The sequence below is a fragment of the Manacus candei genome, unplaced genomic scaffold (assembly GCF_025592945.1).
Source record: "Manacus candei isolate 608988 ecotype Guabito, Panama unplaced genomic scaffold, ASM2559294v1 h1tg000056l, whole genome shotgun sequence".
Taxonomy (NCBI): domain Eukaryota; kingdom Metazoa; phylum Chordata; class Aves; order Passeriformes; family Pipridae; genus Manacus; species Manacus candei.
In genome coordinates this window covers 9,534,328-9,678,506 of record NW_026138104.1, presented here as the reverse complement: position 1 = coordinate 9,678,506, position 144,179 = coordinate 9,534,328, and the positions used below count along the sequence as shown (strand labels likewise).

Below are 144,179 nucleotides of genomic sequence, written 5' to 3'. Positions count from 1 at the left end.
CAGGAGCAGGGGGGTTATCCTGTGACTGGCCACCAACAGGCACTTCCCTGGAGGCCTCCCCATGCCCCAGGCCTCTTGTGGTTGCAGACTTGGCAGCTGGCACAAGCTGGCTCCAATACACATCTTTTCCTAAATATTATGTTTTTCAGGGTGTTGGTTTTAGCTGTTACATTTGGCAGGTTTCCTTTATTGCCTTTAGCAGCAATGACTTACTGATAGGAGGGAAAATTTGAGGACATTAGTGGCTTATTCCAGCTCCCCTACTTTGTCTGCTATGCACATACATGCCACACCATTACTGCCATGCCCAGAAATGGGGCTAGGTGGTGAGGACTGGTGCTCAAGGCAGGGTATATCTGGGTCTTCCTCCTTGTGGAACATTTTCAGGATCAGACTTTCTCTCTGTGATTTGATTTTTCTTTGGGATTTTTTCATAATGTTCACCAACTTCTTGCTAGGATGAAATGGGAGGTAGATCAAGAGCTTCAGATTTTCCTGATGGGAGCCATGTATGGGGTTTTGTCCTTCTTAACATTGCAGGCTGCCATTTTAAAACTTCCTCTTAAATGCCAAAAAAGTAGCTAGTGGCTCATCAGAGTTCAGATCCTGTGTGCTGTCTGTCTGTAAGGACCTTGATGGACAGATGCTCTCTGCCAATTTCTGAAAAACCTGATCTTATTTCTATAGCTACTTTTGAATATTTCAGCTACAAAAATACATGTTCAGAAGAAAGAGGGAATGGGAGGTAGAGGGAGATGGGAAGAGAAGGAGAGAGAAGTTTTTTCTCTTCTTTTGAACGCAGTTCTTTGATCTGTGAATATGGGTTTTTACCTCAGCATTAGGATTTGGATGGAAGGTTTATAGGAAAGAAATGTAAAACCCTTCCCCTGTTCTGAGGAAGGATGTGTGAGCAGAAATAGAAGCATAAATATTCAACTGAGGCATAAGATGCTTACCATGGCCACCCAGTGAGTTGACTTTTATTCTAGACCAACTTTCTGTTCTGTATTTGTTAATGTCTTTCACCATGGGGTGCTTGGCTCCAAGAGGGACCACAATCTACCACTGCTATGCCAGTGGCGAAGTAAGGCCTCCTGTGCTTCGTGTGCTGAGCTCTGCTGCGTTCCCCTCACCAAGCCTCCTCCAGAAACAGTCAGGAAGCTCCTCAGGATGGAATATGTAGGGCAGGAAATCTCTTTGGCAGGGCTGATTTCTGAACACAGCGGAGGGGCTTCGTCTCACTCAACACAAGCTGCTGGAAGGAAACAGCTGAGCAGCTAGTTCTTCCTATTTCTATTGTCACTAGAGCAAGTGAAAAATGGGAAAAGTAGGATCATTTACACCGTGTCTTCATGATTTGGGTCCTCTGGGCAGGTGAGATGAATCCTACTCTGAGGAGCTTTGCAGGTTTTGGTCCAGTGTGCTGAAAGCAGGAGTTCACTGCCAGCCCTTTTCTCCTAGTTTGTTCTACAAATCTTGACCTGCCTTTTGGGACTTTCCAGTGCAGTGTAATCTCCTGGGTTTTGCTCCGAAAATGTGTGTCTGTACACAAGGGCTAGTTAGTTATTCCTAATTCCTGGTTGTTCAAGACCTGCTGATGCAGCTTTACAGGAGCAGGGCGTTGCATGCCCTCACAAGACCACTGCCTCCTGTGCATTGTGCATGCTCTGACTTCAGCTGCAGAGATATCAAGCTCCCCAGTTTATGCTGCAGCTGCCTCCCAAACACCATTTGAGGATCCAGGAGAGACAGGAGCACTTCTTGGGCTGCATGGAATATACGCAAGTTACAGGATATTTTCTGTCTCCAGGAACTCACAGCCTAAATTAAGACAAGATTGCAGCGAGAGGTGTCATGACAACTGACAACAGGGAGAAAGGAGGATGGGAAACAGGACCCTAGCTACAATGCTGTCTTTTAGCACACTGCCCTTTTGTTTAAAACAAACTTTCCTGTCTTCTGTAATGATCTCCCAGCACATCCCACTTCAATCCTGTTTATCTCTGTCAATATCTGGTGCTTATATTGCATTTCTAGATACATAATTTGTCAACTTCACATATGGTTTTAATAAGCAGTTGGTATCTGCACAGAGTGGTTGCAAAGAGCATCTGACTGATTGCAGAAGGACGCCTGGAACTGGGGTTGTTTTCCCAGATGAACAGGACATATTTGAGACCATTTTTTCCTCCATTCCTTCTCATCACATATGTATTTTCAGGACTCAAAGTCTGGACAAGCAGAACATCACAATGTCAACCAAGGGAAGATGTAAATCTCCTTAAGTAATTTTTAATGAAAAAAAATATTGAGTTACTCTGAGTGCCATAGTTTCTGGGTGGCTGGTTTTAACTTTAGCAACCCACATTTAAAGGGAAATTTTACAGTCTTAATATATTCCAGATGCTCTTCTAGTCCCAGATGAAAGCTCTGTCATCATTTTCTGTTAATATTTTTGTCAGCAGTAGAATTTTATTGTAATACCCCATCTTATTTGTAGTCACTATTAGTCACAAGAGAAACTTCCTCTACAAGTAATCTCTGGGTCACTCCTTGAGTTTCCCCTCTCACTCTATTTAATTAAAAAACATTAACTGCTTGTTGTGTCCAAGACCTGTCTATATAACACATGTATACACTGACTTTTTACCTGATGAAAACCATTTGCTTCTAGTAGTTAGACTAAAAAAAATGAAGTTATACTCTACAATAACAATAGTTGGCTTTATAACAGTTCTCTGGTGAAAGGAAAACAAGAGATTTGCTTTGAAAATAAACCTCCATGAACTTGGATCGACAAAAAGGGACATGCAGGTTTGCTGCAAAAACAAGAAACATATTTCACGCTGTTAATCTTTGATCAGATGGTAATTTCTCACAAGGAGAATAGTATTTAAATGTGGCAATTTTGATCCTTTGTAGTGACTGATGGTCTGATTACAGAGGGAAGGGGATTTGGGGAAACAGTAGAGAAGATTATCAAAACACAAGTCTTCTGGATGGAAATTGGAGTTAGAATAAAAGAAATGTCACTATGTGATGGGCTCCACATGATGCCAGGTTCATTTGTAAGTTGGAAGTTGCTCTGCTATTTTTTCTTACCTCTGTCTCTGTAGATTAACCTGGATTTAAAAAAAAAAACCTAGTTTTGTTGCTCCTGCTCTTGCCTCACTACCTTCCTTGTAGGCTCTGACCCATGGGAATGCACGTTCTCCCAAAGCTGTGGCCAACTCTTGGGCAAGCAAATCAGCACTAATATCAGGGTTCTGCTCTTTGGAAAAAAAGAGTCTTGTGCAGTCTCAGATTGAACCTCAGGGTTCAATCAAATCTTTTTTTTTTCAACATTTCCGAAGTTCTTCCTGAGTGAATTTCACAAAGACTTACCTTGGAAGGAAAGAAACCTCAGCAAGTGGACTGTACCTCATATATATTCTCCTTTCACTTTGGCACCATGTCCCCAGGATGCACACAGTGACAAGACAACTCCCTGCACACAGGGATTCTTTTCAAGAAAACCTGTCATCAAGTGCATGATGGGAGTATTTGCTCTTTATATACCCAGCCAGAAATTTTCTCCCATGCATGCCATTTTCCTATCTGGCTTCCTCCTCCAAAAACAAATGTCTGCAAAATTATCATGTTATAACTGGCAAAGCCTCAAGCCCCAGTGATTCTCATTTCAGGTGTGAAAAATATGGTGAAAAATGAGCCCTCTGATTTGGTTTTTATTTGCTCTGCAAATAAAATATGTTAAAATGCTGTGATTTTCTCCCTGCTGAACTCTAACATGGAAAATCCAACTTAATCAGCATTAGAGCAACCTGGTGTCACTGTGTGAAGTCTGGCCTATTCCCCCTTCCCTTCTCTTGACCCCTAAATTAAATAGATGCTCTCTGGTGTAAGAATCTGGTGTCCACCTGCATGGATACTCATGAGCTGATCTGCCAACAAGCTGAACACCCACTGAGGACTTTTTCCCCAGAGCAGGCACTGACCTGGGTCTTTGACAGGCCTCTTTGGGACCCTCATCCTGCTCCAATCTGGCTGAGTTGGCACACAAGCTGGAAAAGTACTGGTTGGAGGAGGGGAATGGAGTCTGATGAACGGAGTGCAACCACACCAGCTCCTTTTCCTTTGAAAAGCAGGCTCATCAAAAAGTGTACAGGCTTTCTTTTTCTAGAGTAATTTCTTTCTGCAGCTGCTAGAAGCCTAAAGCAAAACTTCAGCCCTCTTGGATTCTCTTACTGTACCATTTAGGCACTTATGTGCATATTCAAGTGTTACTATACATTGGCATAAGTGATGGATTGAGCTAGATCTTTAGGATTCAAGTGTGGACTTGTGCTCTGCCAGGAGAACAGTTGTGAAGGTGCCTCTGTGAAGCAATGGGCTCTCTCTTCATGGGTGCAGAAGCCTTTCAGCACACCAGAGTGGGATCTATGCCCAGGGCCCAACCTGCCCATCTCACATGGAGATGTGAGAAAGGCTGCTGCTTCTGCAGGAAACTGAAGGTGGTTGCCACAAATGCCAGGGTAAAGCATACTGCTTGCAAAAGACCCTGCCAGAGGAGCCAAGGAGAAGGGATGATTTTGTACTTTTACCTCAAAATTATTTTTATTTGTATGCAAAAGAAACATAGAAACTCGCTGTTGTTTTTAACCCAGCTCAATTTTTATCTGTAAGGCTGGGTATAACACAGGCAGCACAAACCCACAGATCGTATAACATGTAGATAATCAAGGCTGTGGGACTGAGAGATGCAGAGAGGCAGTGCCACTGCAGAAGGAGTGAGCAGGGACCCTTGGCTGGCTCAGAGACAATGTTGCCTAAGGCAGCTGCACAGACTTCACATCCAGCAGGTTTGGGGTGGGCACCCCTTTCATCCATCTCTGCCAACCAGGAGAGCAACCAGTCTAGGAGGACTACGCAGAGCTTCTCTCATTTTTTGCCTGCCTCAAAGACTCATTTCGTTTCTTTGCCAACCACAAAGTAGAGTTTCAACACAAGCTCTGGTGAAATGAAGCCAATAACCCTGAGTTCATGGCATATAGTATACTCTCCCTCCAAAAGTGGAATGCAGCTTTGGAAGGGCAGAACCTGATCATAAAACAGGCCATTGTTGTCTGTGTTTGAATATAAGCAGATTAATGATGAATCAGCTTTTTATGAATTCCTCTTTTCATCCCTTTCCTATCTCTTACCTGTCTCTTGCTTTTAAGACAAGTGGTGTAACTTCCTTTGCAACTTTGGTTCCCATTGGTCACCTCTCATCTTGCCACTGGGGAGCACTCCCAGGTAGGGCAGTTCATAAATAAATTTTTTCTTACAATTTCTCAGTGACATGTGCAGGCTGTAAACAATCCGTCAGTGTTGAATAAGGACCTAATTCAAGTTGATGACCCTTAAGTATGAACAGAATACACTGAATAAAGACAGATGGGTTATAGGTTTTGCTACTTCTGTAAAACATGCTTTATATTAAAATAAATACATTACATGTGAACTTAGATACGATCCAAAACAAAGCCCATGAAAAGTATAAGTTGGAATTACCAGACATATAAAACTAATAGTCATCTGCATAAATGGGTAAGTAAATCAATAAGCAATTGTCATTTCAGGTTTAAAATGTGTAATGTAATTAAATTAGATGCATTACAGAAGATCCTGCTTCAGTCTTACTCTGTTCCAAATTCGTTGTTCTGAAATAGTGGTTCAAAGTTTCTTTTTTCTGAAATTAAAGATGAGTGTAATTTGCAATATGTTTCTACAAACAGCATATGCAGTTCCTCAGGACTTGCATCATTAGGGCTGTGTTAAAAAAGCCTGAATACTGCCGAGTAAGGATTTTTTTCTACAGTATGGAGCCCTATTAAACGGCAAACATTTCCTACCCCCTGAAGGTCATGGGAACGGTTTCCCATAGAGCTTTGCCCCGGAATTTCTAGTTAAATGGCAGCCATTTTATTAAAACGTCTGTTTTCTGTCAAGGAAACTTAGCACATCTTTAACTGTCAGAAAAGGCTATACAAACATGCATTATAGCAGAACACAGAATCCATACACATTTGCTAATAACATGCTCTGACTCCACGGATAAAGATAAGCTTATCAAGCCCTGGAGTCACCACTGTCACCATTAAGGAGCTTTGCACTGGACCAGAGCTGAAGACCATAAAAAAGTACTGCAGGAATAATGTTATCTCTGCTCTCACCTTAGGGTTAGGCTGTGGTACATGCCATTGTGTTTGTTATTACTGTCTTATTTTGAACAGTGCCTGTTATGGTAGCAAGATATGGGGTATCTTTTCTTCATTGCAAAAACCAGTAAAGCCAAAAGCCTGGAGTCAGACCTTGTGGGGTCCCTTTCCACATCAATAAAAAGCAACTTCTTCATCCTGGCAAGCCACTCGGCTACTCTGTCCTTCCCACACTGAAACTTATACACTTCATCACCACATCTGAGCTCCATCCTGAGCTTCCCACTGGGATTAGCTTCTCACATGCTTGCTCTCTTTTACTCTCTCTTCCAGTATATACAATGATTTGAATTTTCTAACAATACACACATGTTATTGTATATTTAAGAGAAGGTAACATCAAAGAAACAGAGTTTATACTGAGGGCAGAAGGTGATGAGGTATTTCCTGAGGAAGTTCGCACTACAGTCTGAAGGCTGCTAGATATTGTTGTTCTGAGGAGTTAAATTTTTGGTAACCTTAATAGTTTATGTAAGTTTATGTAATGTGTGATGTTCTTTAGCCAGTGTTTAGTATGCAGTATGAGGTTTTTGGCTGGGATTTGTATGGCAACACAGTGATGGGAGAGCAGAATACAGACTATTAATTTATGGTACACAAAAGTTTCTTGAGTTCCCAGTCGAAAAGATGGTGTTCTGCAGCACAGCACAGACACCCTTTGATGCACACTGCCCTGAAGTACTCTGCTGAACCTGCCCCAAGGCACTCCGTTGAACCCACCTTCAGCAGTTTTTGCTGTCAGGAGAAAGATCATTTCCCTTTGAGTTTGTACAACATCAGTAATACCTAAGTACCAGTTAAGATATTAACACACTATAAATATTTACTGCTCTTACTGGGTTTGAGAGACAACTCTTAAGTTTGCAGTTATGAATAGCTGGAACTGGAAGAAGATGTCTTGTGACTGCTGAGAGGTCCAAGAAGTGGCAGAAGAGAAGTTAGGAAAGATGAGAGAGATCATGGACTTCAGCAGAGGTCTGCAGAGAAGGTCCATCCAGGGAGTCAGTTTGTACAGACTGTCAAGAGCCAGGACCTGACCAGAAGGCACAGGAGCGATGAATAGGCAGAGAAAGGAAACAATGGAAAATACCATGGAGAAAAGAGAAAGAGAAACAGGAGTAGGTAGAAGCAAAACTGATGAAATACGAAAGCAAAACCACTCAAGCATCGTTCCATAAATGACCAGGTTCCAGGTACTTCCTTTACTATAAGAAGAAATTTGTGTGGAGGGGCATGCAGGGATGTATGGGCTGAGGTAGACTGAGAGCATTTTAGCACCATAGCAGGAGAAGTTTTGTAACCCTTCAAGACATTTAATATAAAAGGGCTATATAATACTCCCTTTCTTATTATTGCAAACAGCAAGAGAGCTGCTCAGTACATGCATGCTCCTACCTGGCACACTTTGAGGGACACACAAGGGAACCGTGAAAAGAATAAGCACTATAAGCAGCCGGATGGAGCTGCCTCGTTAGAGAACAAAACAGAGAAGCCCTAAGAATAACATAAGGAAAAAGCAAAAGAAAGCAGAAAGCCAGAAGGATTTGGAGGACACATCCAAACTGGGATTCAGAGACCTTGGAGAGCAATCCAAGCAGCGTACTGTTATCTGCCATGTAGCAAAATGACTTGTCACCAGCATGTCTGGGATATTTCCATGAAAATTATTTCTTCTAGGAGGGACTAAGGAACTGTGGTGTGCATCACACTCGCAGCCCAGTACCTCCTGAAGAAGGAACATTAAGGAAGATGACATTAGGGAAAAGATGTTGCAAGGGAAGGTTTCCCCAGGAGCGAGGTGACATTCTGCTCTCTGGCCTCAAAGTTTAGATCCTTTCTATTGTTTAAGTCTAGAATGTAAGTGGTCATTACTGGTTTGCAAACCAACATTTAATCTTCATATTTGAAAATCTCTTAAATAGAGCATTGCCACTAATTACTGCACCAACTAAAATTTATTTCAAAGTATAGAAACTATCAAGTATGTGTATCGTTATTTCTTCAGTGTCAGGAATTACCATGTTTCCCCTGGTTTCTCATTTCAAAGTTGCATTGTTCTATCTGAAGAAGAAGTTATTTCAGGATTAGTTACAAGAAACATCTGAGATGATCCCTGATTGAGCCATAACCCAGTCCTGTTTCCATAGAAGTTCCTGCTGACCTTACATGTCGTGCTTTCCTTTTATTATTTAGCATACTTTCTTTTTTTATTAAGAGTATTTTATATATATTTTCTATACTTACATTTTATGCTGACATTAAATTTTCCTGGAGATACTTTGCTAATGCTCTGCATGGAGATTTTTGATTCCTGTAATAATCTATGAAGATTTTCACCTGATGTTATTATTTTTGTTTCACTTGGCATCTACATTTGTGAAAGAGCCAAGGGAGGAAGTGACAAATCCATCAGCTTAAGACGGGAAACCTTGTGATTTCAGAGCTGCTCATATCTTGTTAGAAGTTGCTTTTCCCTTTGGCTATTTCATATTAACATCCTTTCATGGGGTAGTTTCTCCATTCACATCACTAAAATGTACCATCAAAATATTTATTCATCAAAAACTGACTGGAATAAGTCTAATCTTGCCTGTTATATATTTCAACATGTTTACACATCACCTAAGACAGCAGACCTTAATGGGACATAAGGACATGACAGTATATAAAACATAAGATAGTAATACAGCTTTACAGAAAGAATGAATCATTTGTCTAATTTCTATCCTGCTTATAAACTATTTTGCCTGGAAGACACTAAGTCAATCACAAATACCATCTTGTCTGTGTATGTTTCTAACATTTTCTGTGGGATCTTTCCTCCTTTGCCTGAGGCACAGAGGAAACAAGCAGCAGTCGCTCACTCCAGCTTCTTCTCAATGAAAAAATCTGTGTATTTCAATTTCAGAGAAAGGGGGATTTTCAGTTTGCTTCTCTTAGTAGCAACTTTTAGGGTCTTGAGATGCTTATTACAGTAGAAAAGCAAGCAAGAATAATGGCATTGAATAAGTTGTGCCTAGCAAAAGCCCTGGACAGACACTCAGAATAGCAATAAAAACATTGCAAAACAATATAAATTATAAATACCAGTGTGATTAAAAAGTCTTCCTCTAAAGCAAACAAGTCAGAGCACACAGAAGGAGTGTTACATCTAATAGCTGCCTGGAGTTGCACAATATCTAACATCTCCTATTAGGAGCTCTCACCATCCCCAGGCCTGCACCAAGCAAAAGGCATTTTAGTCCCGAGTCACTGGTCCCAAGAGGGCTTGGTGCCTCCGTGTGTGTCCTCTAACTCCTCCTGCTGCATTGCAACACTAACAGAAGCAAAAGGATATGGGCGATCAGCAACAAAGTCTGGAGCAAGGCTGTCAGAAAGAAAAGGGAGATTAGGATGAGGGCTGCACTGAACCAGAGCCAACCAGTCAAACCATGGTACTTACACAGTAAATAACTGTGATGACACCTTTCAGCACTTGCCCCTTTTAAACAATTCTGTAGTATCTTGTGCCCTTACTACTAACAAGGTATCATCATGGGTGTTGACATTTAACCTGTTTGTCAACAGATCCATTTACATCTCATTTCATTGGCACCCCATGCTAGAGGCAGTAAGTGAAGAGCATTTTAGCACAAGTGATGAAAGATGTCATTGCTGGTGCCCTTTAGTGCTGCCTGCATTGCCATGAAGTATAGTGACCATTAGTAACAGGAATTTGAGTGTAATGTCTCCTTTCACCCAGCAAGGTCAAAAATTTATGGTTCTGACCTTTTCACTCTCATCTGAGTGGGCTTGAATAATTTTCGAGAGGAATAACATAAAATTAAATGGAATTGATGCAGGTTCAGTGAGAAGTGATGGAGAGAAAAGATTCCACCTCTCCCTAATAAAAACTACTTCAGTGACTTTAATAACAAAGACCATAAAGTTCCACAAACTTTACAGTAAAGTATGTAAGGATGTTAAGTGTTTCAAAGGTGCACACAAGAGAACATGATTATTCCAAGACCTACGTTTATTCTTATCATTCTATAGTTTCTCAGACGTGTTGCTCAAGGTCTCAAATATATGTTTCAAGAAAAGCAAGTCTTGTTATGTCTGTGTTAGTTAAACCAGCCTAATTTGTAAGTGTTGTGCTCTTAGCTGGCTATAACCACTTGATTTTGTTTGGGTTGGTCCCTTTGCACACGCAAGCTACAGAGACACACGAGCCCTCATGCTGCATTCCACTGATCCGACCAAGCTGGCTAGGTCAGGCTGCTGTCTGTGCTGACAAGCCTTGGAGGTTCAGTGGACTCTTACGCTTTTCCCTGATTCTTATTTTTAAGGTCAACCAGAGTTGAACTATTTGGCTGAGTCACTTTACAGCACCAGAGCCCTCTGATGTGCACAGTTGCTGTACAGTCTCCAGCACTTTCCTCTTGCCCCATCACCAGCAGCTTGGCACACAAACAGCAGGAGTGCTGCTCACACCAGTGATGGAGGGCAACTGCCCAACCATGGCAGGGAAGGGGTATTTTAGGGAATGTTGACTCCTCCCTCACTGAGCCTGACAGACAAGAGTCACAAAGTTCAGCCAAGATCAATCCTGCTGGTGCTTAGGACTGGGGATTAGCTCAACCCATTGCAGACGTGACGGTTCAGTGAGAAACCATTTTCCAAATAACAAGTTGCTCTGCGGTCTCATTATCTGGAATGGGTTTTCTTTTTTTTTTTTCTTTTCCTCCTTCAATGTTGTTATTTTTTTTCTGCACAGAAGGTCAATGCCAGTCCAGCTGCTCAGACACACATCACAGCTATGCAGAGATTCAAACATATATCATCTGTGATGCTGCAGTACAGCTGGCATCATGCGTTTAATTTTTGTACGGTTTGGTTTACTTTTAATTTATTTTCTTGCTGTTTTTAACAAGAACGAGATACCACTTTGACAAGAAAAGATTTAGAGCAGCTCTGGATACTCATAAAACATGCTGATATGAGAGATTTGCAGATATCCTGCAAATTTTTTGTGCTGGTGGTTTTTTGGCTTTGCATTTGTAGATGCTTCTCCTGGCTGCAGTACACAAGCCGAAGCAAATGTAGCCTTCCTCGAAGATAATCATTCCCAAACTTTCTGCTAGGATGCATTACTTCATCAATTCCCCAAGTTTTAGATCTCAGTTTGGGACTTCTGCCAGAAAATGTAATGTTTGTTTGCATTCAACCTGTCCACTTTAGTGTGCATACAAGCTGTCCTCACTCTCAGAGACTTCAGTAAGAATTGTTGTTTAACAGTGTCTTTGGAAATATCAAGTCATATGTAAGCTATGAAATAGAATGTTATTGTTATATAGATATTTTTAACACATTTGAGCACTGAGGAATTAGTACAAACACATTTTGTTTCCTGCTAGCTAAATCCCTTGGTATTTAGCATGGTCCCTCTCCAGTTTTTGTACTCCAGCAGAAGATATAGGGCAAGGGAGCAAGAAATAAGTTAAATGTTGTGTATCTTTTCTTGCTGCTTCTTACTGCTAGAGTGAAGTTTCTCCCTGCTGTGCAGCTTCATGTCCAGATTTCCTCCCCAATACCGCAGGATGCTACAAGTACTAACTAAAAGAAATGCAGGGATAAAAACAAAGAAAAAGAGAGCAGATAAATAGTAGTTAGCAAGGATAACAAGACAAATAGGAATAGCTGTTACAATGCAAGTTCTAACTCCAGCAAGACCACTAGGAGAGAATATTATATCCAGTAATGTTCCTTGTCAAACTTAATGGATTATAAGTACCTCAGCTGCTCCTTATATAGACAGTTTAAATTCACATTGTAAAACCATGATACAGATACACTAAACACCTACCACTGGCCGTCTGCTCCTTGTTGTTACAGCTTGTGACCTGCCTTGCATTCCACTGTGGTCCACTATGTCCATACTCAGCCCTTCCTCTCTCGTCAAGAACACAGAGGCATGGAAACTTTTCTAACTATGGGGCACATTCAGCTATGCAGGTACGTCACCAGGATCAGTGCAGAAGCACGTTGGTTTTGTTCCTGCAGGTGGCCAACACTTTTCCAGGCAGCCTAACTCCTCTGGGAAAATGCACTTTTAATGCCACTCAGTTTTCACAGAGTTGGCTTTATATGGAACAAGTTGACTCCTAGAAACCATAAGAAACCAGAATCTTTAAAGTTTTGCCACTCCCAAAGTACCACTAGATTGAACCCCATGCTCCTGTTCCTTGGAGTTTCCCCCAGCCTGCTGAGCTCCTTGGGCTTAGGAGGTACCAATCCCTGGGGCACCGTGTGAGACTTAGCCTGGCATGGGAGCTACACCCTGACAGTGGAACAGGCATGTGAGCCACAACACCTGCAAGTCACCACAGCAGAATATGCTTACTCAAAAGCCTGGTTTTCAGCAGAAAAAAGGATCAGTTTTGGTTAGTTTTTACATATTTCTTTTACATAATTATTTAGTTTGTTACCTGCTTGCTGGATATCAGCATTTCAAACCTCACCACCACAGGGTGGTAATGCAGGGCATTACCTCTAATATCAGAACATGACACGATGCTCAGAAATACAATCTTTAAAACATGTGTTACTCTGCTGAATATTTTATGCTTTTTGTTTTATTTTTTTTTGCTTAGCAATTAGAAAGTACCCTTTCTGTTTCAACAGAACTATTGTAGTAGGACATTCTACCAAAAAAGGCAAGAAAAGAGTTTTCATGCCAGTCAAGGGTTCTCTTTTTAGTTTTCTAGCAATGAGAGAGTCACAAAACAGGAGTATTTCAGAGGTGGGCAATATGGAGTTTGGTTAATCAGGAATGAAAAAAAATCTACAAGTGACAACTTGTTTTTGTAACAAAGATTACCTCAAATCCAGGAAACATTATGCAATAAACCTTTCTTGTTTGCATTTCAAAACTGTTGCTAAAATACCGCTTCTCTGTATTTGAAACTACCCAGTGCCTGTCTTCCTCTCCTGCCCTCCTCAGCTTCAACAATGGATCAGCCTCCCTGACTTCTCAGACCTGAGCTGCCATGCATGTTTGTCAGTGGTTTCTCCCCCTTTCATTGTTGGTCTGGAAGGAAAAGGTGGAGCAGCTGGGAGAAGCTCTGTCCCACTCCCCCAGCCACCACCAGCCGAGCCCCCGGAGCAGACCATTTTCTCATCGTCGCATGACTAATATAACCACAGGCACTTGGAGTGCATGGGAACTTTTCCAGCCACTGTTCAGAGGGCAGCAGAAACCTTTCTTCTGGGGAGGGTCTTATGACATATTTTCTATTTTTTTTCCTTTCAGTAAAGAGTTTGCTGGCACCATAGGTACAGCGTGACAGACCCCAAATGTGGCACCACTGGCGAACAACTCTACTTGAATTGTTTATGTATCTCGTTTTTCACACCACACAGGCCACACTGGTGACAGTGACAGTGCATGCAATTTTTTCAGGCATGTTCTCTAGTCAAGTTTTGCCAAAAATGGCTGGACTGATCATTTCATGGTTGCTGCACAAGACAGGCAGGAACCTTGCTGGGCTGTGCAATACGTGCCAGAGCACAATACTGGCAGCGTGTGGTGGCAGCTCACAAGGTTGGAAAAAGCCATTTTAACTCTTGTGTGTGCTGACACTGCCTTTTTTCGGTTCTTCGCTGGTTATCCAGGAGCCTGAGCAGGGTTAACCAGCTCCCTGCTGGGACTCTCATTAGGAGCAGCTGGGGCATTGCTGTTTCTTCTGTTCCTCTTTTTACATCTGTTTCTCTGTTTCTGAGAAGCCTTGCCAAAAGACCCCCAATTTATTTAGCTCTCACATCTGATTTGATTTGAAGCTTCTCATCCCCTCACTCTTGGGTCTGGCCAGATCACTGGAGCAGAAGTCACAAGATTTCTTAAAAAGAAAACAACAATGAAAAAGCTGGTTAGACAAAACTGTTGAAAATCTTCAAGAATTAATTTACAGATTAGATGTGGTATCTTCCCAGAATGGCATCTTTCCAACTGCAGTGTCCCTATCAGTCCACTCAATGATGGGACAGATTAGGCACTGAATTCCTGACAGCTGATATACTGGAGGTTTTTTATTTATGAGAAAATTTGCAATTTGGTAGGTTTTGACCATTCCTTTGAACTTTGGAAGTTCATATTGCCTGATTCTGACAAGTTTGCACCTTGGTTAATAGCTGTGTGCAGTTCAAAATCTTATATATGTGACCCATGTGTACTTCAACTACAAAAGGTCTGGTAAACAGAGAATGCAATTACACTTCAGCATGAGAAGAAATGCAGTGCTGGGCCAGACCAGGGTGTTTGAAGATGTTTTGCATGTTTCAATTCCAATGCTGTCTCACTGAAAGCTGGGTTAGAATCCTCTCCTAACCACAAAAACTGAACAACCAATTAATTACTAACATGGTCTCAAATGAGTTCTAAATAAAGGACAATGTGGCTGTGATATTTTAGATATCAAACTCAGTTTCATGTTGGAGATCCTCCACTCTGTGGGGCCAGACTGGCTGCAGGCACACAACCTTGCCAGCCTAGTGGGAACTCAGTTCTGCAAAAACCTCTGAATGATGCTACTAAGCCTTAGCCCATGGCTGATATCTGTGAGCAGAGAGCATCACTGGCTAGTCCATAAAATCAATATGTTAATGAGCCTTACAGAAACACTGGAAAGTCTCCACAGGATAGAGAGTTAAAACAAACTTTTAGAATTCTCTATTGCAGCAACAGTGTGTGGCTACAAACCCAACTACTGGTGGGTAAAAGGCATAAGCCAAAATCAGATCTTTATACTTTTGAAATAAGGGGAAATCATATTTCAGCTTTCACACCTAATTCTTGTAGAGTTACTCTCTAACTAGCTCCACAATCTCCAGTCAACAGTAAAGAAAAAAAAAACCATCTTCAGTGAGTAAGGAGAAAATTTCTTGTGACTGGCTCTCCAAGTTTTGCAGAACAACTGACAAAATTACAGTCAGTAATTGTTCAGACTGTAAACTGAACCCTTGGTTCAGTTTATAACTGGATCCCTGGGACAGAAATACAGATTTAAGACCAAACTTGCAATAGAAGAGATTATTTTGTTTGACTTCTTTCCTACAGAGGTCAAAGAAGGTCAGGGTTTTTTTTTTACAAATCTAAATGTGTATCAAGTGATGGTTAAAATAGGAAAATACCCCAGGACTCTGGCCTCTCTGCATAGGTACAAATCTGTAATTCAGCTGAATTCATACCAGAGCTATATTAACCTGAGTGCAGGTCAGCGAGCGGCAGGCGGGACACAAGGGCAGAGTGGGGCAGGAGAAGAGACCTGTTAAACCCCGAACTTGCAACCGGATCTCTGGCAGCGGCTGTTCAAAGCCTGTAGAGGCTGCAGGCAAGCTGGGGGCAGGCAGGGCTCCGCGCTGGCACAGGCGGCCGCTGAACCAGGGCCTTGTGCATTGATTTATTTTAGAAAGTCCGGGACATAGTTACTGGACAGCCTAAATATAGCTCCACCAAAATGGAAAAACAATCTGGATTCAGCCGAGCACAGTCAACAAACGTTCTCACACCTCGGAAGTCGGGACATGCTGTAGGACGTGTGAAAGTCGGCTCTTTGTGGGGGCAGCAGATGGAGGAAAGAGTCCGAGGAGGGAGGACAGACCCCGAGCAGGAGCTGGGTCTTCTCTCCAAACGCAGCAGCAGGTAGATGCACGAGTCTGCAAATCAAGCTCACTTCTACCAGAGCAAGAAACAGCAATACCATAAAGAAAAAAAAAAAAAAAGAAGTAGAGAAAGCAAATGGTAATTACATGTTTCTAGAGCTCTTGTTCTCCAAAAACTTACTCTGAAGCAAGATATGGAGGAAATCTGGTTTTTACTTGTGTAAGCAGTTCTTGGCCAAATGTCCTTTTCCCTCCCCCTTCACTACTTCCCTAGAAATCCCCTTCCTTACTCACACACAAACAAGGCTGTTGCCATAGAAGTCTTTTTGACTCTGTTAAAAAGCGATTCAAGAGGATCACCCGGTGGCTGAACTGGCTTATGCTGAGAGTAAGGCAGGAAAAAGCAGGCTCTCTGGTGGCTGAGGGAGAGCCCCAGCTCTGCTGTTACAGCTTGCCGATGTTGTTCTCTGGTTTTGCTCAGAAAGTGAAGCTGAACAGGAAATTATTGTGCTGCGTGACACAGAGATGTACATTATGCAGTATTAGGAAGATTATGTTTATGAAATGTTATTTTTCCACTTTAACAGTTAAAACCTTTGGACTTGTTTTCTTAACACCATTTTCATTTTCTGCAGCTATATATGTTTTAATGCTCTCCTCCTCCAAGGGATCCCCTCCTCTTGCACTAACGCATAAGCTCCGTGTCTCCACAGCAGCCCCAGGGCCTCGGGAAGGGAAGGCGAGTCCTGGCACATGCCAAGCATGTGGGGGAACCATCCCCTTGTGCCTCTTCACTCCTGACTAGTGCCAAAGCAGTGAGCCAGACTCCTGGGCACATGAGAGGCTTAGGGGACCCAGTGCCAGGAGCATGTGGAGTGGCCAGTAAAGGAAGGGGCTAAGTGAGCCCTTCCTCCGGTGGCTGTAAATGTGGTCTAGCCTCCTTTATCTTTCAGAAATGGTCTGTAGCAAAGTACCTGTATTACAAGGGGCCCTGTGACACTGAGAGTGCAGTATACAATAATTTATCCCTTTCAAAGAGTAAGGCTAAAATAAATTACACACTGCTCAGCACACTGTAAACATTAACAACCTTCTTTGTAGACTCTCCGATGAGCCTCCTCTAGCTACCCCAGTGCTGCAGCAGTGGTTCAGCATTGCCATTGCAGATATATGCCCTCCCAGGAAGGTTCCCCGAGTTAAGGGCCACTCTTGCCACAGTGACCTTTCTCTTCTCACATGCTTGTAAGAGACAGGAGCTGCCTGGCTCCCAAGGTGCCCCAGCACTGACCTTGCCCCGCTGCCCTTCGCTACTGCATGGCACTGGCCCAGACGTGTGCCACCACAGTGGCTGTGCTGCTGCTGCAGGCACTGAGCAGCTGCAGGCAGCCCCATGATCCCTCTGTGCCAGGCACAGGCTCCCTCACAGGGACCCAAATTCCCTTTGCCAGCAGAGTGGCAAGGGATAGGACACAACATCCTGCCTTTAGTGGGAAGTGAACGACAGAGAGAAATCCATGGAGTCTACCTGCAGGAAGGAGGGGAGGATGACACAGAGGAAGGAATCAGATCTGTTAGGGTGGATGGGGATGTCTGGAAAAAGTGGAGGATGGCCACATCCTGCCCAGCTCCCTTGGGGGATGGCAGCTGGCTGCTGAGCTCCAGCTGTGGGATCTGAGGGCTGACCCTGCCCTAGGCTGAGCGGGCTGCGGTACACAAGGTGCTGGGTTGCTGTCTGAGGAACAGGATGGAATCCATCTCTTGATTAGCTATTGGTTAATTAGCCTGCTGTACCCTGAGTGAGACGGGGTTCTATAGGAGATGGAGCATCTGGCTGTGCAACTGGAGGCTCTGCTGCTGTACAGGACGTGACACAAGGCAGCACAGGAGGTTTGCACAGGGGTGGGTACTTGCCTCTCCTAGCCCAGGGGCTGCCTTTGGTAGCTTCAATATTTAGTTGACATATTTTTGTGTTATTTTAAAACACACCCTGAAGTTCAATGCAAACCACTGTCACGTCCCTGAAGTTGAAAGTCAAGACAGGGCTCATGTTGTATCGTGTGTGCATGTGGATTTAATTATTGAGGGGGGGGGAAGGCATTAACAATGTAATCTCTCTCTGTTGGGGCTTGTAGAACTCCCAAGACATGGTCTGAGAGAAGTATCTGACATTTTTAGAGTGTTAAGTCTATAGATTTTTCAGATTTTTTTAGAGCTAAACATGTGGAATGCATATAATATATTTTTCCATCCTAATTAGCATTTTTATTGGCTAAACTGTGCCTGGCCCTGATGGTTCTGAGAGACCCACTGATTCCACACGCCAGGAGAGCTGCCAAGGAAAACAGATACACAAAGACAATGCAATTATGCACGATTTTAAGCAGCTTCCACTTAACCAGTGAACAGTGTAATACTAGTCTAAAAGCTTCAATCAGCCTTTGATATAAAATTTGACTGTTGAAAGAGGTAGGGAAAGGAAGACGGAGAGGAAAAAGCCCAGAACAGGCTTTGCAGACTGGAGCTGCATAAAACCTGCTGATCAAACTCTTTGATTAGTTGAGTGCCATGATTTGAACCAAAGAAGAGCTGAACCTCAGTTCAAAAGTTGTTTCCTTCTCAGATGCGAACTCAAAAGATCACCTATCTGATTGGTATTCAGTTTGCAATATTGAAGTGCCAAGCTGCTCCCACTCGCAGTAAATCAAGGAGCAAGGAGCAGAAGATAACTGCCAGCCCACACGGACAGCAACTCACTTCATTTATTACTCAGGGAATTGTGTCCATTTTGCAAACAGAAGTGGCATTTTCCTCACTTGGTGGCACTAAGTGTCTTATTACAGCAGGACTGTCAGGGCCAGAAACTTACTGACAGCTTCAGATAAAAGTGCCCAGTGCCTCATGGCTCTAACTCAGTGAAAGCCAGGCTGATGCAGACGTGGCCACTCATGTCTCTTTAAAGGACAGAATATACAGCAGTGATGCCAGAAATTCTCAGGTATTATTTATCTGGGAAACGATGCGTCTAAAAGGGAAAATAAAGGAATTTTGGCAAACTGCCTATGCCAAATGTGAAGTGCTTTGCTGCCTTCTGGAAGCAAGCAGCGTAATCCTAAGGAGGTATACCTTTCCTAGACCTGCTGGGATGCATCTGGGCTGTTTAAACTCAGCCTTTGCCTCTGCTAAGACAAGCCAGGAGCTCAAGAGATGAAAAGCAAGAGATACCTGTTCCATCACCCACAACAGCATTTCTCCACTAGCAGCTTTCAAACAGCTAATCAAAAAAAGCAAGTGCAGAGTGGTCTAATGCTTGAAACATGCTGTTGCCTTTGTATGTCACGGTCATCCACCCCTGCATGCTCCAAAGCCCAAGGTCTGCTTTTCAGGTGGGGCACTGGGGAAACTACTGCCTGTGAAGCTGAGCAGAGCATTCTGGGATGAGGTAGCCCTGTAGTGCAGCACTGCCTTTCTCAGGCCAAAAGCTTTACACTGGATTTCAAAATATTCAAGACTGAGTCTTTCAGGCTCTGCTATGACTGAACTCTTCATGACCTGGTTGTGGTTTTGCTTTACTTTGTTTTGCTTCACTTTGTTTTGCTTCATTAAAATGTGGCAGCAAGTTCTCTCACTGAACACGTGTGCAAAGTTAGTCTGTTTTACTTTTGTATATCTTTGTGTGCTACAACCATAGTTTTACAGAGACTGTAGTTATTCTATGAAGAATGAGCTATTTTTGATAAATACAACAATGCAGTGTAGGGGTGGACAGGTCTGCTGCAACATCCATGGAGAAGTGGAGACAGAATTAGGCACAGAGGAGCACAGGCATGGGATGGTGAGAAATGTGGCACAGGTGATCCCACAGCTATAAACATGTCTTCTTTCAATAAAATTTGAGTGAAGTTCAGTGAAGTTCAATAAAAGTGGAGCTGGAGAAACCTGGTTTTAGGGTAAAATGAGAAAAAGAAACAGCACCCAACATATGTAAAAGGTACCCCCTGTAGTAAACTCCAAAGAAATATGGAGCTACAGACCAGTGCAGAAAGAGAAAGGTGTAAAAAAAACAAATTAGAAAACTTATGAAAATTATTCCAAGTGGGTCCTAGATCGAGAAAGGAAACATCATCAACCTAAACATCACGACCTTCCTTGCAAAGCACTCCAGATGTCCTTGACTCACTGCAACAAGTCCAGCCCCATCAGACTGAGACCATCCACCTCAGGGCATGAAAGAGTAGCCTGACACCAAGAAAAGGGGTAGAAATCAGGTGTGTGTGAAACAATTTTAATTGCCCTGTTATTCTTTCTTTTTCTGTAAAAATTAGATCTAGACTAGCAGTGACTCTTCAATTACTGTTAAGGTTTCCAATAGTATAAGGTGATTTTCTCCTTCACCTACAAACAAGATTTTTTTAACATTAAAATTTCTGGAATTATTTTAATGTGGTGACACTAAAATGATATGGAAGCCATGGATAGGAAAGAGTCTGCTGATCTCTGATCTTCTGTGGGTTTGCTCTGGCTGTCACAATTCCCATGACTGAGATGTGGTATGGGGTGACTTCTGGAGGTCAGACAAGGCATGGCTGGGAGCTGCACAGCACAACGTGTTCCTGGGTGAGGGACAGCTATTTCAGCAGAGAGTGGCAAGCTTTCACTTACCACAAAGAAATTGCTGCCTTTCCCAGGAAAGAGAACATGAATTTCCTCTGATCCCACCAAGGAAACAAGAATCCTGGGACAAATGAACTGCAACTCACCCTGTTTGTGTTAAAATACTAAAGATCAGGCCAGAAAATGCTATAGCCAAATTGATTTGGAAGGGCCAAGCTGGATTAATGAGAAGGAGGCTAGCAGAGGACGGTATGTGTATAATTTGTAACTTAACCCAGGCTGCAGTGATATGGAGACACCAGCTGTCATACCCTTCATGGATGCATAGAAAACATTTAACGTGATTTAACAGGACTATTTGTATCAAGTGATGTTGAAGTTTGTTTTTCACAGGACCTTTGCTGATAGTGTTTTCTTTATAGAGTTTCCCTGTCAAAGAATTGCCAAAATGCAGCAGGATGCACTTTCTTCTCCATTTTCCCTGTAAAATGAGAACCACTGCAGTTCTGTGGGGCTAATCAGACTAGCAGGTATCAAGTCTTTAACACTCTTTAATCAAGTAGTCTTTTTTTTTTTCCCCCCCCAAAAATGAGGAAAAAGGTATTTGCACCTGGGAAACACCAACTGCAAAAAACAGAGGCCCGGGAGGCCTGGAGGGCCAATGTTCAGTGTATTATCATGCAAACTGCATCACACAGAGCACTGACTACCAGTTCTGTAGTTCACAGCTTTTATGAACTCCAGGAGCTGTAATGTGCTTTGCAAACCTAGTTTTTGGATGGACATACCTGGATGCCAGATCCAAGTCAGCCTTACCAGCTCCATGACATTGAACTTGTGGACATCATCCCACTTTGGATCAATAGAAGCACAAAACTCTGGCAACTCTTCAGATGGACCAACATTTTCAAAGGCCATTGCCAATTTTTCAACATCAGATTTTTAGTCTAACTCTCAGACCTATTCCACCTGCTTTACACAGAAACACTGCTCTTTGCTTCAAATACCTTATTTTCTATGCACACAGATCCCATGCAGGCAAGGCTGATGTTAAAATTAAGTCCACTAATCATGCTAGCTTTTACTTTTCATCATATATGCTGATGCCGTATTTCTGCAGCCAAGTTATCTATAACATGATGGACAATTTTGTCTGCTTCTAATTTTCAAGTAATACTGGGAAAAATTTAGATTTAATCAGAAGAACCTGACATTATCTTATGTTTTTTTCTTGGCATTGCTTTTGTGGTTCAAAAACATTCCCAGTGCCCTGCTTTCAAACTTTTAATTGGTTTGGGTATACCCAAAATTTCCTGTCTCCATCATTATGAGTTGGACTCACTCAAGACATAGGCTGGTTTCCCATTGCTTGCTGCAGAGCCTGGACCTCCTGTGCTGCCAGCCCAGCACCAGGGCTGCTCTCACAGTGTCCAACCTAGTGCCTTGGACAGGGGCCACTCAACAGGAGAGAGGCTGCTACTGGGGAATATTTCTCCTTGAGCCTTTCTGGAAAGCAGTTTAGCTGTAGGACCCGCTGCATTGCCATATTTCCCTCCCAAAGCAACTGATGTCAGGGAGGGCAGGAACAGTGGCTGTCTTGTGCTGGCAGACAGAGGAGTTGGGAGGGTGCAACATCCTATGGCACTGTCACAGTCCTTTCCCAAGTTGGACGGTGTTCCGTCAAAACAAAGCACTAGGGAATGTTTTGCTGTGGTATGTTCCCTTTCCCATCTTGGCAAGATAAGTCACAGAGCAGGGTGAGTTCATTATACTTCATGTTTGTTGATCTAAGCAAGATAGAATGAACTAAGACTGATTTTATTTGGCTGGAAATGGCTGAAAACCAGCTAATATTAAACACTGCTCATGTGAGCAGGGACATTGGTACTGAAAGAATTATAATGACTTAATGTGAACATTAATAAAATGTTCATGAATAATACATACTTAATTATTACCTAGGTATTGGCTGTCTGGAGCTCCAACCTTAGCCCATATTTCTCCGGCAGTATTTAACCTCATCACTAATTTATGGAATTAAAGGCACTAGAAATCCTAGCTGGAGGGGGAATATGGGTAGACTTCAAACATAATCCTTGTTCCATTCACTCCCATTTGTTCATATAAAGGAGAGTAACAGATAAAATGAAGTCTATGAAAGTAGTCCATAAAATGAAGTCTACACTGCATCTGTGGCCTCTCCACACAATGAATGGACTTCCACCAGGCCAGTCCATGTAGTGTCCATAGTAGCTTGTCAGAAGTTCAAGAGTTGTTTTCCTGTGAGGCTGCAAGTGCCTACAGCAGGCCTCCACTACTTCCACATGCTGTTGACATGGCCAATAACTGCATTGTGTCCAACAGAGGAGACAGCAAATTCAGCCCATCTCCTTTTAATTGTGAGAGTTAAGATTAGGATTCATTTAGAAAACCTCCCACTAGCCAGAATTTTCTGAGCAATGGATGGAGGAGGCAGATAACAGTGTAACACATAGGCTTGTAAAGTGACACTCTGAACTTCTTCCCTCTTTCCCTGTTGACTGCTCAGGTAGCCATATCCATTTCCAACACAGGTACTTTGCAGGTACCTCCTGCACAGCTGCTTCTTGCAGCCATGAAACTTCAGCTCTAGCAAGGGCATTAGTAACACAGGGTACAGCAACACAGATTGCTCTGAATGAAGTGGAGGTGTGGATTTACAGCGTCAGTGTAGCTGCTAGTGGCGGCTTCTCAGAGGTAACCTCTTGCCTTGGAGAAAATTCCTCTTAGTGGTTAGGGAACTTTTCACTTACCACAGGCTGTGAATGGGATCTTGCTGTGAAAAACATGATGTGATGTACGTGCACATCCCCACAGTCACTTGTTTATATAGCTGTAACTTGAGAAATAAGAGTTGCAACCAGAGTAGGGCTTGAAAAGAGCCCTGCTGTTGCTCAAACAATGCTTTCAAAGGACTTTCAAACACTGCTTCATGTGGGATTTGTAACTTGTTTTGCCATTCAAATCCCTACAGCACCTGTTTCAGCCTGGGTCTGTAACAGAGTTTATAGTTAAAAACACCATGCAGCTGTAATACAATAACAAAGCAGTTCCTCTGACTAAAACTGGCCACAGTTCTAGGGTCTTTTCTTTTGCTTTCTCAGTCACACCCTTCCCTGAAATCTCCTCCTGGGTCATGCAGCTGACCCAAGTCCAGGGCCTTTATTGGTTAGTCTATACCAGCAAAATGATTTTCCAGACCAGAACATTTACAGTTTGATATCTAGAAAAAGAGTGACTCATTTTTGACTCATGAGCAATGCCTGACCTTACTGATGTGCCCCCAGCTGGTTTTCAGGAGCTGAGCTATCAGGGGAAATACTCATCCCCAAATTCCCAGGCACCATAGACGATGTGTGGCTGTAACCACAAGGCCATGCCAAAGGTGCACCCACATGTCTCTTCTCTGCCATACCCCAAACCTCTGTGGCCCTTCAGAGGCTGAAACATCTGCAGCTGCTCTGCTGCACTTAGGTACACACATAGGTGACAGCTGCTGGCTTTCTTGCAGCAGTTGTGAGCGCACAGAGAAGGCAGCCAGCAAGGAGCTGCATGCACAGCCAAGCACAGCCACCCCTCCCCTGCCAAGCAATGCTGTGCAGGGCTGTGCTTTAATTCGGGATTGGAGTAGGTCTAAGCCTAAAGGACATTTTCTGCAGAATGTACCTGTTTTCAGCAGAATATTTCGAAAGTGAGGGAATGCATGGAAATACGTATTTGAAGCAATTGGAAATTCTGTATTTTTGAATATGATCCTTCAGAGTAAAAAATCCTTTCTTTTTGATTTAAGAAGAAAACCTCAAAATCGGAAGCTACATATTCCCCAAATTTCTTGGATTTTCCCCGAAACTGAAACTCCTGTCCAAGCCAGCCACTTTCGCAAAAACAAAAATGATAACAAATCTGGATCAATTACATTGTACAGAAGCCCAGTTTTAGCTAATTGTGTTCAAAATGTTAATACTTTCAATATCTTTTTCTTCTTCACCAGTAGGAGTAAACCATGTAACTTGGGGAAAGGAGATAGTACAACACATAAGACCTTTAATAGTTTTCCTCAGTGCTCAGCAAACTCTCTTTAGCAAGATAGGTGTCTAGTTTTGTCATCAATCCAGACATCACCCCACCTTGCAGTCCACCTTGCAGTCCACAAGAGTGCCTATGTGCTGCACTAGATCTACTAGACACACATCCCTTTTAAGTGATGAAAATCTACAGGAACAGGTGTCTCTGGGCCAAGCATTCCAGTAAGTGAAATTTATTGTTTTAATATTCCTTTCTCCTGTTTCTCCATCAAGGGATCTTCCATCACTAAATCAACATGACCCAGACAGCTGCAGGAAGATGGAAAACAGGACAAGTGCAGGCTGTCAAAAAATAAAATGGAGTTAAAGAGGTCCTCTACAATATCAAGTTTTACTACAGCACTGAGATGACTCAAGAGAGCTACTCTGTGAGGCCAACAGAAGAAGCAGGTAGAAAGAAAAGCTTCTTATTGATGTCAATATGACAACAGTGTGTGAAAATCATCCTGATCTCTACATTAAAGGTGAAAATCTGAGGTCTGGCACAGAACAAAATCTGAGGCAGTCTGATTCCTCCACCCCAGTGCCTTTATCATCACAATGATCACAGAGGAGGGCAGGAGGGATTGAGGGTGAGCATTTGCTTTGTGCTTTGCCCCCTTCTCTGTTCCCAAGGCCAGAAGGATAATATCATCACCTATCACAGTATCCACTGGCAATTTCTCACTGCTAGAGAAGAGGAAACTGGGCTCGGCAATGTCCTGTCATACCGATGGCCTAAACGTTCTTTCCCAGGGGAGAGGACAGAAGTAGCACCTTCAGCCTTCCCACATCAGCTATCTGTGTGGGAGCCACTAGATCTGCCCCTCCCTGTAAATGGCCTATCCAGCTCCTACAGAATACTGGAAGTGCTTTATTCCTAATAATGGTGAAGGAGAGTATTGTCTGATGGTATGTAGTGAGTTTTACTGAAACAGGGTAAAAATATGATCCAAAGAGTTTACAATCTAATTAAAGATTTTAATTCTTTATATACACTGTAAAACTGAAAATCCAGGGTAGGTCCATTTGAAAACAAAGCAAACCAGATAAATGTGAGCTGTTTCACACTGGGCTATGGGTATATTTGTGTGGAAGACTGAACAAATAAATTAGTGGGTTTTTTTCTGATAATGTAAATACTCCCAAGAACACTAGAGATCCCAGCAAAGTCATCTGGAAGGGGCTATAATGCAGTGCAGATGTGAAAGTGCTTGAAGGGAAGAGGGAGCGTCCAAGCCTTTCCCAAGACTCTCCTAACACCCTTATGACAGTGATCTGTCTCAGTGTTGTTGTTGGCATGCCTTGCTCAGCAGCCATCACATCCCAGCTACATAATTGAAGCTACAGGCCCAATTCATTAAAAGAAGATTTACTGGTGTTAGGAGGGTTTTGTCATAGATCTTGTTTTCATAAATGGGGCTCTATAGTGCATTATGCATGTGATTTACAGAGGAAAGAAAAAAATGAATTATGGGGAGAAATGCATGTGAGCAAATTCTTGGAGTGAGTACAGTTTAGTATGGAAACAAGACACAGGTCTAAGGGAGAAGGAATTCAATCTCCTCCTATCTGTGGATGTCCCAGGAGGTGTGTCAGCAAGATGAGACCACGCTGGTGTTGTGGTGCTCTGTACACCACTCTGCTCCTGCTACTGTCCCAGAGGTGGCAAGGAACATCAGTCCCTGCTCACTGCCCCCTAAGTGTAGCCTCTCCTGCCTTGGAGAACTGCTCAGCTGAGACACTGTAGATGTCATCTACACTTGTGATTTTCCAGCCAGGCTTGCAAGTACAGCCCAGCGTGGTTAGCAGGGGGAGTTGCAGCTATAGTGCAAGAGACATGCTAGACATCTGGTTATGGCATAATAAATAATGCTTAGCAAACAGAGATCTCATCAGTGTGACCAGTAGAGTTGGGCATGTCATGTCTCATCCCAAAATGGATGCCATGCTCCTCAGTTGAGCCCCTCTTTTCATTAAGTACAAAAGGAGCCAGAGTGCTTAGTGGCCCAAGTCAAGGTGAAGCCCCTCTACAGGTCCTGATTTAGCCTAATTGCAACATCCAAGTCCCAGTTGCCCATGAGGCAGAATACAAACAGTATGGCTATCTATAGTGCTGTCTGTACCGGTAGAAGCAACACAACAACTGGATCCAGATGGAGAAATCCTTATGACAGACCAAAACTCTTCTAGCCCCCTTCACCTTTCCCCCTCCACTTAAAAGAGTTTATGCCTATTAGTCTTTATGTCTAGAGTACAAAACAATTGAGTAAAACATCCTGTTCCTTTACCAAACCCTTTAGATTTCTTTTATTAAAAGAGCAGCTAAATGATTTTTTAGAAAAAAAAATGGAAGCTTCTAATTTTTATGAGATTTGTCTCTCAAAATTCATAAAAGGCTATAATGTAATTAAGAAAGTCAATGAATAACGTAAAGCCTAGTATCAGATCTTTTGGAGCTGCTCAAAATCCACGACAGCCAGGAGTTAGGAGACCTATGGAACTGATCCAGGGAAGTTGCTGTATGTTTTGATTATGATGCTATGTTATAAGTATTTTGCTCTTGCAGTACTGATATGCTGCAGTGACCTAAAAGTGACATGCAGCTCTTCCAGAGGTTGTCCTGTACACAAACAAGCAATTTTCCTGGCCAGATCTTGTGCATACAAACCATTTCCTGGAAGCATTCATTCACATCTTTACAAGTGGTTCACTTAGGCATATCATATAGGCCAAAAAAGTTCATTGGCTTTTTAAAAAAAAGGAAGTGTGAAGTGAAGCATTTACTGTCTTTAATTTTTGTTCATACTTGTACAGCAATCAGGAGCTGGTTTCCAGAGGCCCTGCAGGTGTCCAAGTACACATTGAATTTGACAGCATCTATTGTAGTGCCAAGCAGTAGATTTTTAAGCAACATTTGGAAATGTTCACAGAAAAGGGAAATTTTGGACTTGTGCAATGGGAGTGATCTTGGACAAAACATGAAGCTAAGTTTTACTTGCCCAGTGGGGGAACAAGGTGCAGACCCATCCTTATGAGTCATGAATTCATTCAACTTAGTGTCCAAATAGTACATGTTAGATATAGGCTGGTCTCAAATTGCTTTTGACCAGAGAGTCATCCACTGAGTAATTTTGCTTAAGCAAAAATGTTGTACATAGTCATAACCTGCTTGTGGCCAATTCACAACAGGAAAAAAAAAAAGAAAAAGGTAAACTATCCAAATACAATCTTTTTTTGCAAGAAGTGTATTTGGTTCTAATGCCATTGCAATACTCAGGTATATCTAGTCAAACCCCACTGGCAATTCATCAGCAATAGGACACCAGGAAGAACTTGATGCTTCAAATCCATTTTTTTCATTTTCGAACCAAAAGCCATGTAGTGGAGGGGAAGATCTTGAATCTCAAATGCAGGCTGGCTGACAACAAGCAGTTAACCTGGAGAAATTCCAGAGCAGTCATTCCAGGGATCCACAGATGATGACTGAAAACTATAGTTTTAGCTCAATCAAATTTCACAACCCAATTTCAGGGCTGGGCTTTTTCCGTGTTGGAACTGTAAAGTTAGAAAGAGATTAAGAAACTTGCCTAATCATTGGCATTCCAGCCTGTCAGAGTCATAAAATTTCTATTAGATGAGCAGTCCAAAAGTTGCCAAGATGAGGATTCAAAAGCTAGAGGATACCAGAAATAAGGTCCTTATGCTCTGTTTTAGCACTTTGAATGACACAGTCATGTTACACTTCTGTGGCAGTCATCATTTTTGTCGTGTCCTCCACAGAAAACTATTATTTTCAAGACAGTCTGTGCAATTAGCATTTCCATGAATGAAGATCCCTCTGTACTCACCAATATTAATTATGATAGCCAGAGCTCATCAGAAAATTGATTATTCTGTTGAAGTGTGTCTCTCTTGATTTTTTGGGATTTTTAAGCATGGCACCTCATCTGCCCAAAGCACAGCTACCACTGGCTTTCAGTGGTACCACCCACCTCTTCAAAGATTGCTTGAATGAAGTGCCCTGCATCACCTGGGGACAGAGGGACAAGGAGAGTCCATCTTTCTGGGGCAGCACTATCCTTCCTATCCCCATCCTTTCCTTGCTGCAATATGCACTTCCCTTCTGTTTGTGCTCAGAAAGGATGGACGGACTCTGGGGGTTCTAAAATCACAGTCTAAATGTACCTTGAAAACTGCTCTGGTCTTTCAAAGGCTGTTCTTTTGCTTCATGCTCTGCACTGTAATCAGTTCTTTAGTCACATTATGAGCTCTTTCCAGAGAGTGGATGAACTGTCACTCATCACACCCCCACATCCCCCCAAAGGGCACTCAAGAAAATCAGGCCATGAGAAAAAAAGCATTTTCATCCTCAGCTTGGATCTTGAAAGTAGTTTAAGCTGGATGTCTGTCATGGAAAATCTCTTGTCAAAACATTTTTAAAAGTTTGTCAAAATCACAAACAAGGAAAACTGCAGTTTTATAAGAGGGAAAACTGTTCAACCCACATAATGAGTAGACTTGCTAGATCTCTCCAAAAGAGCACTTGATGTAAGATGTAAAAGAGTTTCTCCACATAAGGTTCAAAGCTAATAAGCTAAGGACTAGTGCTTTATAAAGAACTAGAGGGACCACAAAGAATCCTCTACAACTTGCTGTAGGCATTCACTGAGATTAGACTGACACCAAGAGTTGTGCTGAACTAAATCCACAGCCAAAAAGTGATAGTGTCTCTTGGTTGATGTGAATAGCCAAGTGTCTTCAGACTGAGTCGCTACCTTTCTGTTCTACACTAGCAAGCTGTAGGACTAATTCGTGGAGTATAACTGATCACTTATTAAATCAAGGTGACAACAAGTATTCACAAAAATCACCTTCCGTCTTCCTACAGATGGCATCTTCAGAAATATTACTCTTCATTTGCAAAAAGGCCTGTTTGGAAGAAAAAGCAAAAGCATTACTTTGACAGTCTGTGTGAGCATTGCCTCTCTTTACCTGTTTTTCTGAGGGCTAAAGTGTGGGAACCAGAACAATAACTCAAAAAATGTTCTAATTTAGATACCTAATGTTAGATAGATATGGTTGAATATCTATCATCCCAAATTCTATTTCAGGTTCTTGGCTTTATGCTCACTTCTATTCTTTTGGATTTAGTTTTCACTGATATGTGTTTTCCCTAAAGCCTTTTGCACTGCAGGAAAGAAAAGCCCACTAAAGTTGGATTGTGTAGATGTTTCAAACTGACTTACACATTAAAAGACAGACACAGCTGCAGTGAAGGGTACTAGGCTTTTGATCTTAAAAGAAGAAGGAACTTGAGTTTAAAGAACGTTCATTTTATGCAAATAAATCTGTGCAGAAAAACAGTGTAAGAGAAATCCATGCCCTTTAGAGACCCAGGAAAGCAGCTGGCCTGGCTCTGCAGGAAGCATCCTGCAGGTGCTGGGAACTGGTCAGAAGGTGAGATTCTCAGTTGCCAGATTCAGACCTGGCCTTTGCCACAGCAGGAGCAGGAGGACATGCCTGAGGAAGCAGTAGTTGTCCCTGGAGAGGTGTTCACCCCCTCCTGGCTGCTTGGCTCTTTCCATCTATCACATGCAGATTTCTATCAGGCTGAATGTTGCTACTGCCTTTTTCTTGCAAAATAAGACTCACTTTGAGAAATGTTTGTTTGGAGGTGGTGGCTGGCAGGCATTTCCCTCCAGGGCAGGCTGTGCTCTGACTTTTCTCAGCAGTAAAAAATCAGATAAATGCTTCTGGAGACCTGCAGAGGAGAGACTGATCTATTAGCCATTTGAAACTTGAGGAGCTTGTATTTGCCGGACTTGTAACATTTTCTGTTTATTTCTCGCTTTTTTGGTCCTGCTGTCATGACTGTGGATTTTCTCCCTCTTCAATATCTTTCATAGGAATATCCTGCTTTATCACAGGCAGTATTAGAAGGTATGAGGAGAAGGGGAAACAAAAGGAGTGCAATTGCCACATGTTTCTTCCCACCCCAGCAGATCTGAAGTGCTTGGCTTTCATCTCTCTAGTCTGTAACAGTAAAGGATCAGTATAGGTAAAGGATCAGTGGAGGTAAAAAATGTTACACTGTGCTGTGTGACCTGCAAAGGGCTGGCAATTCCAAGGACTGTGTAACAAGCCAAGGCTGACATAGAGTAGGTAATGTGATGGTACTGCCTGCCTTTTGTGTCACTTCAGAGGAGAAGGTGGACCAAGGCATCTGCTCGTCTCCCAGAAAAGAGAAGATGTGTAGATAGCTGGAAAAATAAACATTTTAAGAAAAACAGTTGAGAAACGATTGGAGAACACAGTCATGAATATGTAGAGCTAGAACAATATTCTCCTACCTTCAGATCTCAAAATGCTTCACCACTTTATAAGATGGAAAGTACACAAAACTCATTACCGTGTTCACCAAACCTGTCTACATCAGAATCAAGGGTGACAAATTACCTCCATGCTACTGCAGTCTCTAAACATTCATCTTTCTTTTGCCCAGTTCATCTTATGGCATGTTTCAATATAAATGTTCCCACAACAGAGGTTCACTGAGTTCAGAAGTTGGAGAAAATCGAAGGTAGACTTGGGTTTAAGATGGATTTCAGAAAAAAATGGGGTTAATTTGGCAACATATCTTTCAAACTTTGAGAAAAGTCTAAGTGAGGGATGAGGGATGAGCAGCTGAACAATTAATTGTTCCATTCAGTGGGTGTTCCCAGGCATACTGGGACCCAGGTCCCCAGGAAAGAAATGTCAAGACACAGCTTTCCTCCTCAAGCACCAATCTAACATGTCTAATCCCTTCCCAGCTTTTCTTTAGCCATCTCGACCCAATCAACAAGGAAAAACAAGGCCAACCTCCACAGACCTTTTTAACCCTCAAGCTATTTTCCATACAAGTGTGAAATGTCAGATTTGCCTATGCTGAGTCTGAAACCACAGGACTGGGATGGAACAATTCAGTTATTCTATCAGAGTCAAATGGGATTATGAGTTACATGTTTGGGACTGGGATACAGGATGATTGGCATGAAAAGATCTGTGGAGCTCTGGCTGCCAGGGTTTGGTAAGTGGGAAGAAACTGTGGTTAATACAGTTTTGAAAACAATATCCTATTGCTCTGCTTCCAGGAGACCATCACTGGAGTAAACACCAGGTCTTTTGAAATATTCATTAAAAAGACAAGATTCTCCCTTGCCAGAAGAGCCCAGTAGCCTGAAGTATCTAAACTAAACCTCATAACTTAGCTATGTACCAGGCAGAGCAGAGAGTGTGGCTACCATGCATTGGCTTTTATTCTTTCTTTTTCTAGATTTTTGAGGTATTTCTCAGTCTTTCCTTCTAAAAGTATCCTATTTTGCATAAAGAAATGGGTATTCGGTAAGACCAAGAGAAAATGTGTCTGTATAGGCTATTAGTCGGTGTAAACTGATTACTGATTACTGGCATTCCAGTTTAAAAAGAGGAAGTAATTAAAAACAAAGGGTTTTGGCCAGAGTGCAAGGTGTGAAGGAGAACAATGAGGCATGACACCAAAGTCAGGAAGGGATGGGAATGGGAGGAAAGTAGGATGCTCTGAAGGGGTTTACTGAAGAGTCAAATGTTGAGGATGATGTGTTGGCCAAAGTGAGACTAGAGGTGTTATGCTCAGAACCAAGAGCACGTTTCAGTGAGTAGACAGATGTTTTCAAAGGTCAGTGGTAGCTGGTGAATGTGGTGACACTGCTGAGTAATTTCATATGTTTCATGGAGATGCTCTTACAGTGTAGTTTTGGGTCACCCTGCCTTTGGGAAGCTGCTGAAGCAGAGCCCATGTGTCTCAGGGATGCTGGAGGGACAAACTGGTTGATGGTAGTAGATGGATTACCCACCTAGAAGAGCAACACCAGGCCAGGTGGTGTAATGGGTGCCTCTGCAGACCTGATGTACCTGACGAAGTCAGATACATGATCCTAGGTAGCCCTATCCTAAGGAGAGTCACAGTGGAAGTGGTTTCAGGACAGACATGTATTAACACATGCCTCAAAGATAAATCCAAGGAAGTGTGAGCTCTAGTGAAAGGTTTTCTGAATTTTTTGTCTCTTTCCAGGCCTGCCAAATGATGCTCCTAACAGCATGTCATAGCACCCACGTGCCAACACACCTAATATCATTCGCCTGTTTAAATAGCACCCTTTTTAAAAAAGAAAAAAAGTCAAAATAATTTCCTTATTTCCAAAATCAATATTTAATTTTCAGCATTCTTGAACAAGAACCTTTGTGTGGCATCCATTTGACCAACTGTAAGCATCACAATCTTAAACATGTACATATCTCTGAGTAAAGTGAATTGACACGCAGACAAGCCTCTTTCTCTGAATTTACTATAAATATGGAGTTAGACAAAATGCTTAACTCAGATTTGGCTACAGGCAAGTATTTTTGATAGCCTCCCTATCCTCAGCTCTCACCAGCTGTTTCTGCTCCTCGCCCAGGCTCCAGTATAACAGAACTTGGAGCCCACCAGCTTCCACCTATCCCATCTGCCTCGCACTCCACCCTATCTCTGAATGTTCCCGCTAAGTCCTGTTGCCCTACTGCAGCCTGGTCTCTATCAACCTGCACCCCAGGAAGTCTTCCATCATCCCCATATCAGCATTGGAGAATCAGAGCTCAAATCAGTTCAGCAGTTTAATTACCTAGGCAGCCTCATCTCCTTGGATGGTAAGATTGATGGAGAGATAGACAGCAGGTTAGCAAAGGCATACAGTGCCTTTGGAAAGCTTCATAAAGGAGTCTGGAGAAATAAACACTTGAAGAAAAGTGCAAAGATCAGTGTTTACAGAGCCATAGTGCTGTCTACTCTCTTATATGGATCTGAATCATGGGTCATCTACCACCATCACCTACGTCTCCTAGAACGCTTCCATCAATGCTGCCTCTGTACAATCCTTAACATCCACTGGTCAGACTATGTGACTAACACGTCTGTTCTAGAACAAGCAGCAGTCACAAGTATTGAGGCCATGTTACTGAGAACACAGCTGCGTTGGGCAGGGCACGTCTCCAGGATGAAGGACCACCGCCTCCCTAAGATCTTGCTTTATGGTGAGCTTGCCACCGGCTGCTGCAAGAGAGGAGCCCTGAAGAGAAGATACAAGGACTCCCTGAAACAACATCTCAGCCTTGGCCATATTGATCAACATAACTGGTCTACTCCGGCCTCCAGTCGGGAGGTCTGGAGACACACTATCTATAACGCTGCTGATGCTTTCAAAAAAGCAAGCAGGATCACTCTCAAGGAGAAAAGACAACACAGAAAGAATCGTGCCTTGCAGAATATACCACCTGAGGAGTCTTTCTGCTGCGCCTTTTGCAACCGGACGTGCCTGTCTCGTATCGGCCTTTTTAGCCACCAGCGCGCTTGTGACAAACGTGGGTAGAGCCCTTCCCAAATCTTCATTCGCGAAGCCCAGCCCTGATGACCGCAGCCTAGTTTGCCCCTTCAGTCTTTGCCAGGCGGTGCGTGGCCGGCACAGCGCCCCGAGCCCGGCCCGCGGCCCGGCCCGTCCCTGCCCGCAGGTGGCGCTGCTGCAGCGGCCGCGCCGGGCCCCTCACACGAGAGCAGCACTAAAAACACAACAAAAGCGAAATAACTTTTCACTGACGGACGTTTCTTCTGCGGAAAAAAAGCAAACAAGCAACGAGCCGCGGTGTGAGGCCCGGGGGCAGCGCTGCCACAGAGGAGCGACCTGTGGCCGCCCGGACGCAGCGCCGGCACCGAACGGAGCCCTCGGGGTGCGGGAAACCTCGTGGGTTGTGGCTCAGCGTCGGGGCACGGCTGAGGAGGGGTCGGGGCAGCCCCACTAAGATGACACGACGTTAAGGCAGACTGATTTCATAGCCCATGGCTTTTGTCTCTGATAACTTCTTCATCCTGCAGGATGAAGAGTCCTTGAGGAGGGCGCGGAGAAGGAGGTCTGCCGCTGCCGCCTTCCCGGGTGTTCCTACTGTATAGCACAGTCCATCCCGGCTGTCAGAGCGACAGTGGTTAGGAACGGCCTGCGAAGGGCACACACAAGCCACCAGCCACACTCCGGTGAGGTTTGTGCCTGACAGGAGATCAGAGGTCAGCTGCAGCCATTTCAAACAAGCAGCTTGGGTTTTTTTCTTGCCCTGCCTTCACATAATTGAGTTTTTTGTTTCCCTTCTCAGCTCGATGTCTTTGCTTCACCACTCCACAGCTATTATGAACTCCTTCAGTTATTTGTACAGTTCCAATGTACCGACACTGCCTAAAAAAATCCTCAGGGCAGAGTTTTAGGAAATTGGTCAGAAATCTTAGATACTGAGTCATTGGGGATGGGTTGAACTTTGCTTTTTTCTTCCAGCTGCCTGCTGTGTGTTTGTCAGATAGGGATTGAACTAAGAAAGGGTCTTGGAGTTCAAACGCCTTCCCTGCTGCAGTGAGGTGGAGCATGGCACAGGATGCAGCTTATCACAGATAACAGCTGTGTGTATCAGGGGTCTCCGCTTCCCTCTCCCTGCTGCTTGCTCGGCTCCCTGCCTCTCCCGCACACTGAGCGGAGGGAGGCTGGGGGTAGGGTATGGTTTTCAGACCCATTAACAGCTCTTCAGCCACCTAAAGTCAGTGTCACAGGGCACATCCTGCTGATTCAGCAGCATAGGGCAATTCCTATCTCCGGGGGAAGGAGAATAAAACAGAAATAAATCTGTTTTGCCGTAGGAGCCATGAGTTACACCTTTCAACCCTGTCTGGGTGAAATGTGGGCCTATATTACAAAACTGTATCGCTTCACTCACTGCTAAAACAGTGTAATTTCTAAGCTGTCAAAAAAACTGTACAGATATAAATGCAGTCCCTAACAGTTTCCAACCACTGAACTTGAGCTGCAATAGACATTCCACTCCATAGAGCTGTGTGCACACCAGGCTTTGGGGGTTTGAAAGGTTGAGGGTGGGGGGAAAATTCAGGTACTCAGATCAAAACCATGAAAAATAACTTTTGGGGCGGTGGGGAAATGGGGTTTTCAAAGACCATTTCAGAAAGTTTGAAATCAATCCACAATTGTTTCATTATTCCTACTCCTCCCAAATACTCTTTAAATTTTATCAAAAACATTATCCCAGAATTATTAAAACATCAATACCATAGCCCATAATATTTTGATAATAAAAATGCAATAAAAGGCACAATGTTCTCAATGAACATTGCCTTATTGCAAGAGTTGACACCATCCATGAACTTTGTTTTTCACTTCTCTGGGGGAATAAAGGATGACTTTTACATAAGGAATGCTTCTGTTTAAAATCTGTCCCAGGAACTTGGTGGCCTCTGTTGGACTGTCCTGACTCACTTCCCTGCAGTGACTGTGACTCTTGGGGGCAAGAATGACACTGTGACGGGGGAAAGGGCCCTGTATTTTTGGCATGGTGCTGATATCCTTAAGGGGACCTTTGGCTGAAGTGATGGAATTGTATGACAGCTGTGCAGGGTAAAGGAGGATGTTGCAGGAACATGGAGGTGTGTCTGCGCTAAGAGGGAGAAGGTGCTGAAAAGCAATGCAGAAGGAAAAAAATGTTTTGTGGATACTTTTCAACCTCAGGCATTCAAGAGGAGGATGAGAAGGGAAGGAAATAAGAAAAGCAGCATATCATGAACTGAAGAGAGCAGTGACATTTTACAGCAGCCGAAGATCTCCTCCACAGTGTTTGTACTCCTTTCATGTGGTGTTATCAGAGCTCTTTGCAAGAGTTTATTATCGTGTTCTCCCAGACAGCAAGCAGACAGCCATCCTGTGACCCACATCCTGAGTTTTACAGCCCTCCTTGTCCTGTGCCATCTGGGGTATTTATAGTGTGACCTACCACTGGGAGAGCAGAGGACTTCCTTTATACTCCAAACATTATGCTACAATAATAATGAGAAACTGGGACAAATGACAAGCTTTCCTGCCCACAAAATGTCATAACCCTGCCACTTCAAATGACATGAGCTGGCTAGGTCACCACGCTCTTTGCTCAGTGGGTTTCAGGTTACTGGCTGTTGTTGCCACTACGGGTGAAACCCAGGCTAAAGGCTGTACCTGGAATGGAAGTCTAAATACTTTGCAGACTAAATGGAGTAGGAAGGGGGTAAGAGGAGAAGCTGAAGATGTTTCTCTGGTTATGGAAACATCTGTCCACCCAGCCCTTCCAAGGACTGGCTGTTAAATCAATGGCAAAGCAAGCTACAGCTATCCTGTACGTACAATTACATAGCAGCACTATAGCACCTCAGAGATTTTAGGGATTTTTTCTTTTTTTTTTTCTTTTTTTTTTTCCCCCAAACATTTGCCATAATCTCAATTATTATTACACTAAGTGATCTTCTTTTAAGGGATTAAAGGGGGGAGTTGGCTTCCTTCCTTTCTGCATCATCTCCTGAGGTATCACACTTCTGCAGGCTGTCCTTGGCACCTCACTGCATAAATGGTGTAAAGGGATTCCCCAGGGGGCTATTTTTCTTTCCTCCCAAGAAAGGAAAGATTCTAAGCAGAACACAGAGAAAGATAATACAGCCTTAATTGAATGTGGTAACATACAATTGTTACCCAGAAAGGTCAAACAAAGGGGCTGTGAGAGGTCAGTGGGAGAGAGAAAGAAGATGAGGTGTGTGTAGAATAAGATAAGAGCTAAAGGTCTTATGTGATTAGCCAAGGGTCAGGCATCTGTGCTAGTGTGGCAAAGGGTGAGTTGGCGGTTCTTCAGCTAGTTCTGGAGAGGTGGTGAAGTGAAGCCCTGCAGCTGGGAGTGTTTTGGGTTGACTTGGCAAGAATCCTTCTGAGTGAGATCTGAGCAGCATTTGCTCATCCTTAGCCACCACTACACTTTCCCACTGACTTGCTTTGCAGGCCAGGGTGGGCCTGAGCACCTACGGATTTGTCTGGAGGGAGCACAGACTGTGTCCCTGTCCCTGTCCCTGTCTGGTGGCAGGAAGCAGAACATCTGCCCACCTGAAGCATACCATGAAAGTGCTGGCCAGGTAATATCCAAGAACAAAAGCGAGAGATGGGTCCCCGCTGGTGCAGGGCAGAATCAGCCTTGATACAGCTGCCCCTCTCTGCAGAGAGGGTGGGTGTGGGTGGGTGGAAGCAACTGCAGGAAGGCCTCTGCCCTTATGCCTTTATGGCAGGGCTGTGTGTGGGTTCCCCAACATAACGCCAGCCCCTCGCTTTGAAATGTCAGGTCTCAGAGCAATAGGACTGTTTGGACCCTGTGGACTTCTGTAGCTGAGAGCAAATGGGCCCACTCTGTTGTGTACATGACTACTTCTGGAAAAAGTAATGAACAATATGCTTGAATTGATGCAGGTATCAAAACTAAGGTGAAGAGTAGAAAGAAAAAACCAAACCATCCATCAGCAATTGAAAAGAACTGAACACCTGCCCTCTCCTACCAGCAGGGGGGGAAAAAGGGGGTAGGAAAATTAGTTTCTAGACTCAAATCGAGTGAAAGATGACATTATGCTGGACTAGAGATTTTTATACTTCAAGTAGGTGGGGAGGGAGATTTTATAGTGAGATCGGGTTGGCTGGATGATGAAAAGAAAATGAGAGTAAAACTGCCACAATGATTTCCATCTTCAGCCTCCCCAGATCTGTTGGGTCTTTTGTTCCACAAGTTTGTTGGTAACAGGAATCAGGATGAATCCATTGCTTGTACACAGTAGTACATGTGAACATGACAGTAAGGTCTAACCTTCTTGTGACAAAAGACAGAGCTGCACATTCTAGCCATGAGCAGCCTACACTTCTGCCTGAAAAAAAATAAGACATTTTTTATATTAACTTGATAACTTAGTTCTCTTGAAGTCCTATCAGCAGAGATACAGAGCGTGCCATTCTTTACTGCAACACAGCCAAAGTAAACTATCCCAGTGCCATATCAACTTTTGCAAAGGGAGGGGAAAACACTTACATGAAGTGGAAAATGCTCTAACTGTAGGTTTGCCCAGTGCAGATGGCTGGTTGCCAGGCAATAAAGAAGGAATTGACTCTCGCACAGAGGCAGAACATGCCCTGTAAGCAGAAAACAAACAGAACACAACTTGGACACGAGTGACCTACAGTCTGTGCTGATCTGAGAAAGTGCGGATGTGAAAAACAATTCTTTAAAGTAAACATGATTTCTGTACCTGATGTACCTGATGCTGTAACAGGCCAGTCATGATGCCAGGTTTGGAAGCAGCAGTCCCCTGGAGAATACTGCAGCCTTTTAACAGTTCACCAATACATTTATCTTTCTTGAAGGCAATGCAAACATCAGAGCACATGCTCCATTTTGCCCCATGATAACAACATCAACATCACAGAGGAGTGTACCCATGCAAAATCTTTATTTGGAGAATGTCTCCTCTTGAATAACAGCACCCCTCTGGTTTACACGTAAGCCCAGAAACAGTATTTGCATTGTCCAGAAAAAAATACAAGGACAATTCTTAAAACACATTCATCTGATATCATATAAATAGCATTGTAATAGCTTACCCCTATTTCCTCTATTTTTATCCTGCTAAATCTGTCTGTGGGCTAGTTAGAGAAGAAAACCAAGGCAGTGACATAGTATTAGTTTTGGAGATAGACCACAGTATCTTAAAAGTCAGTGTAAAGAATTATCTGTACTGTATAGGGACAGACACATGGATACTGATACATTGTCTAGCATATATACCTCCTTTTTTTCCTTCTAGGTCAGGAATGGCTTTCAGAATGGTTCTGATTATTTTCTCTGCTGGTCCAGAGCTCTAAAGAAGGCTGAGATTGCGGCTGTTAAGTGTAGAAAGTTCCTCCTTCATTTTATAATCTCTATGTTATTGTGGTTTCCCTTGGCTGGGAAATTTCATTTTTATTTCTAATCTCAGCCATGTGTCGGTCAATTCTGACTTCAGTTCCCTTCACCCTCTCCCTGCTGTGCAGCTCTGCAAGCCATATTAGAAACATATTTTTCAGCATGGGTGGGAGGTAGCATTGTGGTTTTGGGCTTTACTATTGATATCAGGCTTTTTCTTTGTTCGAAACATTTTTTTCTTTAAAAATAGAGTTGATGGTAAACAGGGTTCATTTAGTCTACAAGGGGAGGTGGAGTGAACATTTTCATGCAAGTTTGAATAAGAAATCACAATTTCAAAACTTTCCTAATTAATTCAATGATATAGCCATCATCTCATGAGATCTTCAGCTCGATCCTTTATTTGGATTATGCAGAAGAATAGAAGTTTAAATTTTGTAGACTCCACTTGTAATTAAATCTCAGTTCAGTAAATTAGGGTTGCAAGCACTGTGGCTTATTGCCAGTGGAGGGAAATTGAGGGATTGTTTGATCCTCAACCAAGAAAATACCAATGTCTTCCAAAAGGACAGCTTCACGGAAAACATTCAAAAGTCTGACAAGCTGTCAGTCCTTTCCATTCCTTTTAGCACTGTTTTGTCTATCTTCTTTGAACTGAAGGCTCCTGCCAAGAAAAGATTCATTTCTCACATATACTTGCCTCTATCACATTTTGAATCTGGACAAAAGGGCCCACTTAGCAATTGCAAGAACTTTTGCCATTCAGAATCCCAGAACATTACATTTCTACTTTTCTTCCAATCGCTCCACTGTTTTTTTTTTCCTTTGAAAAGTGACAATGAAGATATCAACATTCTAAACCAAAAAGAAGGTTGAGCACTATAAAACTAACACTCAGCTGGCTGTGCATGTGGCAAAGGCAGCAGAATGTTGACCCCAGGTATTTATATAGATTTATTATATTAAACAGAAATATTTTACTAAATTCCAATTTATATCTATAAATAAGCTTGATGGGACTGCTCATTTCCTAAGGGTGACAGATTAATTCTGTGGCTTTACCACTTTAAGCATATGCCGTCCTTCCTGTTTTTCCAGAGTCACTGGATGTTTCAGTACACAGATCTAACTCCCAACATCAGGAGTTGAGTCAAGGAAACTTGATGGTTTTGATACATGATACTGTTGTTTGTAATAAAGACAAACTTGTGTTATGAAATATATCAGCCCTTCTTATGCCCGGGGAAGGTTTCTTGAGTTAATAACTGGCGAGTGACGCTTGGTCAGGTGCGTGGTATCATTGGGCATTTCCAGCACCGGAGGTCTGGAGTCATTCAGAGGCGTTTCCCTCCTCTGCCTTCCTGTCCCTCCCGCCTCCTTCAGCTGTGGTGGCGGTGGGATTTGAAACACTGAAGAGTTCTGCTCAGACCGCACTTTGTCTCGTTCCAGACGCCTCCAGCAAGGAGGCTGGAATGGGGCCCGCAAAGAGCGGTTCCTCGGGGAAACCAACCTCCCGCTGGCGCTCGGGAACCGCAGGAGGGAGCGCGCTCCCCACCCCAGATGCACCGCCCCGGGCAGAGCCCGCCCGCCCCCCGCTCCCGCTCCGATCCATCCTGCCCTGCCCGCAGGGCTCGGGCCCCGGAGTTCACCGGTGACTCCTCTTCCTCAGATTGAAGATAGGAGCCTGGAACTTTGTGTTCGTTGCTTATCTCCCTGCCACCAACCCCTCAGGCTGACTGTCCCTTCCGGATTTCAACACGGCTAAGGGAAGGAGACAGCAGGTCCTCTTTAGCTATCCAGCTCCTGAGGAGTCTCTCCATTAAACATTTTTAAAAATGTATAAGCCAGGCAGGTTTGTGGTTTTTTTTCTGCACGAGTTTCTGGAAATGCTCGTGAAAGCAGTATCTTCCCCGACCCCAGCTTCCACAGCTGCAGCGGCACGGCACCAGCACGAGCTGGGTACACAGCAGCCTGTAAAAGCATAATTTCTGAGGATCTAGCTCTGCTCTTCCTCCTGAGAACAAAGTTCCTCACTTTTCACTGTTGCACTGCAGGAGGCACTGGAAGCAGCCTGGCCTGTCGCATCCTCCACCTCTTCACCCACCCAGCCCTGAGCTCCTGCTCTTGCCATTTCCAGTGACAGCTGTTGCCAAGACAGTTTCATGCACCCACTGAGACAGGCACTGGAAGTCACCATTTACTGTTTTTTAACCACATGTGATGTAAAAGGGGCTTTCTGTTCACTGCTGTTTGCAAACTGGCAAAGGGTTTCTGGAAAGGTGGTTCAGCTACGGTACCATCCAGCCCATTCCAATAGCTGATATTTACCCATGACATAGGCACTGCAGAAACACTGAGGCACAATCGTTCAGAAAACTGTACCCCATGTATTTCTCAGTTGTCTGTATTATAGTACCAAATGAAACTACCAGTGCTGTTAGAGGAATACACCATTTTTAAAGCAGCACTAACTCTACTCTTTCATTCACTGGTCAGTCACATACTACTACAAAACAAAGCTTACCCAATTTCTTATTCTTGGCCAATAAAATCTTCCCTGCAATACTGTCTCCTTTTTTTTTTTTTAATTTGTGTCTTTATGTGCACTGAAAAAGTAATTACTTGACATGACTGATGAAACAGACATATTGCAGAATCAATTAACCCACTCCCATAAGAAGGAAATAAAATGCACAGAAAACTTTTGTTCCAAGGTAGCAGGACTGGTTATATGGGACCATTTACAGTTCTCCAGAAATCAAGGATAAATTAAAACTTTCAATTAATTGCTAGGCATCTCAGCTTTACTGGTAAGTGGGATGACAACAGTTGGAGTTCTTTCAGAACTGGGCAGTATTCAGGTCAGGGGTATTGGCTGGGAGGAGGGGGGTAGGGGGCAAAACATGCTTTGTAGCTATTTACAAGCCCCTAGATGTCCTAGATGGTGATGAAGAAAGGTGAATATAGTAAGAGTGGTAGGAACAGTTTGTCAACAAGTATTGCTGCACATCATGCACAGGAGTTAATAAAATAAATTATACACCACATTTTCCTTTCAAGCAAGCTTTAAATAGTCCATATGTAACAGAATCATGTGTTACAGACAAGAAATTCTTGCTGCCAAAACACAGGATGAATGTTTTTCCCCATCGTTCTTTCCAAATTACAGACTTAGGAAAAAAATATTTCATGAAATTAGAAGACTTTAAAAAATAAAATTATGCTAGAAACCAGAAAACGCCAGTAGAATAGACTGGTGAAGTACATGAACAAGTCATCAGAACAATGTTAGTACACATGTACTTACCAAAAAAACCATACAGGAATGGACATAAAGGCTTTTAAGACACAGATACTAAGCAGGCTAATTCAGGATCAAAGGGCAGAATGCACAGGCTTTATTATAAATTCTGTCATTCATGCATTTGTGTGTGCAGATAAAATATATTTAAAGCCATGTATTTAAATGCCATCAAGAAGACACCTGAACTTCTCCCCAGCAACACTGTTGACTTCAGGGAAGAATTAAACCCAGTTTTGCTTATTTTTGTACACTGGCCATATCCAAACTCATAATCTGCAAAAGGGAACAAAGTATAAGAAAGAAAGCAGGTATTTTATCTGAGCCATTCAGTGACACTGGGACAAAGATCCAAACTCACTTTTTGGTAATGAATGTCCCAGGAATGGAATGTCAGCAACACCAGCCTAGACAGTTCTCAGCTGTGTTTCAGAAAGTGGTTCCAAGAACGATCCAAGGATTGAGTGGGAAAAAATAGAAATTAACCCTGTAGGACATACATACATAGATAGATGGCTTTTTCAGAACAAAATAAGGTAGCACTACTGAGTAGGTGGCAATATGGTGTGTGCATTAAGATAAACAAGTGAAATCTGCTTGGGGCACCTTCACTCAGAGGAATAAGTCTTCTTAAAATATAATTATAATAATAATAATACTTCTTTATACTTGCCACTTGTTAGCAATTGTTTACATCGTAGAAAAATAGATAGTATTCTGTAACAAGAAATATAGTTACTTTGTTAAAATGGGCTATTTTAAACCAGCTACTATTCTTTCATATAAAGAATTTCTAAACAGCAAAACAAAAATAGGTAATACTGAGTGCAAAACAGCCAGTGGTATACTTTGCATTGGTTTGAAACACTAGTTGCCAGCTACTATAATTACATGTTCTGTACATTGTACTACAAAAGTCTTCCATCTTTTAGAAGCTTTTGGGTTTTTGTTTTTCTTCTCTCTAGGTGGCAAGTATTTAATCCAAGTAAATTCAAACTCTGGAAGTCAGAAATAATTTCAAAATCAGTCCTTGCTACTCTTTCACATTCCTTCCCCTACATAGTGCAGCAGCACTTTCTACTTATGGCCAAAACTCCATTGAGTTAAACAAAGTTTAGAATGTAGATACTTAGAAGTTTAGCTTATAGATTCACATTCTTTTAAAAATCATTTCACTAATCTCACATGTTTACATTTACACTAATGTAACACTTCACTTTATAAATTTCACCATCCCTGCTAAAGACTGAAATACAGTTCAGATGAAAACTCTTTGCCAATGGTAGGTATTGTCTTAAATGCTACAAAGCCAGGTGGTTCCAATGTCGAAGTCAGATTTTTCTGTGGTCTCCGCAACATTTTCAGATATGAATAGCTAATTCCTAGTGGCAGTGGTAAAGGCATTGTCAGTACACCATGAACATCACAAATGGAGACAATTTCCAAACATTAAAGAACAAAAACCAAACAAAAAGCACCCAGAAAAAAAAATCAGTGAAACATTCTTAGTAGAGCAGAAATCTCTCTATTCTCCTCTTCATTAACGTCACACCTTTTCAACTTTGGTGGGGTCATAGGTATCTGGAACAAAACAAGAAAGCACTATTAATAATGTATTGTGAAATCTATTCAGTATTACTAGCTGTCGAAATGAGACATGTTTTCCCTAGCTTTTATTAAAAAAAAAAGAAGCTGATATGGACTTAGCACCTTAAAGATACATATCACATTCCTGACCCAAATTCTGTATTTATACCAGTGTAATTTGGGAACAAGTTTGATCAAATGCATGGAGATAGAATTTGGGAGGCCTTTGGTAGGTAGGAACAAGCACACTGAATGCTGAGTGATTACTTCTAGTTCTCAGATGCTTTGACAGGGAGAAAAAGACATAAGATTTGCTCCTCCTTGTACTGAAGATGAAGGAGCAGTAAATGCTTTAAAGATCCTAGCAGGGTGTTTAAGGCTAGTTGAAGGAGTGATTATGCCATGCAGTCATCAGGGTCTTTTCGTTTGATTGCAAATCCTTGGTTTCAGATTAATTCAACAGAAAACAGGAAAGCACAGCTGTGTTGCATCACTATGGCTGTCTCACTTCAGTCTGCAAAACCGCAGCTCACGTTTTGAACCTTATTCACTAAAGCACTGGACTGGCTTACTAACACTGTTCTTCATTTTCAGCCTACCTCCTGTCAGTTCACAGGACATACCACACGTTGCCTTTCCTTTTCCCAAATCCCCAAGGGACGCTCTTCTATCAGATTTTTTTATTGGATTTATCCTAGTGTTGGCCACAAAGTGAGCAGACATGAGCCTCGTCCTTCACCCCTGTGACTCTGGGATAGGATTGCAATGAAAAGGCTTTGCCTTGTGCGGTCTGCCTCCCCAGTGCCATCGTGCAGGTGCCTGACTTACCCTTGGGATGCACAGTCATGGCTTGGAGGAACCACAGCTACCTGCAGAGGAGTCTGTAGGCGCAGAGGGGCCTGGACAAACCGGCACTGCAGCCTGTGCTGCCGTGTGCTACTTGCTGCTCTTACGCAACCCGAGTATCTGTGCTAACCTTAAACGTCCCTCCCGTGGGCTGTACTCCCACAGCACTCGCATTTAAACAGCTGAGCATGAAAACAGTTCCACACATAAATATCACACTTTGGAGTAAAACGTTCATCCTCAGGACTTTCATGTTGATGTGAGTGAATGTCTTCATTCAAACAAGCATAAAAATCCCCAAGGGAAATTTTTGCTTCCGTGTGCAAGTGTCCATCTGCAGCATCCAGACTCATGTCAAGGGGGGGACTGACTAAGAAAGGACTTTTGGATTTGCCCCCATTGGGTGGATTCCTGGTGCAGAATCCTTTACGACTGCTCTTGCCCACCCTCCTCAAATTGATAGGCTGGCCAAGAAAGGCGTCTGTGCCAGCAACACCAATCATTTCAGAATTGTTTATCACTGCTAAGCTTCTTTTGGTATTTCCAAACAGACACCATATGAATGCAAAAAAAATCAACAGGAAAAAAGTTTTTGAGGGCTAGGGCACTCCAGGATAATGTTGCATCTTTCTAAGCTTAATGCACAGATGGTGTGGGAAGATGCAGTAATATTTTTTCTACTGTAAATATTTTGCCATCTAAACTGCTAGAACATACAAAAATTCTGAACTATTCTGTGACAGGTTGACCTAAGAATAAAAACGAATTTACATTTCAGAAACTTGATTTTCCTAAGGCCAGACACATTCACATTATGAGAATTCCCCACAAAATTGCAGGTGCTTACTGTTTCAGGGAGTGGCGGGACAGGGGTAGGGGTGGGGAGGGAGGGATAAAATCAGGCTACAAGACATGGAGCCTCTGGATGGCTCAGTTTATTCCCTTACTTATGCTTACTCATGCTTTCAGCACCTACACAAGGACACAAAAGTGTCAGACTGCCAGGCTATGTCACCCTTCTGAGGGGCAGAGACACTGGAGTTCTAGCACTGAAACAGAAATGTTTATTCAACATTTGGTTAAGCTCATTTGAAATGTGCTCTACAGAAACAAAGCCAGATTAGCAGCCCCATGTCTTCAAACAGCAAAGGAGAAAAGACATCCAATGCATTTGGGAACACTTGGAGATGTTCTTCTTCTAATGGCAGTATTTGCATAGTAAGATGAGCTTCTTGCACTGAGTTTTGGCAGAGCTCTTACTCTGAGATGACTGTTCCTCTGCCAAGCTACATTATACATGTGAAAGCCTGTTTCTGCTAAGGGCTCCAGCCTCTGTGACAGGCCCAGTCTGCAATTATAGGACTAACCCTACCTCGTTTCAAATAGAATGGCCTTTTAGAATGGAATATTTGCTCTTTAAAACCAGTGAATACAATGATTTTCCAGGATTAATTCTCATTTGGGTTTACAATTGTACCAGTGGGCTAGTCTGGAAGCTGCAGTGAGATTTAACAGAGGAAGACACAACATCAGGCCTTTCTATAAACACAAATCTTCAGCCCTTCGCTGTTAAAGTAAGGTGAAGATTTTGTGGCCATTGACAAATTAGGGTCTCTTTGAATGGGAAGAGGTCAGTGGAGGAGCTGCCTGCCCACCCCACGTGAGTGTGTATTATCCTGAATGTGTGCAGCAGGAAAGGAAATCCCTGCCATCCAGACATGGTGAGGGCTGTTATGGCTGTGAGGGAACTGCTGCAATGGGAACACTCTGCAGAACACAAGCCTAGCATTGTCAGCAAGAGGGATAAATTTAGACCTAATTTACTGCAGAATAACTCTCCAATAAAATGCACACAATCTGTTTTGATATATCCCTGAAGTCATGTCACCACAACAGATATTTTCTTCACTCCAGCAGAAACCCCAAGGGAGGAAAGCATATGAAATGCATGTGGTGCATACTAGACCTGATGGGTACAAGAAAGCTGAATTAGCCTGTTTGGAAAATCTGGTCTAGAGAAATACAGTTCAGAGCAGAGAGAGACAAAGATGTAGGATACAGAAAAAGACATGAAGGGGAAGGCTGCAAGACTGCAGGAGTCAATACTTCGAACTCATACAAGCATTTCTCTTCAGATAGAAATGCCTAAATCCAGTTAAAGTATAATCCATTTAATTCCAGTCCTTCTGTACTGGAAAACTGTGAACAGATTTATATTGATGAGGTTTAATGAATAACTTGTGCAGATTTCAAGGTAAAGTGTTAGCTGTTACAGAGAGGATGGAAAAAGGAGGAGGAGATTGATGCTAATTTAACAACTTTCACACCGTACATTTGCTCACTCCAATTAATTTAATGGACTAGGCAGGTGGCCTGGGAGATTTATCCCTTTACAGAGAGCTATGGCAACAACTGATTTTCAGTCGTTCAACACAATGCTGTATGAAAACAGTTTTGATGAGAGAACAGCTTGTGTTACTTTTGGGATGCATATGGACTACACAAGTTTATATGCTTTCGAGAGATGAGGAACACCAAAAAATAGGGAAAAAAAGGTGTTCACTGAAAAAGTCAAGTTTCCGTTTGACCTGGGGTTAACAGTTATTCTCAACATCTGATCTGGAGAATGTTCATGAGAGAGAGAGAATTTTCCAGGCCTCTGAATGCAGCCATTTCCCAGAGGCTTCATAGAAGTACATCAGATTTTTATTTTTAGTTTCTTATGAACTATGATATAGTATGTGTCTATTTAGGTATTAGGGAGGGAAAAAATTGGCATTCAGGGAGAGGCTATGATTAAATCACCACGTGTTCCCAAGCACTGGCACCAGAGTGACTGTCTTGGAACTCCACTGTTTTAGCCTGATCATTCCCTGGAACAATTAGACAGAGATGAGACCGTAGAGAGCACTCCAGTCTCTGTGAATGAGTTTCAGTATCACAAATGAGTTTTACAGTAACTATTCCTAAAATGGGATCAGAGAACACTCATCTTTTCCACAAGGAGAGCAAAGTGGGTGGCTCCCAGATGAGGGTAGTACCACCTACAGCCTGTTACTATTTGAGCAGTATATGTGGGCATAAGCAAACCGATCATGCCCGTTACATAAGGAAAGAGTACCCATCTGGATCTCCCACAATAGGGTCTTACCTAAAGAAAAATCTCTGCTGATCTTCTTCTTGTCCATTCCACCCAAACATCCATTTTCACTGAGAGAGATAACACGCTTGGAAACAGCCCCTGAGCTTGCCAGTTTGCTTCCTCTCTCCTCTTGTACCTTTGACAGCTTCTCCTCATCGACCTCCTCTCCCGAGTCTGCGCTCTTAATGCTCAGACGTCTCATCCGGGACACAGAGTCAACTTCTTTCATCCGCACTAAGCGATCCATGGCAGTCCGGCTCGGAGGAGAGGTGAGCTTGCCTTGAAGTGTCTCTATCACCTTCGAGGTGCTTCTCACTCTCTTTTCTGAATGCTGATACACAGGTGACTTGCAAACCAAGTTTTGGTCCTCACCTTGGCTGGGACTCACAGGTTTTTCAAGAACTTGCTCAGTTACCCGTGTTTTAGCACTGGCTTCCTGGTGAGTGGTCTGGCATTCATCAGGGTGTAAAGATCGTCCTCCAGCTCTGACAAAGAGAGCACTCTCTGTCCAGCCACACTTTCGTCTGCCTTCATAAGAATCCTCCTTTTTTCCTACTTTGTCACTTACTGTGCTCTCCACTGACGATGACTCAAAGTCCTGAGCCCCATTTGCAGGACTAGTGCCCGGGTGGGGCCCAACATGGTCATCTGGAAGGAGAGACTCCACTGCTATATCTATACCTAAAATTCTTGCAGCTCTTGCCTGCAATGACTCATTCACGGGGATTTCCACTGCATTTGCATTTGAAGAGTGATCAGAGTTGTTAGCACCAGGTTCTGGGGCCACAGCAAGTCCCACTGACCTCAAATCTGGCTCAGAGCACCCTTGGTTCCTCTTCGTTAGTGACAAATGTACTACTGAGCCTCTCTCTAATACTGTATTATTTGTGGGAGTTGCACCTTTGCTCAGTTTAACAAAGTCTAGGTAATTTTGGTCTTCACTCATCTCCTGCAAGACAGGATTATTGAAAGGATTACTGTGACATGAACTGCTTGAGCTACTGGACAAAGCTCTCTTGACAGGGCCCACATGAACTGGTTGCTTGCTCATGCTGCTCTTGGCTTCCCCTGTCCCCATTTCTGTTATCAGACTTCCATCTGCTGGTCTGACTCCTTCACTGCTCCCTCCTGGATGCGAGGAGCCTTTAGAGCCAACATAGCTTGGCTCAACACCATGCTCTGTCCCCATACTCCAACTTTCAGACTTACTTTTAACTCTTCCTGACCTAAATACAGGCACCTCTGGCATAACCAGTTCTGATTTCCCACCATGTTTTGGCTCCTGGTTTGATTTCTCATTTCTGGATGTCCTCCTCTGCATAAGGGCACCTGCCTGCAGAGAGGCTGCAGCACTTTCCAAGTCTTCTTCACTGCTTGTGTTCTCCTCCTGCCCTTGCAGCTCCTTGTTAAAACTTTCTAGCTCACTTATTGCATCCCATGGACGACGACTTACAGGTTTCAACAGGAACTGCCCAAACAGCTCTTTACTGTTGCAGGGAGCACTTGGTTCTCCCTTAACTACATCTCCCTTGGAAAGAAGGCCATTTTCCCTCTCCTGGGCAGGCACAAGCTGGCTGTGGTGGGCTTTTGGGGAGGGAGTCTGAAGGCCTGAGGTGGCAGTCCTGGAAAATGCACTGTTGCTAGACTGGCTGAGGTACATCTGACCCTTCATACCATAACTGCTCTGCCTGCAGCCTCTCTCTTCAGAAGGTGACCCTGTCTGTTTTGCCCCTATCGTGGATGCTGTACATCCCAGGCGTTTTGGAGACAGCAGATTGCTACTATCAAGCTGCCCAGGCTTTGTACCATGTAAAAATTGTGGGCTTTCAGGTTCTTCACTGAAACTGGTCTGTGTTTGCTGGTCTTTGTACTGATCACCTGGCCAGGAGCCAGAATATTTGAGCTCTCTGTGTTTTGTAGGCTGAATAAACCTGAGGTCATTCATTTGTTTGAACTCTTCTGGTCTCCACAGCTCTTGTTTTTGTAACTCATTTTTATTGGTCATGCTTCCTGTAAGCGCTTGTAACTCCAAGTCCGTTGAAGACATACTTAAGAGACTTTGTTCTTGCAAAGCCCCATTGTTATCAAACCCATTCTTATCAGGGCTCTGGGTTATGTTGTTGTTCCTATCTGTATCTGGCAGATTGGATTCTGATTTAATTGGGATAGAGACCAAACAAAATATAGTTTCATTCATTTTTTTCTTTGAACTCTTTTTGCTCTGCATCCCAGTTCCAGGTTCAAACTTTTTCACTTTTGTAACAGTCTCACAGGTGCTGTCCATATGTGAATTTCTTACAGAAAGTTTGCCTTTCGTGTACTCTGTGCTGGCTTCGTTACGGGGGCTGTGATTAGTTGCACTACAATTGTCTCTTTGGTCCGGCAAGGCACAATTTTCCTGATCTCGGATGGACGGTGCCAACCATCTGTTGCTATGGGTGGAGCTGTAGGAAGTTCTTTCTCCCTTTGCAGAACTGGACAAGTTTGATGCATCCACAAAGGCACTGTTGTACTGTACTTCAAGATTTCTCTCTTGCAAAGCACCAGAACTGGGACTACATGCATTTTCAGTGTATTTAGCGTTGTCCTGCAGACCTTCCAGTGGTGCAATTTTAATATGTCGTATCCGAGGATCATCAAAGGGAATGTACTGGACAGAACGCAGGTGGTCAGCAGGGCGCCTTGCATGGCTTTGCTTCCCATGAGGAAAATGGTTGTCTTTGCAAGGGTCACCCACCACTTCAAAAGTATTCATGGCTGGTCGTTGGCAGGGGACGACCCGCTCTGCAGCACCCTGTGGATCGCTGCTGGCGCACGTGTCGGCGTTAGGCACTTCACTGGGGGAACGTGGGGTCACGGTTTGGTGAGGTGGGGATTTGTAAGAAGGAGGAGGTACGTACACGGGGGGCTCCAAACCAGAGTCTGGAATGCAAACATCTTGCCTTGGCTCATTAACTTTGGCTAAGTAGGAGGTGGGTTCATCTTTCTGGTAGTGGTCCTGGAAACCCACGGTCTCTGCAGGTGCCCTAGTCTGCCGCTGCAGTTCATAGGATGGAGGCTTGAGAGGTCTCCCATACTTGGGTTTCACCAGGGGAAGGAAATGGCCTCCCGTTCCATGGTGCTTGGCTGGTTCCACACTCAGTCTGTTTGGGGAATAGAAGGGAGTTTTAGTTACACTGAGCGAGTTGTTACTGTTGGTCAGGGAGGGTATTTCCACGCACCTCATGCTCTCAGGTGAAAGGACCCTCGGCAATGACTGTGATTTCCCCTTGCTGTGGGTGCTGAGTACGTTGTCTCCCAGGGTCAGTGAATACAGCTCTTGGAGCAGCTTCTCCCTGTCACCCTCGGACATTTGCCTCCCTACCTTTTTTGGCTGGTTCCAGCTTTCCATTCCCAGATTCTGCCATTTGCAGTCACTGGGCACTTCACAGCTCTCCTGCAAGCCGCTTCGCCTGACATACCCTGCACCTGTCCCCACCTTCAGCTGATTCTCCTTGGGGTGCCGGGGTGCCCCCGGGGCTGCAGCCAGGCTTTTCATTTCCACAGTGGCTTTCTGGGAATAGCCTAGTAGCACACTGAAGTCCTGTCCTCGTCTTCTCCAGTAGGCAAGATCTTTATCAGTCTTGGGTTGGGAAGACCGTGCTAAATGAGGCCTGTCACAAACCCTGAAAAAAAACCACAGCATCAGAGGCAGCATGCACAGGTGCCCTTTCTTTGTCCTATGGATAAGGCCACTAGGAGGTCAAATGATGAGTTATGCCAATGGGGTTTGTGTAATCTATTTGCAACCAGATGACTGATTTTAATGAGAGGATTTAAAAGTCAGTCATTAATGTGAGTAAAGGAAGGGACAGAAGCTCTTTTGACATGTTGTTAGCTATGCAAAGCTGTTAGAAAGAAAGACAAATGGACACAGTTTGCTGTGCAAACATGCACAGTCCTCCTTGATGGACACTAGAAAACTGTCCCTGCCCACGGCAGGGGGCTTGGAACTAGATGATCTTGAAGCTTCCTTCCAACCCAGGCCATTCTCTGATTCCATTCTAAAACCAGAAATTATTGTCTTGAACTTACTTCTGCACCCTGCTAAATCAAAATCATACCACAGACTGCTGTGGTATGCAAGTTTAACAGGATTCCAGGCAGTACAGGTAGGGAGAACAGGTAGACAGCTATTTTGTAAGATTTAAGATACGTTCTGTCAGCAACATGATTTGCATCCTAACATAAGTGCTGAAATTAAACATGTCATTTCCAGAATTGATTCTTGTTCATCTTTCTAAGGGAATAAAATTCTTCAAAGTGCTTTGGATTAAATCACATGTCACAACAATGGTGATGTATCAATACAGTTCTGAATAAGACAGAACCAATATTTAAAATGTAAAATACATCAAAAGAAGTATAATTTTTTAAATAAAAGAGGGATTACCTCCAACAATCTATTACTGAAATATGGAAGACATTGGACATTTTATTGCAGATTAGAAATTCAGAACACAGATTTACATGAACAGAATGGGTTCTTTGTGTGTTCTGAACAGAGTATAAACTGTTTTATACATTACTGCAGAACAAAATTGGTACCCTTCTATATAAATAATGAATTTTCTACCTGAATTGCATTCTGCTATTCTTGTACCTAAGGTGTCCAACAATATAACTGCCTTTACACTATGTGGCTGCCACCAGCATAAGACTGGAAAGAAAAATCAAAATTGACAGAAATAGGACAAGTATGTACTTAGAACTCAAGAATTCCTTTCTTTTCTCTTCACCCCAAGGTATATAAACAGTGTCATCTGGCTCTTTTTTACTAAAAACAATGATCTATTTAAATAGGAGTTGGTGAAGACATAATACAAGTCAAAATTCAGAAGGAAAATTAAGCCATCCAAATCCACAGCAATTTTTTTTAATGTATATTAACTTCATCCTGTGAGTCTAAAAGTTTTAAAATCAAACTGGGATAAGGAGCATCTTGTTCATATTAATTCAACTGGATTAAGACTGAACATCTGAACAAAATGTTCTGCTGCTGAAGCACGAAATACAGTTGGATTGCTGAACCCCAGGAAGCAACAGACGTCTTCATTAATCAGTGAGATATAACAGGACACCTCCTATATCAGAAAGTTGATTGCAGTAACAATGAACATTTCCACGTGGAAACATATAGTTGGACAAATGCTGTCTTCTACCTTTTCATTTCACCCCCATACTGCTGTGGCACCATTTGTATCTGTGCTTACAAAATGGGGTAAGAAACAGGGTCTAGCAATAGTGAGGAGGGAAGGGACAGGTTGCTCTTTCTGTTTGATTTCATCTATCATCATAAAAGGGTCTACAGAAATTGCAGGAAGTACACAGTCACAGATTCCAAGATCAGAAGAGACCATTACAATTATTTAGTTTGACATCTTGTTCAGCGCAGGCCATCAGACTTCTTTGAAATGACTCCTGTTTCAGTGGTATCATCTCCTAGAAAAGCATCTAAAAATCTTGATTTTTAAATTTCCAGAGATGTTGTTGCAAAGCTTAATTCACCATTTAAAAAAACCGAACAAAATAAACCCAAATTCTTATCAATAGGAAGGTTGTTTCTCCATTTATTAAAAGTTGCTTAAAAGATTAAATTTATTTTTAAAGGTTAATAACTAGGCTCCAGTAATGAACTTCAGAACATGATACAAACCACCATGCAACCTGTACTATGTCATCACTGAAACAGGAATGTAGAAAAGACATTTAAAGGACAGTATTTAGAGCATTTTAAACCTGATCTTTTCTAAGATCTATTCAAAGGACAGACAGTATCAGCCTCTCTAGCTCCTGGCTAAGGCACTAGAAATGGTTACACAGACAGTCTCTATAAGGGACCCCATAAACCTCTGGAAAAGATGAGACTGCACTGCACAGTGGGAAGGGGATGCTCCAAGGACCCTCCAGTTTAGCTCTATCTTGAAGTTTCCTCTGCTCCCAGCGCTGGGAGAGCAGCTCCTTCACACCTGCATGCAGGGGTGGCAGGTAGGCAGGAGGAAGTGGGGCAACACAGCATGACCACAGCTTGTGGCCACAAATGCAGCAGAGAGTGCCTCCTTCCAGGACATGTAACACTTCCGAGTCTTGCAGTCAATGCAGAGGTGGAAGGGGAAGCTTCCAAGAGCCACTCCAAGTTCAGTAAGCTTCATTACAGCCTCAGCAATGCCACAACTCTGGACAGCAAGTACCGGTCATAGTGCAGTCTTTGTGACCATGACATATATTCAGTGAAAAGACCACACAGTCCCTCTTAGCAGTATCTCATCTCTGTGCCGCTACCCAATTCAGTCTCTCCATGATGTGCTGGTACTGATGCACACCTGGACACAGCAGCTTGCAGATACCTCACAGCTGGGAGAGGTGCCAAGGATGGAGCAGTCCCATGGGACCAACTGTGGAGATTTAAGTGCTGAGAACAGAGTGGTCCCATGGGACCAAGGAGGTGGATTTTAACATTATGAACTCTTTCCTAACCGGCCTGCTTCTAATGGATAGCACATTTGCTGTCAAAGTGCTTTGAACTGATTCTACATAAAATTAATCTAATTAAAACTGTGTAAAACCCTTAAACTATTTCTAGCTTTCTATGAATTTTAGTCCTTTACAAGAAATGAGGCCATCAGTCCACCCTGCACTGGCTGCATGACTGCATTTCACTGAGCTGTCATGCTCAGAGCAGTGGGTTGAAGATGCCCAGTTCCCTAAGGTGACACTGGACCAGAAGGACCTCATGTGATGCAGATAATGGGGTCAAAAGTGAAAGAGTGTGGCACAGGCTTTGAAGTCCAAACCCTGGAGAATGAGGCCACTGCAGGGGCATCTGTAGAGTGTCTGTCCCTGTTGCTCACTGACACCATGCAAGCAGTAGGTGTTGGGCACTCACTAGTTCACCCTGCCTGAGTTGCAGGCACCGGCACAGATTTTGGGGCCCAACAAAGAGGCACTCTTAGAAAGGCAGTGAGGTGGAAAAATTTTCAGAGGGCTTTTCTGGACACTGGCAGCTTCTATTCTATTTTGGGATCCTCTCCCGACATACACTCTTCTGAGACTCAGCATTGCGGAACACCAGTACGCTTTTCTAATTTTTCCAGAAAATATTCTCATTAACAACGTTATCTATTTATCTCTAAATTTTCTACCTACCAACATAACTCCTCCCATACAAACAGCTAAGCAAAGTGCCTCTTCTCTCCACACAGAAGAGTCCTCCTTCTGTGAACCCTCTCATCTCTACCCAGAAAGGGTCAGCTTTCCCATATTCTTTGACTTGTCTCCTCTTCCAAACCTTTACTTTGCGGACTCTGAATGCTCAGTTAAGCAAGGACAGCCAGGACAGCCCTCCCACCATCTGCTCCCTCACGCTTTGCCTGAAGAACAACAGGATAGAGCAAAACCCCACTCCCTGACTCCACCAGGGCATCACTCCCCCATCATGTGAAGCAGGAGCAGTGGGTGGTGTGATGCCCACATGCCGTTGCTATGAAGCCTCTCTCCTCCTCAGCAAGGTTTAATTAGCAGAACAACCTTAATAAGCAGAGACAACACCATCATGCCCTGCCATCACAAAACACCCCAAGCCCTGCAAACCTGCCTGCAAAGGCAGCTACGAGGCTGGCAACATCACTCACTCCTGTGGTGTACAGGAGGTGATTAGCTCTTCTACACCAGTGGTGTAAACAACAGTGTGGTGTAGCTAATTCCCTGGCCCAGGAGCCTAAGCCATGCTCCAAGTTGCTGTGGAGCTGGTCACTGTCTGTGAAGGTAGTTGGGACACACACACACCACCTCTTCAGGCCCTCTCCTGCTACTGTGCTGGCTGGGAAAGCAGCACCAGCCTGTAATGTCCAAAGAGTATCTTGCTGGATGGTCATCCCCTCTTTGGGCCCAAATGGTCCCCAGGTCTCTACAGTGTGCAGTTCTTTGCCAGCCTGAGAACCAGAAGGCTATTTCCCACAACAGTCCAGAAACCAGGCAGCAATATCAAAATGTCTGGTGGAGTTCACTATGGCCCAACTGCCACAGGCCCAAACACTCCAAACTGGGCCATCACAAATATCTTCTCATTAGTTTTAAAGCAGCTCACACTCACATGGCAGCCCCGTGCCTCAGGTGCTTCCCCAGGGCAGGGGAGTGGGTCTGGAGAGGGATTATCACCCTGGAGCTCAGGAGCTGACACACAGGTGCCACAGTGCTGCAGCTGCAGCTTCCCTGGATCCGGCCCAGGGAGCTTGCTCCTCCCTTCCTGGACCAGCAGGGCCGCGGCTGTGTCACGCTCTGCACTGGAGGCACTCCACACACTCAGGCATGGCAAGGAAGGGATGGCTGATATGAAGGTTTTCCCAGATGCTAGTGCCTTGCAAGAGTTCCCAGTAGGATCACTGGGAAGCAGACTTTGCTGTAACAATAGTATCAAGAAAATATTTCTATTTTTATGAAAGCATGACAAAGCCATTTCCAGGGCTATGTTCCCTATTTTATGTGGAAAAGCCACTTTTAAAAACCAGGATACAATATTTAACTATCCTGTAGACTGACAGGTTCCACTCCTTGCATTTTGAGATATTAGAAAGAGACCACCTCTCTCACCCTGCTTTAAAATTTTCTTCTCTTTCATTCTTTTTCAGTATCTTCTCTCACTTTTTTTGCCATCCAGTTTACTTCATCCAAAACACACCAGGAAGGAGCCTCCTTATTACCTTTAAACCTGTGTCCTGTCCTTCCTTCTTTAGAATGGATGGTTCTACCTGCAAATCTTCACCTTGACTGGGACTTGCTGCCCTACAACTGCTTTACAGGGCTTTACCTCTTCCTGCCCATTATCCTAGCTGGCAACCAGCAGCCATTCCTGCTCCAGGCAAACGGGCTTGCAAGGGGAAGAGATATGAAGGGAAAGAGCAGACAAGCCCAGCAGTGAGGGGACACATGGCTTTGCTACGTTACTGAAGGACTTTGTAAGAGGACAAGCTCCCAAGGTGACAGTGTTTTGCCCTGCTTTCAGTTTCAAGCCCACTCGGCAGGAGGAAGGGGCTTTTCCTTGTAAACCATCGTCATACTTGGGCTGGCTTCCAGTCCTGCTCGAGCCCCTTTCCTTTGTTCATCTGCAGCACTCAAATAGCTGCAGAACAATGGCCGAGCAGTGGTGTGTACACACAGCTCTTCCTGCCCAGCCGGCCCCAGCCCCGGTGTGCACGTACTCGGTGTCGAGCAATCACAATTGTACAAGCTCGTTTTATGGTGTGACGACAAGAGCTTCCACTGTCTTGGGGACGTTTTAAAAAGAAGTGCACAGGTACCTTCTCATGCTTACTCCATGAGCGTGGCCTGAGGAAAACAAGAAAGTCCTCAGTGCGTACAGGAACACCCATCAAAAGTGGGTGTGTTGCACCCACCATGCTGCACGTGGCTGAATCTGCAACAAAAACTGGAGTGTGTATGTGGCAGAAGAAGCCGAGTTCAGTTTTTTAAAACTGAAGAAAAGGAAGAACTTTTCCCCCTATTTTTCCCTGTACTAGGACTGAGCTTCCCTAAGCCTATCAGAAAGGCCTTTCTGATACAGACCACATAATTAAATCAAATTTTCCCACATGCAGCCACTTCCAATCATCCCAGTATTCCCAAAGGCCTTTCTCTAGTAGAAGGTGAATGGATGTGCCCCTGCTTTGTGTGGACATCCAGTGCATGGAAACGGTCACTAGGATGGGAGCAGGAAAGGATCACAGGAAGATGGGGTTAAGGGTTAGATTTGTGGTTAGTTACCTGTCAGGACCAAAAGAAAGAGAAAGCAAAGCCATGGCATGATGCTGAAACTTACCCCCCTTCTGAAGTATGAAAAGTGGACAAACCCTGAAGGTCATGGTGGTAACCAGGACCTGTTTGCCTCCCTTGGCTCCCATGGCTGCTTTCAGTGCTGCTTGAGTTGGTTTTCACCAGAGGTTTCTTGCCGTAGGCCCCAGCTCTGGATTCTGCCTCAAACCCGTTCAGTGTTGACCTCTGAGCAGATCTGTTCCCCGTCACTTCATGCCGGTATCCATCATACCTGTTCTCATATGAAACAGGGGGATTTCTTGACAATTTGTATCCATGAGAAATCAGGAGGTCCTCGACACTGAACATGTTTTGCTGGTTTCACTCACAGCTGTGCCATCAGAAAGCTCTTTCCAGCTGGACCCATCACTAGAAAACAAAACCAAAAATAAGCAGAAGACTGCTTTAAACAAGGAAAGATATCTTTGATCAGCTGCTAGGCTACTGAAGCTAAAAATCTCATCCCCTGGACTCGGTTTTCCACCCTCTTAATAAAATAGATGAAGCAAAGTGCATGCAGATGCTGATGAATCATGTGATGGCTTTCCCTAGACAATACACCTCCTTGCACTCAGCCAAGCAGCAGATGCCGTGCTGCCACTGCTGCTGCTGACTCAGTCCCTTTCACTCAAGAATTCACTGGTGATTGCAGCTTTCGGATTTCACTAATGTGATCTCAAAAAAATCTTTGCACTGGAGGTAAACCCACAACTTGAGCAGACATTTCCTTAGAAAACTATTTTTCTCCAGTCATGGAGAGGTGTGTTCTATACTGTGTTTTAAGTTGCTGCAGGAGGAGGGAGCGAATTACAGGACAATATGCCTCTCCCTACAGGTCTGCCTATTGCAATTTAAAAAAAAGTTCACATGAACAATGACAAAATATATATAAGAACAAAACTGAATTATGCAACCACATGAGAAACCCAGGTAATATCGTGCAACACCCCAGCTAAACAGTCTTTTTTACAGTTTACTTTCTATTCTCCCTGCCTTGGCCCATTGGAAATTTGCAGTCCTCAGCTAGAATAACACAAAACCTAAGATTATAAATATGCTGTTTTTACAGCACATTTCCACTGAGTAACACGGCTGGAAACAATCTGCAATGGCCTCCTCTATTGTGTCTCAATGATTTCCAAGACACAGGATGGTCAAGATTTTTCTTGCCCAGTGACAGCCCTCAATTCTGCACTGACTAGAGCAAAGATCCAGTAAACTGAACTAGTTGGCCAGAAACAATCTCTATTGTCTATACCACTCTCACAGCTTATTATGGCAATTACAGAACACCCAGTCTTCCAGAGTTTTAAAACGAGTGGAAGGTAACGTTCTGTACTGTAGGTTATGCAAAACAATGGACCCATTCTGATACATTCCTCCCTGTTTGAACTGTGTCACCAGAAAAAAGAAATCTAAAAAAGGTGGATAAAGAGGTAAAATGCACAGAAATAAATTCTTTATGTAAAATATAAAACACAAGATGATTTTCCTTGCATGAGGAGTTCATTTAACATGCCTAGTGAGTACTGTATGTCCTTAGCAGTAGCAGGTCCACCTGTGAATCATGAGTCCAGCACTGGCAGCTGCTCAAAAGAAGACTGTCCCTGCAAAGATCATGACATGCAAGTACATTTTATACGCTGGTCTCTAATGCGCTCCTTGGGCACGCAAAAAGGGAGGAGTCTGTTCACTGCTATTGACAATTATTTCCTTGAAATGGAGCAACTACTGAGATAGATGCTGTGTGTTTATTAGGACCAAATCTCCCAGGCTACATATACACAGAAGTGGATGGGTTGGCTTACTATATAAACCAGTTTCTGTGCTGCAGCCCTCTATATACTATGGCCACTTTTTGCCTATCCAGCACCTCACCCATTTTCTGTTCTGCCTTGTCTCCTGCATGCTCTGCAGGCTACAGAGCTGGTCTGACCAGCTGCTCTGGGCCAGCCTGGTGTGCAGCTCCTGGGCATGCAGGGACCCTCCAGCCACATCTGCCCTGCACTGCCCACAGTGGCCACGGCACTCGCCCAAGGAGAGCCCACAGTGTGGAAAAACAGGCACGATTTTTATGCAGAGCCACAGCCTAACTGGCAGCCTGGAATGCTGCAGAAGTGGCTTTTCAGCCTGAGAGCCTGCTGAGCACTTAAACCGGTTTGTCTCTAGAGCTTAATGAATCTCTTCCCTTTTCACACATGTAACACTACACACCCTTTAAAAACAGAGAAATAAAGCTCTGTGCTGAAGATATTTTAGGAGTAGCCCTTGCTAGAACAGGACTCCAAATTCCCAGTAAGAGCTCTGAGTAGGCGAGCCAGCAGTAAGTACAAGCAGACAGAAAGCAGGGAGGAGTGGGACCCTTCCCTCATGGAAGGAAGGGAAGGCTTTGTGGGTTATTTTTGAATGTTGACCTAAAAAGCTGATTTTCCATCCACCCCCTGCCCGGACTGTGCAAGGAGCCAGGTACAAGCAGAGCAAAGAGAACAGCTGGCTGCTAGAGCTGTTCAGCTTCTAAGGAGAGAAAGATCCAATGTGACTACCATAAACAGCAGAAAGCCCATCGAAGCGCTCACAGGTGCAAAGAAGAAATGTGCTTTTCCTGTTATTATCAGGCAGTCTTGGAGCAGAGCTTAACCCCCTCTCTGCCGCCACTGCAGCCATGGTGGCATCAGAGAGAAAAAGATGAGTGAATGAGAAACCTCCAGACCGTGGGGTTTACTCTGATCCTCCTTCTAGCACCAGCAGTGAGGAGCAACGAGTGGAAATGCACCATGAGGAACTGGTGTGACTGCCTCCTCCTGCTCCACAAACTTATCACATGTGGAAGGGAAAACCCCACAGTGCTATGGGTGGTGGGGAGGCCCATCTGGAAGCAGGATGCTATCACTGTGCCCATCACAACACGGCAGTCAGAACAACCAAGAGGGTAAAGCCCGCACTGCTCTGCCTGCCATGGTGCCCTCAGCACCAACCCCCTGACGAGCTCTACCCAGACTCACCATATGTAAAAATGCTCCATGCTCATGGCACAAGCTCCAAAGAACCAGTAGCAGTGGTGGTAGGTGGCTGCTAGCTGGGACACTGGCAGGACACATGCCTTGAAGGGCTGTGCAGAAGTTGTGGGGAGGTGGCATCCCCTGCGTAGGACCTGGCCAGGGGCAGGGAAGCTGGAGGTCACGCCTGATCAAAGCTTGCAGGACATCAACCATGTCAGCACCAGCATCTGCAAGGATGCTGGCCAGCATTCCAAATCTGGCTTCAGCACTGGGACACTCACCCCACCCTCCCTTAGATAAATAAATCTAAAAAATAAAATCAAAGGAATTGGATTGGCAGGAGTAACAAAACCATTGCTGCAGCACTGTCATGTAAATAATCTGTCAGACTGGGCCACAGAGTAAAGGCTGTGCAGAGCTTCTAATTTGAGGGAAGATCAACAAGGCTGGAAAACAGTTTGTTTTTCCAGCGCTCATTTGTTTTGTTTGCCAATGACATCAGTGCTTTCTGATAGGGTTTGCTTCCTGAGGATGCCTGCTATCTTGCCAGCGTTTCCGACTTGTCCCCAGCAGCCAGTACAACTCTGCATTACATTAGAAACAGGGGCCAAGCTTTTCTCTGGAAACTTCTCAGCAGCACGCTCAGATGCAAAGAAACAAGCGTGAATGGCGGAAATCAGCATCAGCCCCCGTGCAGGCAGACACAATGGGGAGCTGCAGCCTCAGCGAGCGGGACACAATGGGACCACCAGATGGAAACGTCATCAGAGCACCTCGTCTCGGGGTGCTCTGTCCAAGAGTGAGGATCTCATCTCTGGCACTGAGAAAAGCCCAAAGCACTCCTGAAAAACACCCTGAAGAAATCTGGTGCTAGAGTTTCCTCTGAGCTGCTTTTCAAGCTCATTCTCAGTGGGGAAAACACACGAGTTTCTATTGATGATCTGCATTTGTCTGTAGTTCTTTTCAGTGGCAGGGGTTCCCAAGCCTTATTATTTTGGGAGGGTACCACTGCCATCTGTATGGTAACCAGTGCTAGCAATGATGAATGCTAACACCTGCGGCAGTGGCAGGAGCAGTTCTTACCTCCATGCTCTGAAATAGCTTGCACGTTGTTGAACCTTCCCTTCATGGTGTTCCAAACAGCCCATTGGAAGGCTCCTTTCGTTAGCCCAATTTCCAGAGAGCATCCTGGCACAGCAGCCACATATTGGTCTGGGAGACCAGAAGTGACAGAGAATTTGGCCCTGGCTGCCTTCTATAACATCTCTTCAGCTCTCTGCTACTTGATTTTTTTTTAATAGAAAACATAGAAGGAACGTGATTCATATTGCAGAATTATGCCTACAGCAGCAAGAATTGCCAAAATCAAGGCACCCCACATGGACACACAATTTGCTGCAGTCTGTAATTACATGACTGGAGGCTACTGAATTCTGCAGGACTCCTGTCCCGGTTGATGTGCAGACTAGGTGATGCTAGTCTTCCCAGGTTTTATCTACAGCAGTTATCCAAACACTGTTCTGAAGATTGAGTTACTAACAGGCATTTAAATTACAAAGCATATTATCTAGATGGGTCACACATTAAACTAGCTTATCTTCACTCACGTCTGGGGGACATTATTCCCATTTCATATCAGACATGTGCCAGACAGAAGTATTTATACAGACAGACTAAAGTGAAAACAATTCCCTCCATTCTAGGCACCCTCTCTGAAGTGCCTACAACCTGATTTTTAAAAGAAAGACTTAGCTTTAAAAGTGAACCGGGTACGTTCAAAGCAACTGCTGCAAGAACCTAGTAGCTCTGCATATCAACCCAAGTGTGGCAAATCAGCTGTCCACGCAATGAAAACATGGGATAAGCAAAAAAACTGGTTGCAGTAATTTCTCTACTGTGCTTTCTTCCATTCCTCTGCCCACCTAATCCAACATCAACACTTTTGTCCAGGCAACCCAATATCCCCCCCACCCCTGTTAACTTCTAACCACCATGCACCCTAGTGCTTTCATTTCCCTCTTCCCATTGCCCATCTGTCCTTCTTGCTATCCCTCCAGCAACCCTTCCTTGTCTTCCTGTCTTCTGGTTCCACCAGTTCAGCCACACTTCCCACACAGCCCACCACTGTGCTAGCCAGCCCATCCCACCCTCCTGCACCCCTTACAGCTTCTCCTGGCCAGTCCTCTGTTTGCTTCCATCACCCCCCATTCTTCCTTCCCCTCCTGATGAACACCTTCTGTCCTGTCTACATTTCCAGCAGAATTACCTCTGTGCCGGCTCTCTGCTCCCAGATTTGAGATCCCATCTCACCTGTTCTTGCAAGAAGCAAGAGCCATCTTTGCAGGGACGATCCCCCTCCAGCAGCACATGCTCTGTTGGCACATCCCCTGCAGCAGTTTACGGCATGAGCACCATCTCTGCACAGGGCTGGGTCAAGAGGGGGCTGCTCAGCACCAGAGGCTGGGGGGTGCTGATGTATGAGAGGGAAAAGTCTTTGGAAAATGGAGTAGCCGGAAACAGAGATGAGTCTGCCGAGGACATGCGCAGATGTCTCCGAGCCTTGTCACCACAGATGCTACTCCTGAACATGATGGCACAGCAGCTCTCAATCAAAAAGCTGGAGGATTTATCTTCTTTCCCCTTTTTAATGTGGGCAAAACAACATTCCTTCTCTCCTCCCCCTAGTTTTTCTTGGAAATGGTTGCATTGGTTTAGCTGACAGTATTAAAATAAACTTATCCTGAGAGAGACACACAACCTGAAAGTCTCAGATCAAATGATAAAAGCCTGACAGACTACAGCAATGGAAAACAGGTTCTTGTAGTTGAAGTTTTAATAGTAGATGGTGCTACTTGCTCCATCTAAATATAACCCTGAGCTACATCCCAGGAGAATATCTAAGGCTTTGGCCATCTTAATTGCTCCTGTTTTCTCACTCTGGTTTTGCATGTGTGCAGATAAGACAGCTTATCAAAAACACATTAAACGAGGTTTTTACCTTGCTAATTTCATCTTTTTGGGACAATAAAGTCAGATAGGACCATAAATGGCTGGCTGATGTGCTGCTGTGCCATGCCCCTGCCCTCTGCTATGGAAACAACCACCACCACATCCACTGACTTGCAGACACACGCTCCATCAGGAAAGATAAAATTCATGTGCTTGAAGAGCCTTCAACAATGATGTTCACTATGATTAAATGTTAGATATTTAACGCAAAGATTCTCTAGAACAGAGGAGAAAGAGATTAGAGAATATTAATGCAAGTTGGATGTATTTGATTCGGTGGGGCTTAATTAAGCATAGGCTAGGAGTAAGGAAGGAGTAGGGAATTAGCCAGGGCTGCCTCCAAGCCATCAGTGAAAAAAAACCCTTCTAGAAATTCTCAAAGGATGGGTGAAGGGCAAACATATTATCTAACTTCAAACAAAAGGGGAAAGGAGACAGATCTGGGGTATCATAGACCAAACAGCCTTGCTTTGATACCAAATCAGACAAATTATTATTCAATCCACTTGTAAATGCTTATAACACGTGTTGATTTATCCTGGAGCAGGAGGGAGAGGTGTGCAATCCAGGAAATTTCCCTCTCCCTGCTTCCCACCTTGCACTGCAACTGCACCCCCCTTCCACATGATAAAGTCATGAGAAAACAGAAAATACAGACTTGTCAAGAACAAATTAAGTCTAATCTATTTAATTTTCTTCTTTGACAGAGCTGGGAGCAGAGTAACTACGGAAGAAAAAACAGTAGAAGTCACACATTGGAATGAGGAAAGCTTTTGATGGGTGCATGTGATAGTCTTATATGCAAACCAGGTGAATACAATTGAGGTATAATTTACTCTGGGCAGGTATACAAATGCTTCAAATCTGTACTCAAGGAATAGTTAGTAAATTCAATGTCAACCTGAAAAGACACATAAGGGCTGTGCCTGGGGTCTTGCTCTATTTGGTATTTCCATTAATGACTTGTAAATTAGAAGGAAGATTACAATTACAAATATGTAGGGAGTGCTGTGAGCATTTTCAGGGATTGCAATTAGAATAAAATCTTCATAAATTAGAGACCCAGTCTGAAATGAATGACTGAGATTCAACAGAGGCAGGTGTAAAAAACCATGCTGAAGAACAAGGATGCAATGCAAAAGTACGAAACGGAGCGGTACAGCTGGGGCTCTGGGGCTAGAGCTACAAAGACAGAAGACATCATTTGACTCAATGATCTTACAGACCTTTTCCAACCTTAACAATTCCACAATTTTATGGTAAGAGCAGTGCAGGGCTTGGTACACACAGCTGAATATGCTTGGAGACATATCAAGAGGAGCATCACATGTCAGGCTCTTTACTCCTCTCAGCCCTATATCCAGGTTGGGCCCTACCTCAAGCAAGATGCTGCTCACTGCCACTTACTCACAGGAATGATAAAAAGCTTAGCCAAATGTGACCCTTAGAGAAGAGAGTACAAGAAGTGGGCTTGTTTAGTTGAAAGAGGAGGGAAGAGGAATGAGGGTGAGAGAATGAGAGATGATAAGTTTTAAATATGTCAGGCTGCTAAAAGGCAGTGACAATCTTGTCCTTCTCACTGCAGATGTGGAAAACCAAAGGGACTGGCTTAGCAGGCAGCAAGGGAGATTTAGGCTAGATATTAGGAGGAATTGTCTAGCCATAAAGATAGTTATCCACTGTTTATGCTGGGAGTCTGTGAATCCATCAATACAGGTTTTCAACAACAGCCTCAACAAAGATCTATCTGAAATGGTGCAGATGAAGCAGATCCTACCCTCAGAACCAAGGGTGTGGGATGGAAACTAAACTTTTTGATATTCCTCCTTTCTCTCCCCCCCAAAAAGTTACTGTTTTGTTGGCATGCCCCACACATTACCACGAAAATCAGAACTCTTATGTACAAGTCTCCCAGTCTTATAAAGAGCCACATCACCTGAATTACAATGTGGCTTTCCCCCTCCCCCACTAAAACTGTCCTTGCATCCCCTTTCCCAACATCCTCTGCATTGCAGGGAAGAGTGAGGGGCGTGCCAAGGGGAAGCAGGCCTGGCACAGGGGTAGGAACAGAAACTTTCCTCTCCTCCAGGGATGGGAGGGATAGGAAGCCTGAGACACAAGAGGCACACCACTGCTCAGGAAGGTTTCTGAGCAGAGAAGAAGCAGCAGATGAGCTGAGTGGGGGCACCAGAACAGGGTCCTGACCAAAGGACTCATATCAGATCACAGGTATGCACCAAGCAAAGCTTCAAGAAAGTTCCCATCACAGTCAAAGTACACTGTACTAAAGGCTTCAAAGCAGCTACTTCTAAATGCATAATCATTTCTACATGGAAGGAAGATGTGCCAAAGTCACTTCTGGAAGATAAGCCAACTTTATGCTGGCTCTGCATGTCTTCCCAGGCCAGTCTCTCCCATTCATCTCAAAGAATATAAAAAGAAATCTGTGAATTTTTGAGTTTAACCCTCATTACCTGTGGGCAGGAGAGTTCACATTTTTTCTCTAACACAAAGATTCACAGACAGTGAAAATTACAGCTCACATCCTCTTTGCATTCTTTGAGCAAAAAGAAATCACTGAGGAACCATGCCAGAGAATAAATTAATGATATGATGTGTCTCCAATAAAATTAGGAAGCGGGGAGGATGAGAGGAGCAAGTCTTAAGAGTTTCTTTAACTCTCAGAAGGTAGTCATTCCTGTCTTGTACCTCACCCATGCACATACATCTGCAAACCCACCACCACAGCATGACAGAGAGTGCAGAGCATCTCCTGGGGGAGACGTTAGCAAGTACTCTCCAGGTGCTGCCAGCCCCATTTGTTAGGAGATTTCACAGTTTGCTTTCTCAGATTTGCCAAGAAAAAATGATAGAGAGATAGATTACTTTTTAAAATTAATGTGGGTATTTGAGTATTGGGTTCACACAATGCTGAAAAACACGTCTGACTGTGCATGGATGGGAGTCGGTATCCAAAATAAGTTTGATTTTTAAATATTTCACGGACCAATCCATCCCCAACTGAACACTGATTCGCTGGGGCTCATAAGCACCCAAAGGCATAACAGGGAGAGAGGATACATCCAAGAATGCACAGATACCGCTGTTTGTATTAGCTGGTTTTCAAAATGTCAACAGCTTGCTTCCACTGATGACAGAACAGCACATTACTCCACTGAAATTGGTCCAGATTTTTTTCAGAGAAGGAGCAATTGTAAAAGAGTACTCACTGCTACTCTGTGCTCCAGATATAACCAGTCCTTACACCAATTGGCAGCATATGGTGTATTTCCTCAAATGACAGCTTTTGTTTGTCACAACAGGAGAAGAAAATAGTACATTTATTAAACAAAGCGTAACTAGTCAACTCTTTCCATCCCTGAAAGGAACTGCAGAAGTGGATATTTTTTAAGACTTGGATGAACGTTTCCATGCTGTTTACAGTTATGTATGGAGAAATCCAGTCTGGTCGGACAAAGCACAGGGAATTACATTTGTCACTCATATCTTAAAATTAGGATATTATGGTCTAATCATCCCACCTAAAACACCTATGGGCAGAGTGCTAATAAGCTACTCCCACGCTAGGACTACATGGATAAGTATTATTGTTTGTATTTTTTTAATAGAAAAGCTCTCCATCTGTACAAGCCAAAAAGAAAAGGGGGAAAAAAAAAGGATCTCAGTAATAACTGTATTAAATCTTTCAAAGCACAATTTTTTAATAAGGGATCTATCACACAGCTGAACTTCTTTGAGGTGACAGTGACATGACTTATAGAGCCCGGGCTCTGTGATCAAAAGGATTACACGCATTAGCATCCTACTAATCACAGCAGGACAGGCCGGCCCGTCAGGCCAGGACTCATGGAGGAGTGATCCGTAAACAAACACTTTCTCCCGCTCACAAATGTGGCTGGGAGCAGAGGCGTTCCAAGGTTGGTGTGGTCTTCTCCTCTTTCAAAGAGATAAGGATTGTGTCTGCTGGAGTAAATAAATTCTCAGCATAGTCTTACACATCTGTTTGTTTACTCATTTTCGGACACTACCATCCTCTCCTGTGTGTTATCCCTTCTATATTACCCTTGTACGTATAATCAAATGCCCTCTCTTCTGGATTGACCCTCTGCTTCTTCCTGTATTAAGACGCCTTTGATCTTTCTTTCTTGGATCTGTGTGTCCTGACTAGTAGTCTCTGCAGGATTTCTCCCCAACCCCTTGCTCTACCAGAAAATAAATGCCAAAATAGCATTTTTATGCATTAGCATAAAAAAAAATAAGACAGATATTTGAGAAGCCTACACACAAGCGGCGCTGTGCTGTCGAGGCACTGTGCATGCTGGGCAGGGCTGCCCCACCAGTAAGGTAAGCCCAGGCTGGTGAAAGGTGACCCAGCTGCTGAGCACAGATAAGTCCCCTGGACCAACAAGGTGAGCAGCCATCATCACAATCGGGGAAGACAGACCACCCTGAAATTTCAGAAACGAGCTGTTCATTCTTCCCCCTTCATCACGTTCTTGGTGACTTGCAGGGCCCCCTCAGCACTTCCAAAAAGCAGAACCCAGCCTTTAACTTTTGTCTTTTTCTCAACTAGCTGAGATTTCAGAATGCCTTCCCTTGCCCCACCATTTGAGATGGTCTAAGTTATGGCTGACAAGTTCTATTAATATCCTAACTGTAATACTCTTAGGCAAAGAGGCTGCTGCTGCTTTTTGTTCCCTGCAGGCACTGCCAATACCAGAACTGAGGGTTATTTCTAGGCAGATGCGAAAAGATGCCATCAGTTCACATAGAGACCTTAACAATCTCATCACGTCTGCTGGAAGGCTGACCAGCTCCTTCCTTCATAGCTGGAACTGGTGAGTAAGTTTCCCCAGCAAGACCAAGTCCACTGGCTCTTGAAACAAAGCACAATAGCAAGGTTGCAGAAGGTGAGATAACCCTTTCCACTCAAGAAGTAGAAAACAACATCTGTTGAAAAACAAATAAACTGATGTAATGGCTTCAGCAAGAGACCCAGAGGATTTTAGAGATGCAGCCCGTGGATTGGTCAACACATTGTGAACAGCAAATTACAAGAGAACAATTGTTTCATACCAAGCTCTCCCACCCCTGAACTCCCTCAAGGTTAATTAAGATGGCCTCTGGCCAAATTAATTAGAAGGGAAGATTTGGGCAGGACTTTGCTATGCACTCGTAACTAGTTCCAAAGTGACCAAGAAGTTCAGAAATGCCTCACCTTCCAAACAGAATTTGCTTGGCAAAAAACAAGCTCACATGTGCCATGTCATTTCTCTGACAATCAGGAGAAACACTTAAAAGTAATGTTTCCCTAAGTAACGGCTAAGGCAGAAGAACTTTCTGCATCCTTCCCACTGAACAATATGCCCTTGTTTATTTTCTGTGTGCTTTTTAGGTCATAAGAGGCCAGTGAAATTATCCATCTAAAGAACAATATAGCACTGTAACATGCCACTCGATACACACAGGCTGGCAGACCCTGAAAGATCAATCTTTTCCAAGAGCTAGCAAATGTATGTTGCAGCATGAAGAAATACTGAGCATCATCATAGGAAGAGAGGATGCAGAAGGGCCTAGCCTTCAAAACGAGAGACTAAATAGGTATTTTAGCTGATATTCTAATATGCCCCAACGGCACAGCTTAGGAGACTATCCTGCCTTGAGTGGCACAACCACGCCTAGCTTCTCTACCCCACAGCAGCAGTTTGCTTCAGCTTCCTCCAGACTCCTGCTGCCTTCAGCATCCTTGGAAAAAGGAATAGCTGGCAGGACCACACTTTTTTCCTCCAAGTGGTACCACAGTGAGTGGTAGAACTGCAAGAGGATAGTAGGGTACAGCAGATCTAGCCTCTGTGATTACAAACCAAGTGCTGGCACAAATTAAGGCTCTTGCAGTGGCTGCATCTCTGAACTGCAGAGCCCTTCTCTGTCATTAATCTGATATTCCTTAGTTTGAAGCTAAAAGGTTGCTATTTTCCATGTGTCTGTTACCCACAAACAGCAACAGCATTTCTCGGCAGAATCGGAACTTCTGAAGTAACAATGAGAAACTGCTTCAGCTCACGCAAAGAAGTGCATTTGAATACTTTTCAGCAGGACACAATTCTCATTGTCACTAGCCAATATTTAATGGCTTGATTGTGTGGATCAGACTGACTACTTAGAACAGTTACATCGTAAATTCACTTAAAGACATAGGCTGAAGTAACTTAACATGTAAGGTCCATGCCATTAAAAAGCTATTATTCTCAACTCTAGACCAAATAAAAAAGAAAGGGAAAGAAACAAAACAAACACCACCATCCTTAATAGATGCAAGAGTCCTTTGGCACAGATCCAGTGGCAGACTAAGGCCATAATTTGCAATTCTGAGGCAATTATGAAATGACATAACAGCGCAGATCTCCTTCTGACAGAACAGCTGGGGTTTTGTCTCCTTTGCAAAAGAACATGCTTTAAAACAACCACCAAAAAGGGAAAACCCCCAAAGATCCCTCTGACTGCTGTGTAAATATCGGAGTACGGATAAACACCAGGAGGGGAGGCACTTGTTTCAGACCCTGATGCCACATCCTGGCGGGTCGGTGGGAGCCGGCCCCAAACCGCAGCCGGTGCCCCGGTCCCGGGCGCAGGGGACCACAGCGGTAAATGGAAGGGAGCGGCTCCAGCGAGCGGCACCGACTAACTTCCCTGGAACCTCTCTGCTCAGGGCGAGCTCCCGGGGGGATGTCGGCAGAGAGACGGGGGTCGCGGGGGAAAGAGAAGAACGAGCAGGTGCAAAGCGATGGGAACCCGAGGGATGTGCCCCCCGCTGCCGCGCATCGCCGCCCGCCCCGGGACACCTCCGAGCGCCGCCGTCCTCCCCCTCCCCGCCTCCTCCAGCCGCCCACCGCCCCCTCCCCGACCTGCTCGGACTCACCTCTCCGGGCGGCCGCCCTCAGACCCTGGGGTGGCGGCGGGGGCCGCCGCGCTGAGCGGCCACGGCAGCCGGGAGGCGCCGAGCCCGCGGCGGGGCGGGACCGGGCGGGACCGGGCGGGACGGGCTGGACGCACCGCCCGCCCCCCGCGCCCCCGCCCGCCCGGCCCGGCCCGGCCCGGCCCGGCCCGCCCGGGCGGCTCTGCGGGCAGCGCCGCGGGGGGGGCTGTGCGGGGTGGGTTGTCTTCTCCCGAAAGTTGGACGGGCACCTCCTGCCCCTTCTCTGTCCGCAGCTGAGCTCAGCCCACGGCTCATCTGAGATGAGCGGCATCAACTTTCTCAGCACAAGGAAAATCTGCAGAAGGGATCCATCAAGGATGGAGAGGGACAAGAGACCCCTCCAAAACTTGGTGTTCCTGCTGGGGCCCAGATGTGCACCCAAAGGGCTTGTCCTCAACATGGTTTTCAAGCATTTTTGAAGCATTGCTTCTTGCCTGCTTCCCCACCTCTCCCCTCCCCATAATTTATTCAGCCTCTAGAAACAGGTGAATAATATGCAGATCTGTTTTGGTTTAATGACATTCTCAAAAAGAGTGTGTTTGTGAATCATTTACTTCAGTAATTGCTTGGGCCCATCAGTTGCTCACCATGTCTTAATTGACTTTTACCCCAGGCTATCAAAGCGCTTTACGCATGTTCATAAATTGAGTCCTATTCAATATGTGTTCTAGTTAATAGTGAGAAAACAAGGGCAGTAAAGTTACACGATGAGTCCAAGGTCATAGGAGAAGTCTGTGGGAGAGCCTAGAACTACATACAGGTTTCCTGGTGCCCTGGTTTTGCAGGGCTCTGGGAGTAATTGTCATTGACCTGCTTTTCTACGGACATCTCCTTTTGTCTTCCAACAGTGAGGATCTGAGCCTGCAGCTGCTGACACATGATGTAGCCACCAAGGACAATGCCACCAGCAGCAGTGGGACCTTCAGCAAGACCCCTTACACCCTGTCCCGAAGGATACATGTGGAGTTCTTCGTGGCTTTGCTGGCTGGAAAACACCCACGTTTTCCAATGGTAAAGCCTAGTAGCTGACACAGTCAATCAGCAGAAAGTTTAGGTCTTGTCACAGAGCAGCTTCATGTGGGCGTGACGATAGCAAAAGTTTCCATCAAGGAAGCCATGCTGACACAAGTTACGGTTTATTATTTAAATATCTTGGCTCCAACAGGCAAATTGGGAGTTCTGAGTTTTTCAAATACCTGTCTCCACTGTGTTGTATGAAAAAATTTCCAGGATGATTTTCTCATCTGCATGGCTGCAGCTCTGAGCTGTTTGCTCTCCTTGGTTGTAGGAGACAGTCCTGTTTACATCCCTTCTTCCTGAGCCAAAAGCTTTTGCTCCAAGTTGCATACTCATGATGCATCACACAGAGCAGGTCCTTGCTCCTGGAGCTCATGATTCCCTGTTGGGAAAGCTGCTGTGCTGGCTTTAGGGGATGGAAAGAGGTGGGGGGGACAGGCTGGACCTACCACTTTAGTGAAAGAAATTGGATCATTTACTGATAATATCAAGGTGAAGGGAAGAGACATCTTTAAATCTTCAGGAGGTCACAGCCTGTGGAGAACATGATAAAAGCACAGAGGACAACACACCTTGGGTCTGCCTCTCTGCACCTGGGGCTAATTTTTGTTACATCTCTTCTGAGAACACTTTGTGGACTGCAAAGGGAGGTGCAGCCCTTGGAAGGAGGCACTTCTGCAGATTAGTCTGGAGTCCTGCAGTCAGTGAAGATTTCCCCTGAGCGAAGTCAAAGGGCCTTAAGCTGAAAAACAGAGCAAAAGCTCCTAAAAGAAGAAAACAATGCCCGTGCTTCTAGCTCTCCTGTTACAGAGGAAAACCTGAAAATCTGAGCTGAACATAGCTCCATAGCTGGGCACCAGAAAGCAAACATGATTTTTGAGGCAACATCAGGGATGTCTCGGGCTGGATTCACAATTAAGGACCAATGATGGCTGCCAGCCCCAATTCATGTCCAAGTGGGATTGCCCAGAGGGCATGGTGTAACACATGGAGCTGTTAGTCTGTGGGAAGTCTGAGGGCTATGCTCCTCAGTGTCAGCAGAGCTTTCAGGGACTCCCTTTGCTTCTGCTGCATCTTGCCCTCTGCCTGTTAGAGAGCAAACTCTTTGGGCAGATGTTGCTTCACTCTGCCTTTGCTCAGTGCTTGGATCAGTGGGGATGTAGTCTCAGGTTGTACTGCAATGCAGATTGTGACTGCCAGGAGAAGGGTAAAGATGCAGGAAAGCAGAGCAGGCAGGAATGCAATTCTGCTTTTTGAGTCAATGTGCACAACTGATGGAGCATTGCTCCCCTGCAAAGCCTACAGTCCTGAGGCCACCGAGAGATATCTCTCTCCTGGCTCTTTCCAGAGAAGGGGACCACAGTCAGACATTCTTGAGTTTAGAGTTTCAGCCTCAAAAAGGCTGAAAGAACTAAATGTGGCTGCGTGAGAAGCATACAGATGGAGTTTGTGTAAGAGAAAAGAGCACTACAGGCACTGTCCTGCCATGTAGGACCCTTGACATGGGTGAAAATCAGTGTGAAGGGGCAGAGCGTCATCATGGGGTAACAGAAGAGAAGTGCAAAGAAACCACAGATCAAAAGCCAACAGTGTCTTTGTGCAGCTAAGGTGGGTATCTGAACAGGAGCACAGTGGGGCTGCATGAACCCAGCAAGCAGTAGAGGCATCCCCTGTGTCACAGCGGTCAGGTCCAGATCAGCATCCTGTGGGACATGGTAGAGCAGGTCCACATGCCCAGGCAAGCAGGGAACGCCAGGACTCGGCTCCTTGGGACACGAAGACCAGCGCCTGCAACTGGCCATTAGGGACAGAAATCGTGGAAAACAGAAACACACAAACACAAGCAAGACAGGCCAGGGGGGGAAATACAGATGAATTAATGCACAGGGAAGGGAAAAGGAAAAACACAGAGACATGCTGCATGCCAGCCAGCTCTTCAGCAACAGCATTGCAGCGTGTCATCACTGTGACAAGTGAATGGGAAGTCCTGCTCTGCTCGGTGCAAGTTATTGCTGTTTTATGTCTTTATAATTCTCTCTGGCCTCAAAACCTCCCTGATTGGGAGTCCTCTGTTTGTGTTTTATGTCCCATCATTAGTGTTGCTGCTCAGGGCCAGAGCTTTCCTGCTATTTCTACCAAACTTTTTGCAGGCTTGGAGTCTCATTTCTGGAGGTGATCATTCATCAGTGCTTTTTACAGTGAAATCAAGCAGATTTCTTCATAATTTGGTGTGGTTTGAAGTGACTAGGTGCATTAATTATTCCCCAAAAGACTGTAACAGGTTTTGTCTTAGATCCAGTTGCTGGGAAAATATTTAGGAACATATGCTGAAATCACCACATACCTGAAGTTTACCATAACTAACTAGCCACAGATGTGCTATTAAACCCCTGCTTATTTTTTCCTCTTGTCCATCCTATATGGCATGTTACAGCCATGATATATTAAACTTACTTAGAACAGATGTTAGTCATAAACAAAACAGCTATTACCTTTTTGCGAGAAAACATTCACATTGCCCATTCTGACAGTAATCACCTGTTTATATAATTGGCACCTCTTTTTAGCTTGGAACAGAGAAGCTTCGGATATTTTATTGCTGCATCAAGGGAAACACTAAGCATTGCCATGGAAAAGGGATGTTTTCATTTGCCAGTTCTTTGGTGCTTCTTTCACTGTATTTTGACTTGGTATTTGAGGATTCTTTTCTCGAACTGCTTTATTGCTTCCTAAGCATCCCAAAGAAGCAGATGGGGTGGGTGTGTATTGAATGGAGGGAAATAGTTTACGATGTCGAGTGGTGACCATTCTGCAAAGATGATTTAATTCACAGCAGTCAGTGTCTGTGCGAGGTGTTGGGCCACATGCTGCTGGGGAGGAGAAGGAGTGCACTGATGGAGAGTATATTCCTTTAAATGTGAGGACTCAGCTATCGTGTCTGTTAGATACACCTTAGAGTCCTAAAGTATGACCTATGAAAGTGTGATGGAGGGAGGGAAAAATGGGGAGAAAAAGCTAAAAAATAAAAGAATAGTTAGCACAGAGGAAGCATACACCCATACCGTGTGAGTTCCTGAACATTGTGAAGACTGCTGAAAAGACTAAGAGGTGTGGCACACAAATTACCTTGCAGATTTAGCTGGTTTACATTTGGGAAAATTAGGTAGTGCTTCCAAAACTTTTGAAGTGCTAAATATTGTTAAAATAATCCTTACAGCTCTTTCATTCAAGGACTTGGCTCAGGGTACTCAGCAAATAACTAATGAGTTTCTCATCATAACACCCAAGAGAAATGGGAAGTTATCACAGTAATTACCCCTGTCACCCAGCTGAGAAACAGAACAGTTAAGCCTTGTTTTTCAGGAGAGTTTCCTGAACAAAATATTTGTACAGTCGTTCAGCTGAAAAGTTCTTGAGAAGGGTTAGAAGCTCCAGCTGGCCTCCCAGCAAGGTGTCGAGGGGAGAGAGAGAGTCATCCCCAAAGGTAGGGGAAGATGAAAGGAGAATAGTTACGCAGTAACAAAGCGTATTGATGTTGGATCTATCCTATTTTTCTTAGTTTAAAATTCGAATGCTTACTACTCTAGAGAAGGCTAATCCCTACCTTCGCTTAATGAAGTAATATAGATTTGATGCATTACATACAAGGGTACACAAATGGTACAATGCAGATGTAACAGCAGCTCCATTCACCTCCACAAAGCTGCCTATGGAGGCTGGGCTGTGACTGCCACATCGTTGCTCCTGTGAGCGATGTGACCTTCGCTCTCTAAGGAGCGAAGTCTCACAGACACTGGGAAGTGGGGTCATGGCTAAGAGGTGTGCAGCTGGGAAAGCACAAACAAGGTTTTAGCTTGATTTCTCTAAGATATTAGCAAAAGCTGTGGATGCCATTAGCATCACTGCATGGACTAGTGCTGGTGGGAAACAGACTTCAAATAAGCTAAAAGAAAATCAGTGTTTGATCAGGTCTCATATGTTACCACAAGGTGTTGATAATCTTCGGGGAAATACCCACTTCACCATTACTTGTGCGTGCTCAGCAGCTCCAGGCCAACACTCAGCAGCCCACTGGGTCATGTTTGATGTCCAGTGTAGGTCTAGTCAAGACCCAAGCAGTGGGATCCATCCTGTCCTCCGATCACCTGTCTAGCTACAGCTCAGCACCATCCCGCTGTGACTCCAGATTTACTGTGTCAGGTTCAGATGTTGACCTGTTTGAGTTACAGTGAAGACTGAGAGAAAACTCAGGTTACCCATAGGCATTAGCTAAAATTTTTTTGGTTTTGTTTTTCATGAAACTAATTTCAAATTTACTTTTGGGGGAAAAAAAAGCAATTTCATTTTCTAAACAGCTGCAAACATAGTAATATAATTTAACTTGCAAATGCATAATGGGTGCTGAGCAGGTCTTTATCTGGGAGAATAGAGTCTGAAATAGCAGAGAACCTGGGGGAGGAGAAGCACAAGTAGCAGGGTGATAAGTATGTGAAGTAATGTAGAAACTGTAGAGGTCATTTGGGAAAGTCCCCTGCCTTTCCTGAACATATATGCATAAACAATTATCTGGAAGATGGCAAGGATCCTTACTTATTTACACTGATACATCTGGGCTGTGAAAATCACTGCTGCAAGATGTAACTGAAGCCCTGAGGTTTATTAGGAACAAACAAAAATATATACTGATGGCAGAAGAGCATGTTACCCCCTTCCTTCAGCCGAAGTCACTGCCCTATAGAGAGGCACAGCAGTGCTGAGGGACCTGTGGGCAGCCAGACAAAGGCATGCAGCAGGAGGGGCAGTCAGATCTGTGGCTCTAGCCTGTGGGCCAGCTATTGGTATGGTAGTCCTCCTGCTTGCCTTCAGAAGGCAGAAGATAAATGCCTTTGAGTGACTGTCCTTCCCCCAGCACTTGCTATGCTTTGAGCAGAATGGCTTTGGGTACCACTCATGATGGAGCCTCTGCAGCAAGCCCTTCCCTGGGGAGTGCAGGTTCACACTGGGGAAGGGAGGACATCCCTGAAATAGTATGTTTTAATACACAATAAAAAGGCTCTTTTTATTAATGCTTTGTGTCATAGTTCCATATTAGTTTCATAAGGACTGAATTAACAACTATTTAACTCACCAATTTCAGCATTTAGCTGTGGTAACATAAATTTCAAAATCTTAGCTTTCAAAAGGCGGCACTGTCCTTTCTGACATACTGCCTCCCTCCTGTGGATCTATATAAGCTGCTTTTATGAGATAAAGGGGAGAAAGCTATCTATAGTAGGTTGTTTGGGTTTTTCATAAAAGAAGTTGAGCACAGTAGCAAGGGCAGAGAGTGAAGAAAGGCTTGTTTGTAATGGGAGCACTCAAAAAGTTCAACAAGAGTTTGCAAGACCCCTTCATGTCAGTGCGTTCCCACAAAGAGCCTCACCCGAAAAGCTGAAATTACAGTCTTTCTCAGTTACAGAAAAAAAAAATGGGAGAATGACTTGTAATTTTTGAACCAGAAAAGCTATGTTTATCTTCCAAAGAACAGCCTCTTGAAGATGTGACTGTCATCTAGGGTTAAAGAGCAGGCAGAAAGCCCGCAGATGGACGGGCCCTTGGCCGCTCAACACCCAGCACCAGGCATCTGTCTCCTCAGGCGAGGGGATGCTCCTGTTATCTATCTGATATATAACAGAGTGTCGTGGCTTTCCGTATCCAAACACATCTTGACACTGGAGATTGCACAGATCCCAGAGCTCTGGAGGGAGGCCAGGGACGTGCACCCACCCCAAAGCAGCTCACCGCCACGGGAGCAGGCAGAGGCGGCATGGAGAATCGTTATCAGGGAGCAGTGACATGTCACGGCCGTCTCGAATGGGCCACGGGGTCAAAGGATTATGACTCAAATCCATTCCTCATAGAAAAATCTTCTCCAAATGCCTGACTATACTATGAAATCACACAGGGAGTGTGCTGTTATCTGTGGGGGTGGTACAGACCCACCTCTGCTTCATGCGGGAAACCAGAAAATGAAAAATACAGTTGTGCAGAGCATCCCTGTCGTACAGAGTCACCTTGCCAAGCTGCTTTCCTTCCACTTGCTGGTAGACAGGTTTACAGGAGTGAGTGGGGATATATTTTAGCCCCACAGTAATAAACTTGCCTTGTGTATGTATATTTTAGTCTTGAATTTAACTCTCATTTGCTCTCTTATTCTTTTACAGCAGGGTATGCACTTCTGCAGATGCTGATGTCATCCCTATTTCTTACCTGCTCTCCACTGGGATTGCTTTTTGGAGAGATAGGAGACACTTTTTTTGGAAAGTACTTTTACCAAGAACTTACGGAACAGCATTACAGAAACACAGTTTTGCTCAATAACTTTTTAAGTTACAGTAACTGTGCAAAGGATTGCAGCACCAACAGCAGAATCTCAGCCTGCACCTTAAAGGTTTGCAGGTCTGTAGGGACTGTATTTGGATTTGAAAGTCATTGACATCTATTAATTATCTTTTAGAAGTTGATACTGATACTACAAAGAAATCTTGCTTGGAAGGCAGAGAAGTTCAAACTCTCATATCAAAAAGCTTTCCTCGTCAAGCTGAATTCTTCCATTTCTCTCCTGTCCAGGATCAGAGAGAAAATGGAACCAAGCACCAAAATAATAGAAGATTTTTTATAACCAGAGCCTCATTCAGATTAATCAAAAGGCATCCATGTGTGTTTTACTAAGTGGTTTAGTTCTGTGATCATTTTCTGCACAATTTATACAGCCCCCAATTCACTAGAGGGCTTCTAGACTCATTAGTGGAATTTACACCTGTACACTATATTTACACTATATTTTCTGTACTTCAGATCAGAAACAGGCACCATTGAAGCCTTAATTTATCACATCCTTTCTTCCCCTGGCTCAAGCTTCACCCCTGATGTTTGGGCATATTGCAGCACTGTGATACAGAAGCATCATGCAGGCTCCCCTTAGGAGACAGGCTGTTTAAAAGACCAGGGTGCTGTGGGACATTTACACCCCACACACTCTTTAATCGCATTGCCAGTGTGCCCAAACCCAGTCACTCCCGCAGGCAAGTCGATATTCTGGGGGTCCCACACCCCTCTGTGTAGATGGAATGAAACCTCACAAGATTTCCCTTCATCTGACAAAGACCTGAACCTAGAAGGAGGTCCTTTGTACGAGCTCTTTTGGAGTGCTCTGGGAGAAAAGCATCCAGCCAGCCTTCGAATGAATGGCTGTTTGAAAGGAGATTAAACCCTCCTCTGTACGTGCAACTTACAGCCAGGCAGACTACATCAGAGAAGTCAAGCTGCATCCACTCCAAGGAGAAAGTTAAAATAGAACTGAGCCTTCTTACTTCAGCTCTCCCTTTTGTTGTGCCCTGCAGGCAGCGTTCACCTGAACATGTATCCTCCAAAGTCAGTACTTGCCTAAAGTGAAAAATGGCACACACAGCCATATCTTTTTATTCCCTTCATTTCTAGAAGAGCCTCTGTTCTCCTTCTATTTAACATAAACCTAGTGGTCATGAGCAGCACCACTAACCATGTAGGTACTTGACACATCTCAGAAGGGAAGATGAAGAGTGAGTTGCAAAGCTCATTGCATGGCTCAGGTCCTTATAAGTTGCCATATTCAATAATAGAGACAAACAATCCCTACAAAAATAACAATACTGCTTTAAGAGGCTGTCCTCCTCTACCTGTCAAGAGCCACCTCCCTCTTTAACAGGGTCAGATGCATGGATAGTGGGAGCTGCACACCCATTTCAACACCAAGAACACCAAGTCAGTGCTACTAGCCTGGATAGATTCCTGGACTTCACTAGGCTGATGGTTTTGCAGTGAAGCCAGTGAGGAAAGTTCTGCTGAAGGGTGTTTCCTTGTACAAGTGATGAAGGAAACAGCTTGGGGCAATGACACCATAACCCAGTACAGCTGTTTCTGCAGTAATCATTTGTTCACATTCTAGGATGCATTCAAAGAGCAGCTTGGAGCATTTCTGTTGCTGCTTATCCTCTGACTGGGTTGTTGTTAATGCAACACTCACTCAATGAAGTATTTGGGATGAGGTCCAAAAAAGCACTTAGGTGCCTAAATCCAAGACAGCGATTCACAGCTGCCTAAGGACTTAGGTTCCCCCTTTCGTATGCCCCTTCCCTGTATCTCCCGGGCTTCTGCAATGGGTTGACTCCGGGTGCTGCCATCTTGACTGAGCTTGGCCACCAGAGCCTGCCTCCTGTGTCTTGGCCGTCCAGCCCTGGAGATGAGGTAGCTGTGTTTGGGATCACTCAGATGCTCTGTGGTTGTGCCCTAAGCTCTGCATTCAGCAACCACAGCTGCTCTTGCTCAGACTGTGGCTGATGCTGGTCCTCCCCCTTGGTATAGCCACCATGGAGGAGGGTGGTGCTGACTGACTCTTCACAGCTAGAGAGTCATGAAGAGCACGGCACAAAGGTGACTTCATGCTGATGAGGGAAGAGGCTGCCACTAGCCTGGCTTGAGTATGTTTTCCCCCATGTAGCACTCTCCTTCTGCTCCCTAGCAGGGGTCCAGAATAGAAGTGATTGACATATCCTTCACAGCAGATGGATGATCTCTCTTCCACTGCCCTTGCTACTGATGGCCTGACAAGGAATGCTGAATTGAGGTCTGGCATCTCCTGCATGTGTGGAAGCTGGATGGGTCATGGCATGCCATGCTTAAATCCACTCATACTCCCACCTGTCAATAAATCTTTGCAAGAAAAACTTAAAGGCGTTCCTAACAAGGTATAAAATTCCTCCAATAACTTCTACTGTATTGCAGACCATATCTGTCCATGTGCCTCTTTCCTCAAGATAGAGCTCAAAAATGTAACTTCTGTAACTATTTTTAGTTACAGAAATCTAGTGATCAAACTCCAGTGACTTACAGGGAGTGAGAGAGAGCATAGTTGCTCTTCTACTGCAGCTTATTCACCCTGCTCCTGAAAAAGCAATTACTTCCAAGGAAGCGCATGCAGCCTGACCATGTTTGGGTGCTCTGACAGACATCTTTTCAACCACGTCCACGTGTCTTGCCATGAGACCATTAAGCTTTGCCAGGTCTCTCCTCTCATCTGATAAAGCGGTTAGGGCTCCGTGTGACAGACACTTGCAGTTTTCAAATACATGTCTCAGGTAGGGCTCTACATGCACAAGCTGTTTTCCTCATTAAGCCCTTCAGTTACTGCAGTTTACCTAATTCCAAGCTGGACTGTAAAAGGCTTGATCGATGTAACACATTCACTCCTGATGATGTCAGGGAGTCACTATACCCACCTAACAGATGAGCTGAGTTGACAGTCAGAAAATTTAGGATGAGGAGCACGGTTTATCATGTTAAACCAGATGCCATCAGCACTCTTCAGTTCTGCAAAAATGCTCTAGTTCTTCATAAAGCTATTACTGAGACATGTAAGGAAAACATGAGATCTGAACCACTTCCTGCTCCAGCCTTCTGCCGTTGGCGCCTCTTCCCACAATCAGGAGCAGAGCCCAATGTGGAGGCATGTTTCTGAAATGATTTCAAAGATGAGGTTTGATGTCTTTTCTGCCTACATGTGTCCTCAGCAGGAAAACTGCAGAACAGCAGAAGAGGGAAGATGAGGACTACTGTGGAACAGAAAGTGAATCTCCTGTAGATCTGTCCACGCACGTGTGTCTGGCTGGACCCCATCCTCCAGCCAGGCTGTGATCCATATCTCAAAGGGACCATGATTCCTTCTCAAATTATTGCTGCTGGTAGAGCAGCAGAGCTGGCAAGTGAGTTTTCAGGAATGTCTTTATCCTTCATGATCCATATGAAATAGGTCCAAGTAGTAATATTCTTGGAGAGCCAGAATCATAGCTTTTGCAAAGGTTGGGAGCAGCAAAGCACACTATTAATAAAACAGTCACAGTGCTCTTGGTTTTATTCTTTTTATCAGATAATTATAAGCAGAAGCTTTCTTTTGTCTGGTCAAAGTTTCTGCTGCTTCAAACTTAGAGCTGTCAGAGACAGCTGAGCAAGAGGGCTACATTCAATGGACAGCAGTATCTGATCCAGCAAGTGCCATCAGTCTGCTTTGGTAAGGTCAGTGGAAGAGTGAAGAGGAGAGTGTCTGAGAACCTACTCTCCCATCCTCTGTGAACACTGTTGCAGTTCAGAGTAGCCCAACAATGGTGTCTTGGCTTAGAGAAAATAAAAGGATTTTTTTGGGGCTATGTACAAGCATATCCATCACTGTATACAATGGTAAAAGCTAGAGTCGCATTAATGGTCATATTCTACTAATACTGACTTATTTTAAGGGGTACCATCAACAGGGAGAAATAAAGGACATACTCTCAAAATAGTGGGAACCAGATACAAAAAATAAGCTGCTCGTAAGTATCTTTTTTTATGCTCAGCCAAATGCTGTGAAAAAAAAGTGCCTTCTGGCACCATGAACCTGCTTAGGAGGGGAGATTTTGTTCCGATAGTCAATAATTTTCCGTGCACATTTTCAACAGGTAAGTCTCAACAGATACCATTAAGAATCAAAGCCTTGGTGCTCCAGAGGGCAAAGCACCCACCATCTCACCTCATTTGCAATTTAACAGGTTTATCATTTACACTAAGGTGTCTCTTTTAAAGGAAATCCCAGTGGAATTAACCAATACTAAATTTCGGGTGCAGGAGGAAAATGTGCAGCAGAGCATATTTATGATAGAGACAGATATTTATGCTTGTGCCTGGCTATGCTGCAGTGGATATTGCTGGAAAGGGCAGCTTTTCTGCAAAGTTCTGTTAGATCCCCTCAGCAGGAAACAATTATCCGTAATACCAATTTCCCGCAGAATTTTGCAAATGCTTCCCTACAGGGATTTCACCTTTCATTGTTTCCCCTGCACAGCACAGAAAATCTGACTGCAGTGATACAAAATCAGATCTGAGTCATATTTTTTTTCCGCCTCTGGCAGCTGAAGGGAATAATATCATTTTTGACTAGAAGGAGATGGGCAAACAGGGTAAGGGCTGGTGACCTGAATCCCAAGAGGATCTCCAGAGGTCCCTCCCCACTGCATCCATTTTGTGGTGTGATGCTCAAAAGGAGAGGGGTAGAGGACGCAGTGGTAGGGTCCCTGCTTTGGGGGCACTCATGCCTTGGCAGCAGCAGGAGTCCAAACCTAGGCATGCCAGGGCCCCAAAACATTCGTGGAAAGGAGCGTTGTTGTAACCTGTGCCTGCCCAGAGGAGTCCCTTGCAACACCTGCCATTACCCCAGGTGTTCTCTGAAGACCATGAAATCCCCATGGCAGTGCCCCTGACTTCTCTTTCAGCTGCAGTGTTGTGATGCTATGAAAAGGATTACAGCCATGGCAACCAGAAGTCACATTTTCAGCAGTTTTCTTCATTTTTCCTCTTTGTCCCTGACCCCTCTTCCAAAGCAAGGTATCTCACTGCACAGCTTCCTGACAGTGTGGGCACAGCCCTGCCTGTGCAAGCAGTCCTAGGCCAAACCCACGGCTCATAGAGGGTTTTGCCTTCTTCTCCCATGTTGGAAACAAACTCTGAGCTCAGCATGGGGTGCTCAGACTCCAAACTGGGCAGGATGTGCCCAGGGAAAGATGATGTGTGGGATTCACTGGGGGGAGAGGGGGGCAAACAGAGCAGGAATCTCTCCTCAAGCAGTTCAGCATATTCAGAACTACTATATAGGAAGATTTCCTTGCATAATCCACTTTGTTCCACCTCTACAGATATTTTCAGAGGATGAAAAAAAAACAAGGACTTTGGCTATGTGGTTAAGAATGCAGGCAGGATGAGCCTGGCATCACAAGACAGTCCATTTTGTTGTCCCCAGAACTGGAAGCCCAGCAGCAGTGGGGCCTGGCCCACTGACTGACAGGTACAAGTAACTAGTTAGATGTTTTAGCTGCACTTCCCAACGAGAGGAGGCTTGTGAGGTTGTGCTGTCTCTCCATCTGCACTGGGCAGCATGTGGCTCTGATGGCCACTGTCACCCAGTCCTGATGGGGGAGGTGTTTCAAGGCCATGAAATCCCCATGGGTTTGGGACATGTGACGAGTTGGGTCTGTCCCCAGCACCATCTGCCCTTTGCCCAGGTGAGTCCTGGCTGCTGGGAGGGCAGTGGGGCACACAAGGCAGTGCTGAGGCAGCTCAAAGGGCCAGACCCTGCCGGGACCTCACAGGCCCCATAAGCCATTCCATCACTATTTGTCCCCATGCATCTCCATCTGTTTATTAACTCCATCCCAGATGACCTGACATTCAGGTAAACAAAATTTGATTTTCTGGCTGAGGGAGCCCTCAGATCTTTACTGTTTCCAAAGAGATTTCATCAAGGAAAGCTCATTGCCCTCTGAAGCCTGATCTGCAATGCCAGCAGCAGAAAGCACTGAGCGTGCCCAGCTGCTGGGTAGAGGAAACTCAGACCTTTGCGAAGCTCTGGCTGAGAAACAGGAAGGAGAAGGAGCACAGGAGCATCCCTGGACTCAACACTCATCCGGGCGTCTGATCTGGAGTGTCCCATAAAGGCCCTTGTGTGGTCCAGGGTGCAGCTCCCCCCCCCGCATAGCAGGCATGGGGGGATGCTCACCCCTCTCCAAAATGCAGGTTGCACTAGAGTGATGTTGGTGTTGAGGTCCTGGGGCCACTAAGGTGAAATGATTCAGTAAGGCATGCAGGAAAGGCAGGAGGTACCCAGCTTTTGGGGGTACAAAAGAGATGGACAAGCGAGATGAAAAAACCCCAAATATAAAGAACACCATTTGATATTTTTTGAATTGTTATGCACTTGGTACCAGAGCTGGACAAAAGACATTCAAATTTCTTAAGGTATTTTGTTTTTGAAAGATTGCAGACTTAATTTACAACTTTTTTAAATACACTGCAGAACACTTGTTCAAAAGCAACATTTTCCTGCAACAATCGGCTTTAAAAAAACAGTGACAAAATTTTAGTTTTGGGAAGAACATTTCTAAATCTCAAAAGTCTGAGTAGCTCTGCTCCCCACTGCAGATGCTTTCAGACTTGCTGAAAGCATGTGCATGTGTATATGGAACTGTGATTTGCTCTTCTTTGAGATGTCTTTGTTGTTGGCCTTGAAGCTGCAGAAGAGTTGCCTTGCTTCCAAGCAGAAGTGAATTCAAAGTATGCTGCTATTGTCCAGGAAGTGTGAGTACTACTCAACTGCTGTGGAGGTACACAAACTCACAGCACAGAAATTTAAAGCTATGGAGGAATTCTGCAGGGCTGTTAATATCATTTAATATTCTTTCCTGATCATTCATTTGTATTCATGGTCTTTTTACTTGATAGAATTCTCTAGCAGTCTTTAATAAAAAAAATTCCTTTCCCACTTGAGATCTCAGATGAACAGGGTAAAAGTGTAATTTGCGTGATAGTCAAGGTCTCCTTCAAAGAAAGGGTAGGATCTGGATAAATTAGCCATAACTTGGCAAGAGTGGGAATATCCATCAAAAGTTTTTCCTCTTAATTCCAGAGTCCAGGTGAACCCAAAGTGTTAGTTTTGTAGAAGCCAGGAGAGGTATAGTCAAAGGGAAGTTTGTTGCTGTGAGCTCTGTGCACCAGAAACCCTTGCTAAAGCAGGCAGGGGAAAAATGAGAATAAACACAGTATCTCTCCCAGGCAGGAGGTGAAGTGATGCAGGAGGTGTAGTTGAGGAGGAGGGTGGGGCAGATCGTGATATTTGCAAACAGGTTTGATAGCCACTGAGGGAGGGGGCACATGGAGCTATGTCTGCCTGGGAGAGGGGGAGAAGCCAGTGGGCTTCCCTGGGAGCTGGTGAGCCTCTGCAGGCTGCAGCTCTCCAAGAGAAGAGGCACCATCTTGCTCTTTCCTTCACTCTGCTGAAGTCTGGGAAGGGGTTGGTGGCACATTTATAGAGAATTTCTATTTTTCAGTCTCAGAGTTTAGTTGTTATTTTAATTTGAACATTTTTCATTCGGTTGTAGCATATCTGTGATGTCCCATGACATGCCGCAGCATTTGCAAAAATCAACAACAACCCGAGTCCTTTGTTGACTTGGAGCACTCCTGGTTATTTCTGAGTGCCATGGGAGAAGCAGGGATCCTAGCCTTCCTCCACAGCATGTCCTTAAGGAGGATGTAATTACTGAATTGGGTTTTCTGCTGGGCACGCTCTGACTGACAGACTGGGCCAACCCACACTTCTCTCCTTCATTATAGTGGAAGCTTATCTGCCGGCAGTGCCAATAAAAATAAATCATCTGGTTGCCTTATGCTCTGTGTAGATGAAAACAGAGTCATCAATGGTCTTGTGTACTTCTACGCTAAGTTAACGCCCACTGCATTCTTTTTTTAAAATCAAATTTCAGGATTTTGAAGAGGCTACTGTGTACTCAAGAGGAAGGGAGGGCCAAGGCTCAGTGTGTGCAAATGATGAGGTTACAATACAATCTTTGTTTGTTTATATAATGGTTTTTCAAATTACGTTTGCGTGTATGAGTATAATGTTCTCATTGACTAGCGCAATGCACAATAGACCACCCACAATTTGGGAGGGTGCTACGAGTTTGTCCCTCTATGAGCAGGCACCATTTAGTTTTTCATCCCCATTCTGTCAGTATATCTTCAGCCTGGGCTTACTCATTCCTGCTAGATGAGTTGGAATCAGAAGTGGATCACATAATTTTCTGTGCTGGCCTCACATACAGTTAAAAGATGATTTCAAATTGAAAATCCTGAAAACCTGTAGAGTTGAGATCTGCACCACTGATCCAAAATTCAGCTTCGGCATTGCCCACTCATTCAGTGTGGGAGTAAATCAAAATTTATTCCTCTGAAGTCAGAGATTTACATAACTTTCAAGCAGGAATAAGTGAACATACCTCATCTGTCAAGGGGGAACCACCTAGCAGGTTAATTTTTTACAGTATACTGGGGTCTCAGCTGCTTTGCAGTAGTTTTTTCATCGTCCCTATTACCAGTCCCACTACAGTCATAAAAAAGTAAGTGTAAGCAGCCAAATACAATGCAGTTTGTGGAGGAATCACTCCCTCTCAGGTTGCATTGAGATAAAATTACATAACTCAAAGCCACCAAAGGCACAACCCCTGGTTGCATTTCCATCTGGAACATACGTTCTTCCCCCTTCCCCCAGCACTTGTAGAGGAGATGCTTGGACAGGTTGTTATTTATGTCAGCACGAACTGGTGGTACCAGGCATGTCTCTGCAGTGGTGAAGGAAAGTATTAGCACCAGCATCGTTGTGCAGCATGTGTATGTGATGAGATAATAGACATCTGGCACTGAGTGGCTACTGGAGCTCTGTAAATCCCTTGGTGTGTAGTTTTGTGCAGAAAGCTACCTCCAGCACAGTATATGACTGTATAGTCTGGAAGAATAAACTGAAGATTTTTTGGTCCTTACAAAGCACTGAGCTGTGTAACACTGCTTTTAGATCCCCAGCTTAGCACTTGTGCCCAGATACCCTCAAGGATGCTGTTGCCTGAAGAGGGAGACAGGGAACTCTCAGGTGTCTGTGGACTTGCTTTGAAATCCCTAAGATTTGCTTTGCTTTGCTTTGTCATATCCCAATATTTTAGCTGGACCAAGAAGCTCAGCATCTGCCCTTGTGCTGTATGTCTCCCACCCAAGACCCTGCACATGATGTGTGCTGCCTGCACAAGTCTTCCTGCAGGAGAGCCCACAACCACACCCCAGACATCACCACCCCGTCTCACATCGCTGCCAGCAACCCACTGTCCAGGATGCTGGATGTGCTCACTGCTTTCTGGGCCTGACCAGATGTGAATGCCACATCTCCCACTTCTGGGACAGGAGAGATGAGTGTTCAGGTCCTGTTCCAGGTGCAGGCTGTGCATTGCGTCCAACTTCTGTTTAGGATAAGCCCCCTAAAACCCTGCATTATTAACTCAAGGTTAACATATAGTTATTCCAAATCAATAAGATTAAAAATTCCTTTAATATTCACCACCACTGATAAGCCCAGGAGTAGGCGAATCCTCTGCAGGACATAGAACATGTTCGATTCTGTGATGGGTCATTGCCAGCTCAAAATCCCTTGGGATGGGTGTGGGACCAAATTCAACTCTGTTGCACTGCCATACAGCTAAACTGACTTCAGTTTGCATCCCCATGGATTTATCTGGTAAATTGGTGGGATATTTGATCTCTAGTACCAAGAATAGGAATGAAGTGTCTGATTCCAGTGCATGATATTCTGCAAATATCTATTGGAGTAGCCAGGTCTGAGTAAAAAAAAGAAATCAAATAGAGGGATGTGGAAAAATCTCTTTATGCCTATAAAAGGATCACTTCAAAACCACAGGATTTTGTATAGGAACCTTTTTCCTTAAATAGTAGAAACAGTCACAGGGTGCATTCCATCAGCGTAAAAAATGGGGGTTAGAGGAGAGCCACTGTGTGCAGCGGCAGCTTCCTCTCCTTCCTTCTCTTCCTTTCCTCCCCCTGCCACATGTGTAACATGTCTTAGCTACAGAAACTGTGCTTGTAGAAAACATATCAACAGTATAATTGCAATATATATATATATTTATACACATAGGTATAATCAAAGCCATACACATATATATGTATGTGCTGTGTAGTTAAAGAGGAACTGCATGGTGGGATTCTTCTGCATTCTTCAGGAAACACCCTTCTGTTGCATTTTCCCACCTAGGTGAACAAAACTTGGCAGTGAATTTTGTTGGGTGTCTAAAATACCAGAGCAGGCTCCTACTGCAGGCTCACATGTGCAGCCTCCTACTGCCACCGCTGGCCAGAGGTAGGGGAATAAAACCCAGAGCTCTTCCGCAGTGGGCCAAATCCTGCCACAGAAAACCAGCTGACATCATGGGGATTAGATGAGTGGCTAATGGAGACAGCAGGATTTGTGTCAATCTTTTACTTTGGATGCAAAGCCGAGTCCCCTGGTGGTCAGTGTGGGGTGGCTGGGGCTGCAGAGGGACCAGGTCTCCTCGAGGGTGAGCAGCCTTGGAGGGTGGCACTGGGCTTTGGGGTGCCCTGTATGTGTTGCCATGGGAAGGAGCAGGAATGTGGGAATGACTCTCCCAGGGCATGGGACACAGGTGCATCTTGGGACAAAGGTCCTGTCACTGTACTTTCCAGCTCAGGGATCCCAGGCCAGCAGAGAACAGGAAGGGAGAGATTTCTGTGAATTGCAGGTTCATTGGCCCTTTTGAACAGGTTTGTCTAAGGGAGGGTTGGGGAAAGGAGTCAGAAGGTTTCCATCTTCAAACTGTAGCTAGGCTAAGTCGAGACTGACACCTTTCCTGGGGGCTGTTTAGAAACCAGGGTGGTGTTTTTAGTACTTTATAAGAAGAGTCTTGTGTTCACATTACTGTGATGAAAATGTCATGCAAACAGACCCCAGGGACTCTGGCTGGCTCCAGTCCATCCTTCCACCACATGCCTAGGTCAGTCCTTACAGATGTCTGGATAACCTGTTCTTAAAAATCCTTAATAACAGAACCTCCACAGTCTCCCGAGACAAAGTATGTCAGTGTTTTACTACACTTACTATTAGGAACATTTCTTAAATCTGTCTTAAATTTTTCTAAACTCCCTCCCAGCCAGACCCAGTACAGACTCTTACTGAAAATTTAACATGTGGCTGATATCTACGGCAGAGACAGAGGACAGTTTATTCATTTTCTTGTTGCTCAGCTTGTGAGCTTATGTGCTTGAAAGCAATTTTTTCTCCCTTTAGACATCTCTCTTTTAAAGAAACTCATTTTCTTTAGCCTACCTTCCCACTCATACCTGTATAAACCTCTCTTGAGGAATAACATCTCCATCCATAAAAAAATCTTTAGGTGCAGTGTCACACTAGAAAGAGGAGCTGAACTGAGGGAAGGGAGATGTCTTACTGCATTTCTATTTATGTACTCCAAAATGGTGTTTGGGTTTTTTTGTTTGCAACAGTATGACATTATAGGTACTCAGGTAGCCCATGACCCATCACAATCTGCAGGCCCTTGGAGCCAACCAGCAGCCCAGGGCAGTCAGCCCCAGCCTGGCTCAGGGACACGGGGGAGAGGTGTGAATTCATCCCTCCCAAACTGCATCTTTGGGATTTTCAATCCTTACCTCCATTTTGTCATTCCTGCAGCCTACAGCCAGCATAAGACCTGCCATAGTTGAAACAAGCTCATTGTTTCATTTTCCCCTTGCCCAAGCTGTCACTGAAGATGTTGGTTACTTCTGTTGTTAGTTCTGGGATGAAGGGAGACCCCCAGGGTCCATTCTAGGCACTTCCTTAAGTCAAACTAGGAAGTACTGATACCTTTCACATACGACTTTGAAATGGCTTTGCCCTTCCCATAACAGTTTCACTGCAACCCCACTTCTGCTGCTTGTTTGGGAAAGGGCTGACACTGCCGGAGTTGGTGGAAACCAGGTGGAAAGGATTCTAGGGTGAGAGTGCACCCACTCACTCCTGCTCCATGTACTGGTCTAGAAAAAAACTCCTGAACATTTTTTAATGTGACCTGGCAGGAGACCAGGGTAAATGGCATGTTCTTTTTCCAGTGCTTTGGCCCAAAATGTGTGTTTCAGAGGCTTAAAAGAACAGTCAGTCAATTAAATGTGATAAACGAGGCCATTTGTCACCAGCATTTTCATTTTTCTTTTAAAGTATAAAATGAGATAATGAGCAGGGCTTGAAGAAATCCTTTGTGGTGTTGGAAGCCAAGGTCACATGATATACAGAACGGATTTTCTGCCTCTCCCATCATGAGAATGCGATCTGACAATACTCCCCCTCATGACACAGAAATCAGAGACAATGTTAAGGGGGGGGGGGAGAAAAATCACTAATGCTTGAAAAAACAGTGACACGTTGCAATGAAGATGGGAAAAGAAATGCACTTAGTTAAGGGCAAATCTACCCCCACTGCAAACTTCCTGTTGTAGGTGCTGGTCAATAGGAACAGTAGCACAGAGACAGCTCCATAGTACCTTTATCTTATAACAAAGCCTAAAGCCTTATCACCCTGGTTTCTAAACAGTCCCCAGGAAAGGTGTCAGTCTTGACTTAGCCTAGCTACAGTTTGAAGATGGAAACCTGACTCCTTTCCCCAACCCTCCCTCAGAGTTACCAACACATCACCTATTCAGAAAGAAGACAGCGGAGTATGTATCTGGTTCACCCCTTGTCCCAGTATGGGGAAAGGGACACAACTACAATGGGCTGTGTGAGCTGTGGGGTCCTGCACAGTATGGCAGTCCTGAGGCTTTGAGGCTATTCCTCCTGGAATGTCCACAGGTACTTCCAGCATACTGGGACAGGTACTGTCTCACAGGTACTGAGACACCCCGTTCAGTGACAGCCACGTAAGCAATGCTGTTCAGGTATATAGCCCATAAGAGCTGTGGCACTTATGGTGGTGTGGTGTCTGCATTAGTGCAGGTTAGTATTCATGGCTGGAGGCTAGAGCTGGATATGGACCCAGAGCTGGAGTTTTTCCAGCTCTTTTTTGAAAAATAGCACCTTTTTTCTGGCAGATTCCCAGAATGTTTCCTTCTGCATACAGTCCTTTTCTATCATGTGTATCTAGGAATTGGGAAACATTTACTCCAACGTGTGAACCCTCTCTGCACCTATGGGACACGAACATATTGATGGCATTTTGCACTGGCATCTGTGCCACCAGGCCAGTGTTACTTCTACAACCTTTTCCCATCTCCCCTCTGCATCTACACACTTGTGCTACCACAGTAAAAAATTATTCTTTTTTGGTTTTGGGGAGGTTTTGAACTTGTTTTCTCAATCAGTCATCAGTTTATCCTGAATACATTGAGGCATGCCAGTAAATATGGTTGTGCACAAACAGGAACAGATATTTAAGGAGATGAGAACCACTGACAGTTGGTCTCTACAACCTATGTTTTATTTATGTCTGTACTGTGCTGTCTTGGCAGCATTTCATTTAGTCCTGGGATGAAAACCCTGTCTTTTTGCAAACATGGACAGCCTCACACATGCCTCTGACATTAAATAAGTGATACAAACACTGCAAGGAAACATATATTTTAAGACAACTACCCAGATGCACCAGCAACAGGAAGTGTTGAAGTAACTTGAAAGACTAAGAACTAAAATCTTATTAAAGAAAATGCAGGACAGGAGGTACCAGTCAGGTACCAAGGGAATAAATGCCAAGCATGCAGTTGAGCCAATGACTCAGCACCATGTTAACTTCAAGTCTGTGAGTCTTCAGCTGATGGTGAATTTTGTGCCTGGCCTTCAGTGGGGCTCTGTGCAGAGGAGTGCCCTCCTCAGCACCTCAGCGACTCAACAGCAGTAGCCTACAGCCACCTTCACCTATGTGAATGTTTCCAATACTTGTAGTGGCTGCCACAGTTGGACTCAATGATCTTTGGGGGGCCCTTCCAACTCAGGATATTCTAGGATTCTATGATTCACATTAGTGAGTCTGTGCCTGAGGGATTTTTCAGATGAGGTATCAAACAACATGACTAGATCCTCTGCTGTATTAAACTGCTGGTAAGAGCAGTCTGTCTGTTCCTACCCCAGCTGGAAGCAGGCTCAGCTTCAGTTCATGAGTTGCCCTGGTTGTGGCTTGCTGAAAGGGTAGGATAATCCTGCTGAAGCCCTTGGTGGGCTGCCCGTTTCCTCTCCTTCCAACTCGCTTGCTTCCAAAACAAATTCCTATTGCAAAGACTCAGGTCCTTTCAGCTCTGCATTCCTGCCTGTAACACGATCCCTTTGAAAAGGAGATGAACTGGTACAACTCAGTGAACTTGAAAAGAAAAAGATCCCAAATAATTGTTGGAAATGATTGGAAACAAATATCTCATAAAACAACATATTTCCAAGTGTTTCTGAAGCAGTTAGCTGTGCAATGGTCTATTTTCAAAAGCATGGAGACTTACCACAGGCAGGTAATGGAAGTATGGGAGTCGATGCAAACACTATTCCCTTTCTCATGCTCAAAGCCCGTGGGATGGGTGCCTGAAACAAGATGTTGTGTGAAGGTGCTGCTAGGATTCATTTCACCAATAAACTGGGACCCACCCCAGCAGCCTCTAGCTATTGCCCAAGGAATGAATGCTGGATCATTTCTGAAGAAGAAACTTGCTGGCATTCACTTTGTTTGGGTTAAGAGAGAAGGACATGGAGAAGGAGGGGGAGGGTCTGACTCCCTCAAGTTCAAATTTACAGCTTCAAGCAGGCAGTTCCTTTGCGAACACTTTCCATTGTTTTCGTCCTCCTGTTATCTCTACAGAAGGTTGAGCATCTTTAAAACTGCATTAGCCTCCCTTAGGGAGGCTTGTTTTCAGATCCCTTCTCAACCTGATTTGAAGCAGGGACATCAAAGGCAAGGCAAATCTGGTCTCCTGTTAAGTTGGATCCATTTGGAGCTGGTCTGGGCAGTTCGAGCTTGCCATGATGTTCACAGTCTTTCGAAATATTTACTTATCTGACTGACAAGAGAGCTATTTCATAAGTTATGATGTCTCCAGTTTTGTGTAAACAATTTACAGTGCTGTGATTGATGCTGAATGCTGTTTGGAGAGAGGCAAGGCTGACTGTATATACTAGGCTTTGATTTGGAGAGTTCAGGCCCAGGACTGGACAGTATTCTACCTAATAAATAACAACAGTGCTGTTTCAGTGCTCACAAAGCCACACAAACATGGCTGAATTAAAGCAATGCTTCTTTGAGCAGACCTTTTGGCTATGCAAACATCTGAGACCCCTGCAGAGGTGCCTGGTACAGTGGTCGCAGTTCCCGATTCTGCTTTTGACCCATGCTCAGGCTGCCCACGACTCTCCAGCACTTACTGGGCAGAAGGAAACAGCTGGTTTTGTGGGTAGGACAGCCAGCACAAATGTGGAGCATCGCACTTCAAGCTCCCTCTCCAAATCTAGAAGGATGGATATTGGGAAGTGAGTATCACCATGTCAAGGAGGCAGCTCCAGTCCTTACAAAAGTACAGTGAAAGGAGTGGGCTTGCTTCTTCTGGCACAGCTTCAGGTCATGGTACATGAGTGGTTTCCTCAGTCTTGCATTTTTCAGTGCCTTACTGCAGGTCTCCAGGGGCTTCCATAAGGAGATGGGACTTCTGCTGCAGTGCTTTGAGTCACACCACCGAAGTCCCTCTTCTGGGTGAATACTTTCCATTACAACTGTGTATGATCATGAGAGAAGCCTAATCTATGGCAAAAGAAGTATTCCCATCTCCAGTGGCATGACACAGGAGTATGATTGCTGTGGCTTATAGGTGCCTGCAGCCCAGCTGATGAAAAATAGCTGTAGACAAGCATAAGCCTGCATGAGATGCCAAAGCAGAAAAGAGAGGGTATAGACTAGTGTCAACTGAGAGGAAGTCAGAGTTTTTCATTCAGATCAAATTGCAAACAAGTTGTTTCAGTTCTGAACCATCAAAACGTTTTGCTTCTGGAATTAAGTGAACTGGACATGTCTGAAACAACAGTTGTAGGACTATGTAGTTCCCTCAAATTTTCTGCAATCTGACTTTCTGACCTGATTGTGAACAAAGGTATGACTTCCAGAAGTTCCCATGAAACGGAAATGCCGGGACCAGTTGCTATGCAAGGCAGAAGTTTGGAAGGAGAGGATGAAAGACCCCTTTCTTGCTACTAAGTAGCTGTTCAGATTGACTGGTACAGACAAGAAATTAAAAAAACCCCTCACTTTATTCTGGAAATTCTCTTTCAGATACATTCACTCCAGATGCTGCAAATAAAGAATGGGAGGAAATTAAAAGGAGGGAATTGACCCTAACACTGACACAAGATGTGAGCTGGATAAAGGCTTTATATACCCATGCAGAGAAAAATGTGCTTCCTCTGAACAGAGCAAAGTAATGAAGCATTGATTTGAAATTATTGAACCGTGATACTTCATCCATGTTTCTGATGGTGGCCTTGTCTAATGGAGAGAAAAGTACAAGGAGGTCTTTCCAGTTCAGACTGGAAAAAGGAAAATTGTGTCTGAGGCAAACATTCCACATATTGCATTCACTGTGGGAGGAAAGTAATACTCAGTGTCCTCCTGATGTTCAAAACTGTTTCTGCAATCACCTTCAGCCACCAGAAAAGGCTGATTATCTCCCAGTTTCACCAGTACCATTCACTCTCAAAAGGCTGTATCTTTTCATTTAGTCTGTTGAAATCTGCACTCAGAACAAGAAAGGTCTGAAGCAAAATGCAGCCTGCCTCTTCCTCGCAAGGGACCAGCCGAAGAGTGATGCACTTAGCAAAGCAAGCGCAGATTTAGGGGGCACCTAAGGGACTGATGGCATTGCCCTTGGTCTCCTTGGAGACATGCCTTGATGTAATTAATAATAAAAAATGGGGGCAAGAATAAAAATGATTCAGAGAAGCTTTGGTACTTCTCCCCAGTTTAGCTCCTGTGACTAAACCCACACAGAGCCTAAAATGAGGAGATGAGCCTATTATAGCTAAATAGCAGCATAATGAATTATCTTCTTTGCACTTATTTTGCTAGTGAGTAATCCAGTTTCTACCCAAACCCATGTTGGCTATGAAGATTTTGCCAGTAAAGATTAATCAAGATGCTGGAAGAATGTGGAATTAGAAATGCAGAAGAAGGACCGTAGCTCTCCACCATTTGCTCTTAAACATTGATAATCTAGGGCAAACTTTCTAACAGATAATACAAGCAACACTTTGGTGAAAGTCCACCTTTAGCTAAAACTAAATACAAAAAAATGGTCTGCTTAGTGAAGAGTTTGAATCCTCTCTTTTATGTACAATATAAAAATATATTTATTTTGGGTGATGAGTCCTTCTTAGATTTGCAGACTGCAATTGAATAGTGTAGAGGATGTTGTGTGTTTTATGTGTCTTAAGGGTCTTTTGCTCAGAAAATTCCCAGAACTGCAGGCTATGAAGTTATAATTTAAATGATATTGAAAGGTATCAGCAGCCTCGGCTTTCCCTCACTTCCCCAGCTCTTGCAAGCCACAGAGGGTTGGCATCACTGCGTTTCCAGCCTCAGCTGTTGTGTGTGGGTACCAGTAGGAAGAGATGGCTCTCAGAGCACCTGAAAAGGAGTATCTGTGTCTGAAAGAAGCCTATTCCTGAAAGTTAAAGGGTTGTTGAATTCACGGGACAGAAACAATATGACTGCTGAAACTCTGCCCTATGACTCTGGGAGCTGCTGGCATGATTTGAGGGCTGGGTTCCTCAGTCCTGTGGAGCAGGCAATGGCTTTCTGATCTGTAGCCCTGACAGAAGGAGATGCTGGCCCACAGCACAGTGAGCAGGCAGAACAGCAGTACAAATAAATTTTTAGAAAAGCATTTGGGGTCAATCTTGTAGAGCAATTTCTAAAGAGCTCAAGGGATGTTATTGTTTAAATAAATATTTAAGGGAGATTCTTCTCAGTTTAAACACAGTGAGCTGTAGCATGTGCAAAGCAGCAGTGTTTGATTACACATATGCAAGAGGCCAAAACAATCCATTACAAGCGAAGGTGTCAGAGGAGGAGGATACAATTTCCTTTGATTCTCTTTCTCTGAGACAGGTTCTTGACAGCACCATTTCTGCCTAGTGCCCAGGTGCAGCAGGGATGCAAACCCTGGCAGTCCCAGCACTGGTGTGCTGTGTAAGTAAGCCATTCTGCATTTTGTCTGATGAGATGGCTGGGGATGGAAGTGCAGGTTTAGCTCCGCAGGTTGCTGCAACCCAACATGCAGCAGTAGGACTGTGTGCCTAAGGAGAAGGGGAAAAAGGTGGGTATGGCTGGTCATGCATGACCTTTCACATGTCTTTGATGGACATACAATCACAGCCTTGGTGCTAGAGGGCTGCTCATTACAACAGAGGTTCACTTTAAAATCCTGCTTGATTTGGTTGAGGCTCGCGGATGGCAACTCAGATGAGTTTATTGTGTGTGGTGGCTACAGACGTGGAGTCGCCTTGTGCCATGAGTTTGGTACAGCCAAAGCTTAGCACCATGCACTGTCAGAGGTGGGATACAAGGAGGTGCTTCTTGCCCTTCAGGTAGACAATGCCAAGGGTGTGAACAGCCATCCAGTAGTAGCAGAAGAGAAAACAAAAGAAATTCACTGCTGAGGGGCAAGACATCTAAGCAAAAGTGAAAGCATGCTCAAAGGCCCCAAGCAGCTAAAAACCCTCAGTTAGCTTGAGGTTATTAGGAATCACTGTATGTCATAAGTCTCTTACATAGACTTGAATGACGGGATTCACAACAGTGTTATAAATGAATTGATTAAAAGGGACTTAGGGCAATTCACAACACTTGTGTCAGTGTGGCAAACCTGAGGGGTTTCCCAAATAGTTTTCAGCAGTGTAAAAGGCTGAAATGTTCATCCTCCTCACCCTGTGCTAGCCTTTTTTTCTTTTGTGAAAAAGGTAAGGCCTTTGCCTTATCAGAAGTGAGTTTTTCTTCCCTGATGTGATTGCATATTCAATCACCTTCTGTATTTGAGTTGAAAAACAACAGAGCACCAAAAAAATCACATTTTCCAAAGTGTCCCTGAAATTGAAGGATTCTGTAAAGGTCATGCAACCCAGGTGATGTGTATGTCGTGGATGCATCTGAAGATATGGCAGATGCCCTGTGTGAAGTAGGACCATCCAGGGTGCAGATGAGGAGGATGTAGCTCTTTCAGATCTGTGTGAGAAACTTTATGCACAGACCTGTCTGCTTCATTCATCTCATCAAAGTTGTAACAGCAACATCCTCCTGGATTTATTAGTTTTGTGATTACTTCCACAATGACATCCCCCATAAGCATCTCTGGTCCTTTGACTGTCAGTCTCCACTCCACCCATCCACATTCCTCCAGCATCAAAGGTTATGGGTATCCATTTTCTTCCATGACACTTGGAGTAGAAGCCCGTAAGAATCCACCACTCCTTTTCATTTTCTGTTTCAGTTCTCCTGCAAATCCCTGCTTAAAACTCCTGTTTGTGACATCCTTGACAAAGGCAAGGCTGCTGGTGTGAAGCAAGTACTGCCTAACATGCTGGCCAGCACTGTCTCACAGCTTTTTAGAACTCCTTCCTCTCCCAGTAGCTGTCTGTAGGCAGCTCTGGTCTTCTCACATTGTCAGCTCCTGTTCTTCTGGTCTTTGTTCTTACACAGTCTTGCAGAGCTGAGTCCTGGTGTGTGCATGGGGCTCCAGGATAATGAAACTTAACTGCCTGTCTCTGTGGAAGGAGAGGCGTTCAGGATGCTCCACAGTCTATAGTCATACAAGAAGTGAAGGAAATCACCTTTCTTTGACACTTCAGCAGCAGCGGAAACAAGCAGACTGCAGATCCCTACCTTCCGATGTGGAAATCACGTCAAGAGGCACAATGAACACTGAGATTTCACCATCTGTCCCCAAATGTTGCATATGCATTGCATATAAAAATAGGCTATAAGAGTACAGTTATGACTGAAAAATGCATGAGGGAAGAGATGCCAGATTTAGGCCTCCTTTGTGGTATCTGTTATGATATGCTTATTACATGATCACACAGTGTTTTGTCAGAGGTCTCAACTTTATCCCATGGTACAGCATGGACTGTCTTCACTGGCAATGTTATTTAGAATTATTTTTTTTCCTTAGAGTTCAGTGTGGTCCTTGGCTTTATTTTCTTCCCAAGTCCTCCTCTTAGTAAGAATTACTGATTTTCCCAACATTTGGGAATTACAATGACACATCTCCCTATAATATCTGGATGCTCTGGTACCTCCATTAAGGGTGTGGTGGTTCTTTAGCCGCTTGAACAAAATGGAAACAGAGACAGGCATGTAAGCAAATATCTTGGTTGCACCAAGCATCAGTTTATCAGGGCTCTGCCTTGGTCACTCATCCCAGCTGTCCCCCACCACAGTGCTGGGCCTTCCCTGCAGCAAGACCCATGCCCACATCCACCCTTGCAGGCTTCATGGGTCCTACAGGCCAGTGCTTCAAGGTCATGAACTGAGACCGAGGGATGACCAACAGACATAGCTGGGGCTGTGCAAAAGTGCTCAGCATCAGGCACACTGAACTTGCTCGAGGCAGAGCTTCCATCAGCTCCAATCATGGAAGTGGACATTTGGTAGCAGGGTCTTACGGCACTTGCAGATGCGTGGGCACACCGTGTAGCTACTGACTGCAAACTGGGGAAAGCCTCAGCAAGACCTGGCACAGAGGACCCTGCAGGGAGAGCAGGACTGAAGCCAATTCTGAGAGGTAACACTCATAGTCCGAAAAAGGGACCATGGATAGAGCAGCTCAGGTTTCATGTTGAGCTCTGGCAGTGTCCAGACTCTCCCTATGGCTCACATCTTGACAACACACCTTCCTGCCCTGCTCCCAAGTCCCCTGACTCCTCACTTGTACTATGTGAAGTACCATCCCAATCCCATGTGACCCCATCCCGGTCCCATGCAATCCTTCAGCTTTAGCAACCCAGTACCAGATGTTTGCTTAGCTCAGTGTCCCCAGAGTCCCTGTCTGCCTCCTGACTGTGCCAGGAAAGAATCAGAGTGTATTGTTCCCTGCCTGCCTTTGCATTGACCAACACCTGTGCCCTGAGCAGCATTACATGGACAGCCCATTTTCATCCTGCTTCTAGAGCTGGGGATAGTTCTCAGACTGCAGAGAGGGGACACAGGTAGCCTGATCCCTGCAGATCTGTGGGGAAGCAGCAGGATCAGCAGAAACTTGGTAGCACTGACTGCTTGCACAGGAGCACTGGGGTCAGCACTGGGCTGAGCTTGCTCATGTGAGAAGGAATCTCAGTGGATTTTGACTACTCAGCCCTAGCACGTCCCTAATAAGTTGCTATTTTTTCCCTTCAAAGGCTATCACTAAGCCAAATTGGAGGAGATTTGCAAAGTTAAAAAAAAAATCACATTCCTAAGACAGAGCTGCCAAATTTCAGATCTTAGCTCCGAAGCACAGAGGAATAAAAACTATCCAAGGAAAGAATCACCAAGTTCCCCCCTCCCGTTTCTTCCTTTCATTTTTTTCAAGTTGGACAATTCCTTTTTCCCTGTGCTCATTCTTGGAATGGACAAAATTGGTTGGACAGTTTTGGCTGAAATTTTCCAGAAAAGAACTTAGCCCAAGGCAGACAATCAAGTTGGAAGAACTCAGCCTAAACTGTTCAAGTCTGACAAAGTTATAAGCAGCAGCAAAGGCGGTCTTATAGCAGGACAGATGTGAGTAACCTTTATCACAGGAGCCGCGTGCGATCCCACTGCTGACGCATTCGGAGTTATAATAGCTGATGATGCTGTTCCATTCAGGTGCATCTGATCACGATTCAGATATGTCACCAGTAAAAAACTGTTAACTCAGTCATCCCACTGAGTCTTCCCACACCCCTTCCTACTCAAGCAGCTCTTCCCAACTAACAACCGATCCTTCGAAAAACCACAGTTCCCTTGCCTCCAGTATTTGCGAGCAGGATATGTCAGCTTCAGCTTCTTGGATAGAGGCAGCTGATGCTAAAATGAGATTGCTCTCTGAACTAATGTATTCAAAATTAATAAAAGAAATAAAGCAACACACTCCTCTGGCATGTTCCCATGCATATTTTCCATAAAAGTTAGTTTTTCCACAAGAACAAGTTGTGAGTTTGTAGGGGTTTTGCACTGAATCTTGATATGGAGCTTAGAATTCTTGGCACTGCTTGGGACGTTAAAATGACATCAGCTCCACTTTCTATGTTGGAATTTTATAGTTCCTGCCTGACCGCATTTCTTTGTTCTGCACATATTCTCTCTCCTCCGAGCTGCCTCTCTGCCACAGCGTGCTCTTACATGAGTGTTGGGAAAAGCAGAGTGTTTGTATTCCTTATAACCCTGCTTGTCCCTCCCTGTGCCGGGCACCCAAGTGATAAAGCTGCATTTCTCCCTTCAGGACAAAGCAGCACTGTTGGCTCAAGGGACGAGGGCACCTTTGCCAGCCGGAAGGCTTCCCCTCAGTGTGGCAGCTCTGTGCTGTGAGGGACCTGGTGTGCTAAGCAGAGTCCTCTTTTCTCTGGCTGAGCAGAGGAGTGGAGTGCCTGCTGCCAGGGTGACATGGCTGTGGGACAGCAGGGGCTAGGTGGGAGGACAGTGATTGCAGACAGGACAATGTGAAACCATCCTGTCTCACTCAAGGAAGGGTAAAGGGAGCTGAAAGTAGGGGAAGAGGAAAGGGAGCATCTCTGGGTGGGAAACAAGGCTTTCTCTAGCCCTGGAAAGGTAGCACCTGGAGCAGTGTTTGTTCAGTGCCTCAGTTCTCCTCCTGCCACTGTGCCCACACTGCCCCATGCCTTGGGGCAAGGAGGGGCAGCATTTTTTTAAATCAAGCAAAAGTCTGAGTAATGGTGTTTCCATATTACCCAGCAGCTCGACCTGCTGTGTTTGAACACCATGGTGCAGGAGGACTGATTTGATACTTGGGATCCCCTGTGAGTCACAGCACAGGGCTGGGAGAGTTAACAGACTCTGGCACTGGGAGTACAGTTCCACAGGCATTAGCACAGACATCACACTTGTTTCCTGGATTTCAAATAAAATAAGGATTCAAGGAAAAGATGATGCTTTTCTACATCCCCTATGACTTGGAAAGCAATAAGAACAAATAAAGGCAGTTAATTATCTGGCACACCGCATCCAAACATTTCTGAAAGCACGGTTCTGCTGTTACTGTACGAGTCACGCTGGAGCAGCATTAGCATACACTCTGTAAACAGACTCAGTGCCATCCTCCAGCACAGCCTCAGCCTCCCAAAAGGGATTAGAGCAGCTGGACAAAGCGAGGAGGGACTATACCTGGCAGTTAACAAAATGCCAGTTTTGCTTTAGTCTGGTTTGATTGCAATAGCACCTGGATTTGCTATTTCCTATGTTGCCTACATGCTCAGCCTCTCTAATGTGTGAGGAAAAATCACTGCTCTTTGCTTCTCTGTGCAAGATTTATCATTTCATCACTTCACTGTTATGTGGAAATAGCCAGACCAAAAGAATAGTTAAAGGTTATGAAGCCATTTGCCAAACACTTCTTGCTTTATAACAGCAACATTTTTACAATTGCATTTGCAACAGCATTTTTGCAATCACATTTATAAGCTCCTTTACAAGCACATGCAACCATATACAGAATGAAGAAAATCTTTACCTTGCTTGCCCAGAGGAGAGAGCCTGGTTTCCTTTCATGGATCAGAAGTAGGGTGAAAAACAAACCCGAAAAAGACCCTTGAACAGACTCATCTGCTGAGAGTTGTTTAAATCCCAAGCCTGCTCCTGCTAGCAGCTCTAAGTTTGTGCTCTGAATAGAGGCTGTGTTATTTTAACCACAGGATTTCTAGTCATGGGGGAGGAGAGATGGATTAGGTACGTTTGCAATCTAATGCTTCACATTTACCTCAACAGAAATGAACCACTTTTAGCCTGATGTAAATAAGTACTGCTAAGATATAAATTTCAAGAGCCCACTAACCAATTATGCTTAAACTAACATGCTAAATAACTGTGGAAAATTCCAGAGGAATAAGATAACATACTTTTGTGTTCTTTCCTAAATAAAAGGCATGTGTGGAATTTCATGCTAGATACTGTGACAACTGAGGGGCAGCAGATGAACTGCACAAACTAACCTATGCAAGGTGCTATACCTCATAAAACAGTATTCCTAACACCTGTTAGCCTGGATTTCATCAGGCATCCCAGCAATATGGGTTTCCATGGCTTGTAAAAAGTACAAATATGAAGGATTTGAATCTAATATTTCAAAAGAGTAAATAAAGCCCTCTAAGTTAATAATCCAAGACTTTAAAAGGTCACGGGGTCTGTAGTTCTGTGGGAGCACAAACTTTAGTCCACTGAACAAGTGCCACCTCCAACAGTGATGTAAGCTGGATACCCTCCCTGCAGCTCACGGATTGACCCGGACAGTGTTAAATGCAGGCAAAATATTGTGCCTAGCACATTCGTTTGTGTTTTTGTTGTTTAATCCAGCTCAAACTCTGCCTTCCTTTCCTCCTTTATGACATTCGGTGCCACAGCTGATGTGGTTGCAAAGCACAGCTATAGCCCAGGCTTCCACAGCCACCTCACAGCTGATGGGGAAGAGATCCCTTTACTTTCTGAGAGGTCTGATTTGTAAATAAAACTAATTCTTAAACTTTGGGCTAAACTAAGAAAAAAAAAATTGAATGCAAAGTACTGGAGGCTAGGGGATAAATTCCAATTTGTCTTTGATAGCAGAGGCTTCAGGAACACAAGTTTAATTCCATTTTGGATAAAACCTGGATCTATAAATAACATTATCTTACACTTACATAACACTCTTCATCCCAAAGCGCTCCCGAGTGCTTTGCAGATGTAATCATCCTTTCTGAAAAACGCGGGCAGAGCTCCCGCCCTGGAGGGGAGGATCGGGGCGGATCGAGGGCCGTGCTGGGCAGGAGGAAGTCAGCAGAGTATCCCGTGGCAGTTCGGCCAGCTCCTGTCCCTCGGCAGGAGCTGACAGCTGGCTGGGGCATCACAGCCATTGCTCTGCTCCTTGGGTGCTGGCCCGGAGCACGGGGAGGCAGCTTGTTGGGTCACCCAGGTATGGCTGAGAGAGCTCACTCTGCTGTACAGGTCTGGTGTCTTTAACAACCGGCAGCGGTTCAGAGCCTGTCACCCAGTTCAGCCTGCAGGCTCCTTAAGTTGACTGGGGCATCTCCAGAGATGTTAGCCTGCTTCCCAGCGCTCAGACTGAGCTCTCTAAGCTCCCCACAATGCCTGGCTCAGCCTAGCTCTCCTAAACGTGGGTGTGTGGGTTTTTGTCGGGTAGGAGATAGGTAACCTGTTGTGGATTAGCCCCAGCCCATGAGCAAGTACCAAGCAGTTGCTCACTCCCTCTCCCCAGCCTCCCCAGTGGGAGGGGGAGGAGAACAGAAAAAAGGCAAAACCTGTGGATTGAGATAAGACCAGTTTAATAATTTAAATAAAGTTTACAACAACAGCAATGACGATGATGATAGGAAAAATGCACAATACAATTGCTCACCACCCAGTGACCAGTGCCTAGTCTGGTCCTGAGCAACCTGGCTCCTCCCAGCTGACTCTCCACAATTTATATATGGAGCATAACATTCTAGGGTATGGAACATCCCTTTGGCCAGTTCAGGCCAGTTGTCTCACCTATGGGTCCTCCCAGTTTCTTGTGCATAAGAAACTGCTTGACACTGCTCAGCAACAACTATAACATCAATGTTATCAACATTATTCTCATACAAAATCCGAAACACAGCACTGTTACTAGGAGGAAAATTGACTCTATCCCAGCTGAAACCAGGACAGATCCCAAGCATCTGTGCCACAGGCAGGGATTTGCACCTGAGCTAGGAGGAAAATGTCCCCAAACATCCCATCAACACACCCTTTTCTCATCAAAAAGCCTCTCCTTCCCCCAGTCAAGCAGCTTGCTCCACTCAAGTGGGCTTTCCTTGGCATTGCTGTAATTGTCGTAACATCAATTCCACCGATATTTTCCAGCTACAGGTTCTACCTCACCCTTGCATGGGACCCCACGAGGAAAGCAGGCATGAGAAATGTTCCCAGGGCAGGAACAGGTGTTGCTACAGCCCTTCTGGGGGAAGCCTCACCTGGAAGAGCCCAGGTCCCCCAGTTTGCAAATAATGGTATCTGCACCAGACCTGTGCACCAACACTGCCAGAAAGGGCTTCTGTGGTGCTTCCTGCTGCACCTGGATGGGGGATCTTTGCATGCACAAAGGAAGTTTCTGTGCTGCAGATGGGTATATTTTTCATTTTTGCTTAGCTGGTTCAATAGGAAACAGCAGGAGGAAGAGAGGCCAGCAGATGTTGCTCTGCAGGTTGACCTGAAGAAAGTCCATTTTTCCAGAGAAACTAAAAACAAAAAAGTGGGAGTGGGGAAAGCAAAAATAATTTTGCATTAAGTGAAAGCTTTTGATCCTAATGCATGGTTTGGTTTTTCTAGCTTATCTCTTAGGTCAGATTGTACTCAATTTACAAAGAAACAGCACTTTAAAAACAAACATAAAAGAAATTTAGAGTTTTGTTTCTAAAATGTCAAGGCAAGACATTTCAGTGTTCCACATCGCTCCTGTTTTTTGGGATGTGTAGAAAAGTTATATCAGAGGGATGGGTTTAATGTTCATTTCCTTTCTCCTCCTAGACATGTCAAAAAATTGGATCCAAATTTACCACCAGTTCCCTCAAGTTTGTATTATTTAGGAAATAAAAACAAAAAACATTCAAACTGAAACCTTTGCCAGAGTTAGGGTCTGAGACAGCATCCAGCATTTGGAAATTGAACACCTGCCTATTGACGAAGTTTGTTATTGTTCTCTCGTGCTTTGAGGCAGCTCAGACCTGCTCCCTGCCTTATGTGTCCTGCTGCAGCACAGACCACAGACATGCCCACTGCCTCCAAAACAAAGTCAGCTTCACATAGTTTCCTAAGAGCTCCTTCCCTCTTCATCCAACCCTAACATTATGGTTCTTAGCTGAAATGGCTGTTTTCCAAGTGTAAACAGCAACAAATTATCCCTGATCTGTGAGAGGAGCGTCCCCTTCCAGCACCCTCTGTGCAATGCTGGATATTTCTGCACTGTAATCACACTGGGTGAGGTCTGTAAGCTGTGGTGCTCACCTGCCTCTCATTAAAGCCTGCAGAATAAAATACAGGCCGTGCTAGAACTGTTTAGGGATTCAATTTTGCTCTTCAGTCAGCATTCATATGAACTGGGCAACAAATGCAAGGGAAACGTGAAGCGCAATGAACTGTACAATGAAGTACAATTTTGCAGCATCCAGAACTCCTACACTGGCCACTCATTCTGAGATAATGGGGTGAAGAATTCATAATAGACATTGTAGATGAGAAATTACATGTTAAAGAAACTTCAATAGTTTCTATTTTGTATGTTTTCTCCCTTTTTTAATAAAGTGAACTGAAAACTAGAAATAAAAAGCTTCTCTTTCTTTTATATTAGGGAACTGTTTCTTGAAGTGATGTTACAATTCACACCATTAAAAATCAGAAGGAGCAAAACACCAGGAGTTCCCAGGAAAGATAAAGAAACTGCATTTAAGGTCAGAGGAAACTGAACTTTCCTCAATTTTATGACCACAGCAATTCCTGATTTTTTTCCTGAAATTTGTGTTTAGCATACGATTTCTCAGGTGTTGGAACTGCTCCTTTGACCTATGGAAACTTACTCACAAGAAAAGCTGCAAAGATAGTTGTATTCAAATTATACACTGCCCCTAGCAGATCAAAACTCATTCCTACCTGTTCATATTCCAGAAATCCAAGCCTCACACTGGGGATGTGCACTGATTGGCAGTGCACAGGTGTTTACAGGTGATGGGGAAAAAAGGATATTTTTGGCAAAGTTCTGATAATCAGACTTGGATTTGCACTTAGACCAAACAGCTCACAGTAACCACTCCCAACAAAAGTAACAAGAAAGCACAGTAAAATTACAGAAAAGAATGCAGAGGCTGGCAGATACAAGTTTTCAGTGCTGAATTGCTATTCCAGATGTAGTCAGGGAGGACTCCTGGAAAGGGACAGTGATTTAGTGAAATTTCCCACCGAATAAAAGTGTTTGTGAAGACAGGAGTGGGAACATTTACCTGAGCAAAACTCAGGTGCAAGTATCTTAATTTCATGTGTTACCCCTTCATACAGATGCTCCTGAGTTTGAAGCTGGGTTTGTTAAACTTTAAGTAACAAACCATGTGGGTTTCATTCCTTACCACCCCCTTTGCAATGCAATTCAGTTCTCTAAAAAAAAAAGCCTTGTTGGGCCATTCTGGGCTGTATGCAGGAAGTAGCCTGGATACAGAATCTTTTGCTTTTAGCAAATCTCTTCAAATCTGTTTAAGACAGGAGCAGTTTGAAGCTCTTACTCTCTGAGAATCACTTGGCAGCTCAAATTAAATGAATTAGGCCAGGCTCCAGAAGATGTGACATTGTCACAGCAGGATCATCAGCAGCACTAGCCAGCATCCTGATTCCTGTTTGCAGATGGAGCGAGAAACCCACTACACTCTGTCCTCATAGGAGGAGATGAGTGAGATATCACATGTGCTTTAATCTCAGAGCACCACTAGCTCTCTGAGCACAAAGCCAGGCTGCTGTGTCCCACTGCTGTTTGGTGGCTCCCCTGCCCATATGTGAGTGAGCCGTGGCTAGAGGATGTCCAGCAAGAGAAAGGCAAGGTGGTGTGCTGCCAAAATTCAGGCCACATAGCATTTTCCATTATTGTTCGGATTTGTCTCCTTGGTGTCATTATATATTTCTTTTCCATTTTGTTTACGTCTTCCTTTGAAGGAGATATGGCTGCACTTGTTATGAATTCTCAGAAGCAAAGTGGTTAACTGTTGATTATTCCAATGCATTTCTGTGTGCTGGTATTCCATAATGGCCTATAAACAGGGTTTTTTTAGGGATTCTTATTTGAGGCAGAGCAGCAAAACAAACTTACACTCTGGGAAAACTCAAGAGATTTAAAAAGCTTAGAAAAGCTCTGCTGTGAGGAAACAGAGATGCCTGCCTGGTTTGCCTGCACAAGCCTGGCTTCCCTAGGAAGGCTACTTGGAGGAAAATGGGGAGGGGGTCCTTAGGTGAAACCAGCTTCTGTTTTCAGCCCTGCAACTCTGTGAGCTGCTGTAGAGTTCTGGGGCCCTTTGGTGCAGAGGGGCTTTGTGTCAAGAATGCCCATGACAGAACTAAAGGGTTTTAACTCCCCTGGTGGTTGACATCTATCAAAATTGACATATTCCCACAGAACATTCCCATTTTGACCGACTGGCATCTTCACATGGAAAAAAATATTCAGCCGGAAAATATCCAACCGGATCTAGTCCTCACAATGCTCTGCACTGACACTGTTTGTGCACTGGAGGCTGGCATAGCTTTCCCAAGTAAATTAATCCAAGAGGAACCTTAACAATGAACCACAGCCAGTGTTGGAATATTAAGGCCGAAAACTCTTGTGCATTAGCAAACCCGGGTGGTGCCATGAATATGACTGCAGCAAGTCCACATCAGCTGTTATGGTGCTGATGTCAACTGATCGATAACTCAAAGTCCCATGGAAACGAAGCTGCCTGAAAGCAAACCTGTTCCTTCTCCTCCCATTTAGACTCAACTGCTGAGCAAAACGGCAGAGAAAAAATTGCATGAATTAGACATTCACAGTCCCAATATACTTTTTACTGCCCCTTCATGCCTCTTAAAGAAAGGAAAGGCAGTGCTGCTTGCATCAGTCTGAAGATAAAATAATTTTGAACTTAGGAAACCAAAGACCGGAGCTTTTTTTGTTTTCGTTTCCTAAGCATCCACAGATATGAGATTAATCATAACATTGCCTTACAAAATGTCAGCCAAACATGAGTTTCAGGCTTTTTGAGTGAAATACTTTGTTTGCTCCGTTTTACACTTAGAGGATCAGAAACATGAGAGGTTTTACGCAATTTATGCCGGCTTTAAGACACATTGTGGGTCACTGTCAGACTGATGACTCAAAGAGCAACCCTTGACCTATGTCTGATTCATCTGACTTTGCTACCTCAGAAGTTCACAGCAGAATAATGCAGGTGATATGTTTGGTGCTGGTGGTCTTATCCATACCTGCTCAAAACCACTGGCAAAAACCAAGTTCACAGAATTTAGCATCAAACTAAAGAGAATCCCTGCCACAGCCAGGATCTGAACACTGTCCTTTCAGTGACCCTGCTCTTTTCACAGCTTCTCCTCTCCATCTGCTGCAATCTTGTGCTGTCGTGGGGTGTTCTCCTCCTCCTGCACTGCTTTCCCACCACCAGTCCCTTGAGGCTCTGAGAAAATTTGGGAAGGGCTGATAAATATTCAAGAGGCTAACTGGATCAAAATGTGAATCTTGAAAATGAGGGATAACCACCCCCCCCGCAAAAATGTGCCTCCCATCTATCCAAGTGACAGCACTGTGATGCTTGGGGGATTCTGTGTTCACACCTCTTGTAACAGGCTCTGGCTTTTCTTTAATAGTCCAGCTCCTGGAATAATCTGATTATGTGAAAATGCCATATGTGAAAGTTTATTTAAGGAAAATATTAGCAGCTCTCTTGTTTGAGGAGAAAAGATCAAAAATATGAAGCCAAGGAGATCAAAATCCAGGAGGTAAATTAAAGAGCTGTTGGGTGATGTCTTTCAGCTTCCCCCTCAGGGTGCCCTTGCCCATGAGGTGGTCTCTCACTTGTGAGTGCTTCATCTGCCTGTTAGGAAGCTCTCTGAACCACAGGCCATGTGCACTTCTTCTGAGAACTACAATTAACACAATGTGTAATTCACAAGTTGGCATCAGGCCAGACTGGCACCCTGCTGTAGGACCGGCTGTGCTGGAAGGGGCACACACAGGCTGAGCTGAGGGGAGGTGCTGCACCAGGAGTGAAGCACGAGAAGTAAGGTGTGCAGCAGGAGCACTGCAGTGACCGCAACAGGAGTCCACTTGGTGAGGGCAGTGGACATGGCACAGGAGTGTCCTGAAGCACAAGCTACCCAGGAGAGACAGCAAGGTTATACTGTCCAAGCTACCCCATGGAGGTGTCTCCAGAATGTCAGTCCAGCCTTAGTCCCATCCTCCCACCTGTGAGAGGAGTCTCTGACACAGGAGCATGTCTGCTGGATCCTCTTTTATCCCATTTCAGCCAGACAAAACCAAATTTCTCTTTAATTCCCCCCTGGAGCATTTGATTCTGCATGCTCAGTCAGTGGTCACTGTAGAGAAGAGCTGGCACTAGATGTGGTGTAAGCAGATGTTGCCATTAATATGCTGTTCGTCTTTGGAGCAGCGTGATGCTCATGGTGCACTGGTGGCATGTGGTGTTTCTCATCAGGCTCACTCCTGGGTATCTCTGTTGAGCAGTGCCTACTGGGCTCCCAGCCACATGATGTGAAGTCAAGACTGCTCTATGAGCTGCTGGCCATGCTGGGGAGTCTGTCCTGCAGACAGGCATGGGCTCAGGATGGGCTCACGCCACAGCTTCCACTCAGGCTACGCCAGCAAGGGGACTTTGCTGCATCGCTCTGAGCTTCTATGTCTTCAGCATCTCCAGCAAGGCTGGTGTCATCAGACAGCAATAAATGTCTCACTGCAGAGAAGATGAAAGCCTTAATCAGTTCCTTGCACGCATCCATTTTTGCATGCGATTTCCTTGTCTGAAGCTACAGGGACAAGATTAGCTGACCTGCAGGGCGTGCTGCAAGGCACATTTGCTTCCAGGGCTTTTCCTGGGGCAGTAGGGAGGGCCATAACAGAGGCAATTTGCAGCACGCCCAGCTAGGGGAATGCAGCACTAATAAACAACACTAATTAGTTGCTGTGGTAGTGCTTGAAGCTATGGAGGAGCACTGGGATGCTGCACCTTCTAAAACTGTCCTTGCTCTCTCCTGCTTACTTGGAGCATTATCAATGTAAATCTTTTCACTCTCCCATCTCTTAGAGAAGTCAATTAGCGCTGATATTAAAAAAAAGAAAAAAGCTCCAGAAATTTGACCCAAGAAGTTTTGCCCATTTAGAAGCAGACCTGGCTGGGCTGATCAGCCAGAGGAAAAGGGCCAAAAGGACAAGTGGTCCCACTGGTCACTTCTGTAGCTGACGAACAAAAGCGTGTTGGGCACTGCAGGGGCATCCCCTCCTGTGAGTCCCAGCCCTTTGGGGAGTGTGTCCTGGCTGATGTCTGCTGCTGCAGCTGTACTGTGGGGTGGCTGTTTCTGTTTTGATGGTTATTGTCCTGCATTGATAAACTAATGTGTTTCCTTCAATATTTTATTTCTTGGTCTTTCAGAATAACATTAATAGTTTTGAAAAGTATAATTCCTCTTACCAATATCAGCATTTCTAACTACAAATATATTTCAATGTGGGATTGGAAAATATCAATATAATGAAAATATTGAGTTTGAAAACTTATAACCACTACCACAACTTTGGTGAAAGAACAGCTGGTAGATATTTTTAGCCTGGTAGTTACATTCATGGGACTGCCTTGCAAGTCTGTATCTCAGATTTGCAGTGTGACAGTACCTTTATAGGCAAAGTACTCCTGCCAGAATGGTGAAGGGACTTACCTCCAATGAACATAGTTTTTACTTGCTCATATTGGAGGGCTGACAGTAAAGCAAAGAAAGATTTTCTTTTCCCCTTCTTTCTTCTCCTAATTTAAACAGGAGGAAGCCGTCTTAAAATGACTTCACCTCAACAGAAGACTGGAAATTGTTTAAATGACTACAGTGAGGAAAAAGAAGAAAATAATGGGGAAAGAACACCAGGAGACAATGGTGCAGAAAGCAAGCAACATTTTCATTTTGCTCTTGATGTAATGGGCAAATTAGCCAAATTGCTGTTGATAAGGCTTTTGGAGATAGAATAGCTCCATCCAGCCAGGCTGGCAATCTCACCCCCTGGAGAAGTGAAAAGTTTTGTAAGGAGGCCTGGTGCCATGGAAGTGAGATGAACCGAGAGAGGCAGGGTCACCTACTCCTCCTGTAAAGGGACTGCAGCAACCCCAGAAATGCAGAACACACTGGAGTGGGTCTTTCTTGTGTGCTTTACAGGACTCCTTCCCACTATGAGGACACTACGTCTGCATGTTGGCAGACACTCCCATAAGTATAATGTAGTTTTATGCGTTGTTATTCAATAGCTGAAGGACAGCAGGTGCCCTTAGTGCTCTGCTCTCCAGAGAAGACACAGCTCTGCTGGCATCTAAGTCCTGATGGTAGCAATGGCAGGGAGCAGAAGCAGCAGCTGACGATGGTAAACCTGGTTGCTCGTAGCTTGTTTGTGCCCCTTGCCTGGGCATGAGGAGATTGGTACAGCTGGTTGTCACCATAGTTAACCCTTGCCAATGAGAGAGGGGAGGTGCTTGATCTCAACATCAGAAAGCCAGTTCTGTGGGACCAAGAGCTACCTCCCCCCGGTGCATCTCCTTGTTTGGATGGACACCAAATGGTGTCAAAGCCTGGTGGGGTCAAAGGTGGGTTTAGTGGAGGGCAGCCCAGGAGTCAGATGCTCAGTCAGCTGAAATGTGCTGCCAACACTGCAGCAGGTTAGCACTCACCTGCCTCCACTCCTTTCCTCACAAATGCTACATTCATATGAGGGCAATGCTTGTGTCCTTGCTGTAGGTGAACCTAGTGTCTAACCCTAAGGTTTGGGGGGTTGACCGCAGGTTGCCCATGTTGACTTCCATCTACAGACTCTCCCCTGGCATGTTCTGGGGACCCTTCAGACCCTGGGAGGGGCCTGACATGCAAGAGACAGGAATGAAGGTTTATTTATGAAGATAAAGATAATAAAAGCTACTGGATTCATCCCTTTATACTTTCAATATGTCTTTCTGAACCTATCAGTTTGGAGCTGCTCTTGTCGAGGGTTTGCTTCTCGTACAGCCTGTAGCACTGCACAATTGGAGACCCTGGGTGCTATAATGGAGCAGAGAGTTATTTTGGTTATTGTCTTCAGGCACACAAAGAGTATGAAACAGCTTAGGGTTTTGTTTGCTTGTTTTTCAATAGACTCTCTGGAGCACAAGAACAGGATGGCATTTCCAGAGAGGGCTCAGGGTACTTCTGGCTGGGCTGGGCAGGCTGGCCATGGCTATCCCTGACACCCCGCAGATGCTTCACAGGACCACAGAGACCAGTGCAATAGCTCACCTGCAGCATAAGATTCATGATTTCAGCTGGGAACTGGGAGTTTTACCAGGATAAGGACTGAAGGGACAAGGGCCCCTTTTTGACAAGAGTGGCATTTAACAGCTGTGAAATGTACTGACACGGAGTAGAAAAAGCTACTTACATAAAGCCATTACAAAAATTGAAAACAATTTAGCGCTAATGCCTAGATTGCCCTTCACTCTCAGTGGAAGATGTAGGAAAAAACTGTGTGCTCTCAGCTTTCTGTTTAAATGGGTAGGTTTCCTCAGGAAAAGCCTTTGACCTGCGAATAGCTAATACAGAAATGCTCCACTTTCTCCCAGCTTTGTAAAGCTGTTCCTCAGCTCTCCATTCTAGTTAGACCACAGAATATGCCAAGTTGAAAGGCACCCACAAGGATCATTGAGTCCGACTCCTGGCCCTGCACAGGATGTCCCCAAGAGTCACACCGTGTGCCTGAGAGTATCCTCCATATGTTTCTTGAACTCTGTCAGGCTTGGTGCTGTGACCATTTCCCTGGGGAGCCTGTTCCAGTGCCCAACCACCCTCTAGGTGAAGAACCTTTTCCTAACATAGAACCTAAACCTCCTCTGACACAACTTCAGGCCACTCCCTTGGGTCCTGTCACTGGTCACCACAGAGAAGAGGCCAGTGTCTGTCCCCTCTCTTCCCCTCACAAGGAAGTTGTAGAATGCAAGGGAAATCAAGGAATATCCAGCTACAAAATGATTGCTTAAACCTATTGTATTTCAGGACACTGCAGCCTTGTCTGAAAGAGTTTTTCAAAAATTTTGGTTTTGGGGAACAGATAAGCAGGAGCTCACTCATTGATATAGACGATGGGGAAGTAGTATTTCACTGGAATGTAAAGTTGTTTTTTTTCCCCCTCTATAAAATAATAATTCAGCTAATCAAATCTGAGAAATACAGGAAATCTCATCTGGAAGAAAAACAAAAGGAAATATACCTTTGCAGGTAATCACCCTTGAATCCTTTCAGGGTAGCAGGCTTCTTGCAGGTCTTGCCATCATTACACAAACTCAACAAAACCCATAATGCCCATATCAGGGACAGTGATATTGAGTGCTACAGAAATGGTGTATAAGGTGTCAGACACCCTTCGACAAGGGTCTTGTGGGGTACAAATGAAGGAGAATGGTTCCATGAAGGCACCCTCTGCTCATGGCCTCAGGATGAATATAAACACTCACTGGAGAGGTGTGGCAGAGGACATGCACCTGAGGATACACAGGAAATTCATAAAAAAAGATCCAGGGAAAGTGTGAAGAGGCTGCAAAAAAAAAAAATGCACCTTGAAATAAAATGAGGGGCCAGAGTGGGAGGGTATCAAGCCTACCACAGCAAAAGGGGTAATGAAAGAAAAAAAATATATATTGTGGTTTGTGTTTGGGTAGTGGCACAGGGCACATACAGGGAAAGAAGAGAGAGAAGTGAAGTTCATTTCAAAATAGAAAACATGTCCCTTAGAGAGCCTGTGAACCATCCAGAGAACCAGGTTTGTTCTGTGTCCTGCCATGAGAGACAGTCCAACAGCTCCCCTGGAGAAAATCCTTATCAAGTAGCCAATTTTCAGTGTGACCTTGAACTGAAGTGTGTGAACCCTGGTCCAGAAGTGGTTTCTTCCAGTTTCTGGAAGTGCTGCAGTTGGAAAATAATTGAAGCAGTCATGGGCACTCAGGAAACCCCATCAAGAAACCTGGCAGCTTCAGATGGATCAAAACCTGGAAAACAGAGATTTTATTCCCAGATCTGAGGGTAAACTGATATGTGACATTGTGGAAGCCAATCCACCTATCTTTGCTTCAGTTTCACCATATGTAAAATGAGCATAATTAACATTTTTGTATTGTGCTTTCTGTCCTACTATTGAAAAGACTGGATAAGAGTCCAGTATTAATTATTATTGTCATTATTAAATAGGCAATTAATTAGAGAGAAGCCCAGATCATTGAGAGCCTTAAACCAAAGATACTGATTGTCTTGCCCTAAGCTGCCAGGCATCAGTGCTGTGTGTATGCAATCCTGCAGAAATCCTGCTCTCCCTGTCTGTGTGGCCACAGGGCTCACTGCCTGTGAGCCAGGAGCCACCACCCCAAGGTGGTCACATCAGGCAGGGGATCTCTTGAGGAATGTGCCACTGTGGGTCACTCTGGACAGAGTAAGATAAAAGCTGGTGTATAGGAAACAGCCTCAAGCCCTAATGAAGGGCCAATATCTAATGAGCTTTACCTGACCCACTGGTTGCAGGGACATAGTAATGATGTGCTCTTGCACTCTCCCTGCTGATAGGATTTCTATATAATCCATTTAGCATGAAAATCCTTTCTCAGAAATCAGCATGCATTGTCACCTACAATAACACCTTAGATACAGTGGTATATATTTTATGAAGGACTTACGAGGACGATCACAAGCTGAAGTAACATAACTGACCTGACTGTGCTCTCGGCTTGGATTCAGCCTAAGGCTGCTGCATTATATTAGCTTGGGTTATCTGAAAAGAAAATGCCTTTGACAATCAGGATGGATTTGAATGGTCCTTCAATATATGCAGTTCAATGGAAATAAGAAAGAGCATTTCCTTCACCTCTGTGGACTCTGCCTTAGAAACAGGCAGGCATACTTCTTGTAAAGGAATATTATCCATATTGATGTTTGAAGTTTGCTCATAATTCACTTGACCCATCCTTTTCTGTCTGTGCCACACTTTACAGCCCTCACTCAAAGTTTTGTCTCAATGTCTCAGTGCCTGCAATGAGCATGTTCATGCTCTGCACCATGCATGAGAACAAAGATGGACTTTTTTAAATGAGTTTTCTTGTAGTAACAGCTCCATTATCAATATTCTCCCCAGTTATTCAAGGAGGTATGATGTCTTTATACAAACATAAATTAATCCTTAAGATTTATCTTTGAGAAAGACATATATAATTGTGCATAACTATGCAATTTACTTAGCAGGTATTGTCCTTCTTAAGGACTGATTTATATTTCAGGATTAATGCTAATTACACACACAAGGAAATGGCTGGAAGACCAAATGTTCAAACCTACCAGATCCATATTTTGAAGTGTCTGGAGTAATGCATTTTCCCAGACTTGTGTTCAACAGCTGTAGCACTGGTGGAGATTTCCTTAGCAAGGAAAGGAGCATCTATGGTTGGGAACCTTCATTGCCTCTAAGATTTCTATTCAGTAGGTTGTTTGATTTCCTTTTAGCTTTACCTCAATAGACATGTTTTAAAAACAAAATAACCCACTTTCACATGGATCAGTGATGAATAATATATGGAAAAAAAATAGCCACCAATAATTGCAGACAATGAAGGGTTTGTTTACCTCTTAAGGAAATTCTCTGCTATTGATGAACTGCGTAGAAGCAAAAGCTAAGACACAGCTGAGGAAAAATCAGTGTGGGATGAATTGGTAGTAAAACTAATGGGGAAAAAGTTCAATTCAAACACATGGATCTCTGTCAAAACCAAACCAGGAAGAAAAAAAATCAGTTCTGTGACAGTAATATTGTCTTATATTAATATTAGTATAATTCACTACTACTTTTGAAGCAGTATGAATATGCAAACAGATTGAAGTTTCTCCTTGCCCACGTGAACACGAGCGATAGAGAGACAAGACAGCAGGGCTGTGCATGCCGTGCAGGGCAGGGCTGGAGGGTATAGGACTGACAGGGACAGGGCTGGCTTTCCAGGATGGGAAGGCAGCTATCTCTGCTGGATCTGTGCTGTTTGCTCTGAAGTGCCTGAAGCTGCCTGGATAGATGGTGTGTCAGCCATCTCTCCAGGTGATCATTCCAAATATGCAAACCATCCACTTATGGAGCATTTATTGTCTTTTTTTGTGCTCCCTTCTGCTCTGCACGTTTCTCCACTGCTTTGCAGTGGTGGCAATTCCGGCCCCTTATTTAGCTTGCCCGAAGGCTGGGTAAGGTGTAGGCAAGTACTTCTGCTTGGGAAAGAAGAGAACTTGTCTTCCTCCTGTTGGTTGCCAGGAGAATGCCAGGCACTTTGGGGACCCAGTAGAGATCTAGACACAGTCCCACAGCAAGCAAGGACTTCTCTGAATTTACAGAAGCAGTAAATAGTTCTAAGAGCTGATGAGGGAAAGGAAAATGGGGTCCTCTTGTTTTGGTCTCTGTCAGTCTCCTTGCTTGCTTCTTGTCCTCAGTGTCCCTGAGAAAGGTCAAGGAGAGAACAGACATTTTTGGATGAGGTGAAAGTACACATAAATGGTGCAGGTGAAGGGTGTCCAGAAAAAAGGCTCTCCAAAAAGAAGACACCAAACAGAGGGTATGGGAATATGGCAGTCTGGGGAAACCAGGGAGGGAGGGACACAACACCACTGCCCAGCAGCTCCAGTGCCTGTCTCTGGGGGCAGCAGCAGTGGCCAGAGTCAGCACTGGTGTCACTGTAGCTCCAGAGCCACCTGCCTCTGCCGTGGGACACGGAGGAAGCCAAATGTACACTCTCCCTGCCAGCAGAAAAACGGCATTTTCCTGCAGAAACTGTCTTTCACAGCAGTTAGTCTTTCCTCAGGGCTCACCCAGCCAAACCAAGAAGGCTTTCCATTTAATGAGACTATTCCCTCTGAGAGATGAGGAAACTCCATTCTGGCCTTGAGTCAACAACGTCTCCATTTTTACTCTATGTCTTCAATGCATCCTGATGTTTTGGATGATGTGGTAGAGGTGGCACAGCAGAGCTGTCTTGCAAGGGAAGAGGAGACATGCCACGCCTTATTTAGGTGTCAGCCTCATTGCAACATGGAGCTGCTAAATGGACCCTGAAGCTCTCCACAGACACAGGCAAGGCAGTAAAAATAAATGCCAAAAGGTGACAATGCCACACCCTTGTCATGGGTAGGGAGCTTACTCCCCAGCTTGGAATGCTGGGCTAATGGGATGTGGTGGAATCTTTATGAATAATAGTAGCAAACACTGCAGGAAGGGTTTGGGAAACTCTAAAGGATTGAGGAAGTATGATGGGCGTATCTGGAAGGAGTGATAACTGTGCTTTGTAAAACAGTGTTTGAGGCTTTCAGAGTGGTTTTGGAGTTTGTCAGAGATGAGTTCTGAGGGCTGGGATCACCATCTGCTTGGTTGGTTCTCATCTGACTAAGCACAGATATATTTAAACTTATCCTTTAGACTCACTTTGAAGACAAAGCAGAGAAATAAGCACTTTAGGGGTGCAATTCTCCTGCTAAAGGAGAGGTCAAAAACAGGTGACAAAGATGTATCCTCAAAGTACCTGTTTCCCTCAACTGAGTATAAAAAGCCTGTGGTGACTTGTTCTATTGGAGACATCCTCACTGCAGTTATCCAAAGGAAGGCAATGAAAATCCCACTGTAAGTGATGCTAAAGAGAATAAAAATGTGATCAGGGAGCTCATCAATGTGGACCACAAAGTGCAGCAAAATCTGGAGCTGGATGTCAGAGCTTGGGGCTTTTAGATCAAAGGGAAGGCGTTCTAGGAATGATATTAACCAAACATGGGAAAGGCTTAGCATAGGCTGGGGTGGATTTTCAAACCCCAAAAATTTTCCTACAAGGCATTTTTAAACAGAAATATTCTAGTTCAAAGGCAAATTAATTTAGGGAACCTCTGGCCTGATCTGCCTGGTAAGTCAATGTGTATAACAGTGTCTTCTGATTCTGTATTTGGCAAATCTAAATGGCAAACTGAAGACAGGTTTTACCAGCTTTAGTACATTTTAAGATTTACAAGTTACTGCGCTACAGTGATGAGAACTAGATCTGATGGGCATTAGTAATGCTGAGCTCACCAGGGCTCCATTTGCAGTATCTGTCACTCCTTCACCAGGTCTGCTAGAAAGAAAAATAGTTCTTTGCTTGGTCTGTCCAAGGCTGTATCAGGAAAGCAATTATTTTGAAAGGGAAATGACTGAAATCATTCAGGGTTTTGCTCCACAGAACAAAAAAGCAACACAATTGAAACTGGGATGTTGTGGAAAGATTGGGGAATGCTTATTTTCTTGACTGAGTCACCCCCACCTTTTTCCCATGTAGGTAGTTACTGCTCATTCAGACATGAAAATGGCACAGAGCTGTACTTGGGAAAAAGGCTGAAATCAACTTCACAGAAGTTGATTCACAGACAAGCATGTTTTTCCAGGCCAAACACTATAAATGCATTGTTTAGGAAAGATTGAATTGAAAAAGGGGCTTGAGCCAGGGCAGCAGTGAAGTGCAGCCTCCCCGCAGTTCTGGTTGTGTTTGGCTGGTCTCTACCAAGGCAGGGCTCTATGTTGTGCCTCATGCCACTGCCACATCACATTAGTTAAGCTCTCCTAAAGGCATTTAGAGAAACAAACTGCCGGCTCTAACATGAGCTGTCTTCATCTCACGGTTTACTTGCTTAAAAGCACAAAAAGAGAAGGGTTTGTGGCAGCAGGGGCATCCCTCTCTTTTAACTCTTATTTTCATCAGTTTGTGCATGTTGTGATTTTCCCTTTCTGCTTCCACAGGGATGGAGCACCTCTCCTGTGTGGAAAGAGAGCTAGGTTTATTCAGCCTAGAGAAGAGAAGGCTCCGAGGAGATCTTGTTATGATCTTCTAGTACTTGAAGGGGGTCTATAAGAAAGATGGTGACAGACATTTTAGCAGGGCCTGTTGTGATAGGACAAGGGTCAATGGTTTTAAACTAAATGAGGGTAGATTGAGACTAGATATAAGGAAGAAAATTTTTATGATGATGGTGGTGAAACACTGGAACAGGTTGCCAGAGGGCTGGTAGATGCCCCTACCTTGGAAACATTCAAGACCAGGTTGGACAGGGCTCTGAGCAACCTGATCTAGTTGAGGTTGACCCTGCTCACTGCAGGGAGGTTGGACTAGATGACTTTTAAAGGTCCCTTCCAACCCAAACCATTCTATGATTCTGCCTTTTGAAATATTTTTTTGTCTACTTCAGACACATTTCACTAATTCTCTTTTTTAATACACATGCAGGTGTATATATAAATATACATACCTATGACATTGTGCCTTCTGTTTGAATATACTATCTGGGGCAGAAGTGGTAGTTTCAATCCAGTGTCTAGCAGGAGGGATTCCCCAGAGTCCTTTGGGAAGATTCCTGAGCTTCATTGTATACAGAGACATCCCACAGTAGTGTAGTAGGATGAGTTGTTTGTTCAATGGACAACTCGGAAACCATGAGGCCACCACACCTGAATGCTACACAACCTTTCCTCATATATATAGTCACTTTTTTTCCTATCCCTCTCCTTTTGGCTGTCACTGTTTCTACTCCCAGGTATCTCTGTGTCTCCCTCAGTGACACCCTCAATATGGCACAGCTTCCCTAGACCTGTGCTCTGTCCCTAATGTCTAATCACTGTGTCTAATCCCTCACATGCAAATTCTTCAGTCACTGCAGCTTGCATTGTTATTTTGAGTCACTGAAGCTGGATATTAAAAAGATCTGTTTAATCTTTGACTCATTCCTTTTTCATATGTAAAGATCAAATCCCTTTTGAGAGGACACATTAAATATTTAATGTTATATTACACTTGATCTTCACCAAAAGCCTCTGAGAAGGTATTTGTGAAATCCTAGGCTTAATTAATAGTCATCTCTTTTTTTTAGTTTTCTTCTTTTCCCTCTTTTCCTTTTCCTTTTCCTTTTTTCTCTTTTTCTTTATATTTCCTTTTTCTTTTTTCTTTTTTCTCTTTATTTTTTGTTTTTCTTCTTTTTCTTTTTCTTTCTCTTTTTCTTTTTTCTTTTTCTTTTTCTTTTTCTTTCCCTTTTTCTTCTTCCTTTTCTTTCCCTTTTTCTCCTTCTTCTTTTCTTTTTCCTTTTCTTCCCCCCTAAGAAATAGCAAGTTGGTGTTTAAGAGGAAGCAAATAAAGGGAAGCACCGTGGTGTATGAAGAATGGAAATACCCCACAGGGTGTCTTGGCCGTAGGTGAGATGTTGCTGTTCATCACCCCCTTGTGGGATCTGTGACATGGTGCCTGGAACCACCCTGGCACCCGGTGGGTGAGGATCACCAGCAGAGCCCCTGCCTGTGGGTAGCCATGGGACATCAGAAGGGGCAGCAAGGAAACTCAAAAATTGACTAACAAGAAGCAAAAGGGTTCAGCACCAGGCTGGAAAGCAGAACGCAGATGTAGTTGTGCTGGGAATAGCATTGTCCCAGAGATGGGACGCTACCTTGCTGCCTGCTGGCTGCTTGGAGAGGGAGGTCTGTGGTAACCTCAGCCCCATTCCTTATCTCGCTGCTGCCTGGGCATTCACTCCCTTGCAGAGGTAAGCAGGATCCCCACGCTGCCCCAGTGTAAGCCTGGAAAGGCAGCAATGGCTTGGCTGGGATGGCTGGGGAGAAGGACACACTGCCTGCTCCCTCTGCAGTGCACAGCCTCACCTGTGCCGGTGCCAAGGAGCCTGGAAAGGATTGCCACAATCGATAGTGAGGGTGGGGTGGTGGAAAAACACCCTGGAGCCCCTGTGCTATCACAAACGTCAGTAAGAGCTCCACTGCCAACCTGTGAGAGGCAGCTCCACCACCAAAAAACACAACAAGAGATGAAATGTTCAGGGCTATGTGCTTAGAGAACCTGCCCGACTAAAGAAGTCCTAAGTTTGAGTAGCCTACATAAAAAATAAGATATCAACACAGGGAGAATTTTACATGTGAATACTGTGGTCTGGTTCAGGTTTTCTTTGTTGCATCTTTCTTAGGGAAAAGAAGTGATTTTGCAGCAGGATTCTGCTTCTCCATGGATTGCAGCCCTGACCAATGGAGAAAAATAACCTGGAAGATTTTGCTTTGTGTTCTGTGCTGAGTGAACAAGAGCATAAAAATACTTTCTAACCACTAATGAGAAACTCAGCAATCCCGTAGTCAATGAACCATAGAGGTTATAGATGAGAAAGATCAGTAAAATTAGGTCAGGTTGGGCATCCCTGTTCCAGCGCCAGAAAATCTTAAAGCTCAAAGGATTGACTTTAAAGTAGAACAGGCTCACACATTTCAAAATGCACAGAAGTTGTAGGGGGTCTAAGTCACCCTGAGCATCCTGGTCCTAGCAGGTGCAATGCTGCTGAGGTCTTGCAGTGTCTTTGGTGACAATGAGCTCAGGAGACACCAATTTGCTTCAAACATTTGTTTGAACTCATCAAGTCACTTACCCTTATGATTTTTTCACTCATGTCTGTAGAAGGGAACTTATGTGAGAACCACTTTGAGCATTGTGAGGTGCTCTGGTCTTACAGTTAGTGTGACCACCTGAGCAGTTAAGACACCTGCTCTACTGACCTGGGTAGGAGATGCAGATCAGGCCAAAACTAGAGCTTTGTGTGAGGTAGGCCTGGGATATGGCTTCTTAGATTCTTGGATATTCTGGTCTTGCATGGTAACTGCACTCAGTTGGCTGCACTGGAGAAGTTTGTCTTGGGGGAAAAAAAAGACTTCCAGGGATCCTGTTCTCCATAGCCCTGAGGAAGACAAGGATATGAGGTTGTGGGTATAGGGAATACAAAGGGAATGAATTCATTGTCTCTCTCTGCTGTTTCAATAGTCAGAGGAAGCAGGACTGGGAGTAAAACAAACATTTTCCAGCTTGCCAACCCCTTCACCTCAAACCCCAGGGTTTCAGGGTTTCCAAGCCTATTAAATTCAGAAGGAAACAGACTCCTTAATGCTCTTACGCCTGTGACAGCCCAGTAGCCCTACTGAAAGAGAGCAGATAGAAGTTCAGCAGGAATCAGCTGGACCAGTGTGGCACCAAATTCAGGACAGTGGTTCTGGGGCCTCACAGGAGCCTATTTCAACAATGACCATCCCAACAGGCCTTAGAGAAACAAATTAAAAAGTGAGATAGCCCACAGGTGTAGCAAAACATCTGTGAGGTGGCACTTTCAGCCATCCCAATCTCCTGATTTTGATGAGCTTTGGGTAATTTTCAGATTTTGTTTGTTTTTTTAGGAAATAAGATCCCAGATGCTTTGAGAAATGACAAAGGAAGGAAAGGTCTGGGTGTATTACCTCTATGTTGCTGCACTGTTGCACCTGGCTCAGAGCCAACAGCTTCCTTGCAGCTGTCTGGTGGAGAGAGAATGAATAGAGTAATGTCTCCGGATATGAACAGAGTGATTTGGATGTGCCGCCTGCCTTTTCATATGTGCAGGGTAGCTCTGTTTTCCTTGCGGGGTAAGGACACAATGTTTAGGAGAGGAAATTTGGCCCCTTGCACATGCACTGAAAAGAACCCATGCACCTTTCCTCAGACTTAAACCAGTTGTTCTCCATGGCCCTGTTCTGTGAGATGCTGAAGGATAGGCCAAGCCCAACCCATGGCTCATGTTCCCTCCAGATGACACTGGTTTGGACCTTCCTCCTGCATCACTACTGGATCAGTGCATCTGGATTGAAGCCATGAAGAGAAGTCACAAGATTCTGTTCACGGGCCATTTTTTCAGAGCTTTCCTTCTACAGTCCTTTCCTTTTCTTCCCACCTTCTGACAGGTCTCTGTGTGCTAGACAAGCCTCAGACTGACAATGTCCAGGGCTATGCTGTCCGGACATAGAGCTGGCAAATGCTTCTGGTGGTGGCAGTCCAACCTTCCTCCTTTCCCAGTGCTCTTGGGGGACCTTTTCACCATCTGCTCCCTCTGAAAGTTTGCACACATACCTCTGGTGCTAATAAGAAACATCAGAGTTGCTCCAGTAGAAATGATAATTATCCCCTGCAGTTGGGTGATGATTCTGGTATCTTCCCAGTGGGAAATGTGTCATTGGTTACTGAAGAGCAAACCTAACAAGCAGCAGAAATAACATCAGCTGAGCCAATGTCCTCAATGGGGGAGAAATGCCAGATTTCCTCCTGTATAAAGGAGGAGCTGTATAAAGCCGAGACATGGTCCCTAATCCTTCAGGGACAGTTTCAGAAGAGCATTTGCCTGGGTAGCTGTCTGTTTGGCTGCTGTGGGGCTTGTCTCTTCAGCACCCACCCATGGGCACATACAGACTTACTCCAAAGGACTCCGTGTTGCTGCATCTCACCCACACACCCTGCAAGACAGCAACACTGGGGTGAGTGTGTCCTTGGGCACCTCCACTGGGGAGTGGTGGCCAAAGGTAACATTCCCACAAACATAATGCTAGACTTCTATGAATGTGGGCAAGGGGCATCCCTGATGATTAGTGTGTCCAGCACAGCACAAGGGTGAAAAATATTATGTCTCCATCAAAAAAAAAGGAAAGAATTGCTAGACTCAAACTGGCCAACATTTGCCAGTCTTATGGGAACAGAAATGTTAATCCCATACCAGTTTGGTGCTTAGCGGTGAAAAATGTGTTATTGTTTTGGATGGCAACATCAAAAAGCCCAAAGCAAAACAAACAGGCAAAACCAAACATGACAGAATGTAAAGAAATGTGCTGGGCTGTTTCCTTCATGTATTTGTATATCTGCCTTACATATATTTTGATACTTTCAGTGCACATGCTAGCAGCTCATTTGTGGGGAAGCCAAGTCACCATTCCTGGCCAGGTGTGAGCTGCAATTTCCCAGGGCCATGAGGTGCCCAGATGCACAGCACAGGCCTTTGCTGCCCTGTGCACACACAGGGTGGGCTAGGATGTGATAGGATGCCTCCTGCCAGCCCTGCTCTCCATCACAGAGTGGTGACAGTCAGCACTGAGCATCCCTGTCACCAAAAGGGCTCTGCTTACAGAGACTTCTGGCTTTGAGCCACATAGTTGTGACTCTTGTTTACTAAAATAAACAGTCTTGCCCAGGTTTTTTTTGCTGAGGCTGGGGCTAGCAGACTCTGGGTGCAATGTGCAAGTGTCCTCCATGCAGGAAAGGCCACAAAGAAGGTCACTCCAGTTGGGCACTCATTCTCAGGCAGGCTTGGGGCTGCACTCAAAGAGCAGGAGTGAAGCCACAGGTCCGAGTCCCTTTCTGGTTGAAATATGGCTTCATTCCCAGTCAAGAGCCCCAGGGACCAAGTGACCACATGGACTTGCAGGAATAAAAGGAAGGGGCACGTCAGCCCAGCTGGATTCCCCTCCCTGCACCACTCAACAGGCAGGTGGTGTCCTTTGCTCTGATGGTGTCCTCTGCTCTGATTGACAATGCAGGCACCTGCAAAACATCAGGTTGCCATAGCCAAGCATGGTCTTCATGCTGTTAAAGATGAATTTGCTTCAGGATGCTTTGGTTAACAAAGGAAAACTAGCAGGAGGAGGCTTTTCCCATCAGGGAGGGAGCGTGGGAGGAAGCATGGTGGGTGACTCACACAATGCCAGCCCAACAATTGCAGGAACTTGCTGGAGGAAATGACTAAAATAGCCACGTGGGGCAGCCCTGGAGAGCAGGCTTTGGATAAATAACCAGAACATGAAAGCTGAACTGCACAAGGTGAGGAAGAGCAAGCAGGGAGGGGGAGAGGGGAGGTCTCAGAAGAGGATGATGGAGGGAATTGCCGCCATCCTCAGTGGTGAAGGAGGATGCCTCCTCTTCATGGCAATGGCTAGAAGGTCAGCAGCAGTGCCGAGAGGTACAGAAGGACCCAGACCTTTCCTAGGCTCTCCAGTATAGACACTGCAGTTCATCTTTGTTTCCTCTTGACTAGGCAACTGGTCATTAGACATGCCAGAAAAAAAAGCCAAGCAAAGGTTTTTTACTCCCTCTTTGCCTTTTGGAAGAACATGGCCAGAGGCAGTTATATCAGCATGAGTGCACCAGGAGGAAAGTATTTTCAATGTAACTGTGTGAGAAGAAGGTGCAGCCCCTATCCTTTCCCTGGTCAGGGAGGCAGAGCTGCTGCCCAGGAGCTGCGTGTCTGGAGAGCCCACCTCCATCATCTGCATGCCTTGGCCTTGGCCTCAGGAGCACGAGTGCCTTCATGCAAAGTTCATAAGTCTTTGCAGAGTTTATGTTAAAATAGGAGCTCTAATAATCAATCTTCCTGCAAAACAAGTAAACAGAGGGATGTCACCGTGCCAGCCTTTGTTTTCAAAGAGAGTTCTCTATGTTGGTTATTGCTGAGATGAATTTATTTCTTCATCATAGATATTCCCTATGCAAAATATATAGTTTAATAGCTTTGATCTCCCACATGCAGTACTTGAAGCTGATTCCAAGTTTTATACAGTTAAACACTACCACATGCTTGAAGAACTCAGTACAGCCTTTTCTATAAACTAGCGTAAATCAGAGTAGGAATTTGACCTGCTTCTTGCCAAAATAGAGGGTGTGCCTCTTGCCCACGCTAAATTCCTTTCTTCGTCTCTGCTCTGCTCACAGTTAACCTGCAGTGTAGCAGCCTGGGTTTATGCGATGCCCATTGCATCCCACACAGGAACACTGCAGCCTTCCAGTGACTCAGAGAAATGCAGACCAAAAATTAACAGTCCAAATCACCAAGACAAGAAAGTCTTTCCAATCCTGGTTAATGGTTCAGCATCCTGGTTACATTTATTTGTCAAAACACATGAAACATTGGGGGAAAAGTACGAAAGGGAGAAAAAATCATCTGTAGGACATACACGATAGCCAGTCTCTGGAAACGCATCCAGTCCTTCTCCATTTCACTGTCCACAAAGCCATTTCAAGTAGAGGAATATCATTCATTAACAGGACAGCCCAGTTCAGTCCCAGAGCATCAAACATCCCTGTGTGGAACTGCACCCTTCAGCATCTTCAGGAGGGGATGAAGCAAGGGCAGGTGTGGGCAGCAGGGGCCCATTCCTGATGAAGGCAGCCATTCTTCTAAAAATCAGATTGAAGCAAAGCCCAGTTTGGCCTTTGGTTACTTGAAGATTTTTTCCCGATGGACACATGCTATGGCTAAAATAAATAGCACCTTTCCAGGAGGGCAACAAGGGAACAGTTAAAAATCCCACTGGAGGGGAAACTCCTGGGCAGCCTGAGGGTGACAGGAAGACAAGTAAACGTGTGGGCAGCCAGGAGCCTAGCCTGTGGCTTTATTTAGGATGAGAACTTGTTCCAAAATGGGTGATGGCACACTATGATGCACAGCTGCCATAGAAGTGTGCACTCTGATGTGTAGTGCAAAGTTGTAGGTTTTGCCTCCATCCAGACATCCCCATGGCTAGCACCAGGACCAGGGCATTTCTCCAGACTTGTCCCAGTTTGGGACTGGGTATCACCACTTTGATCCACTGAGAAATGTGTTCCTTGCTGTCTTTTCCTGTGCAGAGGCCTGGAGAACTAGAGGAGCTTATCGTTATCCTGGACTGATGACAAGGAAAACAAGCGCCTGAAGGGGGGATGGGGATATGGATTGATTTGGTTTCAGTCAGTGCTCCTTGCACACACTGAGGGCTCTTAGGAGCAGTCTGAAAAATCCACTTGATTAGAAAATACAGAAACAATTAAGCACTTACTGCTGTTTACTTTTGCAATAGGAACAATTGATCCTTCTTCCTTCTGACTTCCACCTCTAACCTTAATTCCTTGCTCTGCACACAGCCAAGCACAATTCAGACAGGGGAAACAGTAAGAGAGATTAAGATTCTGGACTTCAGTTAGAAACAGAAATCAGCTTTGAAATAGTCACATTTTTTGGACTAACTAAAGGAAGTCATCTGTACAAAATAGGCTATGGCCACTTTTTTTTGTAACAAGAAATATGCCAGCTTCCTGACTGCTAGAAAATACATTTTTTTGTTGGTTTTGTCGTTGACAGTGGGATCATGTAGCTGGCAACATTTGAAGAGAAGTTTAGATGAGGGGAAAGAAAGAGGCACTGCTGTGGTACTGGCTGATGGCATGACCAGACACAGAACCCCTTGGTGATACCCAAGAAAGGAGCTGAGTGCAGGATATAGCCCAGGGTCCCAGGCTGTGAATGGAGCACATAGGAAGGAGCAAAAAGGAACCATAACACACCATAATGATCCTATTCCTTAGAGGCATTTATTTTCATGTCTTTACTCTGTATTTTGCCACTCTAGGGGTGATACATTTCCCAAGATTGTGTTACTGGAGGGTTTCCTGGAGCTGGTGACTTCAAACCCCTTCCTCATTAGCTGTAGGTGCCAGCATGTTCTGGGACACCAGTTCATTACCACGTCAGCAGAACCTGTCCCTGTCCTGAGGTGTGCCTGGGGGTCCCAGTGGCCTCCAGAATGGAACCTCTGTGCTCAGGGGCTGCGCAACTGCTGGCCACAGCACTGTCTCGCCTCACTTGCCAGCAGTTACTTCACTTCTTAAAACGGGTAAGAAAAGTAAACTATTTGCTCTGCTTGAACACATATTAAACAGATGCAGCTTTCCCCCTCTGGTTTGCTGCTTCTTAACCCAAATCATACCGTTGCTATAGTTTAGGCTACAGCCCTCAAAAATTGTTGCATTGGCACAACTGAAGTGGACAGTGGGAATGACCACAATCTCTGCTGGAACAAAAAAGTTCAGCACCAAACTTCCACCTCGTGCATGACAAAGACCAAGAGAGAGCCCAGAAAAGCCTTTGGCATAATAACTTTGCGTGTAAGAGGCAATAATGTATTTTCTTTTTCCACTTCTGCAAAATGAAGTTATAATGTAAATGCTTCAGGACTATAGCAATGGGAGGGGAAGTGCATTGGGGTATAAAACATATGGCAAAGAATCGCTGAGAAATGCCCAGGAATAACAGAACCTCAGCTTCACATCTGTTCTTAAATATGTAAAACAACTAAAACTCCACTGGACAGTTTCCACTGTCCACAGTTTCCAATCTGGACATGCTGGACTTTACATTAAAACTATTTTTTCTCTGCAACCAGTTACTGAAACTTCAAAGCAAAATGTCATGTCCTTCCCTTTGGTGTCCCACCTTTTGCTGCTTAGTGTCCCATATGACACTGATCTAGTGCGCTTATAGCTCTCTCCTCTGAAGAGGGGAGTGTCCTGAAAACACAGTGGCTATACAGCTCAGTGGCTTTGAAGACAGGAAAATGGCATCTTTTTCTTTTGAAGCCTGCAACAGAGCTACCTTCCGACTGGCCATGTCAACATGGTTGTCCTCGACTGAGACTAAAGCTCTGTAAACAAAACCCAAGGAGGTGGGGAAACTGCCTTTCTGCTGCCAGCATTGACATCACCTGCGGTTTGTTACCTCAGCCCAAACACCACCACGCTGACAGCACTGCTGGGTGCCTCTGTTCACCTTGCAGCAGCATGTGCTGGTCTCCAGGCAGCTCTCCGGTAGCAGGAACCACACAGGCACACTGCCTGCCCACAGCATCCTTCACAAACTGTTCTAACACATGCAGACTCTTGGATTTCACAACTGTTTGCAGGCTGCTATAATTTTTTTGCATTTCTGAGGGGTGATTATTTCTCACTGGTCTCCAGAAGAATGATGCATGGTTATGGGTGTATGGATCATGGTTTGTGCTGTATCATTAGATAAGTGAAGGGATTGCACAGATAGAAGATCTGGCAGGGCAGAACTGGGATAATGCAAGTTACCAGGGGGCAGTTTGGCTTTGGTGGCATTTGGAGGGTGACACAGGTCTGAACAGAGAGTGCATCACGGAGAAAACACAGTATTGCCTGGTTCCTGGTGCAGCCAGATAAGGTGTCCACTCTGACCTTCCCTACCCTCCCAAAGCAAATGACAAATCTGTCACATCTCCTTGGAGAAATACAGATAAATATACTGATATATGGGTCTGTGAATCCACACAAAGATTCTGCATGTTCAGGCATCTTCCACTGTAATTCTTATTTTTCCCGTATGGCAGTGAGAATGGTCAGGGGCAAAAGCCTCCCAGAACAGGACTGCAAGAACCGGCACATACCACCGTGTCTCTACCCTTCCATCTCCAATATCCACCATGGAAAAGGACAGCAGTCATGCAACTGTCGCTGCTTATCAGCATCCCGGCACTGCAGAGAGCCAAAGAGCACCAGAATTTAGACTCATCATCTCTATCCAATGAGTGTGGTTGCAGAAAGTCAGATGTGATCAGCCTCAGAGCACAAGCAATTGCTGCAGTGCTTCTTTGTCATGTCAGGGGCAAAACAGAGGCTGTGTGTGGATCCAGTCTGTTCCTCTGGAAGCAGTGCCACAGAGCAGCCTGGCTCATCATGGTTGGGCTTCAGTAGCAGGCCCTTGTATGGTTAGTTTGGTTTCTGCCCCATCAGTGACCTACACAACAGTTTCTCATGCCCCATTGGACATGTGTATAGCAGGGTGGGCCTTGGCAGTGGGATTAACTCACTGGGTTCTGTAAAAGTCAACTCACTGGTCATAGGCAGATTAATAGAGAATGACACCGGGTAATTAATTTTCTGTTACAAACGAAAAAAGAATGGGATGCATCTCATTTTCTAACCAAGACTATAAGTAGGACTTTCCCTCTCTCCAAGTTTAAACTATATGATCCAGAACGTGGAATTTAATTGAAATCTTTTCAGAAGAACCCCAAACTGGCAAGGGCATGGGCTTGGAATCGGAGAACCTCACTTATGTCTGTTTAGGAGTTTAGTGCACCCATCGTGGTGACTGTGTACTTGGCTTTAGACATCTGGTTTATGCCAAATGCAACCTGCTCTGGGTTTGCAAACATGATCTGGGTGTGCAGGAACAAACTGGAGATGAAGCCTGGCTCTCCACACTCACTGGCAACAGGTCTCTCAAGGTGGGAGTGTAAGTTGCTAAATTTTTTCTCCTTTTTTTTTGTCCTGCGGCATGGGTAGTATTTTCTTGGATAGAAGATTTTTTCAGCTAGCAGTGTCCAAAATCCAACTGTCACACCATGGCTGAAGCTACAGAAGGATCCAGTCAGACTGAAAGAGCTGAGAAGGAAAAAAGTGCCAGTGTGGGGCAAAGAAGCAGGTTTTGGCATCCAGACCAGACAGGAAGATGGGGAGAAGGCTGGGACTGAGGCAGGTTGCTGGGGTGATGTGGGCACATATAGAAAGAAATGGAGAGGGGGGCTCATCCTTTCCACTATCCAGCTGAGGGGCTCTGCAGAGGGACAGGGAAAGGCCAGGCCAATATTTCTGAAAAGGCCGCAGTGGTGTATTAATGCACAGAGTGTTCTTCTGCTTGAGGAGAATATAAAAGACATAAGAGCACTTTGGAAAAAACCCTGTCATTTCAGGGTTCGCCTGCTCTGTGGAAGCGTGAGGACTGGCACGCTTGACAGCAACCACCGGGAACACTTCTCTGAGCCTGTCCAAGGCTTGTCAAGAGCACAACCAGCTCATGCTGGGCTCACAGGGGTGGGGCAGCTGGGCTCCTATGCCATGTTGTGCTATCCCAAGCATGGGACAGCCAAGATGAGGGTCTCCAGTGCCAGTGGGGAGCAGCATGGGGAGCAATTCCGCAGCCCGTGCCGCCTCTGACGGACGGACAGCTAAAAGCTGCTCTTTCCTGCCATTAGCACATTTTAACATCATGAATCTTTCAGGAAACTTCTGCAGTATTCTAAAGCACACCCTGGGTAGCAAGTTAAATTTGTATGTTTAAACAGAGCCTGTTCACCTTTTTGCTGCGAAGATGCAGCAACGATACCCCTTGCTGGGGATTTGATGATGTCAGTGCTGGGGATGGGATGAGGTTAATGGAAAACCTTCACCAGAGCTCACTTCCTCTGCAAAATGAAGCTGAAATTTTCAAGCATGCACCTCAAGGGCTTAAGCATGCAACTCTTGTGCCCCTCAGAGCAGGAAATGTGAGTCCACAGACATCCTGCGCTGCCTATGTACCTCCATAGGCACTGAGGGAGGAGGGTGATTTAGAAATAAGGTGCTGGAGGTGAGTGGGAGGAAAAGGGAGGGAAGGAAGGTAGATATAGAGGTTATAATTGCATGAAAACATGCTGTTGAGGTAATTTTTTTCTGGAGAATGCTGTAGAACTGAATAGGGAAAAAAACCAACACGCTGTGAGCACTGCAGAGAATTAACAGAAAATTGCATCCTTGCTCTAGGATCCTATGGACTACCCTGAGATTGGGGGGAGATCTGGAGTAAGAGAGAATTACCTTCAGTGGAAATGGTCATGTTAGGGAACATTTAAACAAACTGGACATACACAGGCCCATGGGACCTCTCATGGGATGCACCCAGAAGTGCTGGGGGGTTGGCCAATGTCATTGTGAGGCCACTCTGCAATCCTGGTAATCAAAAGAGGTTCCTGAAGACTGGAAGAAAGAAAATATTTCTCCTCCTTCAGGAAAGACAATAATAAGATCTGTGTAACTTTGGCAAAGAAGACCACTGGTGTCATGAGCTGCATGATTCAAAGTTTGCCAGCAGGTCAGAGGAGGTGGTCTTTCCCCTCTCCTTAGCACTGGTGAGGCCACACCTGGAGCACTGTATCCAGTTCTGAGTTCCTGGGCAACCTGCTCTAGCTGACCTGCTTTGAGCAGGACGTTTGACCAGATGATCTTCAGAGGCCCCCACTAGTCTTACCCAGCCTTATCAGTCTGTGATTCCAATGTTACCATCTTCAATTTGTTACGATTTTATCTTTTCATTCAATGATTGATAGACTTTTTTAGTGAATGACAGTTTTTAGTTGGTAAGAAGCATCTGATCAGACTTTATCAGCTCTCAGCCCAAACAGAAAAGTGTATAGGGATTTTCACCGGGATTAAAAAATGCAGATATTACATGTACGCAATAGGTCTTGAAAGAATAATCCTGGACTAATGAGAAATTGTAGGAAAATGTCACAGAACAAATGGTATCATTACTCAGGCTAATGCTTACAAGAGTGTGAACAAACCTTTTGGGAAGACTCTTTTTCAAATTCAGTTTTAGAGAAATCTGAAGAGATTGGGAAAGGTTTCCTAGCTCGCCTGGGACGTCAGCAAAGCCCTTTCTAATCAATAGCCTCACGATCCAGCCTCAGGAGAGAAGGCCAGGCAGTTTGGTTCGGAGCTTGCAAGGAGTGCTGTGGGGCCTTTGACGTGTGCTCCTGCAGAAGCAGCTATTCCATGTTAAAAATATGTATTTTTAGCACAGCAGCTTGCAGCCTCATGCTGAGGGAAAGAAGCTGAGCCAAGGGAGGGAGGGCTGATGCCGCAAGATCTGTGGCAGGCAGAACAGATGCATGATTTCGTGCTGAAAGAAATCACCTCCTTATACAAGCTGCCTCCATTATCCCTCCCACCACTATTGGTGGCATTTGTCTTTCTGGAAAGTGAGGCCTACCACATAGAAAAAGTAATTTATCTTCTCCTTTTAGGAGATGTTTTTGCTGGCAGAGTCACACACCTTTTTTGTTTTTCAAAGTTTTCCAAGCACTTGTGGTGAAACGTTTCTAAACACCCTCCAGTAGAGCCCATCAGCACAGCCATTGCTTGGCTGGAGCGCATGCCCAGCGGGGAGATGAGCTCAGCCTCCTCAGCCACTTGCACCTCCGCTGGTGGACTGCCTGTGCCCTGCCAGCAGGACACCCTGCACGCTGTGGTGCCACGTGTAACTCCACGGAGCAGCGATGAGGAGGCTCGGCTGTGGTTCAGCTAAGCAGTAAATGTTTTTTGACAAGGAACAGCAGTGTGAAGTTTAGTCTTCTGTGCTGCGCTGAAGTCGTTCCAAAATTATGATCTGCAGCACCTCCCCACCCACTGAGTTGCTACTCCTGGGACCAGACCACCCAAACTCTCTCTCAGTGCATTGCAGGCTACTGCAAGGTCAAGTCCATGTAGTCCCTACACACTATGAGATGGAGAGCTTTCCAGCACGCTGTTTGCCATCATCAAGGACTGGTTATGTTTAAACTCCATGCAGATAAAAGATTTTTTTCAATTAATGCTGGGGATAAACTCAAAATCAAGACAGGAGAGAGTGTTTTGCTGCCTTCTGACTGTCAGGATCTGCCCTTCTCCCAGTTGCTGAATGTGCAGAAGAGAGGCAACATTTGTCCAGGATGTGAACTCAACACCAGAAAGGTGGAAGTGGTGCAGCCATCAAGCACTGAATAAACTGGCAGGTAAGGGAGAAGTAGACAGAGAGCAGGAATTATTTTTCTCAATAAAGAGCCGACACAGGGCTTTCCCCAGCACAAGGGAGAGAGGAGAATAAGGTTCAGAGGTAGGTGTGAGCAGGACAGAAGAAGGGGGATGGCACACAGCCCAGATCATGACTTGTACAATTTTATCATGATGAAAAGACGTGAAGAAAAAGACAGAGAAACACAACAGGTCACAGGGCAGTGTCTGCCCTGAGCTACTGCTGGCACTGGAGTTCCAGGGGGGCGCATTCTGCAGAGTGCTCAGAGCAGGATACTCTGTGCCTGACTGCAGAGAAAGCTATGGCTGAACCCAGCTGTTTGGTGTATCCTTACCTCCCTGCTGGGCTCACAGAAAACTAGTGACAGGTATGCAGGGGTGGTGGGGGCTTGCAGTGGCACTACCAGCAGAGGCTGGGTGACTAGGGGAGGTGGGGGCAGCCAACTCACTAGCCTGGGCACTCACACAGGCACACACCACCGATACAGATGGGTACAGATGCAGTAATACTTGCAAGGACATGACACCTGTACAGGCACATGGAGCAGAGCAACCATGGCACAGAGAAAGATTGTTGTAGGGACAACTCCTGAGGATGCCAAGGATCTCCACCCAGGGAGGAGTGGGGCTCCAACTTGTAACATACTGATATTTCAGATGGTGATGGATAAAACGCCTGTGTTTATCCAGTGTAAGGGTAATTACTTACAAAGATTAAGCTTCACATTTACACACCACAGTCTCACAAACTGCCCCAAACCTCACACATCAAAAAAGCACTTCTCTGAAAGGCAGAGGGGGCTTCTCTTGTGGGCTCTCCCATGGTGCATTCAAGAAGCAATCACTTTCCAGGATGAAAAGTTTTCCTATTTTGAACTGAAGTAGATGATGAGAAAGTTAACTCACTGCAACCTGTTTTGGAATCCAGGTGCTTGTAGCAAGCTGGTTCGCAACCCAAGTCCATCAGCCATGTCTGCTCTCGGGCACAGAGTTCTCAGGCATACAGTTCTCAGGCTTGGTGCAGTATAGAGCCACTCACGTGCTGACAGCGACCACCCGCCTGCCTTTGCTCATGTGTTGTGAAATACAAGTGAATTTCTTCAAGCTGTGTAAATGCCTTAAAAGGGAGAAAACAGAATGAGCACATTTTTCACACTGTCCACTTCTCCTTCCAGTGTTATACCCAGGGAAAACATGCTGTGTATTGTATCCCTGATAGAGTTGAGCATCACAGAAATGCTCATGGACTTTTCAGAGGAAACAGGCAAAGGAGAGAATCAGGCCCTTTCCATGTTAATAGATTTATTAACTACTCTAGGCTGGAATTTCCAATTCCAGGGAGAAATGGAGCGCTTTGCCCAGGGTTTCAGAATTGGAGCAAAACCCAGGAGTATCACAGCAATCAGGATTTCCTCTCTCTCTTTTTGGAAAACTAGGGTGATTTGCTCTGCCAACACAAAGCAGAGCAACCAGCTCTCCCATCTCCAGGGACTTCAGATGATCTGGGGAATGCAGCTTCCCAGGGGATGCCCCGGGGAGGAGCAGTGGGGGAGATGCTGAGAAAGTCACTGTAAGACACAGCACGTACCCTAAAAGTTCCTGATAGAGCACAAGTAGTTTTAAAATCTCCCAGTCAGAGCTACAGCTTGTTCAAGCATTGAAGCAGAATTATTACCAGCTCCAAAGACATGTTGGATGAGGACAGAGCTTTCTCTTCTACAGTCAGAAAAGCAAAAGCTGCAAGGTCGGTGCTATTGCACAAGAAGGACCGGCTTATGCAGGGGGATTTCCCTTGGAGGAGTGCAGCTTGCCGAGCCCAACCTGCAAGAAGTTCTCTGCGTCATGGGATGCTGTGTGGGCAAGAGGCATGGTACAGCCACGGTGGGGGCGGTTGCCTTAGGAATAAAGCCCACGTCAGTCTTTTGCTGATTAAAACATAAAGAGAACAGAAGTTACTAGCAACTGGTCTAATATTTACTGCTGACGAGCTTCAAGAGCTCAAAAAAGCAGAAGAAAACCAAGTTTGTAGTTTCCTGTGTTCATCACGCAGACAGAGGAGCAGGGTAATGTGGGCTGTGTGCGGGACACTTTTATGGTCCCTCTTGCAGGGGCGATCACCGCAGGGCTGTGCTGTGCAGGCGCGTCTGCCCGCACCGGAGGGCAATGCGGGAGCAGGGACACGGGGAGGGCAGCTCCCTCGGCGGCAGCCGCAGCTGAAAGGGTGCCAAACCCAGCTAAAGGGTGTGTAAAAACTCAGCTAAAGAGTGTGCAAACCTCAGCTGAAAGAGTGTGCAAAGCCAGAAGTCGCTCATGAAGGTGCAGCACAAGTTTCTCCGCAGAGGTACAGGGAAATCTGTCTCCAATGTTCTCTTGTCTTAGCCTGTGCTGTTGACAGTTTTCACTCGAGGATGAAATGGTATAGCCATAGGCATTCTCTGGTAGCACTAGAATTGCATGGAGTTAGACTACAGCAGAATTTAATCCAAATATTTTTACTTTTACTGATTATGGGAAAATTCCCCTACTCTACATCCATTGATTAACTATGGCAAAAAAGTCTTTTCTGTAGATGTGCATAAAATGCCTTAGAACTTTGAAGGAGGAACAAGAAAACCTTCAAGAGCAACAGAGAAATCCAGCTTTGAATGTTATGGGGATTTTGAACATCTTAGCTGCACCATTACTGCCAATGGAGAAACTCAAGGGGGATCCCATTTTCCTTAATTTTTATAGAAATCAGACCAAGCCCAACTTTTTAAAAGTAGCTTTATTTAAATTAGTGTATTAAATAGATGCATATAAAAATAGCCTAATGTAACAGCAATTATTACACCATGCAAATCTAAATACAATCTTTAAGCTTGACAGTCTATGGTAAAGGCTTAACAAAAGATATTTTTTCATCCTATCATGCTGCTTCTTATTCTAGTGTTAGAGATATTTAAATGGGAAGATTAGAATGTAGCCCATGCTTTACACTCCTTTTTTCCCATTTATTTCAGCAACACACAGTAATGGTAGTGTTAAACAAGGTTATAATAACTTGTTTAATTAAAAACATCACCATTATTTTAGCATTTGAAATAGTCATCTATGCTTTTATCACAACAACAACTGAGCTATTTGTTGGATCAGTTGGATCAAGTTTCCAGACGACTTCCCATTCTTTCAGATATACACTGGCTCATTTACAGGCACAAAGACAGGACTGGAATGGACAACTGGCTCACCAGACCTACTGGCCATTCATCACAGCATGATGCTTCAGCAGAAGACATGCTCCGTTTCCTCTTCCCAGCATAAGCTGCTCTGTAATGGATTTTTTCAGTGAATTTTCAAAGATGCCGAAAAGATTTGAGATTCAACACTGGAGCCCTTTGAAAATTCAAGTTCATTTCCATACAGATGCTCCTCTGTGTCAGAACATGGTGCTCTGCTCTGTGTTGGCATGCATTTCACGTAAGAGTGCAGTAGCAGAAATCAAAATGCCCTCCCATAATTATTCTTTATGCCTTTCTTCATAATCAAGAACAATCAAGATCCTCAGCTAGGGACTACTGTTGAAAGCTATTAAGCTACAGATACTTAAACAAACACTATCTAGGGCTTTAGCCCTACTAGAAGAGAAATCTCACCTTTGGGCAGGTAGACAAAATTTCCTTGGTTTTGTTTTTTTTTGTGGGTTTGTTTGTTTGTTTGTTTTGTTGTTTTTTGTTTTTTTTTTAATTAAGCCTCACCAGCAATAAAAAATATATTCAGTAAAATTCTCATGATGAGACTGAAATAAAAGTATCAGTTACCACCCACTTCCCTTCTGAATTGTGTTGCAACTTAAAATCTTTGCACATATAGTTATTTCAAACTTATTATCACCTGACTCGGTATCTTTTCTGTGTGAGAAAGATTTTCATAAGATAATCTACAGAATTCCAGAGAAAGTAATTGCTATAAATGGTTAGGGCTGATAGAGGGAGGAGAACAGACTCATAAAAGGCCACACTGTGCTGATAAACATGCCAAGAAAAAGCTACGATCATTAGACAACATCATGTCCAGCCTTCAGGATTTATTTCCTTCTTTCCAGAAGAAAAAAATAGGTACATGATCTGATCTTAGAACACTGCTTCCAACTTCTTCAAAAATCTATTCAGCTCTCAAGATATGTGACAGAGAGAATACATTTCCTTGAATTTGTGTGGTGTAGAACCTAAAAAAGTATGGGTTTGGCTGCAATGTTTGTCATAACATATATTTGAGCAATGCTGTAAGGTATTGCACACTTCTCCCACTGGTATGAGAAGAAGCTGACAGTCACTTTAAAGGAGATTCATCATTTAGAAAAGAGTTATTCTCTCCAAAACAGGAAGGTGCTTCAGCTTCTCCTAGCCAGAGAGCAGTATTAGCAGTAATGCTGCTGTTTATGTAGATGATGGCAACAGAGGATCAGAGGGACAAACCTTGAAGCAAGAACCTGAGGTGTTGACATGGGCACATGCAGGAAGACACGTCTGGTCCAAAGAGTGAATGATACCATCCAAATGTACCATGCAAAAGCAGTTCCAGGGCCCTCCCCCTTGGAGTGCTCATATAGGGAAAGAGGTAAAAGTTTGGTTCTTCATCTTCAATAACCAGAGGCTTTCCTGGAAGGAAGAGTCGTCAGGGGAGAGTTGGTTGAGTCCCACAAGAAGACATGTCATCTTCATGCATGATGTGCAAGGGGGTGTATAGCAAAATGTTGTAATGTGTTACAAAAAATTATGTCCCAAAAGCACGTTTTGACTGAACAGGTAAAACCCACACTGATGGGTGAAAAAATTTCTGAAGCAAAGAATTAAAAGGCACAAGGCTGCAAAAAAAGTCCTGAGCTAACCAAGTTATCTGCCAATTTCCCCTGATTTTTAAGTACATTAAATATATACATGTACATCAACTATTGTCAGGAACTCATGCTGAAACAGCATGACTGAGTATTTCTAAGGGCCTTCTCCTTGGCACAGACACAGACTTTAATTGCAGAGCTTGAATAAAGAGTAAATGAGCTGTTTAATGTGAAAAAGTAAACCTTCTCATATATAGACAGTGTTCAGCTCTGCCAGTTAGACAGCAAGTATTTGACAGAAAACTGTTCATAGCCTACTTCCATCAGGGGAACAATCTAAGTTATATCAGAATAGGTTTTTTCCTGTCATGCTTCCCATTCCCAGACATCTTTGTAAAGTCTGCAAACAGAGATGCCAACATACCCCATTCTGACCTACATAGTGAACAATTGGACTTGTATTCCTGCTGTGTTATCACCAAAATGAATCATTATCATGTCTTCTCAAAGGCCTGGCAAGACGAAGACTTTTCTGCTGGGAAGTGTCAGCTGAATCCTGCACCTACTGCTCTCATGACACCAACTGCATATTTTGTGTTTATCGGAGAAAAGAAAAACACCCAGCAGAAAAAGGCTCAGCTCTGAATTTTGCTCTTTGCCAGGACAAACATGGGAACCAGCGAAGCACAGCTCTGAAAGCTCTAGCTTATTAAACTCCAGGGAAAACAACAACAAAAAATTTCATCAATCTTTTTTGAAAAACAGAATAAAGATGCTAGATAAAAATGTGCACACACGCTCCCCCACACATACATAAATTGCACAAACCGGAGGAATAGAAATAGCCATAGCATCATTGTTCTCTCTTTCTGCATTTGAGAAGAATTTTAAGGGTATGTCCAACAGTTATGGAGTCAGAAGGAAAAAAACTTGCTAAGAATGGGGCATGGAGATGACAAACTGCTTTTTGCCTTCTCAGGTTCAGAAATCCCTAGGTTGGCTTGGCAATTAAAGGTCCCCACTGACTTAGGGGAAGTCACCCTTACCAGGAGTGAGCAGCTGGCAGTGGTTAATATTTATAGTTTTCTGCTGCAATGGTAGGTGGGGTCTGAAAAAGTGTAGGAGATTTGGACTAGGTGTCTTTGAATCAAGCCTGCATTAACCTATGTGATCTGAAGCTTCTCTCTTACCAGCATTTGGAGCATAAAATCCTATCACTTATGCCTAACTGCCACATACTTGTAACCCTATGCATGTGGGATAAAATTAAATCAAGACAAATGGAGACACCCGTATTCCCCCTTTATAATTTTTAAGGATAAAAGGCACAGTTTTTTGCCAGGGCAAGGTTCAGGAACTTTAGATATCTAGCTAGAAAAAAATTCTTCTCTCCCTACTAAGAGATATCTCTCAGAGTTTGTCAGACATCCAAAATGTTATTTCTGCTCTCTTCATTAGAAACCAAGTGACAGAGATGCACTCTGCACAGACCACCATTTACTTAAACAAATTATTAATCATAAAGCAATGATGGAAGGCACGAACTGCTCCATCTCCAGCCATGACTCGACAGCATTTGGTTTGACCTTTGTTCTGCTTGGAAAATCCCCAAAGTTAAAAATGTCTATTGAGTGACTTGAAGCTGGCTGACAATGAGCTTTCTCAGGGTTTTGTGTCCTTGCTTCTTTGGTGAGTTCTGTAGACATATTCACTGGACACTGGGGCATTCAGAGATCAACTGTTCAAAACCACTTCTCTATGAAATGCATCCTCATTTCAGCGCAACAGATCTCTGCCCGCATCTGAGGAAGGAGAGCACCAGATATGATATTCTTTACCTCCTCAAGGACTTCAACAGCACAATGGAACAGCAACTTACTGAACAAATACAGAGAACATATTTTATTTATTATTTATCTCATAGAAGACATATAAAATTAATTGCTGCAAAACATTTCAAGGATTGAAAATATTGTCTAGAGTAAAAAGGGGAACTAAAATCATAACAGCCTAAGTGATAGAAGTGTGAAAGTCTGTTGCTAAATGTAAGCGTTTGCATTTTTAGGATAACTGAAAATTACAATATTCCAGATTCCTAAGTCAATGCAAATCTCCAATGCAAACCCTCTTAAACATGGGTTTTAGAGCAGAACTGTAATCACTAAGATCTTTAGTGTCTCAACAAAACAGATCATGGTCATTTCAAATGAGACCTTACTTTGAAAGCTCAGAAAACAAGTAATTACAGCAAACCCTCTTTTGATTGGTGTCCAAAGATAATTTTCAAAAAGAAGAATTATGAATCACCTAAAGATCCACAGAACAATTCTATGTATTGTATTTTTGAAGTCATAAAATCTCTGAATTTCATTTCATGATGGAGTCAGTAACACTTCTTTTTTTTTTTTTACTGCAGTGGCTAAATACTCACCCTCCTATGTACTGAGTACTGTAGTTTCCATTCAGTATGCTCTCCCAAATCCAACCCTTGTATAAAAGTAGTGCACCACTGGGAGGACTACAGAAAATCAAGGCAGGAAAACTGGTTCAAAGAGACAAGGCGGTGTTCCTTGTTTATTGCCAGACTGTTATATGCATTATTTTCCCCTGTATAACTATTTTTGATAATCTAAGTACTATTTATCTGATTACCTGAAATACGAAGCCTTTGTATATGCTCCCAGTTCTTGCTCTGATCCTGAAAATCTCTAGTAATTGCTCCTAGAGAAGGACTTAAAAAAACAAACTTAAGATGGAAATATTCGGAAAGAATTTAAATAATACTGCTTTTCACTCCAACAATTCAACTTCTAACATATATACCTTTTCTCTGCAGGAAAACAGTTTTTCCTGTGTCCAACATGAGAAAAGCAATACAGAATTACGGGAATTGTCCCATCCCATGCAGTCAGCACCACAAATGAGAGGCTATGCCTTAGTAATTTGTGGGGCTTTTACCTCCCCTGTTGGGCTGGGAGGATAATGCCTAGAAGACATATTCTGGGAGTTGTTCCATGCAAAAATTCCTGTACAGGGCTGCACTGTTTACATTGACTACAAATCTGTGTGCACAAGAGAGCTCAGCATGGGAACAAAAACCTATCTCTGAAGTCATTCTGTAAAACAAATTGAACATAGTTTTCCCCATAACAACAAGGGAAAACAGAAATAATCCTGAAGGATAAAGCACCTCTCAAAAAATTTGCAGGGAACTTCTGCTTTCTAATACTACAGACTGTGTTAAACAAGTTTCTTAAATGAAAAGACTTCCCAAAAATATATGGTCAATATAGGTGAGGCCCATTAAGTCCAGCTAATTGATCCCTCTATGAGCCATGGGAAATGCAGTATGGAGACTCAATCTACACAAGAAGTGAAGCAGTAATAAAAAAAAAAAAATTACATCGCAATGTGAGAGCCACATTTTAAAAACTACCTGTTTCTTGAATGCAGCTCTATTCACTATTGCTCCACAAATACTAGGGGCCAAGTGAAATACTATTCTTTACAGATCAGATCAGATGAGATATGATGAAAAGACAATGAGGAGAGGGAAAAGAAGCAGGGAGGTCCTGCAGAAGAAAGCAAACCAATCCTCTGATTAAAGAAAGTATGAGAAACAGGTCTGCAAAAGCAGTGGATCAAGACTTTCAACTAAGAGGATTTATGGAGAAGGAGATTTTATCTCCAGGCACAGGTTAGCCTCATATAAATCCTAACCCTTGTTTTAAACAAACTGACCCCAAATTACCCGTGACGTTCAGAAGAATTTTGTACTAGAAGAAAACCTTGGTGGTAATTTTGTGATAAGCAAGGCAAGGCATTTGGAAGAGAGAGCTTTCCAATGAACAGGATGATTTCACTTTTAAAAACTTCCTAATTGTTGATTCATCATATTTTCAAAGCAGCCCAGGCTGGAAATCCTAAACTTGCTGTAGCTGAACTTGGCATGGACCTTTAACTAGTTTGTTGGCAAAATCATTCCAATAAAGGTTTTTTGTCTACCTTTCCTTTTCCCAAAGGGAATAAATTTTAAGAAAAAACATAGCCTGTCCTGCTAGAGAGCCTAAAAGAAATTAAACTTAGAAACAAATCTGCAAGACCATGCTGTTCTAAGAACACAATTCCTCAATGACCACAGACCCAGCATGAGCACAGAGCACAGTGAGGCTGCAGCTGAGAGCCCGACTGCTCTAGATCCAGAGGTGACACAGCACCAGAAATGTGCCAAATCCAAGCGGACAAGCTCTGCCAGGCAGCAGCATCCTGTACCACACTAGTGCAGTTGTGGAAGCAATGAGGTCCTGTAGATGCAGCACCATGCTCTAAGATGATTCCACACCTGCACCAGTATCTCTACATGGTGTTATGTGCTTTTCTGCAGCTGCACCAGCACAGCTGAGGCTACCTTGGATGTTTCCATCATGCTCCACTACAGCAGCACAAATGTATTTTCTGGGGCTTTTCTGCCAGTACAATATACCAGTCTGGTACTCACAGACTCTTAATTTTCCTGCAGAGTCTTTTAGAAATTAATTTTTAGTCAGGATTTGAATGTCATGAGGACTTTGTAGCCTGGATTTGCACAGTGGCCATATCAAGGCATTCAGCCAGAACAATAAGGGCGGACAATAATAACCTCCACTTACGCCAGCTTGTGGACGTGGATTGAGAGAAAAGGAGACAGGGTGACAGGAACAAAAGGGACCTCAAGAATAATAAAAAATTATTAACAGGTACCCACCTCAAATGTACAGATACAAATGTGTGGCAGCCTGGGGAACAAGCAAGAGGAACTAGAGCTCCTTGTGCTGTTACTACAGCATTGTTGGAGTAACAGCTACAATGGGAAGGTTCACATGTGATGGGAGCACTGTGATGGATGGATACAAGTTCCTCTGGAAAGACAGGGAAAGAAGGGAAGACTCAGGGGGCTTCCTACACCAAGGAGCAGCTTGAATATTTGTAATGGATGGCAATCTGATTGAGAGCATTTGTCAGGATCAGAAAAGAAGTTAGGAAGAGTGACAAGGATATGGTAGTCTGTTACAGCCCAGCCCATCAGGGTGACAGGGAGAGTCGAGCACTGGAACAGGTTGTCTGGAGAGACTGTGCAGTCTCCATCCTTGGAGATTTCAAGGCCTGACTACATAAAAGTCCTGGTCTAATCTCAGAGCTGATACCACTTAAAAAGGCAGCTGGACTAGGTCCAGAGTTCTCTCCCAGCCTGAATTATACTGTGATTCAAAGTCTAAAGAACAGAAACCCAGACAGGAACTGTACTTTGAAACTGAGGGAGAGGAATAGAGCATCTGTTACCAGCCAAGAAGTCTGTTTTGGTGACTGTGTCTTCACCACAAGCATGACACAGAGATGCTCACCCAGCAGTCAACTGTAGGCCAAGGCTTCAGATTCCCAGGAAGTTACAGAGGAATGATGGAGCAGTGG

The 144,179-nt window shown here is 44.4% G+C and overlaps 1 protein-coding gene across 6 annotated transcripts; it reads right to left on the bottom strand.

The window, feature by feature from the left end:
- Positions 1 to 42,495: 42,495 nt before the first annotated feature.
- On the bottom strand, positions 42,496 to 102,544 carry JCAD (junctional cadherin 5 associated). 6 transcript variants are annotated; one of them, XM_051802299.1, is made up of 5 exons: positions 102,358 to 102,544; positions 58,500 to 58,539; positions 58,178 to 58,402; positions 48,334 to 51,989; positions 42,496 to 44,330 (listed from the first exon to the last, which is right to left on the bottom strand). In XM_051802299.1, exons 2-5 carry the CDS (start codon positions 58,535 to 58,537, stop codon positions 44,296 to 44,298), a joined length of 3,954 nt encoding a protein of 1,317 aa, XP_051658259.1. In that variant the 5' UTR covers positions 58,538 to 58,539; positions 102,358 to 102,544; the 3' UTR covers positions 42,496 to 44,295. The 6 variants fall into 6 exon arrangements, with proteins under 6 accessions (XP_051658259.1, XP_051658260.1, XP_051658257.1 ...); XM_051802300.1 differs by lacking the exon at positions 102,358 to 102,544 and adding an exon at positions 71,119 to 71,209; XM_051802297.1 differs by having other exon boundaries at positions 58,178 to 58,539.
- Between the last annotated feature and the right edge of the window lie 41,635 nt (positions 102,545 to 144,179).

Coding starts and splice junctions, on each gene's coding strand:
- JCAD (XM_051802297.1), bottom strand. CDS start 58,479: ATGTTCAGTGTCGAGGACCTCCTGATTTCTCATGGATACAAATTGTCA. Junction 51,990..58,177: donor TTTCATACTTCAGAAGGGGG/GTAAGTTTCAGC, acceptor GTTTTTTTTCAG/GGTTTGTGACAGGCCTCATT. Junction 44,331..48,333: donor CAGCAGAGATTTTTCTTTAG/GTAAGACCCTAT, acceptor GTTTTGTTCCAG/ATACCTATGACCCCACCAAA.